Raw genomic sequence first — 144,179 nt, 5'->3', positions numbered from 1 at the left:
AATTAATATTGATCTAATTAGTTTATGGTAAGTTAAGATAAGATAAACACAAAGAAATCCCGAATCTGGTCATTCCTGACGCCTGGACTCGCCGAGTGCACAAAGGGATTCGCCGAGTCAGGCCTACTCGCCGAGTCCACTTTGAGACTCGCCGAGTCCATGACTCAGAAACCTAAAATCGAATTTTGCAGGTTTGTTTCAGTTAATCAAGCAACAATTTACAGAAAACCAAGCTAGGCTCTGATACCACTGATGAGTTTTAGCCATAAGAACTTTCCTATGTGCGCATGCAAAACCCTATTGCTTGGATCTAGGCTTTCTAATAAACATGCTTTGAATCCAAGACTTCTAATTACTAATTAAGTTAAATTACAACATTGAAACAGATCTAGAATCATACCTTTGAGTTCCTTGTTGATCTTGAGGTCTTGGAGCTTCTAGAGTCACAAATGTCACTCCTCTAATGGCTTACAAACACCAAAGCAAGGAGGATGATTTGGGAGAGAGGAGAGGGGAGGAATTTCGACCAGAGTTCTCTTACTTCATCAGAGGTATCGAATTCCCTATGCCATGGGGTCTATTTATACTTGTAGACTCCTTAAGGGTTACAACCTAAACCCTAATTGGATAATCTTCTCTTAAGGCTATCCAAATCCATTCCTAGATAAGTATATGGACGATTTTAGCTTTCCTAAAGCTCTTAGAATCCGTCCAAACCATATCCTAATGGATTTACAGTCTAAAGCTTAACTATCAAACAATTGACAGTTTATACCCCTTTATTTAATTAATTTCTTTAAGTCACCAAATTAATTCTAATTAATTCTATGACTTATATTAATCAAATAACAAATATATTATTCATTATATTATTCTCATAATATATTAATAATATTTATTCTCTCTTAATAAATCATCCTATCAAGTTGCTATGGTGAAGGCAACCCAAAAGGACCATGCACAACCGGATATAGTTACAGCCTTAGACATTATTCCAACAAAAGTGGGTTTCGATCGCATGGTTCGGTAATCAGAATTTTGAGCCGTTGCTTAAATATATTACTTAGGAATAGATAACAACAAGGTTTTCATGTGGATTGTAAGGATAAGTTTTTCCGCAAAGTTTTAAAATAAAAGAAAAAAAGGGGGGTTTTAATTTTATTTATTTTAAAAAATATCCTTACAATGGCATCTGTGGAAAAATTGTTGCTTATATGTTTCCAGTAATAGCAATATTGGAAAGTGGATTTGATTCTTTCATTTGTGGTAGTGTCTGAATTTACCAAATGAAGAAAGTTTTTCATCACCCAAGTTTCAATTGGATAGAAACCTGGAATCATACAAGTTGTATTGTATGATGAATGAGAATTTTCATCTTTGAAAATTAAGACTAATTCTTTGATCACATGTATATGTGAGTCAATTGAAGGACTAAGGAATTTGGTACACTGGGTGTGCGCTGGTCAAGGTCCGCCACAAAGATTGATTTGTCATGATTTACTAAAGATTAGTAAATATGATTATACTTAAGAGGTTAAGTATAATTTTGTAACATTGGAAAGGTTACAATGTATGACAAAACAAATGAGAAGAATCAAATTAGGCAGAAAGATAAAAGTTTCTCAAATCTGAAAGGATGGGAGAGTACTTTAGTATCGTATTTCATGACCATCTTAATGATTATGAAACCATATCACAAATTCATACTCTAAGGACGTCTTAGTGCATTGTTATGGCTAAGAAGAGAGGTCATGAATTGTTGGATTGGTTAAGATCAAGAAGATGAGTCATACTTCGTTCCAAAACAATTCTTAGAGTCATACTCCAAGATTGTAACCTTGAGTGACATAAAGGAAGATTTATTAAAACTAGTCAAATGTAAGAGTAAAATGTTTTCTACTCTTGTACATTTGAGATTGGTAAGTTGTGATGTCTTGGATGAGACAAAGACCAACTAAGACCAATTATGTGAAGTGTTAGTCTTGATAAGAATCCACACTATCCCTTGAATATTTGTTTTGTCAAGGAATGGTTCTTGACTGGGGAAACTTATATGTCAAGGGGACAGTGGGAGCCTTAAAGATCCTGAAAGAGTTTCAAGATTTAATCAAGAGTAAAACCTATAATTTATCACTAGCACACGACTTAAGGTTTGCAACCTATCGTGTTGACATAATTCTTATTTCTGTACCTACTTCAAATAAGTTGAATTTGCATGTGAGTTATCAGAGTTCAACTTGGAAGCATTGGTGGGCCTTGTGCTACCAAGGTGACAAGAAACTAAGATTGAATCAGTTTAATCCATGTAAGGCTGAATTTGTCACTAACCTTATCTTGTGATTATGGTTTTGACAAATTCACATGGATAGGAACTCATACACTATAAAATCTAAGTGTCATAAGGTTTCTCTCCGATTCATGAAAATGATGGTGAGGAAACGCTTTCACTAAGTAGATTTTACGTAGATATCAATTGTGTTATTTGCATTTTCAAAAGTCGTTAGTGGAGCGCGTGTGGTTAACCGGCACACTAACATGGACTTGTGAGAAATGGCAAATGCCTAAGCGATTGAGACTATGATTACGGCATCCCTTTTCATAGTCCTGAAAATTGTTTAGACACACATGTGAGCAATCTAAGAAAGGGTGTATGAATCTAAATTTCAGAAGTCCAGCAAATTTATAGAAATATGTCAGAGCTAGTGGGAGCATAAGTGTTATGCTGATAATCATCATGTTAGTGGGAGCATGATTATTACGTTTAGTGTTGCAAGTTAGCAATGTTAATTATAGAAAGCAAAGTTTTAATTCGTGAAGTTGCAAGGGTTGAAAAGTTGTTTTGCTATAATTAAGGGAGAGGAAATTATACTTCATTTCAATTCTAAAGCTTAGATTGAGATTTTAATCATCTTTAGTCAAGAATATATATATGAATTTTATGTTGGAATGGTTCAACTTGAAGAAATTCTATATATATTGCGTTTTCAAAATTCGATTATGATTACAGCATCCCTCTTCATAGTTAAATTTTGAAAATATGGCAAATTAAAAATATTGTAGCAAAAGACTTGTCTAGTATCATGCCTTTATGTCAAACATCATGAATCGTGTCCCATATGCTTCGGATATAGGATCGATTGCATGTGCTATAATATTCATCTTTTCTAAATTTTCCAAATGCTTAAGGCATTGAGAGGGGAAAAGTCTAGAACTGGATATGACTAAAGTGATTAAGCAGTTGTCGAGGACGATCTGAGGTTCGCCAAAGATTGGTTGCTCAGGGAAAGTTGAAAGTATGATGTAAGTTGTCGAAAAGGACCATATTGACATATTCTGAAAAGAAGTAACTCTTGTTCGGAAGTGATAGTCAAAATGGGACTATGGAAATGTCTCTATAGGTGGAAGTTATTCAATCTATGTAAGATTAGAAAACCTTAATGCAAAGAAGGATGTTCAAAGCAATGTACTTTGAATATGAGACTTCCTTTCCATAGAAGTTGACCTTCTTTGGAATACTCTGTAATGACTGGTGACAAGGTTTTGGTGACTTTGTGCATAATCATTACAAGAGGAACATTGCATAAAAGTTTGAAATCTAACAGATTTTTTGGTAAATGATAGGAATCGGGGATTCTCACATTTACAATAAGGATTTGGGATTGTGAAATGAGTATCAATGGAATCATGTTCAATTGATCTACATCACAATGTAAGGATCATAGACAAACATAGTGTGCATACTTGGAGTATGGCATAACTATTGTTTAGAAAAACAAAATGTACATGCTAGGAGCATGGGACGACTGTTGTTTTTTATTCAAGTCTTAAGTTGATTGTTTGAAACATTATACAATGAATAATGTAATCAATATGGTGATAAATAAAAGGTGGTTCTATTTATATTCAAAAGGGTTCTGAGACCATATTGGATTCGATTATTATTGTGTTTCACTTTGCATGTTTTGACTTCCAAAATAGCTAGGTTATTATTTCCGAATGACTAAGTTATTTAAACACTCCATAGTCGTTCATATGTTGGAAGTAGGTATGAATCAAGACTGTCATGAATCGAGTTTATAGATGGCTAACTGGGTTTAGTCATAGCAATGGTTGCTACAACATTCATGAGTGCTCATAAGTTATGATTATTGGAATAAACCCACGCTCACTTGTATCACTTCATGGAATTTATCTCGAGTGATCGTGAGACGGTAATATCATATAAATCTTCAAACCTAGAGATATGAGTTGTTACCTATGAGTTGGTTGTGCATTGATTGCACGTAAACGCATCAGTAACTTGATGTTATAAAACGTGCCTTTGTGTACAATTCAACAAGTAGTAGAACAAGCATATGAGTCGAAGTTTATCTGTTCCTTCTAGAAATAGAAGCGATATCTGGGCCCCTCGATGATTTTGTTGTGACCTATGTACCGGCCGGTCAGAACTAAATTGATGTGTTCGATTAAGTTCTTTGTCAAACAAATCGAAAATCGGGAAACAAACTGCTGGACAATAAGTACGACGTTGTTCCATGTATTTGTCCGGCTGATATCATGAGAACAGAGGATTATATGATCACTTATCTAAAATGGCGCTTCATAGTTCAACAGAGTTTTCGAGAGCTACGATTGCTGGTTGGTTCCTGAAGTAACATACGCAAATATAGTTATTAGACTTATCCAAGTGGGAGTCTGTTGGATAAGGTGTCTAAGTCCATAACTTATTTGGTATATACTTGACCCGACCCGGCATGGTCCATTTGGGTTGCATTTCATCCAAACTATTTATGGATAATTTTATGAGAGTTATACACATATGTTTATTAATATATTATAAGTTATAATATATTAATATGAAGTCATGTTATTTAATTAGTCTTAGTCTTAAATTAATTATGAATTAATTTAGAGATTAAAAGGAAGACTAATTAAATTGTGGGCTATTGTTTTATATAGTGTGGGCTAACACTCATTTGTTAATGGGCTAGGCTTGTATGGAAGTCCATGGATGATCCATGGAGCTTTTAACCCATGGATCCTTGGAAAAGGAAAGGTCATGGGTTATTAGGGTTTCACCCTAACCATGCACACTATATAAGCATGCTTATGTTGCATGAAATAGCCACTAGTGTGGTTTTTGTGTGTGTGGCCGTTTTTTATGTGTGTATACACTCTCTCAAAGTTTTCCAAGAGTTTGTGGTGATTTGTGATTCCATTTGAGGCATTCACACTGTTGGTTCTTGGCCCTCAAACTCCTTAGGAATCAAACTCATCATCAAAAGGTATGTAATCTCATCTAACTCTTTTATGTTTAAAAGTACCCCATGCCATGTTAGATAGGTTATGAACCTTGGAAAATTATTATTTTGCATGTATTTAGACAAACATAGATCCAAGGTTTATTAGGGTTGCATGCACACTTAGGAAGTGTTAGATTGCTCAAAACCCAACATTTATAACTACAGGTTTCGAACGATCCTTAAAGGCGTCGCCCGTTACTACTCACTTAATCCAACAACCATGATTACTTTTGATTAACATCCTGAATCTGATTTCCTTGATTACTCGTCAGCCTAACAAACGAGGAAAAAGGGAGTACGAAGTCCTGTTATATTCCGTGAGTTATTTAGGCTGTCGGGAATGCGAAAGGCACATTGGCCCAACTCGCATTTGATTTCTTGACCTCAATAGCAATACTAATGGGCCACTAGGGCCCAATAGCACATTAAAGCCATTGAAAGTCCTTTTACATGAAATCGGGTCATAGGAGGCCCAATAGTACATAAGCATATTCCCTTTGGGCCCAAAGATCATGTTAATTGGCTAGCAAGGCCCAACAAGCATGATTTGAAACTTCCAAGCCCAAAGTTTGTAAGTTTGCTCATCGTAGTTATTGCGTATTTATTTAGATGGTTTGATTTACCGCTTGTTGTTTTGTATTGATTCGAGACCGAATCACTTCGTTTGTAACGATATTTGTTGTTGAGAGTGTATTTGTTTTCCGTTTTGTCAGTACTCGTGGATCTTGTACTTTTGTATTAATGAATTAATTTGTTTAAAAGTGGAGTTTGACCTTTTCACTACCCTTCTTTTATAAAAATAACACTTTTGGTCCTTTTATATAAAAGAATTTCATTTTTAGTCATTAAAACCTTTTCTTAACACTTTTGTATTATTTTCTTTGATGAAAACACAATTTTAACCCAAAATTTATTTTGTTGACAGCTTCAGCCCATCCAGAATAGTGTTTCTCGGTTAGAGCCCCATTTTTCACAACTTTTACAGTTTTGGCCCAAAATCTAAAAACTTTACATTTTTGGTCCTTTTTTATAGTGAAAAGCATTTTTGACTCATAAAATGATTTTTTCATGCTAATTACCCCCTATTTTACAGAAAGTTTCATTACAGCCCCTAAAATTTATCATTTTTTGCATTTTGAGGCTTATTGGGCCGAAAAGCCCAAAATTAGCCCATTGAGTGAAGTGTGTGTGTGTTTGTTTGGGTCTTGAGGGCAACCCAAAAGGACCCTATAATTATTAGAAATATTATCAATAGTTAATGACCGTAGACACTCTTCCAACACTTTACTGATCTTCAATTTGATCATGTGGAGGAGAGAATGTTCACAATGACTTAACTATGGCTGGTAAACAATTAATCCTCAACTCGAAAATAAAATCTCTTCTACAAATACAAGCATATACAGGGGGAAGGAATTTTGTGACCGGGTTTGAGATGGAGTACTTGTTGAAATCCTAAGAAGATAGCTTTCAAAGCCTGGTTGAAGGCATTGAGAAGAAACAAGCCGAAAGGTTAGCAGCTCACTCCAAGAGATTTAACTACGCAATTTAGAAGCATCATGATGTTGCAAAGGAACGTTATGATATTTTTGTTGAACAAGTGACAAAAATGAAGGAATATGTGAAGCTCAAAGTTGTTGAACTAAAATCGAAGATGTCAAAAGAAGTTCCGAAAATGGAGCAAAACTACACTTTTTTGCATGGCAAAGTCGATGTCATTGTGATTTCTATAGCTAAGTTGGTTAAGTTTAACACTAGGTATTTAAACAAGATTGAATGGAAGTCAGAAAATGATTCTCAAGTGTTTGAGAAGATGGAAGAATTCTTATCTAGTATCAAGGAGTCTATTTCGAAAGATGCTATTTCGAACCAATCAACAATTTCTCAAGATTCTATTTTTCAAATGATTTTAACTATTGAGACCAATATCAAGTCAAAGCGTGCTTTAATAATTGAGTTGGTTGTTCGATTGCCAACTAATGCTCCATCTGCATTGCAAATGTCATAAGGGGGGGGGGGGGGGAGAAAGGATTTGGAAGATTTGGTTCTTCAAAATATTCCCAGAAAGGGGTTGATGTTGGGAAAGTGAGTTTGACTCAAAGTATGACTTCACTTCCCATATTATTGACCATGAGTGCTACAACAACAACAACTACAAGAGCACTGACATAAGGTATCTCAATAAATGAAGGAGTTGGATGTTTGAGTTCAAGTTCAGTTCCACCAAGTTTGAATGATGATCCAAGTAATAAACGAAAATCTATTTAAGTGGTTCTAATAGAAGAAGAGAGGAAAAAGTAACAAGCTCTTGAAATCGAGAAGCAAAGGCAAATCAACAATATTATGAGGCGAAGACAAAATGACCCACCTGGCTTGAACAAGGGTGATCCCAACAAGAAGTGATGTTATGAAAAGATTGAGGATATTGTTTCGATTAGGTTGAATGATTAGTTTCGAAAGGTGCCCAAGAAGAATTTTGATATTGAGAATTCCGATTCCAAACAACTTGAATTCCCAATTAACCACATGTTATTCACATTTTCTTAGTTCAAGATTGTTGAAGATTTCAATGATAAAGATGAGTTCAAAAGACTGAAGATTCGTTTCCATGTAGTCTTGGGGTAAAGCGAAGAAGAAGTATGGTAATCTATTAATATAATGAAGGTGATGACTATAATGGAGTGATCTTCATCCAACCCTAATTCCATAAGGGTCCTAGAACGTTCCTGGTTAACCTACTATCGATTAATGAATATTCAACCCTTTAATTAATTATACTATTAATTAATTCCTAAAATATATTTCCAAATAGTTTTTAATTAATTATTAACCATAATAGTTAATAAACCAATTTATCCTTTATTTATTCTACTCAATTTAGGTCTTGAGGGCAACCCAAAAGGACCCTGTAATTATTAGAAATATTATAAATAGTTAATGACATTGGACTCTCTTCCAACACTTTGCTGATCTTCAATATGATCATGCGGAGGAAAATTTTCCCAATGACTTAATTATGTCAGCTAAACAATTAATCCTCAACTCGAAAATAAATTGTCTTCGTCAAATACAAGCATATACAAGGGGAAGGCATTTTTTGACCGGGGTTGAGATGGAGTACTTGTTGGAATCGCAAGAAGATCGCTTTCAAAGCCTGGTTGAAGGCATTGAGAAGAAACAAGCCGAAAGGTTAGCAGCTCACTCCACGAGATTTTACTACGCAATTCAGAAGCATCGTGATGTTGCAAAGGAACGTTATGATATTTTTGTTGAACAAGTGACAAAAATGAAGGAATATGTGGAGCTCAAAGTTGTTGAACTAAAATCGAAGATGTCAAAAGAAGTTCAGAAAATGGAGCAAAACTTCACTTTGTTGCATGGCAAAGTCGATGTCATTGTGATTTCTATAGCTAAGTTGGTTGAGTTTAACACTAGGTATTTAAACAAGATTGAATGGAAGTCAGAAAAGGATTCTCAAGTGTTTGAGAAGATGGAAGAATTCTTATCTAGTATCAAGGAGTCGATTTCGAAAGATGCTCTTTCGAACCAATAAAATTTTTCTCAAGATTCTATTTCTCAATTGATTTTGATTGTTGAAACCAATATCAAGTCAGAGCGTGCTCCAATAATTGAGTTGGTTCTTCGATTGCCAACTAATGCTCCATGTGCAGTGCAAATGTCACAAGGGGCAGAGAAAGGAGTTGGAAGATTTAGTTCTTCAAAATATTCCAAGAAAGGGGTTGATGTTAGGAAACTGAGTTCGAATCAAATTATGACTTCACTTCCCATATTATTGACCATGAGTTCTACAACAACAACAACTACAAGAGTACTGACATAAGGTATCTCAATAAATGAAGGAGCCGGAGGTTCGAGTTCAAGTTCTGTTCCACCAACTTCGAATGATGATCCAAGTAATAAACAAAAAACTATTTATGTGGTTCTATCAGAAGAAGAGATGACAAAGGAACAAGCTCTTGAAATCAAGAAGCAAAGGCAAATCAACAATATTATGAGGCGAAGACAAAATGACCCACCTGGCTTGAACAAGGGTGATCCCAACAAGAAGTGATGTTATGAAAAGATTGCGGATATTGTTTCGATTGGGTTGAATGATTACTTTCAAAAGGTACCCAAGAAGTATTTTGATATTGAGAATTCCGATTCCAAACAACTTGATTTCCCAATTAACCACATGTTATTCACATCTTCTCATTTCAAGATTGTTGAAGATTTTAATGATAATGATGAGTTCAAAAGACTGAAGATTCGTTTCAATGTAGTCTTGGGGAAAAGCGAAGAAGAAGTATGGTAATCTATGAATATAATGAAGGTGATGACTGTAATGGAGTGATCTTCATCCAACCCTAATTCCATAAAGGTTCTAGAACGTTCCTGGTTAACCAACTATCGATTAATGAATATTCAGCCCTTTAATTAATTATACTATTAGTTAATTCCTAAAATATATTTCCAAATAGTTTCTAATTAATTATTAACCATAATAGTTAATAAACCAATTTATCCTTTATTTATCCTACTCAATTTGGGTCTCGAAGGCAACCCAAAAGGACCCTGTAATTATTAGAAATATTATCAATAGTTAATGACCTTGGACACTCTTGCAACACTTTGCTGATCTTCAGTTTGATCATGTGGAGGAAAATGTTCCCAATGACTTAATTATGTCAGGTAAACAATTAATCCTCAACTCAAAAATAAAATCTCTTCTTCATATACAAGCATATACAGGGGAAGGAATTTTGTGACCGGGGTTTAGATGGAGTACTTGTTGAAATCCCAAGAAGATCGCTTTCAAAGCCTAGTTGAAGGCATTGAGAAGAAACAAGCCAAAAGGTTAGTAGCTCATTCCAAGAGATTTAACTATGCAATTCAGAAGCATCGTGATGTTGCAAAGGAACGTTATGATATTTTTGTTGAACAAGTGACAAAAATGAAGGAATATGTGGAGCTCAAAGTTGTTGAACTAAAATCGAAGATGTCAAAAGAAGTTCAGAATATGGAGCAAAACTACACTTTTTTGCATGGAAAAGTCGATGTCATTGTGATTTCTATAACTAAGTTGGCTGAGTTTAACACTAGGTATTTAAACAAGATTGAATGGAAGTCAGAAAAGGATTCTCAAGTGTTTGAGAAGATGGAAGAATTCTTATCTAGTATCAAGGAGTCTATTTCGAAAGATGCTATTTCGAACCAATCAACAATTTCTCAAGATTCTATTTCTCAAATGATTTTGACTATTGAGACCAATATCAAGTCAGATCGTGCTCCAATAAGTGAGTTGGTTCTTCGATTCCATCTAATGCTCCATGTGCAGTGCAAATATCACAAGGGGGAGAGAAAGGATTTGGAAGATTTGGTTCTTCAAAATATTTCGAGAAAGGGGTTGATGTTGGGAAACTGAATTCGACTCAAAATATGACTTCACTTCCCATATTATTGACCATGAGTTCTACAACAACAACAACTACAAGAGCACTGACATAAGGTATCTCAATAAATGAAGGAGCTGGAGGTTCGAGTTCAAGTTCAGTTCCACCAAGTTCAAATGATGATCCGAGTAATAAACGAAAACCTATTTATGTGGTTCTATCTGAAGAAGAGAGGAAAAAGGAACAAGCTCTTGAAATCGAGAAGCAAAGGCAAATCAACAATATTATGAGGCGAAGACAAATTGACCCACCTGGCTTGAACAAGGGTGATCCCAACAAGAAGCGATGTTATGAAAAGATTGAGGATATTGTTTCGATTGGGTTGAATGATTACTTTCGAAAGGTGCCCAAGAAGAATTTTGATATTTAGAATTCCAATTCCAAACAAATTGATTTCCCAATTAACCACATGTTATTCACATCTTCTCAGTTCATGATTGTTGAAGATTTCATTGATAATGATGAGTTCAAAAGACTGAAGATTCGTTTCCATGTAGTCTTGGGGAAAAGCGAAGAAGAAGTATGGTAATCTATGAATATAATGAAGGTGATGACTGTAATAGAGTGATCTTCATCCAACCCTACTTCCATAAGGGTTCTAGAACGTTCCTGGTTAACCAACTATCGATTAATGAATATTCAGCCCTTTAATTAATTATACTGTTAGTTAATTCCTAAAATATATTTCCAAATAGTTTCTAATTAATTATTAACCATAATAGTTAATCAACCAATTTATCCTTTATTTATCCTACTCAATTTGGGTCTTGAAGGCAACCCAAAAGGACCCTGTAATTATTAGAAATATTATCAATAGTTAATGCCCTTGGACGCTCTTGTAACACTTTGCTGATCTTCAATTTGATCATGCGGAGGAAAATTTTCCCAATGACTTAATTATGTCAGCTAAACATCTAATCCTCAACTTGAAAATTAAATCTTTTCTTCAAATACAAGCATATACAGGGGGGAGGAATTTTGTGACTGGGGTTGAGATGGAGTACTTGTTGAAATCCCAAGAAGATCGCTTTCAAAGCCTGGTTGAAGGCATTGAGAAGAATCAAGCCGAAAGGTTAGCAACTCACTCCAAGAGATTTTACTACACAATTCAGAAGCATCGTGATGTTGCAAAGGAACGTTATGATATTTTTGTTGAACAAGTGACAAAAATGAAGGAATATGTGGAGCTCAAAGTTGTTGAACTAAAATCAAAGATGTCAAAAGAAGTTCAGAAAATGGAGCAAAACTTCACTTTGTTGCATGGCAAAGTCGATGTCATTGTGATTTCTATAGCTAAGTTGGTTGAGTTTAACACTAGGTATTTAAACAAGATTGAATGGAAGTCAGAAAAGGATTCTCAAGTGTTTGAGAAGATGGAAGAATTCTTATCTAGTATCAAGGAGTCTGTTTCGAAAGATGCTATTTCGAACCAATCATTAATTTCTCAAGATTCTATTTCTCAAATGATTTTGACTATTGAGACCAATATCAAGTCAGAGCGTGCTCTAATAATTGAGTTGGTTGTTCGATTGCCAACTAATGCTCCATGTGCATTGCAAATGTCACAAGGGGGGGGGGGGAGAAAGGATTTGGAAGATTTGGTTCTTCAAAATATTCCCAGAAAGGGGTTGATGTTGGGAAAGTGAGTTTGACTCAAAGTATGACTTCACTTCCCATATTATTGACCATGAGTTCTACAACAACAACAACTACAAGAGCACTGACATAAGGTATCTCAATAAATGAAGGAGTTGGATGTTCGAGTTCAAGTTCAGTTCCACCAAGTTCGAATGATGATCCAAGTAATAAATGAAAAGCTATTTATGTGGTTCTATCAGAAGAAGAGAGGAAAAAGTAACAAGCTCTTGAAATCGAGAAGCAAAGGCAAATCAACAATATTATGAGGCGAAGAGAAAATGACCCACCTGGCTTGAACAAGGGTGATCCCAAAAAGAAGTGATGTGATGAAAATATTGAGGATATTGTTTCAATTAGGTTGAATGATTACTTTCAAAAGGTGCCCAAGAAGAATTTTGATATTGAGAATGCCGATTCCAAACAAATTGATTTCCCAATTAACCACATTTTATTCACATTTTCTCAGTTCAAGATTGTTGAAGATTTCAATGATAAAGATGGGTTCAAAAGACTGAATATTCGTTTCCATGTAGTCTTGGGGAAAAGCGAAGAAGAAGTATGGTCATTTATGAATATAATGAAGGTGATGACTATAATACATGACAACTTGTTTGAAGGTCTTCTGCAAAATTTTCGCTATGTGGTCTTAAGAGAGAACAATGTTTCTTGTGAGTTCTGATTTGCAGATTTCCCATTGGTGAACTTAAACGAATTGATCACGGTCACAAATATTTTGAGTAATGTGGATGCTTTGAAGTTAATTGAAAGCAACAAGGATGATTTCATCATTGGTTTTGCTCATATCAAGGTTTTCATAGACAGCTACTATGATTACTTGGCAATCACAGATATTGAGCTTAATTTAGCTGTCAAAAGGCCTTCGAAAGTCCCTAAATATTTGCTAATAGGAAAGATTGATATTGATAAGAATAAAGATGGTGAGATAATTCATCAACCTCTTGGGGTCGTGTTGCGAGAGAAAAAAAGGAATGGGAGGATGACAAATTTTTTATTCCAAGTGATTGATTTAGAGAGGTATACAAATTCTCAGTATACCAATCTCCTTGTTAGAATTAACAACTGCAAGAAGAATGAAGTTAAAGACAAGCCAGAGATTCGAAAGACTATTTTTTGGTATATGGAGATTCGCAATGTACTTCTTTAGACTCTAAAGCTGATGGCATAAATTTTAATACTCTCACTAAGGGGGAGATAAACATAGGGGTCAAAATGTTTATAATGAGGCGTCAAAATAGTATGACTCTGTATGGAGTCAAAATCCAAATGATTTCGACTGTCTATGTATTTGCAAGGCATTGTTTGTATTCGAAACGCTTAGTTCTGGTATGAATTTATTTCTTTTATTTATTAAATTATCATGTTGAACTCGGAGAGTTGAAGGCTTCAACTCGACGTGTTGAGAGGATTTTGGCAGCTTGAATTAATCGACCAACTCGACGAGTTAGGGTGCCTCAACTCGATGAGTTGGAGGCTGGGTTGGTGTAACGCCCGTGTTTCTGGGCTTGCCATTTTTAGCAATGTAATAGTCTAGGTTAACCTTTGTAACCCCAATTTGAAATAATAAAAAAATGTATTATTTGTGAATTATGTGAATTATGTGATTTATGTGTTTATTTTCTTAATTATTATAATTTAATGAATTAAGAATAAAATAAGCGTCAAAATTAAAGTGTGAGATAAACCCGATATCTTTGCATAAAGTTGTAGTGGTTGAAACAAGGATTCCGGAGATATAAGGAATGCCAAAATCCGAGTTATAACGAAGAAGTTATGACCTGTCGAAGTTTCGCGACAGAACCGGCACGACGTCGAGTGACGTAAAATATGAATTTAAGATAGAGCGTGCATAAAAGGAACGCCCAAATCTGACTTCCTATGAGGAAGTTATGATTTTTCTAAGTTTCGACTTAGCGGTATGCAGCCCGAATACTCGATTTGAAATCGAGCAGCTTTTAGCCGAAACAATCTAAATGAGAATCGAAGATCTCGTTGTTAGTAGCGAAACGATGAAAAGTTAGGCGAGAACGGACGTCAAACGAAGATATTATGAATTTATAACGAAGTTTTTCTATCCCGGTCTTCTAAAAATAAAAAATAAAAATAAAATTCAAAATTAGCCGACGGAGTCTAAATGAAAGTTGTAGAGTATGGTCTGACCTTCGCGTGGATATAAAGAACGTCGAAAACGGAGCTCGTATGCGAGAGTTACGCAATTTAGAAGTTCGACAAGTCAATTACGCCCCGCGTACTCAGTCGGATGCAACTTGTCTGACCAATACTCGAGTGCCACCAGATCGACGCATGCAGTGACGTCAAAGTACGCCCCGTGTAACCGAGTACGCCCTGCGTACTGAGTACGCCCTGCGTAATTTGAGATTACGCCCCGCGTAATCCCAGACCCTCAGCCTATAAATAGAACTCGAAATCAGTCATTTTCTCTTGTTCAAACTCTTCCCTCTCTCTAAGTTTTGCCTCAAATTGCGTGCCAATCATATCCCGAAGCCCCGGTATTATTCCCGAGCCCCGAAGAAAGATCCGAAGCCCCGAGGATCCCGAAGAGCGTTATTCCCGAGCCAAAGCCCTGCCCGCGAGGAGCCCGGTTTTTGTGAAGATCTTCCAGATCTACGGAGAGATACTACTTCTATAAGCCGTAGTGCTGTCGGATCATCTTCTGATCAAGTGAGTGTATAGTCCCTTTTCAATACGCGATATTATACAAGTAATTTTTAAAACGTATTTAAGAATACGGGATGTGAGTGTGTAGTTATTTTCTTTCCAACGCAATATTATGAAGTATTTAATATAAAATACGTGCTACATGTATATATTTCGTGGTTATATGTGTGAATGTATATTCACTCTCTTCTATCTCATAGATCTGATACATTCTCTATGAATTACGTGTTATGTGTGTATGCTTAGGCAGAATCGTGAAGAACCGTCAATTCAAGCGGAAGAGCCCGAGGAGAATGGAGGGCAGTCTGAAGGAGAAAACTTTAGTGGGATCATTGGTCAAGATGAACAACCAGTGGTTAGACGCAATAACCAGTATGGAGGAAATGATGGTCGTGGGTGCAAGTATAAGGATTTCATGGCATCCAAACCACCATGTCTATCCGGAAGCCCGACGCCGGTGCAAGTTATGGACTGGGTCTCCGAAATGGAGACTATGTTTGAAAGTTGCGAATGCAGCAACAGGCAGAAGACCGCTCTTGCGATCCCTCTGATAAAATCTGGCGTGTTGAGTTGGTGGAAGCTGTTAGATGACTCTATGCCCAAGGGAGAAGCAAGCAAAATGTCTTGGGAAGACTTTGTGGAACAACTAAAACTGCAATACTGCTCCGAGCAGGACCTTCTGGAAATCAGTAATGAGTTTCAGAATTTGAAGAAAGGGAAATTGAGCGTTACTGAATACGCTGCAAGTTTCACAGAAAAGATGAAGTTTATCCCATATTTGGTGCCTACAAAACTCTCTAAGGTCAACAAGTTTGCCCTTGGACTACCAGCGGACTATGGTCCAATGGTTAAGCAAGCAACCACATTGAAAGCCGCCATCTGGGCTGCTAGAAATGTTGAGACCCAAATCAGGGAAAAAGGTCTGGAAAGGTCAGATGTTGGTGAGAAGAGGAAAATCGATGGATTTTCAGGGTCCAGCAAGAAAAGTAAATTCTCGAAGTCTAGTTCGAGAGGAAGTGGAGGAAAGGTAGAGGCGAAATGGTGCGACAAGTGCAAGAAGAAGCATCATGGGAAGTGTGGCGGGGAAACCACATGCTTCAAATGTGGAAAGCTAGGGCATTATGCCAATGACTGCACCTTCACCAAGAATGTTTGTTATGGTTGTGGTGAGGAGGGGCACATCTCAAGGGATTTTCCGAAAAAGAAGGAAGCAGCAAGACCCAACATTCCGCCAAAGCCAAAGGCGAGAGCATTCCAGATGACACTGGAAGCTGCTAAAGATGAAGCTGATGTCGCTTCAGGTACCTTTCTCGTTAACAAATTGCCTGCCCAAATTTTATTTGATTCTGGAGCCAACTAGTCCTTTATATCGCATGAATTTGGTAGAAAACTAGCTTTGCCTGTTGATAGACTAGATAATGCTTTATTAGTCGAAGTTGCTAGTGGCAAGTTTGTACCTGTTAGCCATCGTATGAAAAACATCTTAATTGATCTGAATGGAAATAAGTTCCACAAGGAATTATTGCCTATCGAACTTAACGGTTTCGACATCGTTTTGGGAATGGATTGGCTTAGCGCCAGCGATGCCGAAATTTTATGCAAGAAGAAAATAGTGAAAGTGAACCCGCCTGGGAAGGAATCGTTTATGGTGTATGGAGATAAACACAGAGTAAATTCTGGAATCATTTCTCTAATGAAAGCCAGAAAATGTTTGACCAAGGGGTGTACATCATACTTAGCATTCGTGATCGACGCTAAGAAGGAAAAGAAGGTGATGCAACATATTCCTGTTGTGTGTGATTATCCGGAAGTATTTCCCGAAGATCTTCCTGGATTACCGCCCGATCGACAAGTAGAATTTCGTATCGACTTGTTGCCCGAAACAATGCCAATTGCAAAAGCACCTTATCGATTAGCACCGACGGAGATGAAGGAGCTAATGATGCAACTTCAGGAGTTATTGGACAAAGGTTTCATTAGACCTAGTTCATCACCCTGGGGAGCTCCGGTGTTATTCGTAAAGAAGAAATATGGAAGCATGAGGATGTGCATTGATTACCGAGAGCTGAATAAGGCAACAATAAAGAATAGATATCCATTGCCAAGGATTGATGACCTATTCGATCAACTACAAGGTTCCAGTTATTTTTCAAAGATCGACCTGAGGTCAGGATATCATCAGCTGAAAGTAAGGGAGCAGGATATAGAGAAGACCGCATTCAGAACGCGATATGGACACTATGAGTTCTTGGTTATGTCATTTGGACTAACCAATGCTCAAGCAGCATTCATGGACTTGATGAATAGAGTTTGTAATCCATTCCTTGATAAATCTGTGATAGTGTTCATAGATGACATTCTGATTTATTCAAAAAGCCAAGAGGAGCATGGCAGACACTTACGAGAAGTGTTAGAAGTCTTGAAGAAGGAGAAGTTGTATGCGAAGTTCTCCAAATGTGATTTCTGGATTCGTGAAGTCCAATTTTTGGGTCATGTGGTCAACCAAGAAGGGATAATGGTTGATCCAGCGAAGATCGAAGCTGTGATGAAGTGGGAACAACCGAAAAGTCCCACGGAGATCCGAAGCTTTTTGGGATTAGCCGGATATTACCGAAGGTTTATCAAAGGCTTTTCTTCGATCGCTAGTCCATTAACAGCTTTGACCCACAAAGGAGCTACTTATGCTTGGAGTGATAAGCATAAAGAAGCATTCAAGAGACTAAAGAAGAAACTATGCGAGGCACCGATACTTTCTCTACCCGACGGGGTTGAAGACTTCGTTGTTTATAGCGATGCGTCTGGTACTTTCTCTTTCAGTTGTCGAGACGCATATGCGATCACCTTATCCCTCTGCGGTTGGATTGGGTTGCGTTTTGACCCAAAGGGATAAGGTGATCGCATATGCGTCTCGACAACTGAAAGAGCACGAAAAGAACTACCCGACTCATGATTTGGAGTTGGCAGCGGTAGTTTTCGCACTAAAAATATGGAGGCATTACCTCTATGGCACGAAGTGCAAACTTTTCACTTATCATAAGAGTCTCCAATATCTCTTTAGTCAGAAAGAATTGAATATGAGGCAACGACGCTGGCTGGAATTACTTAAGGACTACGACTGTGAGATACTTTACCACCCCGGTAAGGCCAATATTGTTGCTGATGCTCTCAGTCGGAAGGTCAATCTTGAAAAGAAAAGGCCAAGAGCGTTGAGAATTGAAGTTGTCTCGACTATTTTGGAAAGTATAAAGAAAGCTCAAAGCGAAGCCTCTGAGAAAAATGACCGAATGGAGGAACGTTTGGGCAAAACGTTGGTGTTCGGTGTAAACAGTCACGAACTGAAGGTGTTCCAAGCTCGGATTTGGATACCTAAGACAGAAGGAGTCAGAGATCTTCTGATGGAAGAAGCTCACAAAACCATGTACTCGATTCATCCCGGTAGCACAAAAATGTATAGGGCCCTGAAACCCTATTATTGGTGGCCGACGATGAAGCTCGACATTGTGAAGTATGTGGCCGAGTGTGTAACCTGTGCAAGAGTCAAGGCACAACATCAGAAACCATACGGTAGTTTAGAACCATTACCTGTGCCTATGGGTAAGTAGGAAGACATTGCTATGGATTTTGTCACTAAACTGCCCAGAACAAAAAGTGGTCACGACATGATTTGGGTGGTCATCGATCGATTCACTAAGAGTGCGCATTTCATAGCAGCAAAGGAGAAATGGACTATGGAAAAGCTTGCGAATTCTTACGTGAAGGAAATTGTGAGGCTTCACGGTGTTCCGTTAACAATTGTGTCGGATCGTGATAGTCGTTTCACCTCACGATTTTGGAAAAGTCTACAAGAGGAATTGGGTACCAAGTTGTGTTTAAGTACAGCTTACCATCCGCAGACTGATGGTCAGAGTGAAAGAACGATACAAACACTTGAAGATATGCTGAGAGCGTGTACCTTGGAATTCCTAGGTAATTGGGATGAACATTTACCTTTGGTAGAATTTTCCTATAATAATAGTTTTCACTCGAGCATAAAGATGGCACCTTATCAAGCATTGTATGGACAGAAGTGTCGTACGCCGTCTTGTTGGCTTGAAGCTGGGGAAAAGCAGTTTATGGGGCCGGAGATAGTCCATCGAACTGCTGAAAAGTTGAAAATAATTAGGGAGAGAATGTTAGCAGCTCAGGACCGTCAAAAGAGCTATGCTGACAAAAAGCGAAGACCGATGACTTTTGAAGTTAGAGATTTGGCTTTGCTTAAAGTCTCGCCGTGGAAGGGACTTATAAGATTTGGTAAAAGGGGAAAGTTAAGTCCAAGGTTTATTGGACCGTTTAAAGTTCTTCAGAGGATTGGGAACCAAGCTTACAAGCTCGAACTACCAGAAGAACTGAATGGAATTCATAGCACTTTCCATGTGTGTTATTTGAGGAAGTTCACGGGAGAAGTTCCCGACATAATTCCACTTTCGGAGTTGAGGATCGATGAGAACAAAAGGTTGATTGAGGAACCGGAGGCAATCGTTGACCGAAAGACTAAGAAATTGCGACGTAAGATGGTTGAGTTAGTGCTTGTCCAATGGAAACACATGAATGGGCCGAATCTCACTTGGGAGACGGAGAGTGACATGATGAGTCGCTATCCGCATTTGTTTGCTGGTGTGTGATTCCGGGGACGGAATCATTCTAAGGTGGAGAGAATTGTAACGCCCGTGTTTCTGGGCTTGCCATTTTTAGCAATGTAATAGTCTAGGTTAACCTTTGTAACCCCAATTTGAAATAATAAAAAAATGTATTATTTGTGAATTATGTGAATTATGTGATTTATGTGTTTATTTTCTTAATTATTATAATTTAATGAATTAAGAATAAAATAAGCGTCAAAATTAAAGTGTGAGATAAACCCGATATCTTTGCATAAAGTTGTAGTGGTTGAAACAAGGATTCCGGAGATATAAGGAATGCCAAAATCCGAGTTATAACGAAGAAGTTATGACCTGTCGAAGTTTCGCGACAGAACCGGCACGACGTCGAGTGACGTAAAATATGAATTTAAGATAGAGCGTGCATAAAAGGAACGCCCAAATCTAACTTCGTATGAGGAAGTTATGATTTTTCTAAGTTTCGACTTAGCGGTATGCAGCCCGAATACTCGATTTGAGATCGAGCAGCTTTTAGCCGAAACAATCTAAATGAGAATCGAAGATCTCGTTGTTAGTAGCGAAACGATGAAAAGTTAGGCGAGAACGGACGTCAAACGAAGATATTATGAATTTATAACGAAGTTTTTCTGTCCCGGCCTTCTAAAAATAAATAATAAAAATAAAAGTCAAAATTAGCCGACGGAGTCTAAATGAAATTTGTAGAGTATGGTCTGACCTTCGCGTGGATATAAAGAACGTCAAAAACGGAGCTCGTATGCGAAAGTTACGCAATTTAGAAGTTCGACAAGTCAATTACGCCCCGCGTACTCAGTCGGATGCAACTTGTCTGACCAATACTCGAGTGCCACCAGATCGACGCATGCAGTGACGTCAAAGTACGCCCCGCGTAACCGAGTACGCCCCGCGTACTGAGTACGCCCTGCGTAATTTGAGATTACGCCCCGCGTAATCCCAGACCCTCAGCCTATAAATAGAACTCGAAATCAGTCATTTTCTCTTGTTCAAACTCTTCCCTCTCTCTAAGTTTTGCCTCAAATTGCGTGCCAATCATATCCCGAAGCCCCGGTATTATTCCCGAGCCCCGAAGAAAGATCCGAAGCCCCGAGGATCCCGAAGAGCGTTATTCCCGAGCCAAAGCCCTGCCCGCGAGGAGCCCGGTTTTTGTGAAGATCTTCCAGATCTACGGAGAGATACTACTTCTATAAGCCGTAGTGCTGTCGGATCATCTTCTGATCAAGTGAGTGTATAGTCCCTTTTCAATACGCGATATTATACAAGTAATTTTTAAAACGTATTTAAGAATACGGGATGTGAGTGTGTAGTTATTTTCTTTCCAACGCAATATTATGAAGTATTTAATATAAAATACGTGCTACATGTATATATTTCGTGGTTATATGTGTGAATGTATATTCACTCTCTTCTATCTCATAGATCTGATACATTCTCTATGAATTACGTGTTATGTGTGTATGCCTCATCTGTTATGTGGAATATGTATTGATTAAAGCATGCTATACAGGTTTTTTAAACAATGTATAAAAATGTATATTTTTATCTACTAATATGTTGGGTAGAACATGGGTAGATAATTGGTGTGAAATAAATAGATGAGAGGCCTCAGTGTTATTGGTGTTATTCTAGTCATTCAGTAGAGTATGGATGACGACCACAGACTATTCTAGACTGTCCTGTGGAACACTAGCAGGCTCATTACCTGTAGGTGTTGTGAACGACGTGTTCACCGGTGTACTCTATCCCCCACATGGTTGCCTTTAGGACACTTATTGTTGAGGAAGCCCCTCTGCAGTAATGTCCGTCCCGATGAAAATCCTGAAATAAGTTCCTTATAATAGATGTTATTTTTAGGAACGTAAGGTGAGGATAACGGGAATGGGTAATCGGGTTTATTGTTGATTGTTGTAATTAAATATAATTATTGTGGGTTTGAAAACCCTATATGCTCACCAGGCTCCCAAGCCTGACCCACTCAGTTGATTTGTATTACAGGAAGTGGCGCAAGAGCTTAAGATGGGCGAATCATCAAGTTGTTTTTGTTTACAAGTCTGTATATGTATATATTTGTTGAACGACTTGTAATGTTATCGTTTATGCTTTGTGATCTGTATCGGAACATGACATCCCGACTTTTGATTTATGAAATGAAATCATATTTCTATATGAAATGTTTTGATAAATATTTATTTTATCATATTTTGTTTTTGGGAACAAATTCCGCATCTCTTTTAAAATCAAACGGATTTACTCTGAAAATGTTTTAAAAAGCATAAATGAAATCGGTCTTTTCTGGCCGAGATTTTGGGGATGTCACAGTTGGAAACCCTTATTTTTAGGGTGTTGCACCCTATTTAAAGGCCTTAATTCTTTTGGTTGGCCTCCTTATCAGTCTCCTCCGTCCATAAAACCCTAAGAGAGTGTACCAATCGTCCTTGAGAGTGTGTGAGCTTGTGGAGGGCCTTAAGAGTTGATATTTTGCACAGTTTTGGAGGATCCTTGATGTTGAAGGTGCATAGGTTGGAGAGAAGCCCTAGATCCAACATCTCCCCACCTTTTTCAGTCATTTGTAGGCATAAATTTTATACCTTTCCTAGTTAATGTTTTGGATCTATTATTTGGGGGTTTTATCTTGATTTTGGGCTCATGGTTGAGTTGCCCATTAAAGTTGAGCATTCTAGTGGTTGTTATGTTAACATCTAGCTATGTTATGGCCTCATTTGGCTTAAAGTTGCAAACTTTACTAGATCTTAGGTCCCATTTATACATTAAGTCCTTTATTAAACCCATGTTGGGTCCTAGGGTTCCTTATTGCATGCATGGACGTAAAGTTGGAAACTTTATGTGATTTCTCAACCATAGGGGACCAGATCTGCATATTGGGACCTTGTTTTAGGAGTTTAAGGGCTTAATGGGTCAAGCTCCACTCCAATGAGTCTAGGGTTTGGGATTCACTCAACTTGAATGGTTCTAAAGGGTAAAGTTGGAAACTTTACCCTTCTAGACATAATTTTGAAGGAGATATGAGAATTGAAGCTTCTAGATTCGATGGAAACAACTTAATGCATTAAGCTTTTGGATTCCTGGCTAAATCGACAAGTTCATTAGGAGAACTCGGCAAGTTGATGCGAGTTTTCCTGATCTATGAAGTTAATGGAGAAACTCGACCAGTTGAAGGACAACTGGGCGAGTTGGGTCAAACCAGACTGTTGACTTTAACCTTTGACTTATATCCTTGAACAAGTTTGACTTTTAAGGATTTTAGGGCAGTTTGAGTTGTATTTAAGGAATTTTTTCTTTTTAGGGGTTGAGTAGAGCTGATTATGAGATGAGTCTTCTCACCACACTCATGGGTCGAAGGCACCAAGGACGACCGATTATTGATTATGAGATGATTCGTATGGGAATATGTAATTGATTGTTATTGAATTATATGTGGACTTATGTGCAGACCATAGGAGGAGCCCATGACATTTGACAAGACCATGGGAGGAGCCTATGGCACAAGGATACAAGACCATGGGGGTAGCCCATGGCATTCAAATGAAGACCATGAAGGGAGTCCATGGCAAACTTATATGTATATATGTGTGCATGGTATTATGTGATTATATGATTTGTGTGTTTTGGGAAACTCACTAAGCTTGTGCTTACATTTTTATTGAATGTTTCAGGTACTCCAATTGATGAGGGCAAGGGCCCGAGTTGATGGCGTGGCATGCATTCTCCAGTGTTTTCACATTTGGTTTTTGTACTCTGAATTTTAAAATAACTTGGCTATGTAATGGGATTTTTGTACTCCTTATGGTTGATGTTTATGAAATTAAAAGTTCAAAATTTTCTTGAAAAAAATTGGGCTGTTACACTTAGTCTGTTGTACCTTATAAATAAGGTAAGTACTAGAGTATAGAGTAACTTTCGTGTTCTTCAGATTGTAAAAACACTCTCAATACTTTATACTCTCTTCAGACATAATAGGAGCCAACCGTATTATATTTACATCTTGTGTTCTTAACTGTTTTTCTTGAATCGATTGTGTTCGTAATCAAACCTAGCACACATCACGTACTGGCCCAATGCCCCGATTCCGAGTCAGCAACTTACGTCAGGCGTACGAGCTAGGTACACCACGCGTATGTCCGTCTATAGGCCTTTGGAGTTTTGGGCTCGGAATTAATGGGATTTTTGCCTTGATTGAGTCTGGGCCTTAGGCCTATTTGTGGTATCAAGTCATTTGTGGGCTTTAGGCCATCATAGCGTTCTTGGGCCTATGTTGGGCCTTAGGGTCCTTTTAAGTTGGACTTGGAATGCCTTTTGGGCTAGTTTGGATTTGGTCCTTGGTGAGGTAGGACCAATAAGGCAAGGATTGTCTTGTTTGGATTTGGTCCTTGGTGGGGTAGACCTAATAAGGCAAGGATTAAGCAGCCTTGTTGCCCTTAAAGTCAAGATTTAGGGTTTGGACTCATGGGTTGGATTATTGGCCAAATTTCTAATTAGGGTTTCTTTACTTGTGATTTAGTGAGAGGATTTCACGAGTTAGCAGCCTGAGAGTGATTTGATATCTTCAGTCTGAGGTGAGTTTCCTTCATTGTAGCCGTGCATTGAAGACACCAATGTCGGCCTACTATATTACGTTTGTATTATGATGATTGTCTTTGTGATAATTACTTGTTATGTGTGTATCTTCTTGATGTCTTTGTGACTCTTATTGTTATGATTATATGTGTTAGTGGTAAGGGGTGAAATAGACCCGATATCGGTTGAATGATACCGAAAGGGGTGAAATAGACCTAGTACTTGTTCAAAGATACCAAAGGGGGTGAAATAGACCTGGTACCAGTTGAAAATTATCGAAGGGGGGGGGGGGGTGAAATAGACCCAATACTAGTTGAAAGATACCGAAGGGGGTGAAATAGACCCAATGCGTTTTTGACTGTTATATATGTATTGTATGTTTCTTTTGGGGAACTCACTAAGATTTGTGCTTACAGTTTTCTGTTAATGTTTCAAGTACTTCGAGTTCGAAAAGAAAGGGCCCAACTTGATCGTACTGCATCCACCTATGTTTTTCCGCATCACGAGATTTTGGATTTTGGACTCTGATAATATTTTACTATGACATACTTTCAACTGTTTGATGTTATTATCGTACGATCAAAATGAATTTAAAATGAAAATTTTATCTAAGTATTATGGGATGTTACATTGTCCCAATTCATGGGAAAATCGAGATTTAGGGCAACGATAATGTTGTTCTTTGTTGTAGATAATGTGCCGGTGGAGATGAACCAGTCTGACGATGTTGCTGCTGGCTGATTTGGGATTTTTTGTTATGACATGTATAATGATGTTGAACCTGAGAATTGATAACGTGAATTTGTTTTTTATCTCTATAATTTGTAACTACTCCATAATTTAAGGGAAATATTTATAAATATAGGATTTATTTTTGTTTATTATAATAATTATAAACGAAATTATGAAAATCTTGATTGGTCCACAATAGGTTATACATTCCCACAATAATTAGAGTTTATATATGAACCTAATTCTCTCTCTCTCTCCTCTCTCTCTCTCTTTATCTCTCTCTCTCTCTATGTGTGTGTGTGTGTATATATATATATATATATATATATATATATATATATATATATATATATATATATATATATATATCACAAGACCTAGGATCCTATCCTAACATACATGATAGATAAACATGTAAATGCAATCCCCAATAAAGTGGGAGTCTTCTTATTATGGTAAATCAATCTCGTATTTCCTTGACACATAAGGTTCATATCTTCATTCTTAAGGGTTTGAACTCTACAAATCTTCATCATGAAGCTTCCTGATATCATCAGATGATGCAACCCCTGATGACCATGAGTGGTACTGATGTAATTAGTGACAAACAATAATTGACCATCAGTGGTACCGATCCAATCACTCACAAACAACAATTAACTTGTCTAATCACAACAAAACTATATATATATATATATATATATATATATATATATATATATATATATATATATATATATATATATAAGGATTTACCTTCGAGATCTTATATTATGCAAGGATTTCACTAAGGCTTTTAACAAGGACCTCAAGCTTCAATCACCATGGTTAGAGAGAGAATTTTTTCCATGTAGAGAGGATGAGGGATGAAATCATTTTAATGAGGATGGAAAAGAGGAGTGGTGATCTAATTTCAAAAGTTTAGCTAGACCATTTTCATGATTAGTCCCTCCATTTAATAACCTGACCATTTAATTGAGAATTTAGTTAGTAACTTATATTTACACAATGAGTCCTACCCCAACAAGATTTGTAACATCCCTAAAATTGAGACCAAAATTTTTTGTTTTAATTATATTTCTTATAAAATTTGTTTGGGGAAAAGATTATTGATATCATATTAATTCATAAACCAGAGTTGCATGTCTCAAAAACCATATCGTCAAATAGTAATAATGTCATAGTACAATCCCAGAAATCTCAAATGCGGAATCATGTGTGTGCGATGCGCTGCTACCCTGTCGGCTCCTTCCCCTTCGACGAAGAGGTACCTGAAACCAAAAATGAAAACCGTAAGCACAAAGCTTAGCGAGTTCCCCCATCATACCACATACCATACAATCATACATACTGTTGGGCAATTCTGGGGTGCCTGACGTACCCATGTCAAACCATTCTAGGGTGCTGACCTACCCATGTCAAGCCATTCTGGAATGCTGACCTACCCGTGTCAGGCCATTCTGGGGTGCTTGCCTACCCTCCGGTCTATCTCAACCGGCCACGGGGACTGTTTCACCCTTACCACTATCACATAATAACATACCATAATCATACTGTCAGACATATCCGGGGTGTCTGACCTACCCTTCGGTCCTAACAACCGAATCAGGGGACTATTCCCCATCCTACTACCATTATCGCATATAATATATCTTACTAGAACATAAGACACATCAGGTAATAGCAAACCTAGACAATTATCACAAAGACAATAATCTAAAGACACACTACAAAAAAAGCCATTCAGTGGCACGCAATTTTAGTGGCATTTAGATTTTGTGCCACTAATTTAGCTTTTTAATGACACTTTGCATAAGCCATAAAACAAAAAAAGTTTTAGTGGCATTTTGTATTTTATGGAATTATATATAGATATAACAATGGCACAAAACATATATATATATATATATATATATATATATATATATATATATATATATATATTGTTGGGTCAAAATATGGTTTATACTTTGCTTTTCTAGGCAAATTTATTTTTTTGTAAATTTTGGAGTTTACGGTCATGTTTACGGTTGAGTTTACGGCCCATGTTATCCGGCCCATGTTCTCCAAGTATAAATATAGGTGTTAGGGTGAGGAGTAGAGATTGATGAACAAAAAAGAGTTTACGGCCAGAGAGAGAGAAAGGAGTGTATGTGTGTTTTGTGTGAATCTTGTATCTGGATCATAATTCTAATCATATCATTCAAGATTCATATTATTATTCTTTTCCTTCTCTTCTATTTGATCTGACATCATCCGTTTGATTGGGATTCCGCACCATCAAATGGATCTGATTGATACACAGGCAAATTAGGGATTTACAATTGGTATCAGAGTTTGGTTGTATCAGTCAATTTTTTCAGATTTGGAGCATTATTTGAACTTATTTTCGAAATATTTTTGCGTTTGTGGATAGATCTCTGAAAATTAAGGGGGGTTTCTTCTTTGCATTTTCCATAAAAACGAGTTTTTGATCGAGTTTTAGAGCAAAAAGGGATGAAAAACGTCGTTTTTTGAAGGGTTTGCGGCCGTAAACAGTTTACGGCTAGGGTTTCTCGGCGGCGGCGGCTAGGGCTTCGAAGTTTACGGCCTCGGAGTTCACAGCCCGAGGTTCTCAGTCCAAGATTACGGCCCTCCGAGTTTTCAGCTTCGCACGTGTACAGTCCTCGCCTCGGAGTCGTGGTCAGGCTCGCATAGGGTCCGAAATTTGCATCTGTGTTCATTAAAAAAAAGGGGAAGTGATTTTGCAGGTGCCAAGGATCGAACCAGCACCTCCTCTATACTCTAAGACACGCCTTACCAACTCAGCTAGGCTACTTGATGATACAACTCTTCCGATTTTAATTCAAATAGACTCCTTTTCGCACCAAATTTCGAAAATTGGCACTTTTAACCCCCAAAATCAATTTCTTTTATTTGTAAAACCTCATTTTCAATAATAAAAAAAATATATAAAAAAAAATAAAAAATAAAATAAAATAAATTATTTTTACCTTTTATTTATGATTTTTTTATTTAATATTTTGATTTTGACTTTTAGGTTTGACCATTGATTTTAAACTTTGACTTCTTCATTTAACTTTTAAATTTTCAAATTTAACTTTTCGGTTTGACTTTTAAGTTTGACTTTTCAAGTTTGACTTTTGAGTTTAATTTTTTAAATTTGACTTTTAAGGTTGACTTTTGAGAAAAAGGGCATTTTAAATTTGACGTTTAATTTTTATCTTAGCTTCTAGTTGGGCTTTTTAATTCATTTTAAGGTCTACGAGGGAATTGAAACATGAAAGAGAGTCGTCAGGATATGTTAAGACAAAATTTCAACATTTTCGATTATATCCCTGGAGAAACCCTCGAAACTCAGTTGCAGCGATTTACCACACTCACTACTGAGATGAATATAGCTGGGATCTTCTTGTCCAAATCTGAGATAAACAAAAAGCTACTAAATTCACTTCCGAAATCGTGGGATATGAACGTGGCTATCATCAAGAAGACAAAAGATCTCAATCATCTTAGTCTTGCTGATGTAACTGTAGAACTTGATGCTTTGAAGTGTAGAAAAAAATGAGTTCTGAAAACATTCCAGTCACTAAAGTTACATGTACTCCAGCTAGTGAAACTACGATTATATTTCTTCGAGAACAAATTGATTTATTTAAAAGAGAAGTTGAGGACCTGAGATATGAAGGATATCAACTCAGGAAAGGACAGAAACCCCTGAAGGCTGAGTTAGAAGCAAAAACCAAGGACTTTAGGAAACTTCAGGAAGAGTATAGCAACAAGTGTGAAAATTATGATTATGTTAAGAGACAACTTGCTGCTGTTACTGAACAACTTGACGCTTTAAAAATTAAGTGTGGAAAAACTGATGTCAGTTTCAAAAATTATACCGTGTCAAGTTAGACAGTCGAGTCCTTATATGAAACCCAATTAAAATTCAAAGAAAATCAAAACAAGGGTCTAGGGTATGATAGTGTACCTCCTCCTTATAATCATAACTACACATCCATCCCTATGACACAGGACGAAACTGACAGGGCGCCACATCTTTGATATGGAAAACGAGCTGGATTTGTGTCAGGAGGAGTTATTAATGTTGAAAATACTAATGTTGCTACTTCATGTGCAGGTAAAGTAGCAGAAGATGAGAACAAGGAGAGCACTACTGAACAAACCAATGACTCTTTGAACTCAGAATCTGTTGCTTCGAATTCTGTTACTCCTAACAAACCTACCGTTGAGAAATATAGGCCTCCAATTCCAGCGCAACAAAGTGCCTGTTGTAAGTGTGCATGTGGGAACAATAAGAGTCAAGGCAAGGATACGCCACCAAGGGGCAGGAAGAAACAACTTCCCAGTGACGAAAAAGACTTGTTTTCATTGTGGAGCACCTGGACACATTGCCAAAAATCATCCTAATCGCGCATACATTCCCTACTATGCACAAGGTTGGCAGAACGCGCCAAGAGGGAGATTTTTCAAAAGAAACCCCTCAAGGTCACGTTCAGACAATGCCGACTGGAATGCCATGAAGGCCAAGAATTCAACTCCCAAGGCCAAGCATCCAACTCCCAAGGTCAAGCATCCAACTCCCAAGAAGAAGAAGGGAATGCTGGCCCAAAAATCTAGTTCAAGAGATGCTCATGTGAAGCCAAGACCGGTTAGGTCAAAGTCATCTCGGCAGCCGGCTTCAAGTTCCAAATAAAGTGCCAAGACACCCATCGGATCAAACAAGAAATGGGTTAAACCCGAATATAGATGGGTTCCAAAGGTGAAAACTCCCAACTCTTCTAATGACTCTAATATTTCATCGTCTTCTGTTTATGATAAGCAGGATATGTCATGGGAGAGAGTACCCTGCAAGGATGAAAAAGGTCGACCCAGTTTTAAAATGGATTGGGTTCCAAAGACCAACTGGTCCCGCTCTGTGCTGGAGCAGCTATGGAGGCATATCATCAGATTTCGGTTTGTTGGTAGCGGCTAGGGGTGGTCAAAAATATCCGCATCCGAATATCCGATCCAAAAAATCCGAAAATCCGATCCGAAAATACCCGAAAAATCGGATATCCGAAAATTCGGATATCCGGTTTTTCGGATTCGGATACGGATATTAAAATGTGAAATTTTCGGATATTTCGGATATCCGAAATCCGAAATATATAATATAAAAAATTATTAAAAATAGTTTTAATGCATTGAGTTTTTTCATTTGAAATTCAAAAAGACAAATTATTAACATTTTTACTTGGTACACAAAGTGAGGATGGTATAAATGTTACCTTTTTTATGTTGATTTTAGTAATTTGAGTTTCATTTCTCAAGATCTTCAGGTATCATGAGGTAACTTGCATTTAACCGTACCAAATGAAGTCTTATTATAACTAACAAATGCATGGAAACATTCTTGTTCTTGGAGGGTTTATTTTCTTTATTTAAAACTAATGAAATTCGGATATCCGGTTTAATATCCGAATTCGTATCCGAAATTTCGGATATCCGAAATTTCGGATACGGATTCGGATATCAATAATCAACTATCCGAATTTTCGGATATCCGGTTTTGAACACCCCTAGTAGTGGCTGCTCCTGGCATATGATTGGGGACATCTCTCAACTGTACAACATTCAGACATTTGTTGAGAGTATGTGTCCTTTTGCGGGAAAGGAAGAAAGGAAGAGATCACAAATGGGGTTAGTGCTTAATGATATGAAGAATTTTCGGATCTGTTCTGAGATTATGTTTGCTGTTCTCAGACCTTCTGAATGCAGATTCAATCGGTGAATTACGGTTTGCGTTTTCTTCTCTGTACTCCTGAGTTTTTATTAAGTTGATTTGCTTTAAAGACTAATTTTTGTTTTAGGATAGTTTAAATTTGCGCATTTACTTTTGTTTCTCTCCTATGCACAAATTTAGAGGGAGAAATAAAAACAAAACAAAAATTAGAAAAGTTTAAAAAAAATCCAAAAACATTAGAAAATCAAAAAAAAATATATGGTGTTAATGGAATGTGCCTGAGGGAGATGTTTTGGGAAGTGATATAATCATGTGATAACAGGGAATCTGAATCTATGTAAGGGACTAAATCTGAATTGTCTAGGCTCTGTGTTCGATGCGCTGGTAGGCACGAAAGATTTAAAATGGACTTGACTAGGGAAAGTTGAACCTAATGAATTTAAGGACTTGACAAACTTTGACCTAGTTAGATCCGTTTAGCCTGACAATACGACGCTCGGATAGGTTGAGCAGGGAGATATACATGGGAATCTACCGGTCACATCATATAACCCGTATCTAGAACTGTGGATTCACTTTTCCTCAATGTGCGGATTCTGTCCTTAATTCCGGTTGGATGGGGTGACTGGTAAATTCCGATAAATTAGGTCTGTAGAAAATTGTTTTCTTTCTTTCTGTCTGTTAGTCATATGTTGCCTCCTTTGCGTAACTTCCAATCCGACCTGGTACACAACATATGCAACTCTATTTCTCTGCATGTTATATATATGAAATTCCTCTTATCTGTTAGCCATATGTTGTCTCCTTTGCATGACTTCTAATCCGACCTGGTACACAACATATGCAACCTTCTACTTCTCAACCCCTCTGAAAGAATAAGTAATAGAATTCTGAATCTATCCTCTCTCTGAATGGTTGTCTGCTCACCCGGTGTAAGGAGTACTCTGGAAGTTCTTGATGGCTGGAGCATATAAGGAAACGGGAAACATGTTCTAGTACACTTAAAATTCAACACATACAGATTGTCTGTAGATCTTGCTGCTCGATTTAGGTGGACAACAATATCTCTGGTCGTCGTCAGCTGAATGGTCCTTAAGATATAGTATCTAGGAACTTAGGATCATATATAATATCTAGGAACTTGAGTTCACCTTGTCTTGTAACAAATAGTATGTCCTAAATTTGTCACAATTTTTCGTGTTTAAGTGGACCACAATATCGGCGATCGACCAGACAAAGATGTGAAGATAAAAGGTACCGAAAAGTGGATTAAGGCTGTCTAACAACTTTGATCCCAGAAAATAGTGTTATTTCTATTTTACTTTTGTTCTAAGTTTTCTTTTAGTTTTGTTTTGTCTTGAAAAGTGATTTCAGGTGAAGATGAAACTCATGGAGACTGTATCGAAGATTTCTGAGCCAAAAGCTTCATCCGTGAGCATCGAAGAATTCTCACTCGAAGGAGCAAGAAATGAAGATTATTCTTTCAACATTCAATCTTTCAACCCCAGAAGCAAGGTGAAGCAGAAATTGAAGATTATGTGACAGATTGCATTGAAGCCTCCTCAATCAGTCTGCTGTTATCTATGAACCTGCTGAAGTGATCCAGAAGATTTGTTCTCTCTGATGTTCTCTCTAAAGATTCTCAAGCTGAAAGCGCCATCTTTCAAGAATCAGTACAAGAAGCCTCCTCACCCAATGTGCGTTCAGAGTCAAATCTTAAAGAAAAGCTCAAGTGATCAAGATGAAGTGATTCATTGAAGATTCATCAAATACATCTTGAAGTTGTGAAGTCATCGAAGATAAACGCTGAAGCCAATCTCTAACTGAAGATTAACAAGAAAAACCAGCTACTTTTTAGGGGGGGCTTGTTGGGTCATTTAAGAAAAGAAAGCTATAAACCAAGGGGGAGATTGTTGGGTCAAAATATGGTTTATACTTTTCTTTTCTAGGCAAATGTATTTTTCTGTAATTTTTGGAGTTTACGGTTGATTTTACGGCCGTAAACACCTTACTGCCGTAAACCCATTTACGACCCATGTTATCCGGCCCATGTTCTCTAAGTATAAATATAGGTGTTAGGGTGAGGAGTAGGGATTGATGAACAGAAGAGAGTTTACGGCCAGAGGGAGAGAAAGGAGTGTATGTGTGTTCTGTGTGAATCTTGTATCCGGATCATAATTCTAATCATATCATTCAAGATTCATATTATTATTCTTCTCCTTCTCTTCTATTTGATCTGACATCATCCGTTTGATTGGGATTCCGCACCATCAAACGGATCTGATTGATACACAGGCAAATTAGGGATTTACAATTATATATATATATATATATATATATATATATATATATATATATATATATATATATATATATATATATTGTAACAACGTAAATTTTCCAACCAAATTTTTAAAATTTAAAGTAAACACATTTTCCTCAATTCAAACATTTCCAAAAGTTTTACAGTATCAAATCATCCAACACATATCCCAAAAACTGAATGTATAACAATCCGGGATCCTCTCAAACATATTTCAAATCTCAGATGTGTGTACAATCAAGCCGACGCCTTCCTGTGATCCTGAGAAGTACCTGAAACACATAACACATAACACGGTAAGCACAAGGCTTAGTGAGTTCCCCAAAATACCACACATAGCTCGTTAGCCACTCGAGGCTCAACTCAATAAGACCTACCGGTCAATGTGTCTTCAGTGGAACCCTCCGGTCCTATAGCTCAGTTGGACCCACTGGTCCCTCAACTCAATCAACTCAATACAAAACACATCATGCATGTCTCAAACAAATAACAGGATATCTCAATACACAGATAAGCACATAAGACATCTCAGTCACACAAGGATACCACTCATGGTAAGTACAGTGAGAAGACTCACCTCGTAAGCTAACAAGTGAAAACCTCGTATTTGGAAATCTCGAACTCTAACCACCGGTCTAGCCTCCTCCTAACACATATAATAATTATCCCTAATTAATAATGACACTCAAGAAGCTAGACTAACCCTTCTATAAACTCATAGAAGGGTAAAAGACTATTTTACCCCTCCATAGGCTTAATAGTCCCCAATTTGACCAAACCCTAAAAGTCAACAAAAGTCAATGGCACGGAGTACGCTGCGCGTACTCAATCCCTACGTTGGGCGTACTCGGCTGCCAAGCAGGCATCGGGGATACACGACCCTACGCTGCGCGTACTGGAAGTTACGCTCGACGTACTCCCCAGTTTCCTCTTTCTCACTCATTTGGTCTTAAACAGTTAAGACCTTGGCTCAAATCTTAGATCCAGACTCTCTAATAGCTCTTAACCCATAAAGTCAGTGAGTTTAAGCCTTTGCATGGCTGAAATGGTCACCAACTCTCAAAATATGCACTCTTTTGTCTTAAGGAGCTCATAACTCATGCATGGAGTGATTCCAACGACCAAGATTAGATTTTTATGACATTTCACTATTCATATGTCCAAAAGGGGAAGGTCCTAGTCTCTGGAGTTCAAGATCTCATCAAGTCTCCACCTTTTTGGGACAAAACCCTAAAATGCTCTATTAGGATGCTCATAACAAAAGAGAGGTAAAGTTTGAAGCTTTATACCTCTATAAGAAGCTTCAAACTCAGCTATGCTCAGATCTAGAAGCTTGGACTCCCACTCCTTCTTCTTTAAAGCTTTCTCTTTTCATCAAGAACACACAAGAACTCTCAAAGGCTCATAAATACACTCACAAGCTCCAAAACGAGGGTTAGGGCACACTTAGGGTTTGTTGTCTGAGAATGGTGGCCAGAAATGAGGCCATCATATCCTTTAATTAGGGGACTCACCCTAGATTAGGGTTTTCATTCTGGGCCTAGTACGCCCAGCGTACCCATGGGTACGCCTACCGTACTAGGTGGTCTCAGCGTCACTTGCATGCTGACGAGTACGCTAAGCGTACGCCTCAGGTACGCCCCACGTACTCGTTTTTCACCCTTTTATAATAAGGACCAAAATGGAGAAAAGCTCAAAAGATCAAGGTTCACAAGGCATACCTGGACTCGGTATGTTACATATATATATATATATATATATATATATATATATATATATATATATATATATATGTATATATATATGTATATGTATACTAGCCGTTTACCCGCGCCAAGCGCCAGGTGTTAATACTTTTCTCAAAAATATGTTTCTAGAGACGATTTGTTCTTTTGCACAAATAGTTACTACATCTAAAAAACTATCTTTAATAGTCATGCTAGCAGAAATGAAGTCAATAAGAAATAAAAATGAAAAGTTTGGATTCTTTATAAATGTAGCAGTGCTACGGTGGCCGAGAGAGAGGCATCAAATAGTTGAGGGGATTAGGAGGCGGGTTGAGAGATGCAATATAAAGGGGAAGGAGGCGAGATTCGACAGAGAGATAGTTGCTGATATTTTGCTGATATTTGCGAAACTCGAATTGGAAATTGAACGTGATAAAAGAGTTGGTCAAATGGTGGGAAGACATGGACTGGATTTTTAACTTGTATTCCATTATTTATAAATTGTATAAATTTTTATTTTTTTCATAACCCAAGGAATCTTATATTTTCCGTAGTATATGGAATAATGTCCAAAATTAATTTGATGATTCATTTTTCTATTTGACGAACAATATATTTTTTAATGTATTCATCTTTATCATGATAAAGTATTTGATTCCGAAGAATAGAAAATGTATTAGAAATATCATTCACCATTTAAATATATCGTTGATGTATGTAATAATTGTATGGCATTTTGTAAAATAGTTTATTTATAGTTTAATATATAGTTTAGAGTTTGGGGTTTGGGGATTAGGATGTGAACATTTTTCTTCGGATAATAATTCATTTCGGTAATTAGTTTACCTTTGGTGGGTAGTAGATAGTTTTATTTGAGCAAGTAATTCTCTTTCGATGAATAGTTATGTTACAGAAACATGTTAATTACAAATAAATAATGTATCAACAAATAGTTTCTTTTAGAGTATATATTTCATGTTCTGCATTTACGGGTTAGGGTTTTGGACATAGAGTTTATGATTTAGTCGCTTAGTAAAAATGAGTTATCAAATCCAATATAAGTTAGTTAGCTTTGTAACAAAAAGGAACATAAAATCATGTCAAAATTCGCTCAATTTTAACGTTTTAATGTCATATTGTTTTTTAAAAATATGGTTAGTTTTTAATTTTGAATTATAAGTCAATTTTAACCATTAAATCGTTTGAAGTTTGAAAATTTATTGTTTGTGGTATGTGTCGAATGAATAAATTGAATAAATATATTACCATAAATTATCCCATAAAGATGCAATACTACATACAATTGGATTTTTTATTCTTAAATAACAAAAAAAAATCTAAACACAATCAATCACACAGTAGTCACAACCCCATATGATTTGATTTTTAAGAGTCTAAACAAAATCCATACGGTAATTTATGATCAACCTGCAGAATATAGAAAACAAGATCATGCAAACCGTATACCTATTTAATCAATTACATGGGAAAAATAAATAAGTGAAATTAGGACGCTATAATAAACCAATGAATGAAATTAAGTTGTTATAATAAAAAACTTAAAATATGATCAGTAACATTTCCTTTGCTTGAGTAAGATTCATGCTAAGTCAACAAAAGAACATCAACCAAATAAACATTGTTGATCCTTAAAACTGGAAAATTTACACTTCATACTTCTATTTGAAGTGAGTAAAAAGGCTTGCAAAAAAGAGTGGATTTTGAAAAAGTTAAGAAAGATGCATAGGTATGCTTCAAGCAATGTTTATATTTCATGTCTATATGCTCTAAAATCATGTTTTTAAGAATAAACAAAGAAAAAAAATGATATTAATTACCAAGAAGAGGAGAAGGGCTGGCTAGAAACATTACAGTCATGAATTTAGGGAGAGAGAATCACCCTGCCATTTTTGACTTTCCCCACCTGTTTGAACTTTGGAGAGACCTCCTGCACACAATTAAAACTTTCATTTGCTTTGATATTAAAAAAAATCATGAAAGGTAGGGCCATCAAGTTCCAAAACACTATCAGACCTAATCAAAACCCCAGATCATAAGTTGTCTCATATTTCTTATTATCTTTCCCCTTGATCACTTCCTGCCTCTCCCCAATCTTATAAAATCAAGCAAACTCCACTGAAGTAACTTATTAGAAATACGATGGCAGTATATATGACAATTATAAGAATTACCCAATTTAAAACAGGAAAATAACTCATAAATACTACAAAAATCCTTTATTCTCAACAAGGGAAATTCAAATGGGAATTATGATGTAACCTGTTTAACACCATCATGTACATCTAGTCTGCAAAACCATTGTATTTTAGCAACCATAAATAAGCAATTAAAGATGAAATTATGGAAAAGCAATTTAACAAAACACCATAAAAAATTGTTTTGATGCAGATTGAAGCTCATTCTTGCCCAACAAACTTAAAATGCTTGTATTGAGCACGAACAACGGTAACACCATGAACAGAGACAAGATTTGAGCTGACAACAGAGGATACTTATGAACAACCAGATACATGTTAAAAGAATATAAATTCACTGCCAGATATATCTAAAGAATTACATATAACCTCGTAAAATCAACGGAAAAAGGGTAAATTTCTTGTTCATAGGAGAAGAAACACACAAAAAAGAACTCTTATTGGAACCAAAATTTCTTTATTTGTTTACTAAAGAAGAAAAAAACAAATGGTAAGACAGAAAAAGAGAGAGCCTCATACTTACAAAAGAGATTTAAAAGAAACCTTCCCAATAGTTTTTTTGAAGGCCCCAACGATGAATACCCTACCTACTAGCATATTAACCTTTTACCCGATTGTTCTTCAGTCCTGACGCTTGACATGTTGTAAATGCTACCATATTTGCATTTACACCAAAAGAAATCATACATGAAATACATCATATTGGCAAAATGTATGTGCATTTAATACAAAATAGAAAAATACAACTAAAAGAATTCATATTTTCTTTTAAACGTAAACTTACATGTTTAAGTATGTGAACTTCCACAATACGATGAGTCTTCCTTCATGCTTTGAAACTAAAAAGAAATAAAAAGGAGAGGTTTGTCAAATACCAGTGAGTCAAGCTAGATGTTATACCATTTTAGGGTGTGGAATCAACGTTGTGGTCATATATGGAAGGATGTAACTGAAACATTTTATTGTGAATACTAACCAACATACCATTTTCCGCTGTGAAGATAAACCATCAAAACTTCTTTATTTATTTCATGTTATACCAATATTGATCCATTAAACCAAGTTTAGAAGCAATAAAAAAGGAAATAACCCCATATTTGGCTCTACTTAACTGATTCCAATCTAAAGAATTGCTTGAAACATATTGAGCGTACTTGAAATCCAGTTCCTTTGACATAATGATAACACCATAACCCATATCTCGTGAATCTGTCATTAGAGAAAATAAAAGGGTAACAAAAATCCCTTGCATATTATCAATTCCAGTTTTGGAGTGAAGAACGAATGAAATTCAAGAAACCCAAAATCAAAACCAAACTTACAAAAATATCAACTTAGGGCTAGAAAACATAAAACGATTTAGGGCTCTTACCTGGTGCTACCTAGGGTATTTTGTCATTGGTTAAACCTAGGGATGAGCAAAGGAACCGACCCGGCTGGAACCGGCCCGGGAACTGAACTTGATGAAAAATAGGAACCGAACCGGACCGCCGGTTCTACCAGTTCCGGTTCTACCGGTTCCCGATTCCTACCGGTTCTTGTTGTCTCTTCAAATGTTGGAACTGGTTCTTGAAAAATAGCATTATACTGTTCCGGTTTTTGCCGGTTCTACAGGTTCCGGTTCTATCGGTTCCGGTTTCTACCGGTTCCCAGTTCCAAAAATCCACAAAAATAACGTCCCGGTCCCAGACCGACCAGTTCCATCGGGTTCTGGTTCCGGTGCCTGTTCCGGCCGGTTCCTCGGTCCATATGTTCATCCCTAGTTAAACCAACACCACCTCCAAAATCTTCTGCAAAAAAATTAAACCAAACCAATGGAATAAGAGAGAGAGAGAGAGAGAGAGAGAGAGAGTGTGTGTGTGTGTGTCTTTAAATGGGCAACTGAGTCTCAGGTTGAGGAGAAAGAAAGAAGGAGGGGTTTTAAATGACTGACATGAAGATTGTTTATAAAGCTCGTGTTTGACCGAATCAATAGGATAAAAGCGAGTAATACTGATTCAATGCCCATCTTTTTCAATTGAACAGATAAGATTTAGTTTGTTTTTGTTTACGGATAAGATTTATTATTTGTTAATGCATAAATTGCTTGTAAATATTGCAGTAATGTTTGTACCTCTTAAAATTCACCATTTAGGGGTAAATGCTTATTAATGTGTGTGTGTGTGTGTGTATATATATATATATATATATATATATATATATATATATATATATATATATATATATATATATATATATATATATATATATATATAGAAGTAAGTTCAAATAAAACCAGTAAATAGTGTGAGAACGTAAAAACACTATTTTTATGTTATTATTCTGTAATGAATTTTGTATATGTGTATTGTTGACGTAATTCTAATATAAATATTAACTTTCGATTAGTCATATATTCATTATAATGTTATTATTCTATTATAAACTTATGTATGAGCATTTTTGTAGTAAATTCTAATTTTAATTTTAACCTTTGACTATTCATTTATTCTTTAATGAATAATGACATAAAGGTGTCGATACAAAATTCATTGCAGAATAATAATATAAAAAAGTGTTTTTACGTTCTCACAATATTTACTGTTTTTATTTGAACTATCCCATATATATATATATATATATATATATATATATATATATATATATATATATATATATATATATATATATATATATATATATATATATATATATATATATAACTTTTCCATATTTACGATGCATCAAATTTAATTTTATATGAAATATATATTAATTTTTAGAATGAGACTTAGAATTGACGATGACATCTAAAAAAACATATATACATTTAAATCTTAAAAAAAGTATATTATCTTATTTTAAATGAAAAATATATTCACTTTTTAATAATATCGCACAGTATTATAGAATAAAATTAATGTGCCACTAATTTAGCCCTAACTTTCATCATGGGCTCGTTTTCCTTTTCGCTTTACATCTAGTGAATTTTTCAGCTTGACTTCCCCTTTCCCTCCAACATTGGGTGAAATTTTCAGTTTCCCTCCATTGAAAGTGTAAATCGACCGCCAAGGAAACTACCCATCCCTCCATTGGAAACTCCTGCTATGAAATTATAGTTTGAATGGTTATATTCATGATTACTGCATCCTTCAAAGAGTTTCAGAAAACCAACCTTACTGGCCGAACTCCAGGTTAAGTTTCACATTCACTAGGGTTCGCTAACACCATACTGGGCGCTCGTGCTCCGCCTTGACCTGACGGCAGGTCAAACACCTCTCAATTACCCAAGCAACATCCTGCTTCATACAGGGCCACCAGTAATCTTTCTCCAGGTCCAAATACATCTTAGTAGCCCCAGGATGGATCGAGAATCTCAGTCTATGCGCCTCTTCCATCAGAATATGCCGAGCTCCGCCCATAAAGGGCACCCAAATCCGCCCTCGGAAAGTCATAAGCCTACGACTGTCCGTCACAAACTTAGAAACTTGCCCAACCACACACTCTCTCCTACGGTTCTCTGGTTTCACAGCCTCCACCTGAGCCCCTTGGATGACATCTAAAACTGGAGTCATCACCGTCATCCTCATACATACATCCCGGATCGGAGCGCACTCATCTCTACGACTTAAGGCATCAGCTACCACATTAGCCTTGCCTGGGTGATATAAGATCTCGCAGTCGTAGTCCTTCACTACATCTAACCATCTCCTCTACCGCATGTTCAGGTTGGGCTGATCCATCAAGTACTTTAAACTCTTATGGTCCGTGTATATGGTACACCGGACTCCGTACAAATAGTGGTGGCGGATCTTGAGGACGAACACCACCGCCCCCAGCTCCAACTCGTGAGTGGGATATCTCGTCTAATGAGGCTTCAACTGCATCGATGCGTATCACATGCTCTCTCTGCATCATTGCCGCACCCAACCCGGATATAGACGCATCACAGAAAACCAAAAAGTCATCTACTCCCTCGGGAAGGGCTAACACCGGGGCTTCACATAATCTTTGGTGAAGAGTCTCAAATGAGGCCTGCTGCTTGGGACCCCAAGTAAAAGTAACACCTTTCCGGGTCAACCTGGTGAGGGGAACGACAATCTTGGAGAAATCTATGATAAACCTCCGATAATAGTCGACCAATCCCAGAAAACTTCTGATCTCGGACGGGGATCTTGGCATCTCCCATCGCATAGCTGCCTCAATCTTGGCCGGGTCGACCAGTATCCCGTTCTGATTAACGAGATGCCCCAGGAACTGGACCTCTCATAACAAGAAATTACAATTGGAGAATTTGGCAAAAAGCCTCTCTGATCTCAAAACTCCCAATACTTCTCTAAGACGCTCCTCGTGTTGTTCCCTGGTCCTTGAGTACACAAGAATATCGTCGATGAACACGATCACCGCACGATCCAACATGGTCTTGCACACCCGATTCATGAGGTCCATGAACGCCGCCGATGCGTTGGTGCGCCTGAAGGGCTTCACCACAAACTCATAGTGCCCATAATGAGTCCTAAAGGCCGTCTTAGGAATATCTTCCTCGCAAAATCTCATCTGATGATATCCGGACCTCAGATCAATCTTGGAGAACCAAGATGCCCCTGCAACTGATCAAACAAATCGTCGATCCTCGGGAGTGGATAACGGTTCTTGACCGTCAACTTGTTCAACTCTCGGTAATCAATGCACATCCGGTGCGACCCGTCCTTTTTCCTGACAAAATGGATCGGAGCTCCTCACGGTGAGATACTCGGTCTAATGAACCCCTTCCCCATCAGGTCATGGAGCCGAGAGGATAACTCTTGCATCTCTGGTGGCGCAAGGCGATACGGTGCATTGGCAATAGGCGTCGTACCCGGAATCAAATCAATCCGAAACTCCACCTGCCTCTAGGGTGGCGCACCCGAGAAATCCTCGGGGAAAACATATGCAAACTCACACACTATTGGAACCTCGGAGATAGAACTCGGTCTCACAGCAGTAACCCACATATCCATGACGTATGCCAAAAAACCCATGCAACCCTACTGTAAACTCTGTCTCGCTCGGGCATCAGATCAGGAAGCCGATCCAGACCTAGTACCCTCTCCATACACCGTAAGTACTCCCCTACTAGGATTTCGTATCGTCACTAACTGAAGCTCGCAGTCTATCACCGCTCCAAATCGACTCAACCAGTCCTTGACGACCATGACATATACATCACCCATAGCGATCGACACCAGATCTATCGAAAACTCAACGCCAAAAATCTCAAAAGTACACTCACAGATCACGTCAGTAGCAAAAACCGCATGCTCGTCGGCTATAGAAACCCTCGGAGGTCGACTCAACGCCTCACGCCAGGTACTGATGTGACGACTAAAAGCTACTGACACAAAAGATCGACTCGCACCCGATTCAAATAACACCAAGGCAGGCACAGAATTCACAAGAAAAGTACCTACACACAACACTATATAAGCTCAAAAATAATTCAAAAAAGTAATAACAAGAATACATACCGGCCACAACGTCAGGTGCTGCGCGGACCTCTTCCGTTGTCAGCTGAAAGGCTTTCCCCCGAGCCTTCGGTGTCTTGGCCTTCACTGGCCGACTCTCGGTAGCACGCAAAGAAGCAGATGCAGATCCTTGTGCTAACGCCTGCACGATCTGAGGGCACTCAACCTTCCAATGGTCGGTCTGGTTGTAATGAAAGCAAATCGAGAACCCCTTGGGGCAATCCTTCGCCATGTGCCCCTCCTTGCCACATTTGTAGCAAATCCCAACACGACACAAACCCTCATCGCTCTTGCCGCACTTGCCAAAAGTGCGTCCCTTCTAGCCCCCAGCAATGGTATCAGGGGGCATAGCCCGCTTCATCACCAGCTACGACTGCACTGGTCTCCGGTCCCTACCCCCAAACTCCTCCTCCTCCCTGGCATGTAACTCAAGCTCAATATTTCTCCTCATGGTATTGGCCTGAAGCTCGCCCAATGTCCGGTATGACGAGTTCGCCACGAACTCTCGTATATCCCTCCCCAGTATGCTCAAAAATCGAATCACACGTGCCTGCTCAGTGGACACATGCTCCGAGCAGAACATCGCCATCTCGTGAAACATCGTCGAAATCTCAGTAACTGACTCTGTCCTCTGCTTGAGGGACATAAACTCCTGTGCCAATCGCTCCCTCTCCACCGGAGGAACATACTCGTATCGGAACATATGGACAAACCTCTCATATGTCACTGCAGCATGATCTGTAGGGGTGAAACTGGCAGTCACAAACTTCCACCAGTCCTTCGCCCCAAGGCAAAGCTGGTTCAGCGCAAACCAAACTCTTAAGTGATCTGGGCATGAACATGTATAGAAACACCCCGCGATATCAGAGATCCATCTCATCGCGACAATCAGATTATGTGTCCCATCAAACTCTGGTGGATTCGTGTTACTGAACTCCCGGAACAACAACGAGTCACCTCCTTGTAGCCTAGCAACGACGACATCTGCAGTGGCGACAACAACAACAACCTCAGTGACAACAACGTATCTCTCATCAAATGTGTCAATCAGGGTGGTCTTGATAGACCCAACCATCTTGGGAATCTCTGCTCGAATGGCTGCGGCCACCTCTTCATGAATCATCCTCCGAATCTTATCATCTCTAGTCCTACTGCCTTCGGGGTTGTGGCATGTACCCACCATGATGCCTCTGAAACACAACACAAAATCGTCAGAGACTCGCTCGAGCATACTTACACTCGATTAACCATCATTAATTGTTCCTTAGCTTACTAAGGATTCTTACTTGAGTTGCATACAGATCTGGTGCTTTCAGTAGTACGGGTCCAATACTACCTTCCACACCAGGCCTGTAGTCACCCCAAGTCCTCCTCCTAAAATTCTAATTCCCAAGTACTCTATCACTCTCATATCGAACTACTCTCCTCTCAGAACTCTCTCTAAGTGCTCCTGCTCACTACTCTCGACAACACCTACTCAAAACACATAACAAGTAACTGCAACTCCTAAGCTAAGGCATCACAAATTAGGCAACCCTAGCCCTAAGATATGATATAACTAGCTTGTTCTCTAGCATGCAATACTATCATTTCATAATTATCACGGTGAGATACTCGGTCTAATGAACCCCTTCCCCATCAGGTCATGGAGCCGAGAGGATAACTCTTGCATCTCTGGTGGCGCAAGGCGATACGGTGCATTGGCAATAGGCGTCGTACCCGGAATCAAATCAATCCGAAACTCCACCTGCCTCTAGGGTGGCGCACCCGAGAAATCCTCGGGGAAAACATATGCAAACTCACACACTATTGGAACCTCGGAGATAGAACTCGGTCTCACAGCAGTAACCCACATATCCATGACGTATGCCAAAAAACCCATGCAACCCTACTGTAAACTCTGTCTCGCTCGGGCATCAGATCAGGAAGCCGATCCAGACCTAGTACCCTCTCCATACACCGTAAGTACTCCCCTACTAGGATTTCGTATCGTCACTAACTGAAGCTCGCAGTCTATCACCGCTCCAAATCGACTCAACCAGTCCTTGACGACCATGACATATACATCACCCATAGCGATCGACACCAGATCTATCGAAAACTCAACGCCAAAAATCTCAAAAGTACACTCACAGATCACGTCAGTAGCAAAAACCGCATGCTCGTCGGCTATAGAAACCCTCGGAGGTCGACTCAACGCCTCACGCCAGGTACTGATGTGACGACTAAAAGCTACTGACACAAAAGATCGACTCGCACCCGATTCAAATAACACCAAGGCAGGCACAGAATTCACAAGAAAAGTACCTACACACAACACTATATAAGCTCAAAAATAATTCAAAAAAGTAATAACAAGAATACATACCGGCCACAACGTCAGGTGCTGCGCGGACCTCTTCCGTTGTCAGCTGAAAGGCTTTCCCCCGAGCCTTCGGTGTCTTGGCCTTCACTGGCCGACTCTCGGTAGCACGCAAAGAAGCAGATGCAGATCCTTGTGCTGACGCCTGCACGATCTGAAGGCACTCAACCTTCCAATGGTCGGTCTGGTTGTAATGAAAGCAAATCGAGAACCCCTTGGGGCAATCCTTCGCCATGTGCCGCTCCTTGCCACATTTGTAGCAAATCCCAACACGACACAAACCCTCATCGCTCTTGCCGCACTTGCCAAAAGTGCATCCCTTCTAGCCCCCAGCAATGGTATCAGGGGGCATAGCCTGCTTCATCGCCAGCTACGACTGCACTGGTCTCCGGTCCCTACCCCCAAACTCCTCCTCCTCCCTGGCATGTAACTCAAGCTCAATATTTCTCCTCATGGTATTGGCCTGAAGCTCGCCCAATGTCCGGTATGACGAGTTTGCCACGAACTCTCGTATATCCCTCCCCAGTATGCTCAAAAATCGAATCACACGTGCCTGCTCAGTGGACACATGCTCCGAGCAGAACATCGCCATCTCGTGAAACATCGTCGAAATCTCAGTAACTGACTCTGTCCTCTGCTTGAGGGACATAAACTCCTGTGCCAATCGCTCCCTCTCCACCGGAGGAACATACTCGTATCGGAACATATGGACAAACCTCTCATATGTCACTACAGCATGATCTGTAGGGGTGAAACTGGCAGTCACAAACTTCCACCAGTCCTTCGCCCCAAGGCGAAGATGGTTCAGCGCAAACCAAACTCTTAAGTGATCTGGGCATGAACATGTATAGAAACACCCCGCGATATCAGAGATCCATCTCATCGCGACAATCAGATTATGTGTCCCATCAAACTCTGGTGGATTCGTGTTACTGAACTCCCGGAACAACAACGAGTCACCTCCTTGTAGCCTAGCAACGACGACATCTGCAGTGGCGACAGCAACAACAACCTCAGTGACAACAACGTATCTCTCATCAAATGTGTCAATCAGGGTGGTCTTGATAGACCCAACCATCTTGGGAATCTCTGCTCGAATGGCTGCGGCCACCTCTTCATGAATCATCCTCCGAATCTTATCATCGCTAGTCCTACTGCCTTCGGGGTTGTGGCATGTACCCACCATGATGCCTCTGAAACACAACACAAAATCGTCAGAGACTCGCTCGAGCATACTTACACTCGATTAACCATCATTAATTGTTCCTTAGCTTACTAAGGATTCTTACTTGAGTTGCATACAGATCTGGTGCTTTCAGTAGTACGGGTCCAATACTACCTTCCACACCAGGCCTGTAGTCACCCCAAGTCCTCCTCCTAAAATTCTAATTCCCAAGTACTCTATCACTCTCATATCGAACTACTCTCCTCTCAGAACTCTCTCTAAGTGCTCCTGCTCACTACTCTCGACAACACCTACTCAAAACACATAACAAGTAACTGCAACTCCTAAGCTAAGGCATCACAAATTAGGCAACCCTAGCCCTAAGATATGAAATAACTAGCTTGTTCTCTAGCATGCAATACTATCATTTCATAATTATCTCATAATACACTTAGTATGGGTATTTTGGGAAATCATCGTTCGGGCTCTGGCTGATTGTACATACTACTCCATCTCGACTCCTCTTAAAACTCCTTCTCTTTTTAGTAATTGTATTCTTTTTGAAATTTTTTCTCAAATCCTCAGTTTGAGTCCAGATATACCCAAAGGTGCATCTGAATCCCTCAAATCAAGGCTCTGATACCACCTTGTAACAACGTAAATTTTCCAACCAAATTTTTAAATTTTAAAGAAAACACATTTTCCTCAATTCAAACATTTCCAAAAGTTTTACAGTATCAAATTATCCAACACATATCCCAAAAACTGAATGTATAACAATCCGGGATCCTCTCAAACATAACTCAAATCTCAGATGTGTGTACAATCAAGCCGACGCCTTCCCATGATCCTAAGAAGTACCTGAAACACATAACACATAACACGGTAAGCACAAGGCTTAGTGAGTTCCCCAAAATACCACACATAGCTTGTTAGCCACTCGAGGCTCAACTCAATAAGACCTACCGGTCAATGTGTCTTCAGTGGAACCCTCCGGTCCTATAGCTCAGTTGGACCCACTGGTCCCTCAACTCAATCAACTCAATACAAAACACATCATGCATGTCTCAAACAAATAGCGGGATATCTCAATACACAAATAAGCACATAAGACATCTCAGTCACACAAGGATACCACTCATGGTAAGTACAGTGAGAAGACTCACCTCGTAAGCTAACAAGTGAAAACCTCGTATTCGAAAATCTCGAACTCTAACCACCAGTCTAGCCTCCGCCTAACACATATAATAATTATCCCTAATTAATAATGACACTCAAGAAGCTAGACTAACCCTTCTATAAACTCATAGAAGGGTAAAAGACTATTTTACCCCTCCATAGGCTTAATAGTCCCCAATTTGACCAAACCCTAAAAGTCAAAAAAAGTCAATGGCACGGAGTACGCTGCACGTACTCAATCCCTACGTTGGGCATACTCGGCTGCCAAGCAGGCATCGGGGATGCACGACCCTACGCTGCGCGTACTGGAAGTGACGCTCGACGTACTCCCCAGTTTCCTCTTTCTCACTCATTTGGTCTTAAACAGTTAAGACCTTAGCTCAACTCTTAGATCCAGACTCTCTAATAGCTCTTAACCCATAAAGTCAGTGAGTTTAAGCCTTTGCACGGCTGAAATGGTCACCAACTCTCAAAATATGCACTCTTTTGTCTTAAGGAGCTCATAACTCATGCATGGAGTGATTCCAACGACCAAGATTGGATTTTTATGACATTTCACTACTCATATGTCCAAAAGGGGAAGGTCCTAGTCTCTGGAGTTCAAGATCTCATCAACTCTCCACCTTTTTGGGACAAAACCCTAAAATGCTCTATTAGGATGCTAATAACAAAAGAGAGGTAAAGTTTGCAGCTTTATACCTCTATAAGAAGCTTCCAACTCAGCTATGCTCAGATCTAGAAGCTTGGACTCCCACTCATTCTTCTTCAAAGCTTTCTCTTCTCTTTAAGAACACACAAGAACTCTCAAAGGCTCATAAATACACTCACAAGCTCCAAAACGAGGTTTAGGGCAAACTTAGGGTTTGTTGTCTGAGAATGGTGGCCAGAAATGAGGCCATCATATCCTTTAAATAGGGGACTCATCCTAGATTAGGGTTTTCATTTTGGGCCTAGTACGTCCAGCGTACCCACGGGTACACCCACTGTACTAGGTGGTCTCCGCGTCACTTGCATGCTGACGAGTACACTAAGCGCACGCCTCAGGTACGCCCCGCGTACTCGTTTTTCACCCTTTTATAATAAAGACCAAAATGGACAAAAGCTCAAAAGATCAAGGTTCACAAGGCATACTTGGACTCGGGATGTTACATATATATATATATATATATATATATATATATATATATATATATATATATATATATATATCATTAAAACTTACCCAAATTTACGATACATCAAATTTAATTTTATATAAAATATATATTAATTTTTAGAATGAGACTTAGAATTGACGATGACATCTAAAAAATATATATACATTTAAATCTTAAAAAAAGTATATTATCTTATTTTAAATGAAAGATATATTCACTTTTTAATAATGTCGTAAAGTATTATAGAATACAATTAATGTGCCACTAATTTAGCCCTAACTTTCATTATGGGCTCGTTTTGCTTTCGCTTCGCATCTAGTGAACTTTTCAGCTTGACTTCCCCTTTCCCTCCAACATTGGGTGAAAATTTCAGTTTTCCTCCATTTATAGTGTAAATCGACTGCCAAGGAAATTACCCATTCCTCCATTGGAAACTCCTGCTATGAAATTATAGTTTGAATGGTTATATTCGTGATTTTCGCATCCTTCAAAGAGTTTCAGCAAACCAACCTTACTGGCCGAACTCCAGGTTAAGTTTCACATTCACTAGGGTTCGCTAACACCCTTTAACATTCAATCGATCTCCGGTTCCTACTAACCATTCGATTCAGGTATCACCATCAATCTATGGTCCAAGCCTACTGATTCAACTGATTCCTTGTTGCACCTATGATTTTTCTTGACTACATTTTTCCTCCATAGGAGTTAGCTGCTTTAGTAGGTATTCGTTCTATTTTATTTGTTGTTTTTTTGCAGTGGTTTGTCTACTGTCGTTTCTGTTTTTGATTGCGAGACCTAATTACTCATATACATGCCTGATAAAATATTTGCGAAGTATCTTATACTAATACCATTTCTTTTGTTATAGTTAATATTTTGTTTCTCGCTCTAAGTCATGAACAGAACTTAGATGTATCTTGCACCAAGATAAGTCAAACTTTTGTTGATGGTGTGCTAAACTTCTTGAATTTTGCATTTGAGAGAACAACTGTCAATTGGGGGGGGGGGGGGGGGGGGGGGGTTTGATAAAGTGTCCATGTACAAACTGTATAAACATGGAATCTAATAATAGACATATTTTTCTAGATTCAGGATACTTGGAATGCATCTTTTGTTTATGGCATATTCTTTTAATACAATATAAGTTGTAAATATTGATGTTTGTATTTCATGTGTTTTGAAAAAACAGTATGGGAAGAAGACTAAAGTGGCTATGTATCACTTCTACTGAAATAAACGAGCTTATAGAAGACCATGGGGGTACTAAAACAGAAGGTATTCAATCAAATTTTAGAGAATCTCAGTCTATTAATCAACAATCTAACCAACAATCTTCTGAGTGTAAGATAGGTGCAAATGAATAAGGCATTTTTGTTACTCCAACACAAAATTACCATACGTTATAATAGATTAACTGTCATTATAAAAGAACAAGGGACTAAAATATAAAACGAAAGAGGGTTATAATGGTCATTATAAAAGAACATGGGTATGACATTTAAAAACAAACAAAGGTATAGTGGTCATTACAAAAAATAGTGGTTAGAAATTATAAAAGAAACAGAGGTATAATGTCCATATAAATACAGAGGTGTATTGGTCATTCGGCATATAAAATGAAGGACGTGATTTTGTTGATTTGATATTTGCTTTTGCCTTTCAACTCTACAGTTACACTATCGATCCTTGATTTTGACTCTTATTTCCCATGTAACCCTTCATTCTGCATTTCTTTTCATAATTGGTTTACAAACTTTTCAGTTTACCCCTTTAGGTTTCACAGTTTATTCAAATTATGATATTATTAAAATCTTCATTTAATTAGATTTTATCTAACAATTTTTTTTAACAATAACCATGTTTTTGTAGACTTGTTTGTTGGAATTAAAAATAAACTTCTTGTAGGATCGATATGTTCTAAACAGTAAATAAAACAATAAGAATAAGACAAAGGAATCGCTCAAACAATGCTGAATGATTAAACTTTAACACCCCAGAAGAGCTTGATGAAGAACTTCGACTGTAGAGGTGTTTTAGGGTTACAGAACGATAATCAAAGTAAAAATCAAGAACGTATTTAATGCATACATGCATGCACTATATATACTACATAACCCTAACAAAACACGGATGGACAGGCCCAATCCGGTAAATACAAACAAAGCCCCTGACACAACATATTTATCCTATAATCTCCCCCTTTGCGTCTATGGAATCAAAAGCTCAGTTCGGTTGAGCAACTGAAGACTTCTTAACAGTTTTGAATAGCTTCGATAATGGCCAGAAGAGTGTGACGAAGTGTAATATACCATCGAAGCATGACCGTGAAGTTCTTCTTATCAAACTCGCTGTTCTTCTTGCACCGATGAATAATGTTGATGATGTGCTCCAAGAAATCGGTTGAGAACAGATGCTTATCCACAAGAGCAAATAAAAATCTGCTATGTTCGGCTCTTGTGAACATTACCGTTAGATGTGTAGGATCAATTTGACCCATTGTCATTTTATTCACATCTCCCGGTTTCGGAGTCGGCTGCACAATCGGTTTCTTGTTCATCATAGTGGCAATCTCCTGATCCATCTTAGCCACTTCATAAATAAACCACTCCAACATCCTCTTCAAATGATTTAGGATTGGTTCATACTCCTTTGAATTTGTAAGAAAAATGTTGTATAACAAAATCCAATCATGAGGGTTCAAGATTGCGAGATCTGCAAGAGAAATGATAGAGACCGAGTTGTTTGAACCTCGAGTCACTCTAAATGAAACGTTAACAAATTTCCCTGCAGGTGTCGGCTTCAACACTTTAACAGACGTGATCTTCTGTGCACTCCACGTCAAGTATTGAGGTTGACCGAACTTCAGATAAAAATCTATAAGCTCTCGATCAATCTGAGGATGAGGCGAAAGGGCTTCAACAGTGGAATCAAAGCAATGAAAAATGAACGCCTTCCTCGTTATAGGCATACCGAATTGAGAATCCCTCGTGTTTTCAATGTCAAATGAAGCCACTGGTTTCAACCAGAAAACACTTAGGAACTTAATCGCTTCTTTTATCATCTTTTCCCTAGTTAATGTGGGAAAAAAAGGCCATTTTACATCCAAGAGCATCATGCTCTTCTTTCCTCTTCCTTTCATTCTCCTCTTCTTCCTTCACAATCCTCTGAGTCTCATCTAACTCCCGATCTCTTTGCTTTCTTTTGAGTATGTCAGTTATTGTTTCCTGGTCTTCATCATTATCATCATTGGATAGACCCTTCTTGTATTTAACACTAGAACCCGAAGCTTCATTACCCTTCGGTTCAGGTTGGATCACAACTTTCGGTTGCACAAGGGGTTGACCTGAAGGCTTTTCTACTGTAACTTGCAAACCTTCTCCCCCTTGTTGCGGAGCGACCATCGGCTTCGGAACACCCTTCATTTCATTAAGCAGGGAAATCGCCGGAAGAAGTTTGGTAGTGAGATGATTTCGGATAGTCAACATCAAAACGGGATCATGAGCATGAATAACATTGTTCAGTATTCCCAGGACATCACCAGAACAGATTTGAAAAACAGTACGTTCAACCTTCAACAATTCAATCTCTTTTTCTGCTTGTTCAAACCAAACCTTCTGAGCCGCCACAGTAGCAGTCTGTGTAGCAAGTTCATCCCTCAGTTGTCGTTCAACGGCTAAATCAGCCATGAATTTCTCCAACCGAGTGTCAATAGAGGAATTGTGAGATTTATTCCCGGCTTGAATATCAGCTCGAATTGCTTCAAATTTTTCTTGTTCTCCTTGAAGTGAGTGTGTTAGAGAGTCAACCGAAGCATTAACCTTCGTAGCATTGGAGTTAGCATGAACCTGAAGCGACTCTAAGAAAATTTTGGATTCATCAATAATATCCTTAACATCCTTAGTAGCTTGTTTACACTGGGAAGTAGAATCATCCACAACAACTGAGCACTTATCCATGGATTGACTATATTGCTCCAAGGATGTATCCATGAAGGCTTTCATGATAACATCAACGGGGTTCTGATAACACTCAAGCAGCTTGTCAAGCTTCTCATGAGCACTATCAAGTTGATCCTTAGTAACTGGGGCAACATCATCCTCTTCAGTCGGTAGCCGGTAAGGACTATAGTAAGTGGAATCATCTCCTCCAAGAATCGGATGAGAATCATCTGAAGCAGTAGGTGTAATCGGTTTAGTGGTAATAGGAGGTTTAGTACTAGTAAATGCCCCTGTATCAGATACATTGACATTCACCGGTGGATTGGTTATGGTTGAGGTAATAATAGGTGTTGTAGTGATTATAGGAGGAGTGCTAACAGGTGGTGGTGGGATGGGTGAAGAAACTGATTGTGTAGTAGAAATTGGAGGTATTGGAGCAACCGATTCTAAAATAGTAGGTGTAGGTAGTGGTGGAGATGCAGGAATTAGTGCAACCGAAACTGAAATAGTGACTTTCAGTGGTGAAGCAGGTGGAGTAGGTACCTTGGTATGGAGCTCTTCAGTTGGAGTTGGAGATCTGGGAGGTGTGTCTCCTCTCGGTGAGTCCTCAAGATGAACTTCTTCATCCTCATCAGCCAATTTAAACCTTCTTGCCATCCTCTTAATTTTCTTAGGATGAGCCGGAGATCCCCCTTTCTATGATTTCCGCTTCTTGGAGCCCTCCTTATCACCCTTCTTTGATTTGTCAACTTTTGAAGACGTACCCTCTACTGGATCAGCAGGCTTATCTTCCTTCTTCTTTCCCTATTTAGAAGGTTTTTCCATGGCTTCCAAAGCTGCCTTCATCCCAGGCGTTAATTGGCGAGGGCCAGTAGGACTAAGTTTGCGATAGGCTTCCATAAATTTGTTGTTTAGAGGAACACAACGATACATTGTCTCAGGGACGGAGCCAACATGAGTGTATCTGGATGCATCGGCGATAATCACCTTCTTGGTGTGAAAAGTTTCCATAGAGGATAACAAAACATCCTTCATCACCGGAATGTTAAGAGAAGAGATGGCTCTTTGCGTAACAATCGTCCAGAATCGCCCACAAGAAATCTCTGAATGCTTGGTCGAGGAATTGAGACATTGCACCAGTTGAGACCAAATCAATGACCCATAGTCTAGATTGAGGCCATTGTAAAGACCATACAGAATGGTCATGCAGCATTTGTTGGAACCATCTAATCCTGCTACTCTTTCACCCAATCCTTTGTGAAGTAGAGTTAATAACCCATTCCATTGTGGTGGCAGACACGACTTCTTGAACTTCGTAAAAGAAACAAGAACCTCAGTATAGCCCATCTCATAGAACATGGCAAAGAGCTGAGTTATCATAACAAAATCAGGAGAGATGACAGAGGCATCAACTGCAAGCCCTAGCAACGAGTAGAATCAAACTTTTGAAATTGAAATCTTGCGATTGATGATCTGAAAGTAAATCCTATCCTTGTTCTTATCATACGAAGCACTAGAGTAAACCTCCGATAAGAAAAACATCAGAACAGATTCCACTCGAGATAATGCCAAAACCAGTGGAGAATACTTAAGGCATTCAACAACCTGGAGCATGTAGTAGTCGTACAGAAACGGAGTTAGTTCAATGATCAAGTTCTGGTTGGGTTTAATCACCAGTAGGGAAGATGAAGCAGATTGGTCATGGTGAGAAGATGAATCCGCCATTGTTGAATGAAGAAGATGAGCAGTTGAGAATCGCCTGTTATATTCGAGAGATGGTGAAGAAGGTAAGATGGTACAATGGGTATGAGAAACCCTTTATATACCATTGCCATGAGAGAGAAAGAATCTTCTGTTATGATTACACGATCGCTGAGCCGTCGCCTGAAAAAGCAGGATTTGACAGGTTGGTTTCCCCAGATAAACGTCATCACGCGTGCGGATAGGTCCCGTTTCAAATTCACGCGCCTATTTACATCCTTATCTGTTAAATTGGTTCAAATTCTCATCCACACAATGCCTCGTCAACTGAATTTTTTGCTTGCACAACACATAGGTCAATCAAAATGCACTTGAAAATGATCTTTAGTATTTTGGAAAATTAAAAAAAAAATTTCGTGCAAGAGTGAAAAAGATAAAGAAATAAATCAAAAGTGTAGAGGATGTGAGTGATGTCTTAAACCGACATAAAGCAGTGGATTCCGCGCACAAATCTCTTCCTTCAAAGTCAAGAGAGACTTGAAGTGCTTGCATGGTTCCGCGTAAAATTACGATCGAATGTCTGTTAATAAACATCGAAAGGCTCCTTCTCAACTATCGGCTCTAAAAGGTGGGTTATCTCCAACCGAACCTCGATACTTAATATAAGACCGAAGGTCAGGCGAAGTACTTGTGAAATCGATGTGGTCTGTTGAACAAGTAGGTGAGAGATGTGTATATGTGGTTAGGAATTGAAATCTCAAAAATAAAACAAAACTGGACCTTTTGGGAAGAAACGCCTTGGTGTTAGACAATTTCATAAAGATCTCGCAAAAAAATGAAAAAGAGATTTCAACCGGTAACAAGTTAAATCTTGAATATTAAAATTCACCGTTAATTCAATATTGGTATTGGATTGTGGGTCTCACTCAGCACGTGGTATACACATCTAAGATCATCAACATAGATTTTGTGTAACCATAAACCTCAGTGGTAAAAACCGAGAGTCTCAAGGGTTACGTTTTTGAATCGAAAGTAAATGAAGAATATGGATTAGGGGGTTAAAGAATCGAAAGTACGTCTGCTGTGAAAGATTGTTAAAGCAGTAAACTCTTAACTACTTTGAGAAGAGTAAGGTAGTTCTAGACTTGAGTGAATTTGGCCTGATTGGGTAGAAACGATAGGTATAGATTGAGTCATTTAGGCCTTACTCAGAGTCCTTGAGGCTCCGGTCTACATGCAGCAACATGCTTCTAGGGACACCTAACTAGTTGTATAATGAGAAATTTCATACCTTCCCTTGGTGTAAGATCACGAACTTTCTATATCTTAGAGATCTGAAAAAAAAATTAAGAAACCACACGAAAAGATTTTTTTTTTGGAATATTGATAAAAAAATGAAGAAAAATATTATTGTGTTTTTGTTAAAATAATAAAATAAAAAAAAACTTACTAAATTTAAAAAAAATATTTTTGTGTTTTTGTTTAAAATAATAAAAAAACTTTAAAAAATTGAAGTAAATAAGAAAAAAAAATAGTGAACAAATTATGCAAATTATACAACCGAAACAAACCTTTAGAGATTTTAAAATGAGATAGACTGAGTGTTCAGCTAATATCGGTTCCTGAAAAGTATGGAGCCGAAATAGACCGAGCGTTGAGTTCATTTCGGTTCCTTAAGAAATTCCTTAATTTTCATGGAACAAAAATAGACCGAGCCACGTTCTATTACATTTAGCTAACCTTTTACGTAGACGAAAGGTGTTTCGATATGGACTCTGCTTCGATCATACCTAAGCCATGTAGTATTCTATTAAAACTTGTTTCAGGCAACGCCTTAGTGAAAATATCGGCAAGCTGATCTGACGATCGAACAAAGTGAGCTTCCACATTTCCATCTTCAACATGGTCTTTGATGAAGTAGTATCTCAGTGCAATATGTTTGGTCTTGGAGTGCTTCACTGGATTATGACAAATCCTTATCGCACTTTCAGAATCGCAGTAAAGCAGAATCTTCTTCATACTTAAACCATAATCTCTGAGCTGACTTTGTATCCATACCACTTGCGATGTACAGGATGCAGCTGCAATGTATTCAGCCTTGGCTGTTGAAAGCGACATACATGTATGCTTCTTTGACTGCTAGCTGACAAGATTGCCATCAAGGAATTGGCATCCTCCCGTTGTGCTCTTTCGGTCCAATCCACACCCATCAAGATCTGCGTCTGAGAATGCTTGAATAAAGAATTCGGAATTTGCTGGATACCAGAGACCGAGAGATGAGGTTCGCTTTAGATAGCGAAAGATGTTCTTCACAGCTATCATTTGAGGTTCTCTTGGATTAGCTTGAAATCTAGCACAATAGCAGACTGAGAACATTATATCTGGTCTACTAGACGTCAGATACATGAGAGATCCTATCATTTGACTTGACGATAGAGTGTCATGTCTACAGCCGGTTTGTCCAGAGATGGCGTCAATTTCGTGCCAAACGCCATAGTAACCTTCACTTTCGAATATCCCTTCATTCCAAATTTTGTTAGCAAGTTCTTGGTGTAAGCCTCTTGATTTATGAATATACCTTCTGGTCCCTGTCTAATGTTCAGTCCAAGAAAAAAGTTAATCAGACCCATTGCGCTCATTTCAAATTTAGTCTCCATCAACTTCCTGAATTCAGCTGTTAGGCTAGGATTCCTGGAGCCGAAGATGATGTCATCGACATAGATTTGAACAATCATCAAGTGTTCGCCCTCTTTCTTACGAAAGAAGGTTGGGTCAATCGAACCTTGTTTAAACTTAGACATTTTAAGGAAACGAGTTAATGTTTCATACCATGCTCTCGGTGCTTGCTTTAGACCATACACCACTTTGTCTAGAACATAGCAATGATCAGGATACTTTTCATTTACGAATCCAGGTGGCTGTTCTACGTACACTGTCTCTTCAAGTTCTCCATTTAAGAAGGCGCACTTCACATCCATTTGAAAGACTTCGAAGTTTTTTTGAGCAGCATATGCAAGGAATATTCTCACTGACTCCAATCTAGCTATTGGAGCGAACGTCTCTTCATAATATATCCCCTCTTCTTGGCTATATCCCTTCACCACTAGCCGAGCCTTGTTTCTGATGACGTTGCCCTCTTTATCCATCTTGTTCCTTAATACCCATTTTAATCCGACCACAGAAGCACCCTTAGGAGTGAGAATCAATCTCCAAACACGATTTCTTTCGAACTCATGCAGTTCGTCTTGCATTGCCTGTACCCAATCAACATGATCTAGTGCAGTATGGACCGTTTTTGGTTCGATTTTGGAGACAAACGAATTAAACATGCAAAATTCGACTTGAGAAAATAATGCAGTCTGCTTCGCTTTCAGTTGAGACCGAGTAAGAACCCTTTCTGATGATTCACCAATGATTTGTGTTTTGGGGTGATCCCTTGTCCATTTAATTAGGGGAGGATAATTTGGATCATAAGTTGGATCCAATTCTGCATTGACCTCTTCTTCGAGTTCTGATTGATCATCTTCGTCATTTGTATTGTTATTCTCTGCCTCAAATGGCGAAACGTATCCAATATCAGTTTCATGTATTTCTCCCTTAGTTAGAGTGGGATGCTCCCCCTCAGTTGGAGATGGATTTTCTCCTGTAGTTGGATGCTCCCCATCGACTTGAGCTTTAGGATTTGGAGTCAGATTCTCCCCCTCGACATGCAGATCTGTTGTGTTGGAAATAGAAGGTTGATTCCCGACTGCTTTAGGAGAATCGGTTTCCGCAACAAGTATAGCTTCATCGATGATTTTCTTCAGATGATCTACTTTGTTGTCTGCTGCATTCTCCTCCGAATGGATGGCCTTTTCTGGTTCATCAAATAACCTTGTGTATTCTTCAAACAAGTTGGAAATTGGAGCTGAGATATGACCAGTTTCAGTGAAGATTTCTAGTGCAGTACTGTCGGTTGATTGAATTTTCTTAACATAGTTGTCATCAAAGGTAACATAGTGGGTTTCTTCGATACGCTTGGATTGATTGTTTAGAACCCTATATGCATTTGAGGTCAGTGAATACCCAAGAAATATCCCTTCATCTGCTTTGACGTCAAACTTGTTTCGGTTCTCCTTGGAGTTAAAAATGAAACATCTGGAACCGAACACATGGACAAATTTTATGTTGGGCTTTCGATTGTTTAGGATATCGTATGGGGTTAAGGTGAATCTCTTGTTAAGAAGGGATCAGTTCTAAGTGTAGCAAGCACATGCGATGGCATCAGCCTAGAAATATAGAGGAAGTGAAGCGAAAGATAGCATCGTGCGGGCAGCTTCACATAGAGATCGGTTTCGCCTTTCTACAATTCCATTATGCTGTGGAGTGTAAGGAGCGGAGAAGTTGTGAGTTACTCCTCTTTCAGCCAAGTAGTCTTCAAACTCCTTATTTTTGAACTGAATCCCATTGTCGCTTCGAATGTTCCTTACAGTCTTTCATAGTTGCACCTCGACCTGCTTGATGAATGTTTTCAACTTGGGAGTTGCTTCAGATTTCTGTTTAAGAAAAAAAATCCAGGTGAAGCGAGAAAAATCATCTACAATAACAAGTATGAACTTACTACCACCAATGCTTTCGATAGCCGAAGGTCCACACAAGTCAACATGCAGAAGCTCAAGAGGTTCAATGATTTTTGTATTGATGCGCATGGGATGACTCTTTCGGCTCTGCTTGCCCATCTCACATGCTGCACAAAGGTGCTCCTTATCTAATTTTAGAGGAGGAAGACCTCGAACATGATCACCTAGTACCAGTTTGTTGATGTCATTGAAGTTTAGATGCGAGAGTAGTCTATGCCATAACCAGCTTTTGTCGGATTTTGCTTTAGCCAGTAGACATATCGTAGGTTTTCCCTTGATGGGGTTGAGATTGAGAGGATACATCTCTCCCTTGCATTGAGACTTCAATAGAACTTTCTTCGTTTTCTTCTCAATGACTTCTGATCTCTCATCATCAAACGACACTTTCAGTCCAGTTCCAACCACTAGTTGCGAAACACTGATGAGGTTATGCTGCAAACCTTCCACATACGCAACTTTTCTAATTGAGAATTCCCCATTTGTTATCATATCATATCCTTTTATTGTTCCAAACGAGTTGTTTCCATACTTCACACATCCACCATGTTTTAGGGATTGAAACTCCCTCAGTTCTTCCTTCCTTCCTGTCATGTGACGTGAGCAGCCACTGTCAATATACCATTCGTCATCGAACTACTCGTCACTTAACACCTGCAAATTTAGGCAGATTTAGGAACCCAAAATTTCTTGGGTCCTGGTAAGTTTTTCACAGAAAAGGGAATAACAACAGCAAGATCAACCAAATATGTTCTTTTAACTAAAGTGGTTTTGTCTTTGCGTTTGATGGTGTACACCTTTATTTTATTTTTATCTTGTTTAAATTGAGGTGTATTAGATGGGGTTTTGTTAGCAGGAATTTTCTTAGGATGCCTAGGTTCAGCTAACTTTTTCGTATTGGTGTTATCTATCTCATAGTCAAGCTTTCCTTTTCCTTTAACATCTTTCAAGGATTGTTTCTTGTGTTTTTGGCGAGAATGACCGAAACTGGAAGTTCGACTCTGATCCTAAACTTTTGAACCGAGACTGGAGGTTCGGCTCTTGTATCTGAAGTTAGGATCAAAATTGGGATGTTGGTTATGAACTTTGGTAATTTGAGGACCGAAAATGGAGGTTCGGTTCTTAGAGTGAAAGGAATTTGGACCGAAACTTGGCTTTCGGTTCAACTGCTTGCCTGCCTTGTATGAGTGATTTCCAGCTTGAGCATCCTTCTTGGTCTGGATAAAGTCAGGATTTTGAGACTTCCAAAACTGTTTTCTCTCACTCAAGTTTTTCATGTACCTTTGATTTCTTTGGCGCTTTTGATCGGCTAGTTGTTTTTGAGATTTATGGATATTGAAGCTTGGTTTTGGCTTTGGATTTTCCTTTTGAGTCACAGCTACATAGGACTCCTTCTTGGGTTCTTCTGGTATCTCTTTCGTTCCACTTGTGCTTGGTTTGGCGAAACTTGAGGTTTTGTTAATGGGTTCTGGAACGTATGTACCTTTCACCCTCCATGAGGTTTGCTCCGACAAGCCAACTGTAACAACGTAATTTTTCAAAACAAATTTTTTCATTTCTTCAAAACATAAATTGTTCCAAACCAAACCATAAAAATCCCATGTATCATAATCATAGTACAAAACATATCAATTATATCCAAATCCGCCTACGTGTGTATGTACGAGTCATGCCGGCGCCTTCCCACGGTCCTCGCTAGTATCTGAAACACATAACACAACAACTGTAAGCATAAATGCTTAGTGAATTCCCTAAATATACCACTTACACACATACGCCCTTCTAGGCCATGACCTTCCGGTCCATGTGTCTCAGGGGACTTCCGTCCCAGCCCGGTAAACCTTCCGGTCCTACCCGTGTCGACCTTCCGGTCCATAACTCCCTGACCATCCGGTCTACATCATAATGCTTTCCGGCCCATAACATAATGCCTTCCGGCCCATATCAAGCATAGCATACATAACGCATACAAAACAGGCAACTTAACATACAAGTGCATATATCTTATAGCATACCAGACCTTCCGGTCACACATAGGTACGCTTCTAGGTACAGTATAGTGAGAAGACTCACCTCGTATGATGTCTAAGTCTCACGTGCTTGATATTTCTGAATCTCGTAACCTCGACCTAGCCTCGCCTAATCACATCAATTAATCATTCTAAATCATTAACGGCTAGCTAGGCTATACTATATTCCTTCTAAAATTCCACAGAAGGGTAAACGACCATTTTACCCCTCCATGACCCAATAGTCCACATGTTCACTAAAACCCTAAAAGTCAACAAAGTCAACAGCAAGCAGTACGCGAGGCGTACCAGCTCCTGTACGCGGAGCGTACTCTTGCATTCCAGAAACAGGGTACGCAACTCCTTACGCGGCGCGTACTGGGATTACGCCCAGAGTAATGCCCAATTTCGTTGTTCAGCCCATTTAGGTCTTAAACGGTTAAGACTTGCGTCCAAACTTCAGATCTGACTCCTCTAATATGTCTTAAACCATAAAGTTGGAAACTTTAAGCCTTTGCATGGCCGTAAAGGTCACTTTGTGCTCAAAACACCTTTCCTCTTTCCATAATGAGACTATAACTTATGCATGCCACAAGATCCACGTCCAAGACTCAATTTTTATGACTCCTCAACACATATTACACTAGAAAAGGTCAGATCTAAGCTTATGGAGACTCTTTGCACATAAAGTCTCCAATTTTGAACCAAAAACCCTAAAAATGGTCCAACAAGAAAAACTTATGAAGAACAAGGAAAGCTTTGAGCTTTTTACCTCGGGAAGGATCTCCAACCACTGTAGAACTCGGATCTACACTTGTTCTTCAACTTCTAGCTCCAACAATGGCTCCTTCTTCTCCTTCTTCACCTTGAAAAGCCAACTTCAAGCTCAAAAACTGACACACCAACTACAGCACGATTCTCAGCTCTTCAAGGGCTCTCTCAAGGGTGTATGGTGGCTAGGGCAAAGGACTACATGTTCCTTTTATAGAGCAAGGCCACAAATTAGGGTTTTGCATCTGGGCCGGTTACGCCCGGCGTAACCTTGGGTACGCCCGGCGTACCCGGATGACCCGCGTACAAATTAAGCGCGCGAGTACGCGCGGCGTACCCCTAATACGCCCATCGTACTCACCCACTGCATCTTTCTCTTTAAGGGACTAACTAGCCAATTCTCCAAAATAGAAGGGTTATAAAGCTAACCTGGATTTCGGGCTGTTACACCAACAATTTTGTCTGCATTATCAATAGGAGCTGACCAGAAGAAATCGTCACAACCTCCAGCGTTGTCTTGATCTACCAAAATTTTTAGTTCTGCTGTTTGTCTTTCAGATACTCCTTTAACAGCATAGACTTCATTTGGAACCGTTTGAACCTTTTGGTAGACCACCGCCTTTTCTTTGAGTTTCTTCGATTTGTTATCTGACAAGCGAGCATATTCAACCGAGTTTTCGGATATAAGCGGTTTTTCAGTCTCGGTTTCGCTCTTCAGAAACTCTAAGCAATCGATTACGTCTTCCACGGAGATCTCACTCATCTCACTTTCATTATCAAACTCATATGTACTCTCAATATTCATCTTATGTTCGGTCATCAATTTGGCATTTGATGAGTCAAATGATTTTAAGGTCTCAGTTTTAATTTTTAACTTATCGTTTTCATCTAAGAGCAGTTTTAACATGCATTTATGTTCCTTAGAATCAATGAAAGTTTCAATTTTGTCCAGACCTATTTTATAAGAAATGGAAGTTTCATCCGAGGACATGATTGATTCACATTCCGCAATGACCTCATTCTCCTTAAACCAAGGAAGGGCAAGATCATTTTATGAATCTTTTTCCCTATTTCACAATCTAAATGCAATTGCGTGATATTAGTATATAAACGTTTAGCAATCAAGCAAAAAACATTACGTTGTTTCAAAAATCTCAAATTGTCTCGTTGCAAATAAATTATTTCATCTCTAGCCCTAACTAACTCATGCTCCTTCAGCTCAATCCATATTCGTCTCTCCTCACTCTTCGTTGACAACCTGCTAATTTGGTCAATTAGGTTAGAATTTGTTAATCGAGTTTGCATGAGCCTTCCACTTAGATTATTAAATTTGAATTTTAGTTCATTTAATTCCTTTTCATAATCAATTGCCAGAATTCTAAGAGATTCAAGAAGGGATTGTACCTTTTGGATCAAACGCTCGCAGTCGTTGATCTTCTCACTGACAGGCTTGGCTGCAAAGCATTTGTCTTCATGCATATTCGATTACTCATGCTCACTCTCGGTTGTTATTCCAGCCGTCACCATCAGGCATCTTCCAGTCACTTTCTCATCCTCTTGTTTCGTCACAAAAGCTCTTCCGTGTGTTGGCCTTCTCACCTCTTCATCCTCTGAATTTGTGGACCACACTTCAACCCCGCCAAATTCATCATCAATCACCTTTTCTTGAACAATCAAGGCGTTCATTGGACCAACACTAGTTTTCTTCTTCTTTATCTCTTCAAGCTTTCTCATATGATAAGCTTCATCATCTTCACTCTCTCTTCTCTCGGCTAACTGTTTCAACATGCAGTCCTTGGCAAAGTGATTCTTGCCGTGACAGTAATTGCAATCATACCCTAAGTCACCCACTAGTTTGCTCTCCTTCTTTTCATCCTCCTTCCGAGATGTATTCTTTGATTCTTCCTTTACCTTTTCTAAACTATAGCTTCCTTGCCAGTTTTGGTTCTTACTGACGGGGAATTTCTTCCGAGCAAACTTCTTTGGATTCGACACCATCATCGCATACTCATCACTCATAAGATCACACTCCGACATGTCATCTTCTTCTTCTTCTTTAATCACATTTTTGTTCTTTGAGACAACAGCTAGTGAGCCGACACCAGAGACCAACTTTGCTTCTTTTGACACTGTGCTTTCATGAGACTTTAGAATTCCCATAAGTTTTGCTAGGGAATAAGCCTTGAATTGTTCATGCGCTTTCACAGTTGAGACAACCGCCATCCACTCGGGTCTTAAACCGTCCAGGAAGGTGACTTTCTGTTCAATACTCTTCCTTTCAATACCATGCTTTTTCATCTTGCTGAGCAGATGATTGTAGCGATCAAATATCTGAAGCAAGGTTTCTTCAGGTTTTTGTGCAAACGCCCCGAACACAGAGAGAAGCAGAGTTTGAATAGAGTGCTCTAGATCCTCGTCGGTTGAATACAATTCTTTCAACCTGTCCCATATCTCCTTAGTTGTAGTGCATGAACTCACTAACCGGAAGGTGTTAGCTTGTAAAGCGAATCTGATCATCCTTAACGCCTTGACATTGCACAACAGTTTATCCTTTTCGTCCTGAGGAATCTTATCCTCGACTGCTATCAGTTTGTTATACTCCTTTTGGGTTTTCACAGTTGTATTTGTTCCAGAGTGAACAAACGGACCCGACGTGATTTCTTCCCAGATGAGATACCCGTTATCATCAGATCCAATCACATAATCTTCAAAATGATGCGCCCACACTTCATAATCTTGCGTGTAAAGAATGGGTACTCTTGTAGTAGATCCAATGTTGTTGGAGACGTTGATGGGATTAGATTGTACGTCGTCTTGAGACATGATGAGCCTTCCTTGAAACTGTTAGAGTCTGACCTGTAAACTTGAGAATAGGGTTTTATCAAAAACACCAGTTTCCGTCGATAAGAAAACCACGGCTCCTATGTAATCGATAAAAGCGGAAACCCTATAGTATTCTTCAAACAGACGGAATGCGTATTTATTACACAGTCTCCTGCTCTGATACCAATTGTTGGAATTAAAAATAAACTTCTAGTAGGATCGATATGTTCTAAACAGTGAATAAAACAATAAGAACAAGACAAAGGAATGGCTCAAACAGTGCTGAATGATTAAACTTTAATACCCTAGAAGAGCTCGAGGAAGAACTTCGACTGTAGAGGTGTTTTAGGGTTACAAAATGATAATCAAAGTAAAAATCAAGAACATATCTAATGTATACATGCATGCACTATATATACTACATAACCCTAACAAAACACGGATAGACATGCCCAATCCGGTAAATACAAACAAAGCCCATGACGCAACATATTTATCCTACATTATTTATACAAAAATTGTCATTTTGTTGATATGTTAATGATCAACTATAGGTCCTTTTGTTAAATTGATTTTATAGATTTGGTTCCATGAAATTTACAAAATAGGTCCTTCTACTGAAATATGAACATAAAGGTAATTACATGCACTGATACTTGCTTTATATTTTATTAATTAATAATATTTGTTTTCATTAATATGTTTTAGGTCCCTGGTATTTCTTCAGTCCCTAACAAGTCTGTATCAGTAACCAGATGTCACCATGAAGAAGTCAGGATAATAATGGAAAATACCTTATTGTTTCAAAATTTCACATATGTAGTGGACAATATTTTTACTTGCATTTTGAATCATGTTTTCATTGGATGCATATTGAAAGGTGTTTGTTTTTTTAATAGGTAAGTGCTAGTATTATTGCTAAGAAAGTGCTCACATGAGGATCACATTACTCGCATGAAGATTTTGAGAGAGGTTCAAGCACGTAATGATTGTTTGTGTTTTATGTTTGATTTTTAGACTTAAATAGACATTTGTAGCCATTTGTTTCCAAACTTTGGGAATGTTTTTGGAACACGATTTACATTTTAACTGAAATGATGGTATTATGATTACTACATTTTATTGTTTTGTTTATCTTTTATACTCTAAATAAATAATGATTTTAATTAATCAAGCTAATGTGATAAATGTCTATAGTGGCATTTAAGTTGGTAAAACATTTTTTTGTAGAAAAAACTATATGCCATTAAAATTGGTATAGATTTTAAAAAACAAATAGTTTTTACCGAAACAAAACTTGTGCCACAAAAGCCTTTTTATATATTGTGGCAGAAAAATTGCCACTAAAATCTTAAATGTTTGTAGTGGCAAACCAAAAAGTGCCACTAAAAGGCTTTAGTGGTATCAATTTTAGTGGCACTTTTTTTGTGTACCGCTCATTCCTACAGGGGTCTTTAATGGCACTTTTTAGATTTTTTTGACAATTTTTGTATGCCATTAAATTGCTATTTTTGGTAGTGACAACTCCTGTTGGTGGGCCGAAATTGTGGTCGTAGACCCACCTCTACTGGAAGGTAACTCACCTCAATGTCGTGTAGTGTCTGCACTGTCCTCGGTATGGAAATCAAGTCTTCTCAAATCTTCAATCCCTACACAACAACCTTTATAAATTACCATTTTATACTCATAGCCCTTACAAGGGTCAACTCAAGTCCAAGTCAAAGTCAAGATCAAAACCCTAGTCAAAGTCAACATCTGGTTGGCTAGACTCGCCGAGTTGGTCCACCAACTCGTCGAGTCCCCATGTCCTCAAAATGCTACAACCCCGTCCCTACTTTTCGAGTCTAGCAAGAGCTCAACAAATTCACCTTCAATAAAACATCGGCACCTTCTTCAACTGACTCGCCGAGTTCATCCTTGAACTCTTCGAGTTCATCTTCATCAGTATAAAGGTGTTTAGTCTATGACTCGTTGAGTTCTCCTTGAACTCGTCGAGTCATTAAATCTTCAAGTGTATAACAAACCCCAACAGGCTGAGTTTTCCATCAACTCAACCTAAGATCATTTCCAGAAGACGTTTGGGGGAAACTGCGACCCGACTTGCCGAGTCACCTAAGCGACTCGTCGAGTCCCTCTTTGTCCAAAACTATACAGTTGATTTTAATCAGTCTTAATGCATCCAAATCATAGATCTGACCTCTTAGGGTCCATATTATATGTAAAGTTCCAATCTTGACATCCATGCATGAGGTATTTGGCCCAAATGGCTCTAGAATGAAGTCTACAAGATGCATGGGGTGCTTATGGTAATAAAGCTGGCACCTTGCTGGGTCAAAATTATGGTTTATACTTTACTTTTCTAGGAAAATATATTTTTTAGTGTTTACAATTTTGTTGTCAGTCAGTTGAGTTTATGGTCATCAAGTTGTACCTGATGTTTTTCAGTTATTAACGTGTGCAAGCTTGATCCTTATTCTTCGTCTACTCATTTCTTAATTTATTTGATTGTTTGATTGATCACTGGTTAAGATCCTTGTATTGAAAGGGCTTATTTTGTGGTTTGGGCTAGGCAATTGAATGTATAGATGTTATAGGGCTTTTGTTTATGTTGATTGGAGTGTTTATGGTCAGGACTGTGTTTACGGTTTGTTGTGACCGTAAACCTATTTACGGTCTGCCTGACCGTAATCAGGTTTACGGTCTGTCTTCCTATATATAGAGAGCTTGTCAGAATCTGTCAGAGTTGTTGTCATTCAGCTGAGTTTACGGTCATCAAGTTGTACCTTTGTGTTTTTCAGTTATTAACGTGTGCAAGCTTGATCCTTATTCTTCTTCTACTCATTTCTTACTTTATTTGATTGTTTGATTGATCACTGGTTATTAAGATCCTTGTATTGAGGACCTTACATGCAAGAAGTCTCTTGACACACGTTGGGTCTTTCGTAACAAGCAGGATGATTCAGGGATAATTGTATGAAATAAGGCTAAGTTGGTTGTTTGTGGGTTCAGACAGATCGAGGGTCTTGATTACATAGAAGTCTATGCTCCGGTGGCTCGCCTGGAGGCTATCCATATCTTTCTTGCTTACGCCTCCTATATGAACTTTACTGAATATCAGATGGACGTCAAGACTGCTTTCCTCTATGGCAAGGTGAAGGAAGAAATCTATGTTGATCAACCCCCAGGGTTCATTAACTTGAAGCTTGCCAACCATGTCTACAGGTTAGACAAGGCTCTGCATCGATTGCATCAAGGTCGTAGAGCTTGGTATGCGACTCTCACAAAGCATTTTCTCGAACATGGCTACTCTCGAGGAACAATCGACCAAACCTTGTTCATAAAGCATGTTGGTGCGGATCAAATCTTGGTGCAAATCTATGTTGACGACATCATCTTCGGGTCTATGTGTCGGCAGCTGTGCAAAGAGTTTGAAGGTGTTATGAAGAGAGGTTGGAGATGAGCTCATTGGGAGAAATGACCATGTTTCCGGGGCTTCAGGTCCAACAAAGATCAATCGGGATCTTGCTCCATCAAGCAAAGTATGTGGCGAATATGCTTGAGAAGTTCGGGTTTAGAGATGCAAAACCTTCCCTGACACCGATGGAGGAGAGACCCCTGCTGAGTCCAGATACTGATGGCGAATCCGTAGATGAAACTCACTACAGATCGATGATCATTTCGTTGATGTATTTAACTGCAAGTCGACCAGACATCTTGTTTGCAGCTTGTCAATGCGCGTGTTATCAGGCTAATCCTAAACTTTCACATCTTATTGCTGTCAAAAGAATTTTTCGGTATCTCAAAGGCAGCCCAAAATTGGGTCTTTGGTACCCGAAAAATTTCAGAATTTGATTTATATGCTTTTGCTGACAGTAATTATGGAGGCTGCGAGCTTGACAGGAAATCCACATCAGGTGGGTGTTAAATCCTTGGTGCCTGACTGGTGTCAGGGCAGTGCAAGAAACAGCACACTGTCTCAACCTCAATAGCAGAAGTGGAATATGTTGCTGCATCTGCTTGTTGCTCTCAAGTCATATGGATCCAACATTAGTTGTTGGATTACGGTTTGAATTATCAAGAAACGCCTATTTTTTGTGACAATGAGGTTGCGATTCAGATTGCTAAAAATCCAGTTCAACATTCAAAAACCAAGCACATTGACATCAAAATTCATTTTATCGGAGATTGTTATGAGCGATCGCTCATTCAGCTAGACAGGTTCTCGCTGCTAATAATGTGGCGTATCTGTTCACAAAGCCGTTTAACAAAGCTCGATTTGATGTGCTTGTAGGATTTTTGAAAATGATTCATTTTGAGGACTAAAATTTTGTTAGGTTAGTTTAAATTTGTGCATGTTATTTTCATTCTCACCCATGCACAAATTTAGGGGGAGAAATAAACAAAAACCAAACAAAAATATTAAAAACTCAAAAATTAAAAACATTAAAAAAATTCAAAAAAAAAATACTGATAGTTTCTTTCTGTAGGTGATGTTTTGGGAAGTGATATTATCTAAGTGATAACAGACAATCTGAATCTGTGTAAGGTACCAAAGCTGAATCGTCTAGGCTCTATGTTCGATGCGCTGGTAGGCACGAAAGATTTTTATGGACTTGACTAGGCATAGATGAACTTAAGGAATCAAATGACTTGACAAATCTTGACCTAGATAGTTCCATTTTTCCTGAAAATACGTCGCTTGAGTAGGTTGAGCAGGGAGATATACATGAGAATCTACTGGTCACATTAACAGAACCCGTATCTAGAACTGTGGTTTAAGTTTTTCTTGATGTACGGACACATTTCCTTAATTCAGGTATTGACGGGGCGACTGGGGAATTCCGATAAATTACGTCTGTAAAAAGTTATTTTTTTTCTTTCTTACTGTTAGTCATATGTTGCCTCCTCTGCGTGATCGAGAGATACGACCTGGACTGCAACATATGCAACTTTGTCTCTCTGCATCTTCTATCTATGTTATTCTTTTTGTCTGTTAGTCATATGTTGTCTCCTTTGCGCGATTGATAATCCGACCTGGTACATAGCATATTCACCATTCTACTTCTCAATCCCTCAAAAAACTCTAGTCAGTCATATGTTTCACCCTTTATGTGATTGGAAGAGATCCGACCTGGGTGTACAACATATGCATTCTAAATCTATCCTCTCTACGAATAATTGTCTGCTCACCTAAATTAAGGAGTATCTCGGAAGTCCTTGATTATTGGGGTATATTAGGAAGCAGGAAACACGTTCTAGTACAACTAAAATTGAACAATTATAGGTTGTCTGTAGATCTCGCTGCTCAATTTAGGTGGAAAACAATATCCTTGGTCGTCATCAGCAGAATGGTCCTTAGGAAGTTTATCTAGAAACATAGGATCAAATTGTCTTGTCACTTATAGAATGTCAAAATTTTGTCACAATTTTCCGTGCTTAAGTGGATCACAATACCGATGATCGACTAGATCTATTCATGAAAGGGGAAGTACCGAAAAATGGACAAAAGTTGTCTAACAACTTTGATCGCACATCACAAAATTATTATCAACAGTAGTGAAGGTGAAATTAGTGTTAATTTTCAATTTTATTCAGTTTCATTTTATTTTTTATTTTTATTTTTATTTTTTATTTTTAGGATGATAAAATTAATTTTTTTTGTTAGAAATCATTTTATTTTTCATTCTTTTTATTTTTTTTATTAGTCCTCAAAATGTTTTATTTTTAAAAATGCTTTTGAGTTTTGGGCTTCATTTTTATGAAATCCGGATACAAACCATGGGTACTAGACTCGGGCATGGGTCTGGTATAAAAGGAAGAGTTCTCCTTCGTGATCCCCTTCTCCTTCATTTTTTCATACTCAACCGTATACTGCTCTTTCTCTCTCTTATCTCTGAAATTTTTTTGTGTGATTTTTGTGAAATTGCTCGTTGTATCTGAAAGGTATGATGATTTCGATCCTAGCAAAGCAAATATCGCATCAAATCGTTGAGTTTTCAAGGTTTAATCGTCGAAAAACGAATTGTCGGCGAGTTTATGGTCAGACCAGAGTTTACGGTCCAGCCGAGCTTACGGTCCTGAGCTTACGGTCTTGACCATTTTGACCGTAAACTTGTCCTTAACCAATAAAATTTAATTTTTATCATTTCCATGGCCAATTTAATTTGTTTCAATGAGTAAAACAAAAATTTAACTGTTAAATCAAATGTTTTCTCACTTGGCTTAGTTTGTGCAGGATAAGATGGGAAGCATGAAGTTCGCAGACAGTCACAATGTAGCTATCATCTTGGCTGACCCTCTTGCTTCTCATGCAGAATTTAGATCAATGATGCATGGGTTAAGGGAATGCTGCCTGGCTACTGCACTCACTGTAAACCCAACCATCTTTCAAAGCATGATAAAAGAATTTTGGAGTTTTGCAAAAGTGATGGAAGGAGATGATGGTGTGATGTCTATTTAAGCCACTGTCAACAAATGCAAGGTGATAATTACTGAGCAGTTAATCCGGGATGCTCTCAAGATTGATGATCAATCATCCTTTCCTACTAGGATTGAGGCCAATCAGATTGAAAGATTCTTTACCAAGATGAGTTATGAAGGCAACTTTCCACCAACAATCAAGAAGCTGCTTCCACCCTACTGGAGGTTTCTGGCTCATGTGTTTGTGAGCTGCATATATGGGAGAAAGTTAGGATTTGATGTGATTTCCTCTCGTAACTCTCAAGCCATCATTGCTCTGGCTGCAGGAATTGAATTCAATTTCTCAAGGTTTATATTTGAAGAGATGTCTGCCAATGCCAAAGGAACGGTCAGGGAGAAATTCTTGTTGTATCCAAGATTCGCTCAAGTGTTTATTGACGAGAAATTTCTTGAGATTATTAAGGCTGGAGACACTCTTGACATGAAGTCCCTTGGACCAAACACAGTAGGGCTTATCAAGGAAAACAGGAAAGGAAAGATCAACTTTCAAGCAAAGTATCCTCTTGAAAAGTTTGGTATGTTCGCTGACTATAGTGAGGCTTCTGAATCTCATGGATCATCAGAGTGTGTCTCCTCTGAAGAAAATGTCATTCTGGAAGATGATGTAATTCCGGCCTCTGATAATGAAGAGAATGTGGTCAGTCCTAGTGCTATTGTGGCCGATGAACATGATTTACAATCTGTGCGGGTTGATAGTGACTACATTGAAGGAACAATGGAGGTTTTGACTGAAACTGAAGAAGGAGAAGATGTTTCTCTTGAAAATATTGATTTATCGGGTTTTGACAAAGATGATATTCCTATCAATTTTGGAGTCAATGACAACCTTTTGCCAAATGATGTTGCTCATCAAGCAATAGAGATAAGGGAGAAAGAAGATGTTCGAGAGACGACGCCTCCTACTTCCATCCAGATAGCCGATAATTCAATTCCAGTGGATACATCATCAGGGATTCCACCCCTTGATAATGTTGTTCCCAGCCTCCATTGAAAAGAAGAAGACATGATCCAAGGCCGGGAGTGCTCACTCCTAAACAAGATAAAGCACCTGTGATTCCTATTTCAACTACTTTTATCTCTGCATCATCTGTTCCAATACAAGAAGGTCCAAGCTCAATTCATGAAGTTGGCGGTTCATCAGCTGGTCAGAGATCTTCTCCTACTAGGCCTTCACACGATGCTGCCTCTGAGAGGCTGGCAATGCATATGGCTCAGCAACTAAGTCCAATGTCTTCCTCTCATGGAAAAGGCATATCTTTAGAGGAAAGCTACTTTAGAGATGATGATTCGTCTGTGCTCGAGCTTAGAAAAGAAATCGGTGTCCTGAAACAGAAGATTATTGAAAAAGACCTTGTAATCAACCAGCACACCACTCAAATAGCTGATCTTGAGGCCAACAATGCTCAGCTTATTTTTCAAATTGATGATCTTGAAGATGATAAATCACTGACGACAAAGCAAATTTACGATCTTCAAACTCACTTTGGTTTCTTCACTTCCAGTTACTTTGATTTGAAGGAGAAATTGGAAGAGGAACTTGGTGACAAGTTTAAGTCTTCAGTTGATGAGTCAATGATAGATCTGCCTTCCCAAGCTCCCCCGGTTGTGCCACCACCTCTTCAAACATCTCAAGTTGTAGATGGTTTTGAAGTGGAACCTGTTCAAGCTCCAAATGTCATATCTCTGAAACGTGCCAAATTTGCCAAAGCAGCTGAGAAAGATCAACTCTTGTTTAAAAAGAGCTCAGATCAAAATGCTCCTGGAGATTAGCCAAAGATCACCGTCACAGACCTTCAAGAAAAACGTTTTAGAGACACATATAGTGATAGGTCAGGAATCGTCTCATAGGGCTTTAATGATACACTATACATGTGGCTCGTGAGACGCAAAAGTGGCAACACCGAATACTATAAAGATATTCATGATTTCCATTTCTGGACCAGAGTTGATCTTTCAGAATTATCAAAAGCTCCTTTTGCAAATCCTTCATAAAATTCCAAGGCAACAAAATTTAAGCTCTTTTTGGAAGATCAAGTGTCAAAGTGTTTTCTTTCAATGAAGACTACATAGTCAATCATCAAACTATACCCAAGTGTACTTGATCCCAAAACTAAACTTCCTATTCGATCTGTGATGTGGCCTGCTACCAATCAAGTAAAACAAATTCCCGTGCTTCAGAATTATCCAGATGGATCATTGACATCCATGGTCTACTGGGTATTTGATGAAACTACAGCCTCTACTGTCATAAAACTTAAAGATGGATGCATTCGATTATATGAAAAAAGAGATCTCTTTCAGTTTTAGAGATGGGATATTCATCAATTCAACCTTCATCAGATCAAGGTTGCATAAGACATTTTTGAGCCAGCTGCTAAAGAGTATACTTCCATGTTACTGATATTATCAACAAAAGGATGTGGAACGGGGCGATGGGCAAATCAGATGTTCTTCTCGTTGACAAGGACTAAGTCAAGCTAGTCCCAAACCAAGGGGGAGATTGAAAGGTCTTATTTTGTGGTTTGGGCTAGGCAATTGAATGTATAGATGTTATAGGTCTTTTGTTTATGTTGATTGGAGTGTTTATGGTTAGGACTGTGTTTACAGTTAGTTGTGACTGTAAACCTATTTACGGTCTGCCTGACCGTAATCAGGTTTATGGTCTGTCTTCCTAAATATATAGAGCTTGTCAGAATCTGTCAGAGTTGTTGTCAGTCAGTTGAGTTTATGGTCATCAAGTTGTACCTGACGTTTTTCAGTTATTAACGTGTGCAAGCTTGATCCTTATTCTTCTTCTACTCATTTCTAAACCGGTGTCAATTCACTTCTTTTCATGTTTACAGTCTCAATAGGTTTGTGTTCATCTGCATTTGAAGCTTGGTTTAGTGTTTTCATAGCGTGGGGGAATCAATTCAGGTTTAAAGTCTGTGTTTTCGTCGAAATCTGGGTGTTTACAGTCAAATTAGTTACAACCGTGAACTCTACTTCAACCGTAATCTCAAGATCTTCAGAAACCGTATACAACCAATCTTCAGAAACCGTATACAGACAATCTTCATCAACCATAAATTCCAACCGTATTCTCAAACCATAAACCCAAACCGCATTCTCAACTGTATTGTCAACCGTATTCACAACCGTATTCTCGACCACAAACAATATTTACGGTCAACAGTTTTTCAACCGTGATCTAGTCTGTTGATTCAAGTTTTTTTTAAGATTTTTAATTAAAAAAAGCAAAACAACAAAATTAAAAAAATGGAATTTCAAACTATGTCTGCTCATCATGAATTGGATGCCATCATGGGTACCACCTCACGCATTCCTAGATTGTTATCCGCTCAAGGTTTTCCTGAGTGGAAGTATCGCATTGAAAAATACATTAAGATGAAAGATTTTAAAATTTGGAGAAGCATCTTGAGAGGACAAATTTGCATCACCACAACACATGAAGATGGAACTGTTATTGACAAGCAAGTTGAAAACTATACTGATGATGATTTTGAAAGAGTTGAGGAACAAGAAAAGGCACTTTCCACTCTTACCATGGCTCTGTCCCCAAAAATTGCACAGGGATTTCGTGAGTATACTTCTGCAAAAGCGTTATGGGAAGCGTTGATTGAAGTATATGAAGGGAATGAAGATATGAAGCAAAGTCGTCAAGACATGTTAAGACAAAAGTTCAACATATTCAATTATGTCTTGGGGGAATCTCTTGAAATTCAACTACAAAGGTTCATCACTCTCACTATTGAGATGAGTTCTGCTGGCGTTCTGGTTAGAAAATCCGAAATCAACAAGAAATTGCTGAATTCGTTGCCAAAATCTTGGGATATGAATGTATCTATAATAAAGAAGACTAAAGATCTGAATCGGTTGAGCCTAGCTGAGACAATGGCGATTATTAAAGATTGTGATCAACATGACAAGCCGAGAGAAATTAATCACGTCAAATCATATTCTTCTGCTAATCTTGGCATTCAATCCAACAATGCCTTTTCATCCTTCGCTACTCCTCAAGTTCAACCCTTCCTTGCTCATCAGCCCACATCATATGCCATTCCATCTGTGCAAAACGTTCAATTTTCTCAAACTCCAACTTCTTTTCAACAAGTTGGTTCATCGTCAATTGCATCTGTTCAGACTCCTGGAAATACTCCTCAATCTCCGACATCAAAAGAAAATGATGAAAATCTGGCCCTTGCTATTGGACTTATGAATTGTTCTAATGCTCTTGTAGCTGGAGAACTTTCCCATCAATTTTTTGTTTGTTGATCTAGATTAAATCCATCTAGAATATGTTGAAGAAATGGATATCACGTGGCAAATGGCAATGGCAGTATTTAGAGTAAAACAGTTTGCAAAGAAAACTGGAAAGAACAATTGGGGCGGAAAATGCTCATCTTGCCCAGATCAATGATGGTGCAGAAGAAGAAGCTGAAACGGATCCTGAGGCGGAAATGATGAATCTTCAATTTGCATTTATGGTTCAATCCACACCAGAGTCTGCTAAACCAGAGGTCAGTGAAATAGGTTGCTCTCAAACTTGTATTAAAACTGTTCAATTTTTACATGACCAAATCGAGACAATTAAGAGAGAGAATGAGGACCTTAAGTATGAAGGCTATACCCTCAGGAAAAGTCAAAAACTTCTGAAAACTCAATTAGAGAACAAAATAAGAGATTTCAAGAAATTGCAAGAAAATTACAACAACAAGTGTGAGAATTATGATCATATTAAAAGAAAACTTGCTGCTGTAACCGCTGAACTTGACACATTGAAAATCCGTTTTGAAAATGTTGATTTTAATTTTAAAAATACGATGCGTCAAGCGAAAGGGTTGCAACAATAATAGAGGAACACATGCAGTGGAAGGAACAAAGACAAGTAGGAATAGAATAGAGAGAACAAGGAGCTTAAGTGTGTGTATTCCAAGGTGTTTTAGAGAGAGAAACAAGAGAGAAGAGCTAGTGTGTGAACTATGTGTATGGAGCATCATTATATTCATTGAATACATCATAGATTCAAGTTATTCTTCTTCTCTTTCTCTTCTATTTTGATCTGGCATCATCCAATTGATTGGGATTCCACACCATCAAACGGATCTAATTGATACACAAGCAGATTTGGGGACTTACAATTGGTATCAGAGCTTGGATTGTATCAGTGAATTTTGTCAGATTTGGAGCTTATTTGATCTTATTTTTGAATGATTTATGCGTTTTTGGATAGATCTTGGCAAAATAAGGGGGGGTTTGTTCTTCGTGTTTTTGATAAAAAAAAAAGGTTTTTTGCTCGAGTTTTGGAGCTAAAAAGTCAAAAATCGTTATTTTTGGTCGTAACTAGTGAGGGGCTGGCGGCGTGTACGGTCAGTAGTTAGGGTTTCCTCGGTTTACGGTCCGAGGTTTACGGTCAGCCTCGCACGTGTACGGTCAGCGTTTCCGGTTCGCACCTCGTCCTCACATCGCAATATCGTCCTCGCAAATGTTTGTTGCAGCTTCGGTCTCGGCCAGCAGGAGTCTTCGCATCCGTGTACATTTAAAAAAAAGGGAATCGATTTTGGGGGTGTCAGTGATCGAACCCGGGTCTCCTCCCAAACCAACCAGCGCTCCTTCGAACTCTTCTAGGCTACGTGTTGATACAATCCTTCCCTTTTTAAATCTTAAGGCGTCCTTATTTCGATTCAACTTTCGCGTTTTTAACACTTTTAAGCCCAAAAACAATTTCTTTTATTTTTAAATTCCACTTTCAACCCAAAAATTTTATTTTTTAATATTATTTTTTTAATTTTGACTTTTTACTTAAATTTTGACTTTGACTTTTCTAGTTTGACCTTTGACTTTAAACTTTGACTTTTTCGTTTATCTTTCAAATTTTCAAATTTAACTTTTCAGTTTGACTTTTAAGTTTGATTTCTAAGTCTGACTTTTTAAATTTGATTTTTAAGGTTGACTTTCTTGGTTTTTAAGTTAAAGGGTAATTCAAACAAAATATATAAAAATAAATAAAAAAAATATAATAAAAAAAATATAAAAAATGAGTTCCTTAAAGATCCCGGTCAATGAACTTTCATGTACTCCATCTTGTGAAACTACAATTAAATTTCTTCATGAACAAATTGATTTGCTAAAAAGAGAAAATGAGGACCTTAAATATGAAGGCTATACCCTTAGGAAAGGTCAGAAGCCTCTGAACGCTCAATTAGAGACCAAAACCAAGGATTTCCGAAAACTACAAGAAGATTACAGAAACAAGTGTGAAAATTACGATCACATTAAGAAAAAACTTGCTGTTGTAACTGCTGAACTTGATGCATTGAAAGCTAAATATAATGATGTTAAATTTACATTTAAGAAATTCGATGTATCAAGTGAGGTAGTTGTGTCCATGATGGAACATAGTATGAAATTTAAGGATAACCAGCAAAAGGGTCTAGGTTATGAAGGTGTCCTTCCTCCCTTCAATCATAACTACACTGCCAAACCTTTGACTCAAGAAGAGATTGACCGAGAACCATTTATGGTATACGGTAAACCAGCTGTTGAACAGCCAACTGAGGGTGTTGAGGTGAAGAATACTGATGCATCTACTTCATGTACAGGTATGGTAGCGGAAGATGAGATCAAGGAGAATACCACTGAACAAACCAATGTCTCCTTAAAATCTGAATCTGTTGCTTCTAACTCAGTTACTTCTGATCAACCTATTGTTGGTAAATACAGGGCATCAATTCACGCTAAACAGAGTGCATGCTGTAATTGTGCTTATAGGAACAACCAGAAACAAGGCAAGGATATGCCACTAGGGGCAGGAAGAAACAACTTCATAGTGAAGAAAAAGACATGTTTTCATTGTGGAACACCTAGACACATTGCTAGAAATTGTCCTAATCGCGCATATGTTCCCTACTGTACACAAGGCTGGCAGAACACGCCAAGAGAGAGATACTTCAAAAGAAACTCCTCAAGGTCACGTTCAGACAATGACGACTGGAACGCGCAAAAGGCGAAAAATCAAAATCCCAAAGTCAAGAAGGGAATGCTAGCCAAGAAGTCCAATCCAAGAGATGCTCATGTGAAGCCAAGACCGGCTAGGTCAAATTCATCTCGGTGATCGGCTTCGAGTTCAAAATCAAGTGCTGAGGTACCCATCCGATCCAACAATAAATGGGTTAAACCCAACTACAAATGGGTTCCGAAAGTTCAATCTCCCAAATCATCTAATGCTTCTAATATTTCTACATCTTCTGTTTGTGATAAGCAGGATATGTCATGGGAGAGAGTAACTTGCAAAGATGAAAAAGGTCAACCTAGTTTCAAAATGGACTGGGTTCCAAACACCAACTGATCCCGCTCTATGTTAGAGTAGCTATGGAGGCATATCATCAGACTTCGATTTGTTGGTAGTGGCTGTTCCAAGCACTTGATAGGGGACATCTCTCAACTGTGCAACACTCAAAATTTTGTTTGAGAGTATGTGTACTTTGCGGGAAAGGAAGCAAAGAGATCACAAATGGGGTTAGTGCTTAATGACACGAAGAATTTTCGGATCTGTTCTGAGATTATGCGTTTTGTTCTCATACCTTTTGGATGCAAATTCAATCGGTGAATTACAGTTTGGGTTTTCTTATCTATACTCCTGAGTTTATCTTACTTTGATTCGATTTAAAGACAGTTTTTCATTTTCTTATAGTTTTTCGCTAGTAGGCATTATTTGGGAAGTGATATCAAGAAAGTGATAACGGACAGTCTAAAACATGTGTAAGGGACTGAATCTGAATTGTCTAGACTCTGTGTTGAATGTGCTGGTAGGCACAGAGGATTTGACATTGTGGATTTGGATAATATTGTTTGGACAGACCATACGACGCTTGGGTGGATTGAGCAGTGAGATAAACACGGGAACCCACGGGATACACTAAATTAATACGCATCTATAACTGTGGCATAACTTTTCCTTGATGTACGAACTTATGTCCTTAATTCGGGTTCTGATAGGGCGACTGGGGGGTTCTGATAAAGTAGGTCTACATGAAATTATTTTCTTGCGTCTATCTGTCAGTCATATGTTGTTTCCTCTGCGTGATTGGAACATCTGACCTGGATTGCAACATATGCAAATCTATTTCTACACACCTTCTTATCTATGAAACTATTTCTATATGTTAGCCATATGTTGTCCTCTCTACGTGATCAGAAGATCTGACCTGGGACACCTCATATGCAACATTCTACCTCTCAATCCCTCTATCCTAGTTAGCCATATGTTGTCCCCTCTGCGTGATTGAAATATATCCGACCTGGGACACAACATATGCACCTATTTCTAAATCTAACTTCCTCCTTAATAATTGTTTTCTCACCTAAAGTAAGGAGTCCTTAGGAAATTCTTGATAACCAGGGTATATCGGGAAGTGGGGAACACGTTCTAGTGCAACTAAAATTGAATCATTTAGAGGTTGTCTGTAGATCTCGCTGCTTAATTTAAGTGGACAACAATACTCGTGGTTGTCGTCAGCTAAATGGTTTATTTAGAAAAGTTTGTCAATATTCTTCGTGCTTAAGTGGATCACAATACCGACAATTGACCAGATTTGTTCATGAAGGTGAAGGTACTAATAAACAAGTTCAGGCTGTCTCACAACTTTCATCCCAAATATTTTTCTTTTTGTTAAATTTGTTCATAGTTTTTCTATAAGCACAAATTTAGGGGGAGAATTAAAAAAAAATCAGGAAAATCAAAATCCAAAAATATTGTTATTTCTATTTTATTTCTTGTTCAGAAAAATCAAAAATCCAAAAATATTTTTGTTTCTGTTTTAATTTGTGTGCTAAGTTTTCTTTTAGTTTTATTTTGTCTTGAAAAATGAATTCAGATGTAGATGAGACTCATGGAGTCTGTATCGAGATTTTTGATCCGAAGCTTCATCCGTGAGCATCGAAGAATTCTCATTCAAAGGAGCAAGAAATGAAGATTATTCTTTCGACATTCAATCTTTCAACCTAAGAAGCAAGGTGAAGCTGTTCTTGAAGATTATGTGACATATTGCATTGAAGCCTCCTTAAAGCACTATCTTTCAAGAATCTTATCAAGAAGCCTCCTCACCCAATGTCTGTTCAATGTCAAATTTTGCAGAAAATTCCAACTACTCAAGATGAAGTCATTTATTGAAGATTCATATGTTCATCTTGATGCTGTGAAGAAATTTGAAGATTAAGCTGAAGCCAAGCTCCAAATGAAGATTAACAAGAAAAGCCAGCTACATCTAAGGGGGAGCTTGTTGGGTCAATTAAGAAAAGAAAGCTATAAACCAAGGGGGAGCTTGTTGTTGGATTAGTGTCTAAGCCCGTAACTATATTTGGTATGTACTTGACCCGGTTGTGCATGGTCCTTTTGGGTTGCCTTCACCAAAGCAACTTGACAAGGTAATTTAAGGAGAGAGAGAGAGAGAGAGAGAGAGAGAGAGAGAGAGAGAATATTATGGTTTATTAATATATTATAAGAATAATATATTAAAGTAGAAATCATATTTATTTAATTAGTATTAGTCATAAATTAATTTGGTGACTAAAAGAGATTATTTAAATAAAGGGGCATAAACTGTCAAATGTGTGATAGTTGAGTTTTGGGATGGGAAACATAATGGACTAAGAGGGAACGAAATTATGATGAAGGATCATCATATTTTCGTCTAAGGCCTTATTCCAGAAGTTTCCTTGGGCTGCTTGGTGGCTAAGTTGTCCATTAGGGTTTAGACTGAAACCCTAGCAGCCTATAGTATAAATATGACCCTTAGGCTATGAAAATCGGCTACACTTGATTCCAAGAGAACCCTAGGGCCGATTTTAGCATCTTTCATCCTCTCTCATATTGCCTTCCCACTTGTGGGGTTTGTGAACCATTAGAGGAGTTACAATTGTGACTCTAAGCTCAAGATCTAGAAGATTCAAAGGATTTCACGCAATTTCAAAGAGGTAAACACTTAAATCTGTTATTATGATGTTAATTTCGAATTATACATGTTAGATCTAGGGTTGTAAATCTTGGAAACATTGCATGTACAATTGAGAAACCTAGATCCAAGCATTAGGATTTGTATGAGCACATGGGATTGTTCTTATGCATCAAACCCATCAGTGGTATCAGAGCCTTGATTGGTTTCTGTTGTATGTGATGCTATAACTGTTTATTTGCTAAAAATCGTTTTCTAGCCATATGTTCGATCTGACTCGGCGAGTCACTTCATGGACTCAGCGAGTCCACCCAACTTGGCGAGTCCAGTGAGTGACTCGGCGAGTCGGAGCATATGACAGTGATATTTTCAGATTTTCTTGCTGTTTTGCTTAAGGATAATTTCCATATATGTTTTAATCTGATAAAATACGAATTTTATTGTTTATGAAAGATTATCCTTATCAAAATGAAAGATAATTTCATATCTTTTGAATAATTGTTTCTTTATGTGATAAATATGTATTATTTAAATTATTTGGTAATTATCTTGTAACTAAAATTAGATTAGGTAGAATATAGATAATTATAAAATTAATTGTTTAATTTGTATTATTTGTTATTTGATCCCTTGTGTTTTGAAAAGTTCAAAACTTGTCCTCAAGTTTCGAAATTTAAATTTTATGATTAAAAGTTTAATTTTGAATAATTTAAATTTCAAACCCTTAAGAATTTTACAAGTTTAAAATTCAACCTTATACTATTATATTATTACAAGCTTAATAAATATATATACGTATAACTTAAAGTGCTAGTCTTACCGTTAGTAGGCCTCATTCACGAAGTCGGTGTATATGGTAGGTATAAGGTTGTTGCCTATAAAAAGGCGCTTAATGGGTGTACACTCACACCCACCGCTTGCTTGACTGGTAGAGGGTTGTTAGCCGAACGGGTAGGATAGGGCAATCCTCTCCTCATTAAAAGTATAATGAAAGATACAAAGTAACTACATACAAATTCCCAATGTTAGTTAGTTTAGGGTAAAATGTGAAAATGATGCTGATCCATGGAATTAAATTTTGTACCCTTGTCAAACATTAGTGGAGCATGTGTGGTTAACCGACACACTAATTTGGGGATGGCATTGGCAGCAAAGGGTGGCTCGATGTTTGTCATAGATCAATGGAGCGTGTGTGGTTTATCGGCACATTGATTAGGTGAAAGAGACATTGAGTGCACCATGTTGATTCGCATGGTTATTCACAACTTGTTTGCGATCCTCGGTATCCCAATCGCAAATTTGAAGTTCATAGCGAGATTTAAACATGCCATTGAAAAGTTCAATGAATCTCAAAGATCTAGGAGTTTTCAAATACATTTAAAACTTAATCTCTTTTTCGTTTTTCATGGTGAGAATTAGTGAATCGTCATTCACTTACCTTCAAACTATTTAGTTTTAGAGTATGGAATCCCTTTTTAAGTTGTAAATAATGTTGTTGGGTCCTAACCCTAATTTCTCATTTGGGTGTTTAATTAGGGACTCATTTTTTAATCAAACTTTGTTCTTTTCTTTTTCAGATGTCTGCAAACAACAACAACAACGCTTCTGGGTCATTCTCGTTGATGAACCTATGTCAAAAGGTGACATTTGATGCGTAAAACTTCAACGAGTGGATGAGGTACATTCGCATGATCATTCGCTACGAGGAAAAAGAATATGTCCTCGATGAGAAGCTTGAGAAGATCATCCCAGATGTTGCTACTCCGTAAGAGCTGGCCACCTTTGAGGCCCACGAGCATGATGCTACGGAAGTTCATTACATCATGCTGGCCACCATGAACCTCAAACTTCAAAAGTCCTATTAGGACATGTATCCGTATGAAATGCATCAGGATTTGCTGGACAGGTACCACCAAAGCGCGAGGCAAGAGCGCTATGAGATCATTACTAACATGATCACCGCTAAGATGGGGAGTGGAGAATCCCCAACCTCTTATTTACAGAAAATGCAGAGGTATGTTGATTGTCTTCTCAAACATAATGTTAAGTTTGATGAGGATTTGGCTATCAACATAATCCTCCACTCCTTGCATTCCTGCTACAACCAGTTTAGAATGACCTACCTGATGAATAAGGAAGAGGTCTCCTTGAGCAAGCTCCAAGGACTGCTGAGGACTGCTGAGAGCAACCTCAAAGACAAATTTGTTGCACCATCCCCTACTGTGGCTACTTCTGTGATGAGCCAAGGGAAGGGAAAGAAGAGGAAGGCTCCCTCAAAAAGTCACCAAAAGGGAATGTCCTGTGATGGTTCATCCTCTAGTGGAACCAAAGTAGGTCCTGCTAAACCCTCCTCTAACCCCAAAGAGGCAGAGTGCTTCTATTTCCACGAAAAGGGCCACTGGAAACGAAGTTGTGCCAAGTATCTGCAAGACATAAAGGATGGGAAGATAAAGCCCACCTTTGTAGGTATGTATTCTATTAGATCTAACAATTTATCATTTGCTACTTCATGGGTTCTTGATACAGGGTGTGGTTTCCACATTTGTTTTGATTTGCAAGGCCTAAGAAGAAGTAGGGAAGTGGAACATGGAAAGATGAACTTGATTATGGGAAACAGAAGATCGTCGCCAGTGACCAGAGTCAGAGTTTATTTTTTAGTGTTGAGTAATGGATTAGGGCTAGATTTAAATAATTGTTGCTATTCGCCAGATATGGCAAGAAACATCATTTCATTTCATGGATTATTTAGACAAGGTTTCAGATACTCTTTTGATAATAGAAATGGTTCTATTAATGTTTATTTGAATGGTGTCTTTTATTTCAATGTATTACCTGGTAATGGGATTTATGAATCTGTGATGGTTGTTGATAATTTAGGAAATGATGTTTTGAATATTGATTCGTGTACTAGTCTAGATAAAGCATGCTTGTGGCATTGTTGCCTTGGCCATGTCAACAAGAAACGCATATCCCAACTCCAAAAGGATGGAGTGTTGGAGTCATTCGACCTTAGGGACGATGACGTGTGTGAATCTTGTTTACTTGGGAAGATAACCAAGTCACCCTTCACTGGCACTTGTGATATGGGTGAGGGTCTATTGGATCTCATACACACTAATGTGTGTGGGCCCTTTAGATCCACCATAAGGGATGCTTGCCGCTTCTACGTGACTTTTACGGATGTTTATAGCAGATATGGATATATCTACTTAATCAAGCAAAAGTCAGAAACCTTTGAAAAGTTCAAAGATTTTAAGAATGAAGTGGAGAATCAGTTGGGCAGGAAAATGAAGATGCTTCGGTCAGACTGAGGAGGAGAGTACCTAAGTCTTGAGTTTAACGACTATCTAAAAGAATGCGGAATTGTTTCGCAATTGACGCCTCCGAGAACGCCACAATTGAATGGTGTGGCAGAGAGACGTAACCGGACCTTGTTAGACATGGTTCGTTCTATGATGAGTCGGGCTTCGTCACCAATAGCTTTCTGGGGGTATGACTTAGAGACTGCCGCCCATATCCTTAATTTAGTTCCCACCAAGAAGGTTTCCAAAACACCTCACGAGATGTGGACAGGGAAGGCTCCCTCGTTGGCACATATCAAGGTTTGGATTTGCGAGGCTTTCGTAAGACGAGAGACTCACGACAAGCTCGAACCTCATAGTGAGAAGTGTTATTTCATCGGCTATCCATAGAAGTCTTTTGGCTATCTCTTCTATAGACTGAGTGACAATGTTGTCTTCATTGCTAGAAGAGGAGTTTTCCAAGAAATGGAATTGATAAGACAAGAGGACAGTGGGAGGCAAATTGATCTTGAAGAGATTCAAGAGCAAAGTGATGAAGGAACCTCTAACACTGGCACTCAACCCCAATTTTATGGTTTTCATATTACTAATGAAGGGGATACGTTTATTATTGATGAAACACTGATAAATTTAGACGAACCTAGTAGCTACAAGGAAGCCATGGCAGGCCCGGAGTCTGCTAAATGGAAAGAGGCTACGGACAGCGAGATTTAGTCCATGTACGACAACCAAGTTTGGAATTTGGTTGATAATGTACCGGGTCGTAAGACAGTTGGGTGCAAGTGGATCTTCAAGAAGAAGATGGACATGGATGGGAAAGTGCACACTTAAAAAGCACGGTTGGTTGCGAAGGGCTTTACTCAAATTCTTGGTGTTGACTATGATGAGACCTTCTCACCAGTTGCTAAAATAAAGTCTATTAGGGTAATGCTTGTCATAGTTGCGTTTCATGATTATGAAATCTGGCAGATGGACATGAAAACCGCTTTCCTTAATGGGAAGTTGGCTGAGGATGTGTACATGAATCAGCCAGAGAGTTTTGTCGATGCGAAGCATCCAAATAGAATGTGTAAGCTTGAGAAATCCATTTATGGATTGAAACAAGCGTCTCGCAGGTGGAATCTTTTCTTTGATGAGAAGGTCAAAGAGTTTGGTTTTCTACGAAGCGAAGATGAGTCATGTGTATATGTCAAAGCCAGTGGGAGTATAGTGAGCTTCCTCGTATTGTATGTCGATGACATACTACTCATAGGAAACGACGTCCCAACCTTGCAGGAGGTTAAGTCTTGGCTTGGGAAGTCTTTTGCTATGAAGGACCTCGGAGAGGCTGCTTATATTCAGGGGATAAGAATAGTGAGAAATAAGGAAAAGAGACTGATAGGAATCAGCTAGGATACGTATTTGGATAAGGTACTAAAGCTTTTGAGTATGGAAAATTCAAAGAAAGGGGAGTTGCCAATCCAAAGAAATACCAAGTTGAGTAAGACTCAATGCCCGAGTATAGAGGCAGAGATAGATGATATGAGTCGAGTACCTTACGCTTCCACAGTTGGCTCAATCATGTACACTATGAGCTGTACTCGCCCTGATGTGGCCTTCGCTTTGAGCATGGTCATCAGATATCAAGGGAATCCTGGTAGAGCTTATTGGATTGCAGTTAAGAATATTCTTAAGTACCCGCGAAGGACCAAGGAATGGTTTCTAGTCCTCGGTGGGAGTGATGACTTAAGGGTACGAGGGTATAGTGATGCTAGTTTTCAGACGGATTGGGATAATTATCGATCACAGTCAGGTTGGGTCTTTACCCTAAATGGAGGGGCAGTGACATGGAAAAGTTTCAAGCAGGAGACTGTAGCTGACTCAACGTGTGAGTCAGAGTACATTGCAGCAATTGAAGCGTCAAAAGAGGCTATATGGTTGAAGAACTTCATTGGAGACCTTGGAGTTGTGCCATCCATAAATGAGCCCATGGAGATTTTATGTGATAATGAAGGAGCGGATGCCTTAACGAAGGAACTGAGGGATCACGGTAGATCCAGGCATATCGACAGAAAGTATCATTTTATCAAACATCGGGTAGAAGAGGGACTCCTCGTTGTGAAGAGGGTATCTTTAGAAGAAAACCCAACAGATCCCCTTACGAAGGGACTGAGTAGGGTCAATCACTTGCAGCACGCTAGGAGCATTGGGCTGAAGGACGATATAAGTTTAGATTAGATAGGTAAGAAACGTGTAACATATAATTTGTACTTGACATTTGATGAATAAATAAAGTTGTGTTATTTATGAGTAAAGCTACTATCTTGTGTTGGTTATTTATCTATTGTTTCAATTTTGCATGTTTTGACTTCCTGAATAAGAAGATTATTCAAATAGTCCACAGTCGTTTTTAGATATGAATGAAGACTGACATGAATTTGTTTGTAGATTGTCTCAAAGGTTTAGGAAAAAGAAAAGGTTTTCTGCAAAGTTCATGAGTGCTCATGAAAATGATTTGAGCATTGTAATAAACATGCGTTTGCTGGTATCACTTTGTGGTGTTTTACCTTAAGTGATCGCAAAGCGATAATATCACATAGTCTTAAAACTTAGAGATATGGTTGTTGTTTGCTGGTTGGTTATGCGTTGATGATGTGTAAACGTATTAGTAACTTGATGTTATAAAACACATTGTTGTTCGTGATTTAATTGGTAAATAATAGATTCATATGAGTCGAAGTTAATCTGTTCCCTTTATTCTATGAGAATAAAGGTGATATCTTGGCCACTTGATGATTTGGTTTGATTTATGTGTCGGGCCTGATCAGAATGAAGTTGATGTGTTCAACTAATTTCTATGTCGAACAAAATCAGAAATCGAGGAATAAATGCTAGACAATAAGCATTGTCAGCATGATATCTAGAACAGAGTATTATATGATCCCTTATCTGAAGCGAGTTACTGATCAGAGTTAACAACGACGTATAAGAGCTACGATTGCTAATCGGATCCTGAAGTCATATGTGAGATATAGTTACTAGTCTTATCCAAGTGAGAGACTGTTGGATTAGTGTCTAAGCTTGTAACTCTATTTGGTATGTACTTGACCCGATTGTGCATGGTCCTTTTGGGTTGCCTTCACCAAAGCAACCTGACAAGGTAATTTAAGGAGAGAGAGATAGAGAGAGAGAGAGAGAGAATATTATGGTTTATTAATATATTATAAGAATAATATATTAAAAGAGAAATCATATTTATTTAATTAGTATTAGTCATAAATTAATTAGGAATTAATTTGGTGACTAAAATAGATTAATTAAATAAAGGAGCATAAACTGTCAAATGTGTGATAGTTGAGTTTTGGGATGGGAAACATAATGGACTAAGAGGGAACGAAATTATGATGAAGGATCATCATATTTTCGTCTAAGGCCTTATTCCAGAAGGTTACTTGGGCTGCTTGGTGGCTAAGTTGTCCATTAGGGTTTAGACTGAAACCTTAGCAGCCTACAGTATAAATATGACCCTTAGGCTATGAAAATAGGCTACACTTGATTCCAAGAGAACCCTAGGGCCGATTTTAGCATCTCTCATCCTCTCTCATATTGCCTTCTTGCTTGTGGGGTTTGTGAACCATTAGAGGAGTTACAATTGCGACTCTAAGCTCAAGATCTAGAAGATTCAATGGATTTCAAGCAACTTGAAAGAGGCAAACACTTAGATCTGTTATTATGATGTTAATTTCGAATTATACATGTTAGATCTAGGGTTTTAAGTCTTGGAAACATTGCATGTATAATAGAGAAACCTAGATCTAAGCATAGGGTTTGTATGAGCACATAGGATTGTTCTTATGCATGAAACCCATCAATTGTTGGGTCAAAATTATGGTTTATACTTTAGTGTTCTAGGAAAATGTATTTTTCAGTGTTTACGGTTTTGTTGTCAGTCAGTTGAGTTTACAGTCATCAAATTGTACCTGACATTTTTCAGTTATTAACGTGTGCAAGCTTGATCCTTATTCTTCTTCTACTCATTTCTTACTTTATTTGATTGTTTGATTGATCACTGGTTAAGATCCTTGTATTGAGGACCTTACACACATTTATTCCATAAGAACTCCCAATGGTTCCATATCTGAAGCTATACTCTCAATGAACCACAAAATTCCGAGTATGGCACCTCTAAGGCTTAGAAAAGGTAGAAATGAACCCTAACTAGAGATCTTAGAGATAGATGGTCAAGGTTTCAGCTTTATACCTCAAATGGGCCGAAAATGCGGCACAACCTTTGGATCTACTAGCTTCCACTGGAACTTCCAAGCTCCTTCTTCCTTCTTAAGCTTCACAATCACCACAAGCACACAAAAATGGCTCAAGAACACTCAAGCAAGGTTAGGGTTTCGATTTAGGGTTTCTCTGAGTTGGGAGGGACGATGGGGGCTGGGTTGAGACAGGTTAAGTTGTTTAAATAGGGCGCAAACCCTAAATATTAGGGTTTCATCCAAACATCCCTTCTCACCGATTCGGTCTCCCAACTCTTCGAGTAGGTCACTAAACCTCCTGATCAAAATCGAGTCTACTCGACGAGTTGGGCCTCCAGTTCGCCGAGTCCCAGAGCAAAACACGAAATTACTTGAATTTGAATATGTACTAGGAACCGGGTGTTAGAAATCTCCCACACTTATTTTAGACTTTGTCCTCGAAGTCTGCTGTTGAATTCGGAAAAAGCTTGGGGTAGTGCTCCCTCATTTTGTCCTCCAAATCCCAAGTCCATTCTGAGCCCTTGCGGTGCTGCCATTGCAGCTTCTCCAACTCCAACCTCTTGTTCCTCAGATCCCTTGACTTCCTGTCAAGAATAGCTACTGGCCGCTAGATGTAATTCAGGCTGTCATCCACCTAAATATCCTCTAATGGCACCACTGCTGAATCGTCTACCAGACACTTCTACTGCTGGGAGACGTGAATCTGGCTGAGTTCGACTGGCAGGTCCAACCTATATGCCACCTTGCCCACCCGGGCTACAACCCTGAAGTATCTAATTTACCTGGGGCCTAACTTGCCCTGCTTCCAGAACCGAATGACACCTTTACAAGGTGACATCTTCAGGAGCACCATATCCCCGACCTGGAACTCCAGGTACGAACGATGCCTGTTGGCATAACTTTTTTGTCGACTCTGAGCAGTCTGAAGCTTGCTCCGAACCTGCTGGATCCTCTCTGTAGTCTTGAGTACCACTTCGGTACTCCCCATGACCCTCTGTCGAACCTTACCCCAGCATATCGGGGTCTTGCACTTCCTCCCGTACAACATCTCGAAGAGAGGACGGTTGATACTCGCGTGATATTTGTTATTGTAGAAAAACTCTGCCAATGGAAGGTAAGTATCCCAACTACCCCCAAAGTCTAAAATGCATGCCCGCATCATATCCTCTAAAGTATGGATGGTCCTCTCGCTCTGACCATCTGTATGCGGGTGAAAAGCGGTGCTAAAGTGCATACGAGTACCCAGCTCGTCATGAAACTTCTTCTAGAATCTCATCTCTCTCATAAACCACCGAGACTGCCACCCCGTGTTGAACCACTATCTCTCTGATGTAGATGTCAGCCAACCTTTCAGCCGAAATGCTCTCCTGAATTGGAATGAAATGGACGCTCTTGGTCAACCAATCCACAATGACCCAAATCGAATCCACTCATTGCGCGGTCCTGGGAAGCTTCAGGATGAAATCCATAGTGATATCTTCCTATTTCCTGATCGGGATATCCAACGGCTAGATCTTTCCGTGAGGCCTCTGGTGCTTGTCCTTGACCTTCCTTTAGGTCATTCATCTCTCAACATACCTGTGACAACTGTCAAAATTCGAGTCGGTTCTAGATTTGATAAACTTAGTTGTACATGTAGGCACGACACATACTAGATTTAGTAACCAGAAACTAAGTTATTACCTACTAGAAACTTGGAAACAACTAGAATCAATGGATAGTATACTTAGATTTCACATTCATATGTGAATTCTACAACTACTTAACTATAGTGATTATCCATATTCAGGTCACTCTTTGACTCGAACACCTTTTTATGAACCATATACACACATCATGCACTTGACCTAGTGGTATATATTAGGTCTGAGTCTCGTAGGAACTTAAGTTAAAGTTGAAAACTAGGACTAGCATACTTGATTCCTCAATTTTGCTTGAATCTCGAAATCACTACATAGAATGCCAATAAACCGGTAAATATAAATTACAATTGTTATTTCTAACTTGAATAAGAGTTATGAAACTCTAAAATAGTTTGAAGTCTCAAAATTTAATTAATTTTGATATCCAAAGACTTACAAACTCATCAAAACCCTAAAAAGCCCTAAAAACCTAAATTTATGAAATTTAACCTTAAAAATTCTAAAATAGTTATGAACCTTATAATATGATGTTATAATAATTAAAATTTTGAAAATGCATTCAAGGAAAATAAAATTTAAGTCATTAACAATTACCCTTAATTTATAGGTCAAAAATCAAGGTTTCATGAGCAAAAACTTGGTTAGGGTGTATATTTTATAAAAAGTTTGATATATTTATTAAAGAATTGAACTTTTTTTATAAAAATGAAAAGAGAAGGAGGGCATAATACCCTCGAAATCGTTCACCCTCTTCCCAATACACTTCCCCTCTTCCCAAAACATTTACACAAAACTAACACTCTATCTCTCTTATTCTCTCTCATTTTTTTCAACACCTCCACTTTATTTTCTCTCTACTCTCTCTTCCTCTCTCCATCAACCATGAAATTTGTCCAGAAACTGAAGCCAAAAACAGACCTTAAACTCTAAATCTTCATCATCTAGGGTTGTTCTTCAAGGTAATCACGAAAATCCTTCAACCTTCCTTCAAAATCTCAAGTTTTCTTACATATCTTCTTCTTCTACAACGTTCTATGGATGGATTATGAATCATATGTTCATAACCACAATTTTTATGATGTTAGAGTTAGTCTTTCACCCAAAAACCAACATGTATGTCATGATCTTCAAGCTTAGAGGCCTGATCATCAAAGTTTGTTGTTAAAAAACATTCAAATAGGTTCTTAAAGGATTTATTCCCAAATAAATATCTAAAATTTCTTTTCTGACCAAATCTGATTTTTCACAGAATTCCATCAACAAAATGAGATGTTCTAAAAACTCTCAAAAAATAATTCATTTTTCTTGAAGTATTATAATTATTGCAAGAAAATAGGGCAATAATTCATATAAAATACTTTCTGAGGTCTATAAATCATAGCTAAATTCATGGGTGACCCTTAACGTAAATTATGACATCTCGGTGAGTTTCATCGATTTTTGTTACCGTTTGATATGGTTTTGAATTTTCTTTTTGTTTAGTTCAAATAAATCATAAAACCACTTTAAGGAATTTTAAAAGTCCTATATAATAATTTTCGCAGCTCCTACCCTATGTGTAAGACTCCAAAAAAATATTTTCAGAATTTTTGATAATGCATAACTATTTTTCCCCGATTTTTGTATTTATAATGGATTAATAATGGGAAAAAATAGTTTTACTCCTCCAAAATTTATGAAACTTTATAATAAGACCTTAAAACATACTATAACTCTAAATAAAAAATTTGATGATTTTTATATTCAGCATACTATTTTTTCCCTATTTTCAAGGTTAAATACATTTAAATCCACAAAATCGGATTACACTATATAAAAATCACCATTTGTATTTTTACTGGATTATGTACACTGTTAGTGAAGTTTAAAAAATTTTAGTAATTTACTTTAACTATTTAATGATTATTTACCAATTAATAATTATTAAAGAGAATAAAACAAAGAAAAATAGCAAAACTAACTGGAAAATACCTTTTATATTTTTCACAGATTATATATGTATAAAAACAGTGTTACAAAAAGTTTGGGCAATGTTGGAAACTATATTCTATTTATTTCTATTTTTGTATAAATATAGGCACAAAAATCATAAAATCGGGATAAACAATTTAGAAACCAATTTTTATATTTTTCCCAGCTTAAGTATGTTTAGTGTCAGTAATATAAGAATGTTGGGAATTTTTATTATCTTGATACTATTTTTAACGAATTTATAGTTAATCACATAAAAAATTCACGGGAAATTTTTTTGAAGACCTCTGTTATATTTGGAAAAACAATGTAAAACTTGATGAATTTTGTAAACTGTTTGATAATATTTTTGGATTTTAGGAGTCTAAAACACCTTTAAATGTATTGAAATACCCTCAATTAATATTACAAAAATCTGGAAAATAATATCCAAAATTATCTTAATCACATGTGTCATAAAATTTCACCATTCAGAAAAATGTTTGTAACTTAACAATATTAAATTTTGACACATTATTGGCATAATTCTATTGTGGTAGTAAGTATGCTAGTATTAGATTTCAATTAGAGACTCATTAGTGTGTGACATCGTTGTAGGAAAACGATAGTGGTACGAGTGGAGCGTAGTTAAAGGCACTATTTGCATCATCTCAATGCATTGTGAGTATTCACGCACTCCCCTATTTTCGGTTTTTACGTTTTGGGGTGGAAACGCATGTTCAAAAACTATCTATTGTTCGTTGTACTTAAATTGCTTTGTAATAAAACTTGATTGCTATATTTTGCTATATATGTTTATGTAACTTGAAACATGAGGCCTTATTGTCTTAAGTCCCTTCCCTTATACTTTACTCTAACCATTAACTCTTTGAGCCAATGGTCATTATGGATAGCGCTATTAGGAACTGACAATTCCTCACGTGCCCGATTGCTGGAGTGCATTAAACCATATAATCTATGGAACGATAAGCATAGATCTTGATAGGGCATCAGTCATAGGCTTGTTTGGGAACTCATTGTTTGCTCATACACATACAAAATCATTTATTAATTATAGCAATGAACTTGGTTTCTCATTATAGCAATAAACTTTGTTTCTCATTACAACAACGAACTTTGTTTATGCAAACTTAATACTCATTTTTGCAATATATTTCTATTTACGTAAACTTTTATCAAAACTTGATTTCGATTCATGAAACCAATATTATTATTTTAATCTTTAAGTACTCACCAACTATTTTTATAGTTGACGCTCGTTTTACATGCTTTTTCAGAAATCATCAAGTAAGTGGCACTTAGGGACACATCACTTTAGGAGCATTCACATGTGTTGTATTTCAATTTACATTGTAATTCTTTTAAAAGTTGTTCAAACCTATTGTAAATTTGTAATGATTTTTAATACTATGGTTGGTGTTATCTTTTAACTTTTGCTATGAAACCCTTTGTACTGCCATGCACTGTGTTTCCGCTTTAGCGGGGTGTGACATTACCAAGCTACATCTCGCTTCATGCGAGGCACCTCGCACAATATCTGTCTCAGTGTCTTAAACGCGGCCTGCTGCTCAGGCCCCCGACAAAAGATCATGGCTTTCCTTGTCAACCTGGTCAAGGGCACGACTATCTTGGAGAAGTCCTAAATGAATCTCAGATAATAACCTGCCAGCCCCAGGAAGTTCCAAATCTCAGATAGATACCTCGGAACCTCCCACCTCATCACGGCCTCCACTTTGGCCTGGTCGACCGAAATCCCGTTCTGGTTGACAAGGTTCCAAAGAAACTGCACCCCGTGCAACCAGAACTCAAACTTGAAGAACTTGGCATACAAGATCTCCCTCCTTAGAGTATCCACCACCTCTCGCATGTGTTCCTCATGCTCCTCCTACGTCTTGGAATAAACTAAGATGTCATCAATGAAAACTATCACCAACCGATCCAACATTGGTCTGCACATGCGATTCATGAGATCCATGAACGCGACAGAAGCATTGGTGAGCCCGGAAGGCATCACCACGAACTCATAGTGACCATATCGCATCCGAAAAGCAGTCTTCTATACATCCTCCTCTCTGACCCTCATCTGATGATAACCTGAATGCAGATCAATCTTGGAGAACGAAGATGCTCCCTGAAGCTGGTCGAAGAGATCATCAATCCTCGGGAGTGGGTAACGGTTCTTCACCGTTACCTTATTCAGCTCCCGATAATCTATACACATCCGATACGACCCATCCTTCTTCTTCACAAATAGAATCGGGGCTCCCTAGGTTGAATTGCTCGGTTTGATGAATCCCTTGTCTAATAGCTCATGCAGTTGTGTAGAAAACTCTTGCATCTCAGGAGGAGCCAACTGATACGATGCCTTGGCTATCGGAGCCACACCAGGGACTAGGTCGATCCTGAACTCTACCTTCCTCTCTGGAGGTATCCTAGGCAGCTCCTCTGGGAATACATCCACGTACTCTCGTACCACCGGTACGTCATTCATTTTCGCCTTACCCGCCTCCCGGGTATCTAAGACATAGGCGACATACCTTGCGCACCACTGCTGGAGATAGCGCCTAGCTCTCGCTGCTGAACATAAAGCCGATCCATGCTGTGGCCTCTCGCCCTGAATCACTAGCTCTCCCCCACTTGGGGTCCTGACCCAGACCAACTGCTACGCGTAGTCGATCACTGCCCCATTGGGGCTCATACAATCCATGCCTATAATAACCTTGTTCCCCCGTAATAGTATGGGAACCAAGTCTACCAAGTAGTGATCCTCGAACAACCTCAAAACACAATCCCTGAAAACCTCTGATGCTCGCACTGATTGGTCGTTAGCAATCTCGACCTCTAGACGGCAATCCAACATGCCTGAAGACTCAGGGAACCTCTTGCTAAATGCAAGAGAGACAAATGATCGGGTAGCACCCGGATCAAACAACACCTGAACTGGGATACCGTTCACAAGTAACGATCCTAAACAAAACATATAACATGGCACATCAATATCACAAGCGACATATAATAAAAGTTAGAGAGAACAAACCATAACCGTCACCACATCGGGTGCGGCGTGTGCCTCTTCGGTTGTCAACTGGAAAGCTAGGCTCCTCACCACTGGAGCCTCTGACTTGAGCTTCCAGCCATCCGTAACCCATGTAGTCGCTGGAGTTGGTACCACCACTGGCGCTGCTGCTGTTGCTACTGTCAACCTAGGGCAGTTGGCCTTTTTATGGCCCCTTTGATTGCAAAGAAATCAAAATCAGGACTGATGTCTGAACAGTGGGGGCAGGGGCAGTAGAATCCATGAAAAAGTGCCCCATCTTGCCGCACTTGTAGTAGCCCATTGAGCCTGCTCTACAAGCTCCCTCATGTGGCCTACCGCATTTCCTGCAGCGGCTCTGCCTCGGCTGGCCCTTCGACCTAGTGTCGGATCCCTTGGGTTTCTTCCTCGAAACCCCAGTAACCTGCTCCGCCTCTGCCTTCCTCTTCATGAGGTGCTCTAAATCAATCTCCCTCTCCCTCTACCAGACAATCATGGACTCCAGGGTCGGGCAGAATGAGTAACTCACATGCTCCCGAATATCAGCCCTCAACATGTCATGATAGCGGCTCTTTCGCATCTCCTCATCCCCTGCATATTGAGGTACCAACAAGGCCCTCTCTTAAAAATGGGTGGGGATATCCGCCACCGTCTCAGTAGTCTGTCTCATATCAAGAAACTCCCTGGCCAGCTGCTGAAGCTCCACAGCTGGCGCAAACTCAACCCTAAACTTGGTCACAAAGTCTGACCAAGTCATGGCCTCGATGGTTGGGGCTCCCAGTGAGTCACCAACCGACTCCCACCAATCCTTAGCTCTGCCCCTCAAACAACCCACATCAAAACGAACCTTCGACCCTTCCGGGTAGAAGCTCGTCAACTACGTAGACTCAATGTCTGCGATCCATCTCCTGGCAGCAATGGGGTCCTTCACCCCGTGAAAGTCTGGCGCACCACTCCCCCTAAAGTCCTTAAAGGACAATGTGCGCGTCCCTAACCGGCTGGACGCCAAGTCACTCTTGAATGTCCGGAGGCGATCCTCCATCAGCTCAATAAGCCCCTCCTTGATTAACCCGAAAATGACCGGCGTCGCCTCAAGGATACCTCTTGTGATCTTAGACGTGATGAACTCGCGTAGCCCGTCATCAACCTACTCAGATCCCGCACCCGAGCTTGATCCTGATCCTGATCCAGATCCTGAACCGCCTGCTCCATGTCGCGTAATCACCATTCTGAAATAAAACACATAAACTTCAGGGTCATACATACTCTGGAGAGGTCTCACACACTCTCCAAGTTCCCTGGTTCTTTCTTAGCCCTCCTTGATTCGAGTATGGATCCTCTGCTTCCCGTAGTATGGGCCCATACTGCCTTCCACATCTATCCGTACTTTCCTCAAGGGTTGCTTCGACTTCACCAAGTCCCTTATACTAATACTGCTTCCCAGGCTAATATCATCCTAGGCTTGTCCTGGGGTACTCTCCGACCTACTCTCCGTCATCAGCTGCACGAGGAGTCCTTGTCATCCTTCCCTAACTAGCTTGGGAATAAAATTACATATTCTCTTACTAGTTAGCTAAAGCTAGCTAGACCCCCCATAAGCACAAAGCAAGCAACATTCGTGCATCGAGTAATCGTAACCAAGCATAACCTAATCAAGTTATCATACTGCTGACTAACCAACCCTAGTACATAGCTCAATAAGCTCATACAATAGGCATATAAGGCATCCTTCCTAGATCCTTAACCCTAATCTAGCATGGAGTTCTCATAATCACACAACAGGCATAGAAGGTACCCTCCCTAGATCCTTTGCCCTAGCCTAACATGCAGTTCTCATAAGCATATCACATAACATAACATATCAAGTATGGGTATCTCAGGGAAAACTTACTCGAGCTCAAGCGGTCGTACACATCACAGACCTTGTTCTTTCTCAAAGTCCTTATTTTTAAATTTTACAAACTATTTTCTTGTAAAAATCTATCGAGACTTCGATTGGAGTCCAGAGACCCCTGAAGGTGTGCCTGAATCCCTCAAACCAAGGCTCTGATACCAACTTGTAACATCCTAAAAATCGAGACCAAAATTTTTTGTTTTAATAATATTGATTATAAAATTTGTTTGAGGAAAACATTACTGATATCATACTAATTCATAAACCATAGTTGCATGTCTGAAAAACCATATTGTCAAATAGTAATTATGGTTGAGTACAATCCCATAAATCTCAAATGCGGAATCATGTGTGTGCGATGCGCTGCTACCCTGTCGGCTCTTTCCCCTTCGACGAAGAGGTACCTGAAACCAAAACTGAAAACCATAAGCACAAAGCTTAGTGAGTTCCCCCATCATACCACAAACCATACAATCATACATACTGACGGGAAATTCTAGGGTGCCTGACCTACCCACGTCAAACAATTATGGGGTGCTGACCTACCCATGTCAAGCCATTCTGGGGTGCTGACCTACCCGTACATTCTGGGGTGCCTGCCTAACCTCCGGTCTATCTCAACCGGCAACGGGGGCTGTTTCACCCTTACCACTATCACATAATAACTTATCATAATCCTGAGGTAAGACATATCTAGGGTGTCCGACCTACTCTTCGGTCCTAACGACCGAATCGGGGGACTATTACCCTCCTACTACCATTATCACATATAACATATCATACTGGCACATAAGACACATCAGGTAGTAGCAAACCTAGACAATTATCACGAATACAATCATCTAAAGACAACTCATGCTGGTGGGCCGACATTGTGGCCGTAGACCGACCTCTACTAGAAGGTAACTCCCCTCAATGTCGTGTAGTGTCTGCACTGTCCTCGGTATGGAAATCAACTCTTCTCAACTCCTCAATCGCTACACAACAAGCTTTCTAAATTAACATTTCATACTCATAACCCTCACAAGGGTCAACTTAAGTCCAAGTCAAAGTCAAAGTCAAAACCCTGGTCAAAGTCAACATCTGGTTGGCTAGACTCGCCGAGTTGGTCCACCAACTCGTCGAGTCCCCACGTCCTCAAAATGCTACAACCCCGTCCCTACTTTTCGAGTCTAGCAAGAGCTCGACAAGTTCGCCTACAATAAAACATCGGTGCCTTCTTCAACTGACTCGTCGAGTTCATCCTTGAACTCGTCGAGTTCATCTTCATCCGTATGAAGGCGTTTAGTCTATGACTTGCCGAGTTCTCTTTGAACTCGTCGAGTCCATCTTCATGTGGTTGGGACATTGACTTGAACTCACCGAGTTCCCCCTTGAACTCGTCGAGTCATTCGATCTTTATGCCCATAACAAACCCCAAAATGCTGAGTTTTCCATCAACTCAACCAAAGATCATTTCAAGAAGACTTTTGGGGGAAACTGCGACCCGACTTGGCGAGTCACCTAAGCGACTCGTCGAGTCCCTCTTTGTCCAAAACTATAGAGTTGATTTTAATTGGTCTTAATGCATCCAAATCATAGATCTGACCTCCTAGGGTCCATATTATACGTAAAGTTCCAATCTTGACGTCCATGCATGGGGTATTTGGCCCAAATGGCTCTAGAATGAAGTCTACAAGATGCATGGGGTGCTTATGGTAATAAAGTTGGCACCTTTATGCCATAAGAACCCCCAATGGTTCCATATCTGAAGCTATACTCTCAATGAACCACAAAATTCCGATTATGGAACCTCTAAGGCTTAGAAAAGGTAGAAATGAACCCTAACTAGAGATCTAAGAGATAGATTGTCAAGGTTTCAGCTTTATACCTCAAATGGGATGGAAATGGGGCACAACCTCTAGATCTACTAGCTTCCACTCGAACTTCCAAGCTCCTTCTTCCTTCTCAAGCTTCACAATCACCACAAGCACACAAAAATGGCTTAAGAACACTCAAACAAGGTTAGGGTTTCGATTTCGGGTTTCTTTGAGTTTGGAGGGACGTTGGGGGCTGGTTTGAGACGGTTTAAGTTGTTTAAATAGGGTGCAAACCATAAATATTAGGGTTTCATCTAGACATCCCTGTTCGCCGATTCGGTCTCCCGACTCGTCGAGTAGGTCATTAAACCTCCTAGTCAAAATCGAGTCTACTCGACGAGTTGGGCCTCCAACTCGTCAAGTCCCAAAGCAAAACATGAAATTACTTGAATTTGAATACATACCAGAAACCAGGTGTTACAAATCTCCCACACTTATTTTAAACTTCATCCTCGAAGTCTGCTGTTGAATCCGGAAAAAGCTCGGGTAGTGCTCCCTCATCTCGTCCTCCGGCTCGCAAGTCCATTTTGAGCCCTTGCGGTGCTGCCATTGCACCTTCACCAGCTCTACCCTCTTGTTCCTATGAGCAGTCTGAAGCTTGCTCTGAACCTGCTGGATCCTCTCTGTAGTCTTAAGTACCACTTCGATACTCCCCATGACCCTCTGTGCAACCTCACCCCAGCATATCGGGGTCCTGCACTTCCTCCCGTACAACATCTCAAAGAGAGGACGGTCAATACTCGTGTGATAGTTGTTATTGTAGAAAAACTCTGCCAATGGAAGGTAAGTATCCCAACTACCCTCATAGTCTAAAACGCATGCCCGCAACATATCCTCTAAAGTCTGGATGGTCCTATCACTCTGACCATCCGTCTGCGGGTGAAAAGCGGTGCTAAAATGTAGACGAGTACCCAACTCGTCGTGAAACTTCTTCTAGTATCTGGAAGTGAACCGCACATCTCTGTCAGAAACCACCGAGACTGGCACCCCGTGCCGAACCACTATCTCTCTGATGTAATATTTAATATTATATTTTTTACCCTTTAAGGTGAACCTTATTTGTAGTTTATATCCTTCTTAGTTTCAAAAAAATACTTTCAACCGTATCTCTCTTTTCATATATATATATATATATATATATATATATATATATATATATATATATATATATATATATATATATATATATATATATATATATATATATATATATATATATATATATATATATCAAGGACAAAAATTATAAATGTTTTCTAAAATATCAAATAGTATAATACAAAAATCCTAAACGTTTTTTAGTCAAATTAATATATAAAATTGATATGTACTAAAAGTTTAATAAATAAAAGGTATAACTTCTATATAAATATATGGGGTGAATTTGAAAGTATTGAAGTTATTAAAGAAATACGATTGATATTATACAAACCATTCTTATATTAAAGAAAAAATCATTATTATATATCAACTATATATCTACTTAAGTGATATTGTAAAAACCATTATCACATCCTTCTATGTATTTAAGCTTTAGTTCGTATATTTAAAATAACCTTATAAAAAATAGTGTTTTTTTAATAGCTGAATATTTTATTAAACAATTAGCAAAGAGTTAACATAGAATTATAAATTGAAACACCTTATATACATATCAAGGATTAAATATGAATGTATTTGAAGTTTTTTAATAAAAGTTACGTCAAAATATTATTTTATTATTGTTGTGTTGTATTTTAATTATTTTAATTAAATAAAAATATTTATATATGTTTTATAAAAATAGAATTAATAAATTATCTATTATGAGACTAAAAAGTTTTAAGATTGATTAGATTCTTAACAAGCAAACCAAGAACACAAAATGAATCAAACTGTTGTTGAATGATTAAAAAGTCAAAACCTCAGAAGAACTCTATGAATAATTGTTACTGTAGAGGAGCGGTAGGGTTACAATATTGTTTAGAATGATAAAATCAACAGTTAACCTAATATGGTGCATGCATGCATGCACAATATATATACAATAACCCTAATAATAACCGGCTGGACAGGCCCAAAACCATGTACATCATGGACTTATACAAAATGGCCCAATGACGCAATCCAATTATCCCCAACAATTTTCCCCATTTGCATCATTTGGGACGAGAGAGCTTCACTGCTGTGTCTTCTTGACAGTCTTGAAGAGTTTGGGAAACACAGCCAGCAAAGTCCTACGAAATAGGATGTACCACAAAATCATGTCATTAAAGTGCCTCTTTGCTGCATCATCATTCAGGTTGCACTTGTTGATAATTTCCAAGACATGTTCCAGACAATATGTAGAGAACAAATGCTTGTCAGGCAGAGCAAAAAGACATTTTTGAAAGGTTCCAAAAACTTCGGTCCTTTGATGAAACATCACAGTCAAATGAGTCATATCAATTTTTTCCAAAGTCATTTCGCTCATGTCGCTGGCTTTGCCGATTGGATTAACAGTAGGCTTTTTCTTCATAACCTTGGCTATCTGAATGTCGAGTTTCGCTGCTTCATAAATGTAGGAAACCAACATTTTCTTCAGATGAGCAATATTGGTTCGTATTTATGTTCTTTGGTCAACAGAATATTGAGTAATACAGTCCCGTCATGAGGGTTAATGTTCGGCAGATCGGCAAGAGAAATTCATGTAGAGAATTGTCCGAACCCCTCGTCACCTTGAATTTGATGTTCATGAAACCGCCAGCTGGAATGGGTCCGATGACTTTGACTGTTGTGATCTTCTGGGCACTCCAGGTTGAATATTGAGGTTTTCCAAAGGTAACATAAAAATCAACAAGGGCTCTGTCTACTTTGGCTTCCGGATAAGGGACATCAACTATCTTATCAAAACAGTGGAACACGAAGGCCCTTCTTATAATTGGTGAAGGACCCAAATTAGTGGTTTGGTCTAGGCTTTGCAATGTAATAGTAGTTTGGTTTAGTTGGAGTATGTTAGTAGATGTTATAACTAGTTTACGGTTGTAATGAGTTTACGGCCGTAAACACCTTACGGCCGTAAACTCTTCTCGGTCGTGGTCCCTATAAATAGAGGGTTAGTCAGATGTTTTGTGGTTGTTGATGCCTTATTGTTCACGACTTTCTATCGAGTTGTACCAGATGTTTATAGCTATAAAACGTGTGCAAGCTTGGTTTATATTCTTTTCACCTCTATTCTTGTTTTGTGTGTTTGTATTTGCTATTGATCACTGGTAAGATCCGTTCTTAGGACCTTACAAATGGTATCAGAGCTACTAAATGATCTCCCAAAATCTTGGGACATGAATGTAGCTGTCATCAAAAAGACTAAGAATCTCAGTCGTCTCTCTCTAGCTGAAGTGATGGCAGTCATCAAGGCGTGTGATATTGATGACAAGCAGCGGGAGATTAACCATGTGAACTCATATTCAGCAGCGAACCTTGGCATCTCTTCTAACAATGCTCTTTCATCCTTTTCTTTTTATCTTCCTTCTGTAGGTTCATCATTTAATACTCAGCAAGCTCAGATTTAGACTTTCCCCACTCCGTCAGCTTCCTCTGCATCAGCCATCCCTTTCTCGCAGAATCAATCATTCGTGGCTTCTTAAGTTGTTTCATCCTCAACTGGGCCATCTTCTTCAAAGGGAAAGGAGGGTGATGAAAATATTGCACTTGCTTCGGGGCTTGTCAATTGCTACAATGCACTCGTAGCCGGGGATCTTCCACCCCAACTGTCATCTGCCGATCTTGATCAAATTCACCTGAAGACGTTGAGGAGACGGATATTACATGGCAAATTGCCATGGTCGTCTTTAGGGTGAAACAGTTTGCCAAAAAGACTAGAAAGAACAACTGGGGGATGAGTGTTGACAAGAAGGTTGGGTTCAGCAAGGGAAAGCTGCGACGTTTCAACTTCCACAAGCCAGGGCATTTTGCTCGTGATTGTCCACAGCCAGACAAAAGATTAAATAATGATAGGACAATTGTTGTAGTCGGAAACAACCGAAGTGGCACTCAAATGAACAACAAGAAGGCTATGGTCGCTTAGTCATTTGACTGGGAGGATCAGATGCAGGCCCTGAACTTGTCTGGACCTGAAACTGCCCACCTGGCACAAGTTTGTGATGATGCCCCGACAGAGATTGTGGCAGCTGAAGATAAGATGATGGAGATGCAGTTTGCGTTGATGGTATCCACTTCTCATGAACCTAATACAACCGAGGTAAGTCTACCATCATGCTCTCAAGGTTGTATTGAGTATGTTAAAACTCTGCATGAGAAAATTGAGACATTAGGCAGTGAAGTAGAAAGCCTTAAGATTCTTCGTGAACTCAATGACTCATTAAAGAGAGAAGTAGAAGACCTTAGATATGAAGGTTACCAACTCAGAAAAGGTCAAAAACCACTTAAAGCCCAATTGTAATAAAATATAAAGGACTTTAGGAGACCTTAGGAAGACTACAGTAATAAATGCGAAAATGATGATTATGTAGTGAAACAGAACGCTGAACTAGCGGCTGAAATTGAATCTTTAAAGGGCAAATTTGAAACCGCTGATTTTGATTTTAGAAAATATGAGGTTTCAAGTGAGGTAGTTGCAAATACGATAGACCACTGCATGCAATTTAAGAAAAATCAATTAAAGGGTCTAGGTTATAATCAAGTGCCCCTCCCTTCAATCATTCAGATCATCACAAGCCTTTGTCCAAAGAAGAGATTACTAATGAACAATTTATGGTTTATGGCAAGCCATCTAGTTTTATTTCGGGAGGATTTATTAATGTTAAAACTACTAACATTTCTACTTCTCCTGTAGATCAATCCTTGAATCAGTCAAAGCACGAAGTTGAAGGATATGTTTCTAAAAATAAAATCGAGTCTAAACCTGAAGTTTTAGTTTTGAATAAAGACAATATTTTTTTTCTGATGTTTCAAATGACAGTGTTTTTTGTGGTGGTGTTTCTATTACTTCTGATGCTGTTTTGAATGGTTTGAAAGTGTGTAGTTTGAACAATTTGGTTGACAATTCTGATATGTGTGATAATAATTTTGAGGAACCACCAGTTTCACAAACTTCTCCATCTAATGTACCCTCACTTGCCTCACAACCTAATTTTTGTTCATGTTCTTGTGAGAGAAGCAAGGATGATAATATGGAAAACAAATCTGATCAATGTAGTACAAATTATAACAATAACAAACATATTTGTTTCAATTGTGGTGCTGGTTGTCATATAGCTAGAAATTGTCAAAATCGTATGTTTGTACATTTCGAATTTCCAAGAGCAAAGAACGAATCCAGAGGAAGGTCTTTAACTAGAAAGTCCTCTAGAAATCATTCCCGGAATGATGATTGGAAAGATGATCGAAGTAGAAAACGAGCCATTTTTCAAAAGCATAAAAAGGTTTTTTTATCAGAAAGTCCCAGGAAGTTTGCCAAAACCGAGCATGGCCAAGCCAAGGTCGGTTTCGTCAAGAAGCAACAGTGAGTCTTCAACCATATCTGGTAGAAAACCCACATGCCTTAAGCAAACTGAAAAACACTCAATCTCAAAAACACCCGGGACTATTAGAAAACCAAATTATAAATGGCTGCCCAAACTAGCCTCCAATTCATCTTCCGTGTCCTCTAAAAATTCCGAAAATTATCAATCTGAAAATGCATCGGGGCCACCCAGGAAAGTAATGACCTAGGTTCCCAAATCTAATTAAACCCGCACATTTTGCTGGGACAGTTACGGGAAAATGTCGTCAGACCCTGGTTCGTCGACAGCGGCTATTCCCGGCATATGACAGGAGATATCGCCCAACTGCACAACACTCAATCATTTAATGGGGGATTCATCTCCTTTGCGGGTGGAGAAGGTGGTAAAATCACTCAACGAGGAACTGTCTCAAATGGGGTTTTAAGTTTCGAGAATGTTAATTTTGTTCCCGAGTTGAAGCATAGTTTGTTAAGTGTTTCTCAGATCTGTGACAAGGGCTATTCTACGCATTTCACCGATAAGGAATGCATGATTATTAAGCCAGGCTTTGTCATCCTAGAGGAGTGGATTCTTGTAACATCTAAAAGGGATGGGAATGCCTATATCATGGATATGAATAGCAATCTTCCAGAACAAGTTACGTGCCTTTTCTCCAAGATTTCCGAACAAACTGCAATGCTGTGGCACAAAAGACTAGGTCATGCTAATGCCAGGAACTTGAATCGTCTTGCAAAGAATGAGATGGTCCGTGGATTGCATGTCAAGGACTTCGTTACATTTGAAAAATGTGTGTCATGTGTCCAAGGAAAGCATCATAGAAAACCACACCTGCCAAAACAGGTCAACTCAATTAGCTAATTACTTTAACTGCTTCATATTGATTTGTTTCGACCAGTAAATGTTCTCAGCATCAACATAAATTCTTATTGCCTGGTTGTGATTGATGATTGCTCTCGGTTTACATGGGTTTTCTTTCTATCCAACAAAGCTGGAGTTGCTGATTTGATCAAGAAGTTCATTGTATTAGTTGAGAACCAAACTAACAATCAAGTGAAGGCGCTTTGTACCGACAACGGAACAGAGTTCAAGAATTCTGTACTCGAACACTTTTGTGCAGAAAAGGTTATCCTGCGTCAATTCAGTTCTGCTCTCACACCCCAACAAAATGGTGTTGCTGAAAGAAGGAACAGAACTTTAAAGGACGTTGCAAGGACGATGTTGTGTGATTCAAAGCTACCGGTTTTCTTTTGGGCCGAGGCGATAAACACTACCAGTTATTTTCAGAATCGAGTGTTGATCAACAAAGCTCAGATGAAGATCCCGTATGAGATTCTCTATGGTCACAAACCATCAGTCAGTCATTTCCGTGTATTTGGCTGTCCTTGCACTCTTCTTCACTTAGATTCTACAATAAGAAGACAAAACATATGTGGAATCGTATGACGTGCGTTGGTTGGAAGAAAATGAGACGGACGCTAGAGTGGGTCCGGATTGGCTGTTTGATTACACATCGCTTTTCAAATCAATGAATGTGTCTTCGAGTGGTTCATTTGGATCTGTTTCTGGTTTGAAGAAAATTTCTGAATATGAAGACGAAGAAGTTGTCTACAGACCTCCATCTGCATCCCCTTCTTCATTCAAGGGGAAGTATCCGGTTTTGTCTGAGGGGGAGTCCTCTACTACACCAGAGGGGGAGTCATCTGCCCAACATGATAGTCCTAAATCTCCAGTCCAAAATGATACTCCTGATGCTGAAACTACACCATCTACACCTATGGAGAGAGAGTTCATGTCTAATAACGCTTCCGCAACCACCTCAACCTTTATGGAACTACTCTTTCCTGAATTTATCTCTAATGAGTTTGTGGCAGAGCCTTCTGCAACGGCTCAATCAGCAAATGAAGGAGGTATCAATATTCACACTCTTCCTGTCTCTCTCATTGATATCAGCCAAGAGATACCTTCAAGAATTCAGCGCGATCATCCGATCGATAACATCATTGGTCAGCTGGGCGACGGTGTTAAAACAAGAAATCAGAGTGGAGATGTTAATACCTGTCTCTACTCTTGCTTTATCTCTCAAATAGAGCCCAAAAATGTTGAAATGGTTCTGAATGAACCCAGCTGGGTAGATGCAATGCATGAGGAACTGCATCAATTTGAAAAACTCGGTGTTTGGAAGTTATTTGAGTTACCAAAGGGCAAGAAGTCTCTTGACACAAGATGGGTTTATCGCAATAAGCAGGATGATTCAGGGGTTATTTTGCGAAATAAAGCTCGATTGGTCGTTCGCGGGTTTCGGCAAGTCGAGGGTCTTGATTACAGTGAAGTTTATGTTCCAGTAGCTCGCTTGGAGGCTATTCGTATCTTTCTAGCATATGCTTCTTACATGAACTTTACTGTGTATCAAATGGACGTCAAGACTGCCTTCTTTTATGGCAAGGTGAAGGAAGAAATCTACGTTGATCAACCTCCTGGGTTCGTTGACTCAAAAATTCCCAATCCTGTCTACAAGTTGGACAAGGCATTGTATGGGTTACATCAAGCTCCTCGAGCGTGGTACGCAACTCTAACAAAGCATTTGCTCGAGCATGGCTATTCACGTGGCACCATCGATCAGACTTTGTTTATCAAGCATGTCGGAAATGATCAAATTCTTGTGCAAATCTATGTTGACGACATCATCTTTGGGTCAACCAGTCTGCAGCTCTACAAAGAATTCGAAGGTGTAATGAAGAAACGGTTCGAAATGAATTCGTTGGGAGAAATGACCATGTTTTTGGTGCTTCAGGTTAAACAGAATTCAACCAAAATCCTGCTACATCAAGCCAAGTATGTGGAGGATATGCTTGAGAAGTTCGAGTTTCATGATGCTAAATCTACTTCAACACCAATGGTTGAACGACCTCTTCTGACTCCAGATCCTGAAGGCGAATCTGTAGATCAGACTCACTATCGATCGATGATCGGATCGCTGATGTATCTTACTACAAGCCGACCCAATGTCATGTTTGTAGTTTGTCAATGCGCACATTATCAGGCTAATCCTAAACTTTCACATCTTATTGCTGTCAAAAGAATCTTTCGGTATATCAAAGGGAGCCCAAAATTGGGTCTTTGGTATCCGAAGAATTCTGAATTTGATCTTTATGCTTTTGCTGACAGTAATTATGGAGGCTGTGAGCTTGACAGGAAATCAACCTCAGGAGGATGTCAATACCTAGGTGACAGACTAGTTTCGTGGCAATGCAAGAAGAAACACACTGTCTCAACTTCCACAGCGGAGGCAGAATACGTTGATGCATCGGCTTGCTGCTCTCAAGTTATCTGGATCCAACATCAGCTGTTGGACTATGGTTTGAATTATTTAGAAACCCCCATTTATTGTGATAATGAAGCTGCTATTCAAATTGCCAAAAAGCCAGTCCAACATTCTAAAACCAAGCACATCGACATTAAAATTCATTTCATTGGAGACTGTTATAAACGTTTGCTAATCCGGCTGGATCAGGTCCAGACTGATAATAATGTGGCGGACTTGTTCACAAAGCCATTTAACAAAGCTCGCTTCGATGTGATTGTAGGTTTTCTGAAAATGATTCGTTTTGAGGATTAAGTTTTTATCTTATTTTTTTCTTAATTCTTCAAATTCTATTTTCAATTTTCTTTTTATTTTTAATTTTTAATTTTTTAATTTCTTAGAATAGATTTAATTTGCACATTTCAATTTTTTTATTTATTTTTATTCTCACTCATGCACAAATTTAGGGGGAGAAACATTCAAAAATCCAAAAACAATAAAAAATTCCAAAAATCCAAAAACAATAAAAATACCAGAAAATTAAAAATATTGTTGATAGTTTTGTTTGTAGATGTTGTGACGGGAAATGAAATTAGCAAGTGATAACGGGCAATCTGAATCGACGTAACGTACCTAAGTTGAATCGTCTACGCTCTATGTTCGATGCGCTGGTAGGCACGAAAGATTTTAAATGGACTTGATTAGGGAAAGTTGAACCTAATGAATTTAAGGACTTGATAAACTTTGACCTAGTTAGATCCGTTTAACCTGACTTCACGACGCTCGTATAGGTTGAGCAGGGAGATATACATGGGAATCTGCCGGTCACATTAAATAACCCGTATCTAGAACTGTGGGTTCACTTTTCCTCGATGTGCGGATTCTATCCTTAATTCCGGTTGGATGGGGCGACTTGTAAATTCCGTTAAATTAGGTCTGTAGAAAATTGTTTTCTTTCTTTCTGTCTGTTAGTCATATTTTGCCTCCTCTGTGTGATCGGGAGATCCGACCTGGACTATAACATATGCAACTCTATTTCTCTGCATATTATATCTATGAAATTCTTCTTATCTGTTAGCCATATGTTGTCTCCTTTGTGTGACTACCAATTCGACCTGGAACACAGCATATGCAACCTTCTACTTCTCAATCCCTCTAAAAGACTAAAACTATGAGTAATAACAATCTGAATCTATCCTCTCTCCTAATGATTGTATGCTCACCCGATGTAAGGAGTACTCTGGAAGTCCTTGATGGCTGGGGCATATCAGGAAGCGGGAAACATGTTCTAGTACAATTAAAATTGAACACATACAGATTGTCTGTAGATCTCGCTGCTCAATTTAGGTGGACAACAATATCCCTGGTCATAGTCAGTTAAATGGTCATAAGGCAATTTTGTTTAAGAATTAGGGCCAATCATGATAGTCAAGAGTTATAATCCTTCATATGTATATGTATCATATCATTGGTAAATTGTCCAAAATTGTCACAAATTTTTCGTGTTTAAGTGGATCACAATACTGAAGACCGATCAGACGAAGATGTGAAGATAAGGGTACCGACAAGTGGAATAAGACTGTCAAACAACTTTGATCCCAGCATCACAAATTCAGTCACAGTAGTTAAATTTTGAGATTATGTTTTAGTTGAAGCTAAATTATTTTATTTTATTTTACTTTTATTTTTATTTCAATTTTTAGCTGTTAAAATTTAAAAGTTTTTATTTTTTATTTTATTTTTATTTTATTATGCATAGTTAAGTTTATTTTATTTTAATTTTATTTTTATTTTCAAATTTTAATCTTACCTTTAGTAAAAATCCTAAAAAAGAATTATTTTTAATTTTTTAACTGTGTTGGACGCTGCTCTATACTGTGTGGTTATCAGGTAAATGATAAATGGGCATAAAAGGGAGTTTACCGTCGGAATCTCCTTCATTCTGAAGATTTCGGCCACAAACTTCTCCCCCACTCTCTCTCTCTCTTCAAAAAAAATTCGTCAAATCTTGCAAATCTAATCTGATAGTCTCGAAGGTAATGAGTTCTAGATCAGAAATATGTATTTTATTGTGTGATTAACCGAGTTATCGAAGCAGAAATCGAGAAAAAGGACATGATGGAGTTTACGGCCGCAAGCTTCGGCCGCAAACTCTGTTCTTGGGCCGTAAACTGTTTTTTGATTGCAAAAATGCTTGCGAATGCAAACTCCGATTGATTGATAGTTTATTGTCCCGATTTGCGACCGTAAATCCTTAATTAACCGCAATCTTCATGTGTTGGTTGTAAAATCTGTTCGTCGACCACAAACTCAGTTCTTGGGCCAGAAACTCTGTTCTTGGGCCGCAAACTGGTGTTGACCGCAGATTAGTGTTAACTGCAAATTTAGATTTGATTTAAATGAAAGTTTTTTTTTTAATTTTTGACCCAAATTTTTAAATAAAATAATTAATATTATTATTATTTTTGGGATCAAAATTAAATTAAAATTTTTGTTGTTCGTTTGGCTTGTGTTTCTATGTTACTTTGTATGGTTAAGTGCAGGATAATGGCGAACCTAAAATTTGCGGATATGCACAATCTTGCTATTGTCTTGGCGGATCCTCCAGCTGTTCACTTGGATCTTCGGTTGATGATTCACAGACTTCGGGAGTGTTGTTTGGCATCTGCTATTACAGTAAATCCTGTTGTTTACCAGAATTTAATTAGAGAATTCTAGGCGACTGCCAACATGGATATGAGTGATGCCGGTCATTTTACTGTTAAAGCTACAGTTCAAGGACGCGAAATTGTGATCAGTGAAAGCTTTATCAGAGAGACGTTGCTGATTGACGATCAACCTAATTTCCCTATGGAGATTGGGATTGAAGACACTCAAAGAATTCTAAGGAGAATGAGTCATGAAGGCACCTCACCTCCAACTTTAAAGAAGCTCTTACATCCGTATTGGAGGTTGTTGGCACACGTGTTCGTTAGCTGCATTTCAGGGAGAAGATCGGCAGCAGATGAGATTTCTCAAAGGAATACTGGTGCAATTGTTTCTCTCGCCGCAGGAGTGAAGTTCAACTTTTCGAGATTCATCTTGGATGAGTTTGTTGTTAACATTCGAGCTTCAATTTGGGATACTTTCTTATTGTATCCTAGATTCATTCAGCTATTCATCGATGCTCAGTTTCCGGCTGTGAGAAAAGAAGGTCATATTCTGGATATGAAATCATTGGGTCCTCACACTGTAGGACTCATCAAACAGAATCGAAAAGGAGAGTTTATTTTTCATGGAAAATACCCGCTTGAAAAGTTTGGAAAGTTCACTAAACTGAATGAACCTACAGAATCTTATGGTTCATCTGACCAGGCTTTTTCTGAGCCTGCATCTTCTGAGAAGTCATCTCCAAACAACATTGTTATTGATGTATCTGAGGATGAAAGTACTGAAAAGGAAGATACTCCTACTCATGACGCTCATGTGGCAGAGGAACATGGCGAAATGTCTAATCGTGCTCAAGGTGATGATTCAGGAATGAATGTGGAGTTTGAAGCAAATGTTGAAGGTGATAAAAATGATTCCTTTAGTAATCCTGATCTCACTGGTTTTGATCATGATGATATTACAGCTTCTCTAGCCAGTAGTGCTAACTTGGTGTCGAATGAGAATCTTGACACAATCTTTAACAATGTTTATGAAGTTGTTCTTCCAACAACGGAGACAAGGGAGTCTAATGAAGTTTTTGAAACTGCAACCTCTACTTCAAACCAAATGGCAAGGTTTCCATTCCAATGGAGACGGTTATGCGATTTTCCCTTCCTGATTCTGTTTCTCCTAGTTCAGAGCTATTTGTGAGTGATTATGCAACAACACAATCTGATCAACCTCCATTGAAAAGACAAAGAAGGGATCCGAGGCAGAGTGATTTAATTGCAAGTCTCGTTAGCGGCCTCCCAGTACCATCTACTACTACTCCCAGTCTTACCACAACCGAACTTTTTACTGTGGGTCCAGACACTACTTTTGATGTTGGTGGTCCCTCTATTCCACCAGGGTTTACTCCTCCTCGATCTGATCACAATGAGACTTCTGTGAGATTAGCCATGCATTTGGTTGAGGAGCAAATTTTGATGCCCTCTCCTCGTGGTAAAGGTATTTCTATAGGGGATGGTGGTTCTGGAGGAGACAACCTAACTCTCTTAGGGCTACAGAAGGAGATATTAGTGATGAGTCAGAAAAACATTGAGCTTGACATTCGTGCGTCAGGTCTTCAAGCTGAAAATTCAAAGCTTAATGTTCAAGTTTCTGAGCTTCAATCTGATAATTCAGAGCTTGGTATGCAAGTAGTTGATCTTACTAAGGACAAATATCTAAAGTCAAAATAGATTTCTAATCTCCAAGATCACTTCAATCTCTTGACTTCAAGCTATTTTGAGCTAAAGACGAAGCTTGGGGAAGACCTCGGTGATAAATACTAGACGTTTGCTGATGAATACAAGATCAATCTACATGTTCAAGCCTTTCCAGTTTCTTTGCCAACTGGTCAAACATCAGGAGCAGTTAATCGTGTTGAAGATGAGGCTCCTCAAGCCCCCAATGTTTCAGCTACCATTCGCGATGCACAAGAGGAAGCAGCTAAGAAAGGGCAACTGCTGTTTAAAAGAAACCCTAATCAGAATGCTTCTTGGGATGAACCTGCAATTACAATGACTGGTCTTGAAGTAATTCGATTTAGAGATACTTTCGGTGATAGTTCGGGAATTTTTTCGTGGGGATTTCATGATCCTCTCAAGATGTGGATAGTGCTAAGGAAAAGTGGCAACTCTGAGCTTTACAGAGATAGTCATGATTTCAGTTCATGGACTAGGGTCGATCTGTCAGAATTGTCTCGAGCTCCTTTCTCTAATCTCACAAACAATCCACAAGCGACTCATTTCAAGCACTTCCTTAAAGATCAAGTTAAGAAAGGGTTTCCTGCCATGAAAACTGCTGAGTCCGTCATAGTAGAGCATCCTGACATCATTGATCCTAAAACTAACAAGCCTTTGCAAGTTGTGATGTGGCCCGCAACCAAGCAAGTCAAACAGTTCCTTGTGCTTCAAGATTATCAAGATGGATCTCTAAGTTCAATGGAGTGTTGGGTTTTCGATGAAATTACTTTCGCTGCGGTCATCAAGCTCAAGAATGGATGCATTCGACTCTATGATCGAAGAGATTTGTTACAATTTCGAAAATGGGATATTCATCACCTAAGCAACTTTCAGATTTTGGTGGCGGAGGATACTTTTGAAGATGCTGCGAAGGTATATACGACTATGGTTGCTGAGAGTCTTAACAAGCGTATGTGGAATGGGGCAATGGGGCAAGCAGACGTTATGGTGGTCAATAAAGGTTAACTTCAAGCTAGCACCAAACCAAGGGGGAGATTGAAGGACCCAAGTTAGTGGTTTGATCTAGGCTTTGCAATGTAGTAGTAGTTTGGTTTAGTTGGAGTATGTTAGTAGATGTTATAGCTAGTTTACGGTTGTAATGAGTTTACGGCCGTAAACACCTTACGGCCGTAAACTCTTCTCGGTCGTGGTCCCTATAAATAGAGGGTTAGTTAGATGTTTTATGGTTGTTGATGCCTTATTGTTCACGACTTTCTATCGAGTTATACCAGACGTTTATAGCTATAAAACGTGTGCAAGCTTGGTTTATATTCTTTTTGCCTCTATTCTCGTTTTGTGTGATTGTGTTTGCTATTGATCACTGGTAAGATCCGTTCTCAGGACCTTACAATTGGCATATCAAACTGGGAGTCCTTCGTGTTAACCAGATCAAAGGAAGAAACTGGTTCCAACCAGTGTACACTTGGTAGATCAACAATGTAACATCCATAAAATTTACGCCAAATTTAAACTTTTAATATTAACAAAAGAACCAAATAGTAGTTTTTTTTACAAAACATTTCTAATTCATTTATCATCAGAGTGCCCCAAAACAGATCATGAGTATGAGGAGTGGTACGGTCACGCCTTCGCCTTCCCTCGATCTCCTGAAGTACCTGAAACAATAAACTGAAAACTGTAAGCCCGAGGGCTTAGTGAGCTACCCCAAAAATACCAATACCACACTGACATAAACCATAACAATAACGATCAATCAAACAACATACATACTGGGCCATCGGCCGGACTGGTCCGCCCTACTGGGCCTGTAGTCTGTCTGGATCTATCCCGAGCCTTTGGCATGACTGGTCCGCCACGTGGGCCTACAGTCTCCTCGGACCACTCAGAGGGTGTGTTGGCCTTCAACACAAAGCAGGACCGCCTCAACCCAATCAACAATCAAATATCCATGTACGCATACTATCATATACTGGCATATACAAACAACAGACATATCTATCTCACTGGCCATCAATCATAGAGTTCACTCGTAACTAGAGCATTCACCTAACCGGTCACTAACATACCAGTCCCTAAGGATCACAAGAGCATATCATACTGTCTACCTTGATTCCAATCGAACAGATCATAATCACATGCATCATACCATAACAATAACAATCAAAGGGTCGGCCTTGGTGCCGTAGACCCTACCGATATAGTGAGGATAACTCACCTCGCAGATGTCGACTCGAAAGGTAAACTCCAGCTATCGGATTACTTGACACAGACTCCACCACCTATAACCATAGCACAGTATACTCATAAGTCCTTAACCCTATAAGGCACTCCATAACCCCCTAGTCAATTCCTGATCAAGGTCAATGTCCTTGGTTAAGGTCAATAGTCCATGTTGACCTCAACTCGCGGAGTACACTCAGCTGCTTGCCGAGTCCTTGAAGCACATTCCAACTTGACGAGTCATCGAGGTGACTCATTGAGTTCCTTCGAATCCGATCAAACTTTTAGGCCACCCGTCGAGTTTCCTATTTGCAACTCGATGGGTATACACGCAAACATATCCTTGGCTAAACTCATACGACTCGCCGAGTTGTTCTTCAACTCATCGAGTTTCATGACTATCTTCCCCTAATTCGCCGAGTTGTTCAACCAAATCGTCGGGTTTAATGCACATCTTCATACGACTCGCCGAGTCCCTTCAGCCATTTTAACATGCAGACGTCTTTAAGCCATGGAAAGGTCCCAAATTGCAGATCTAACTTCCTTAATCCTGCTTATCACGTAAAGTTGCAAACTTTACGTGCATGCATTGCTTCACAAGCTCTAAATGCCAAAACCAAACTTTTAATGGGTGTTCATGGACCAAGGGAACCTTAAACTCAACTAAATCTGGAACTTTATGCTTGTATAATCCAAGGAGGGTCCAGATCTGAAGTTACAACTTCAGATCTAGCCCATAGATTGTCATACCAACTTTATACCCTCATAAAACCCTAAAACTCATTCAAGGATAAGGTCTAGTCTGAAATAACTGAGGGTAATGGTTTAATACCTTCCCAAGAGATGTCCACAGAAGTAGAATTCGGATCTCCTCCCAGCTCCTTACCTCAAACACTTGTTTCCCCAAGCTACTTTACCAAAAATCTTCTCACAAGGCTTCAACACACAATGGCACACACACACACACATACGAGTTAGAGATGCAAAGGGGGCTGCAATGGAACTGAGGGAGGCTTGAGCTTCTTTAAATAGGGGTGCAAACCCCGGGAATTAGGGTTTCATTTTCCAGCTCCTACTCGCTGAGTCCCACAAAGGACTCGCCGAGTAGATTACTTAATTCACGATCCATCCTGCTGCTACTCGACAAGTAGGGCAACCAACTCGTCGAGTAGGGCCAAAACCTCAAAAATATTTAGAGTACTACCTAAGAGTCGGGGTGTTACAAACAACTTCATGCATCATTTGCTCCTACATCCACAGAGGTAACAATAGTTTTTTGCATTCCAATGTTTTGTGAGCTTCTTTTTCCTTTATCTCTTTCACTTCAGCTTCCCTCGCTATGCGATCATTTTCATTGAGTTCATGATCACGGGCCTTTCTTTTTAATTGTTGTTCCTCAGAGTCATCATCTTCATCAGAATCTCCCATTGGTTTCTTCCCTTTATCAACCTTTATTTTCTCCTTTGTTTGCTCTCCCCCTTGTTTTGGAACGACAGGGACCTTTGAAACACCCTCTGTCCCGTTTAACATAGCAATTGCAGGGTGAAGCTTGTTAGCTAGATGTTGTCTGATGGTGATTGTCAGGATTGGGTCATGAGCCTCGAGGAGGTTGGATAAAAGAAAGTTAACATCACTCATAAAACTTTTTATTCCAGTTTGCTCAGTTTTGAGCTCGTCTATCTCCTGCTGTGCATACTTGAGCTTAACTGATTGAGTCTTGAGTTGAGTGGTACGAAGTGCAAGTTCGTCCATTATTTTGTTTTCAACTGCTAAGTCTTCTTGAAATTTAGAAAGGCTTGAAGAGATAGACTTCTAAAACGTAGAGTTGTCATCAGAAATATCAGCCCGAAGCTTTGTAATGGACTTTCGTTCTTTTCATAGCAAAGCGTTGAGATTGACAATGGCATCATTTGTGTCAGTAGCGTTGTTTGCTGCAGCTATATTCATCTCTATAGTATACGCTTTTGTCTCAGAGATTAGTTTATCGACTTTTTCGCTCGCTTACAAACAGGATTGAGTAGAATGTTTAACTGCTTTGTTGGCTCTATCAAGATTAGCAGCATGTTACTTAACAAGGGTGTCAAGCATACCCTTTACAATGGCTTCAGAGTAAGCTTTGTTGGAAAAAATGGTGGAAGAAGCAAGGATAGAATCTAGTTTCTCGTTCAGGGCCTTCAAATCCTTTTGAGTAATGGAAGCATATTCATCACTATCTTCATGAATAAAGAATAGATTGTAATGAAATGAGTCGAAATCAAAGCCTTTTCCCCCAAGAACATCTTCAAAACCATGCTATTGAGGAGAAACTGGAGATGTCGTTGATGTGGTGAAACCTGATGTCTTTGCCCCCGCATCAGATGTGTTGACATTAACAGAAGGTCCGACTGAGGTAGTGGTAGTGGTGGATGTAGAGAAAATTGGGTTTTGCATTTGAGTAGCAGTGGGTGGTTGAGTGGACACTGGAGGTGGACATGGAGTGATAGTAATAGGAACTGTAGTATGAGTAAGAGAAAGAGGTGGCGATTGAACTTTAGTTTCAAGATTTACCTCTTGGTTTGGTGAAGGTGGATGCGAATGACCATGGAGTGATGCATTTGAATGAGAATCGTCACTTTCGATTTTATGAATAGGGTCCATAGCAGAGGGAACATAATCATTGTCGCTTGGTGAAGGGGGTTGCACTACCATCTTTTTGTGTTTTCGTTTCTTGGGAACTGAGGAATCAGCGCCAGTATCCTTTTGCTTCTTAAGTGTAATGGCTTGAGAAGAGGGGCCTTCCTTCCCCTGTTTCACTTTATCTCCCTTCTTACCTCCTTTCTTTTGAATATCAGTTTTGTCCATGTCTTTTGCATCTCAGGAGTAATCACCCGTGGACCCAAAACTTGTTTTGTCTTGTATGACTTGAAAATATTACTTTACCCCGATACACATCGATACATCGACTCAGGAATGGATCCGATGAAGGAAAATTTTGAATTGTATCGAATAATAATCTTCGTTGTGTGGAAAGTGGCTATTGAAACCATCAAAGAATCCGCCATGACAAGAACATTGAGCTTCTGAATTGATCTTTGCACCACTATAGACCAAAAATGACCACACAGAATCTCGCTATGTCGAGAAGAAGAAAGCAGACTCTGTACAAACTGAATCCATAACACAGATCCATAGTCAAGATTAATCCCATTATAGATGCCATAAAGGATTGTCATGAACAGTTTGCTGGCACAGTCAGACCCAAAAACTCTCTCAGAAAAGTCCTTGAAGAGAAGGGTGAAAAATCCATTCCGTTGAGGTGGGAGAGAGGATTTCTTGAACTTGGTGATTGATGTAAGAAAATCAGTGTACCCCATATGATCACGATGGTTTTAATTCTTATGTTCAAAGCATGTCGTGTCAGCATTATCTTGTTCCCAACGTTTCGATTCCCAATCTTCACAATATGACACCATATAACCTTTCGCTTTTAATTAACTTTTGGAAGCAAACAAAAAAATATCTGCAAAACTGAAAATGCCATAAGTACCACAAACAAGACTATTGGAAAATCAAGAGATTCTCGTGCAAGAGTGTGCCAAAGAAAAAGGAATAAAACAATTTATATCTGTGGGATTTAAGTGATGTCTTTAGAGACACAAAACTGTGGATCTCGGGCACGAATCGCTTCCTTCAAACTCAAGAGAGACTAAGAAGTGCTTGTGTGGTTTCCCGTTGGAGTACGATCAATTGTTTGTTAAGAAACATTGAAAGGCATCTTTTAATTTCGGCTTGAAGGGTAGTTTTTTATTCAACCAAACTACAAAACATAACATAAGTTCGAAAGTTAGGTGAAGTACTTGTGTGGCCAGTGTAGCCTTAAACATCAAGTAGGCTGGAAAATGTAGTAGTAACTAAGATTATAAAAGAAATCTCAAAACAAGAACGAAACTAGATCTTTTGGGAAGAAATGTCTTAGTTTCAGAACATTCCATAAAGATCTCACAAAAGGAGATTTCGTGGTACGAACCATGAAAATGGAGTTCGTTAATTCTTGGGTGGAAAAGTAGAACTTTCAATAGTTCACTATTAATTCATTATGGTGTTGGATTGTGGGTCTCACTTAGTACGTGGTTAAACAAAACTAAGATCTTCAACAAAAATGTTGTGTAACCATAAACCTCAGTGGTAATTTCTGAGAGCCTCAAGGGTTACATTTAATGGAAATGAATTTAATGGAGAAAAATGGTGAGGTGGTTAAAGAACCAAAAATACCTCTACTATTTGAAAATGACCAAGCAGATAACTCTTAACTCGATGTGAGAAGAGTAGGGTAGCTCACGACTTAAGTGAATTTAGCAGTCTTATCGGGAAGAAACGAATGATACCTCTACTATTTGTGTAAGCCTCCTGATTGATAAAAATGCCTTCTGGTCCCTGTCTAATATTTAACCTAAAGAAAAAGTTAATTGGACCCATTGAGCTCATCTCAAATTTAGTCTCCATCAACTTGCGAAACTCAACTGTTAAGCTAGGATTCGTGGAACCAAAGATGATATCATCGACATAAATTTGGACGATCATTAAATGGTCACCTTCTTTCTTGCGAAAGTAGGTTGGGTCAATCGAACCTTGTTTAAACTTGGACAACTTAAGAAAGCAAGTTAAAGTTTCATACCAGGCTCTTGGAGCTTGCTTCATACCATATACGGGTTTGTCCAAAATATAGCAATGGTTGGGATACTTTTCATTCACTAAACTAGGTGGTTGCTCAACGTATATGGTTTCTTCTAATTTTCCATTCAGGAAAGCACATTTGACATCCATTTGAAAAACCTCTAAGTTTTTGTGTGCTGCATGTGCCAAGAAAATTCAAACTGATTCTAACCTTGTTACTGGAGCGAAAGTTTCTTCATAGTTGATCCCTTCTTCCTGACAATATCCTTTCACCACAAGTCTCGCTTTGTTTCTTATGACATTGCCTTCTTTATCCATCTTGTTATGGAACACCCATTTTAGACCGACGATAGATGCATCAGGTGGTGTGGGAATCAATCTCCAAACCATGTTTCGTTTGAACTCATTTAGTTCATCTTGCATGGCCTAAACTCATTCAGAGTGATCGAGTGCAATATTAACTGTTTTTGGTTCTATTTTGGAGACAAACGAATTAAACATGCAATATTCCACTTAAGAGAATAAAGCAGTTTTGTTCTCTTTCAGTTGAGATCGTGTAAGAACTCCCTCATATGATTCACCAATGACTTGAGTTTTTGGATGATCTTTTGTGTATTTTGTGAGTGGAGGGTAGTTTGGATCATAGGTAGGATCCAGTTCAACATTGACTTCCTCTTCGAATTCTGATTGATCATCTGAATCATCATTCGTATTATGATTCTCCCCCTCGAATGATGAGACTTTTTCAACATCCTGTTCAAAATTCTCCCCTTCGAGTGGACTTTCATAGGTCATGGTTGGAGATGGGTTCTCCTCCTGGAAAGGCGAATCTAATTTATTTGCCATAGACAAACACTACCCCTGCAATGGAGTGCTTTCTTTTGAAGGTTCGCTTGAGATTGGAGGTTCTCTTTCCATTTCTATTGTGGCATCATCAATTATCTTCTTTATTTCATCGACTTTATTATTTGTTTCTTTTGCTTCAGAGTTGATAGCCTTCTTTGGCTCATCAAAAAGTAACGTATATTCCTCATATAGATCAGCTATTGGGATTGTAGCTAGACTTGGTGTTGGAAAGATGTCTCCCATTTGACTTTCGCTTGATTGATTCTTCTTCAGATAATTATCGTCAAACGTGACATAATAGGTTTCTTCTATTTTCTTGGATCGTTTGTTGAGAACCCTATATGCCTTGGAGGTCAGCGAATAATCTAGAAAGATACCTTCATCTACCTTCACATCGAACTTGTTTCGGTTTACTTTAGAATTAAAGATGAAACAACTGGAACCGAAGACATGGAAAAACTTGACGTTAGGTTTGCGATTATTTAAAATTTCACTTGAAGTAAGAGTAAATTGCTTATTCAAGAGGGATCTATTTTGAGTGTAACAAGTAGTTGCGATAGCATCAGCCTAGAAATACAGAGGTAAGCACGCGAAACTGAGCATGGTCCGAGCTGCTTTGTACAAGGAACGATTTCGTCTTTCAACTATGGCATTCTGTTGTGGAGTATAGGGAGCATAGAATTTGTGAGTTACTCCCATTTTAGATAAGAATTCTTCAAACTCTTTGTTTTTGAATTCCAGTCCATTATCGCTTCTAATGTTGCTAACCAGCTTTAGCAACTGAACTTCCATTTGCTTTATAAAGATCTTTAGCTTTGGAGTAGCCTCTTATTTCTGTTTAAGAAAATACACCCAAGTAAAACATGAAAAATCATCAACAATTACTAGTATGTACTTACTACCACCAACACTTTCAATTGCAGAAGGTCCACAAAGGTCAATGTGTAGAAGCTCAAGAGGTTCAATGATCTCCGTGTTTACACGAGGCTGATGACTTTTTCTACTTTGTTTACCCATTTCGCATGTAGCACAAAGATGATCTTTGTCAAACTTTAAGAGATGAATTCCTCACACATGATCACCAAGAACAAGCTTGTTGATGTCTTTGAAGTTGAGGTGCGAAAGTCTTCTATTCCATAGCCAACTATCATCAGAAAAAGCTTTCGCCAGCAGGCATATAGTAGGCTTCCCTCTTATCGAGTTTGAGTTTAAGGGATACATTTCCCCTTTTTGGTGTGACTTCAATAGAACTGCTTTTGTTTTCTTCTCTATTATCTCAGATCCTTCGTCGTCAAAAGATACTTTCAGTCCAGTCCCCACAACTAATTGTGAAACACTAATCAGATTGTGTTGTAATCCTTCCACATAAGCCACCTGTTGGATTGAAAAATCTCCATTTGTGATCATCCCATAACCTTTTATCATTCCAAAGGAATTATTTCCATATTTGACACATCTACCATCTTTAAGAGCCCGAAACTCTCTCAACTCTTCCCTTCTTCCTGTCAAGTGACACGAACAGCCACTATCAATATACCATTCATTGACAAACTGCCCGTCACGTATTACCTACAAAAATCAAGCAGATTTAGGAAGCCAAAGTTGTTTGGGTCCTTGTGAGCCTTTTACAGAACAAGGAAAAGTAATAGCATAATCAGCCAAATACATTCGTTTTATTAAGGTGGTTTCGTCTTTCCTTTTAATGGTGAAAACCTTGATTTTGTTATTTGTTTTGTTTGAATCAGTTAGGTTAGAGTTCGTGAGGCGAGTTTGTTTTAGACTACCACTTAAACTACAAAAGGTGAATTTTAAATCATTTAGTTATTTTTCATGGTTAGAGACATTTATTTTAAGCGATTCAAGGATGGAATTTACGTTCTTGATCAAATGATCACATTCGTTGATCTGGTCTCCAACTGGTTTTGCAGTAAAGCATTTGTCTTCCCTCTCCTTCGCTTCTTCACCCTCGCCGTCTGTTGTGTAGCCTCTCATTTGTGACACACTAGATGTCACCATCAAACATTTTCCAGCATACTCAGAACTTTCTTCCTTTGCAACGAATGCCCTTCCATGCGTGAGCTTCCAAACTTCTTCATCTTCTGAGTCAGTAGACCAAACCTCCACACCACTGAACTTATCATCAGCTACATTTTCTTGCACAATTAAAGCAGACATATATTTGTCATTAGTTTTCTTCTTCTTGATCTCTTGTAGCTTACGCATGTGGTAAGCCTCCTCATCCTTTCCATCTTTCTTCTTATTTAACTTTCATAAGATGCAATCCTTCACCAAATGATTCTGCCCGTGATTGTAGTGGCAGTCATACCCAAAGATACCAACTAACTTTCCTTCCTTCTTCTCTTTTTCCTTCCGAGGAGTATTTTTGTTTTCCTCCTTCGCCTTCTCAGAGCTGTAACTCCCTTGCAAGTTTCAGTTTTTGGCAGATGAGAATTTCTTCCTTGGGAAACGTTTGGGTTTAGACACCATCAGAGCATACTCTTCCCTAGTCAAATAACATTCATAAAGATCTGACTCTACTTCTTCCTCAACCACATTCTTACTCTTTGAGATAAGCGCCAAGGATCCCATGCCCGAGACTACTTTTGCTTCTTTTGTCACGACATTTTCATGTGACTTGAGAATCCCCACATGCATTGCCAATGAGTAAGCCTTGAACTGTTCATGAGCTTTAACAATTGAAACCACCGCCATCCATTCGGGTCTTAGACCATTCGTGAAAGTGAGCTTTTTCTCAATCACTTCTCTGCCAATTTCGTGCTTAATCATTTTGCTGAGAAGATGGTTGTAACGATTAAATGTTTGAACAAGACTTTCCTCTGGTTTTTGCTTGAAGTCACCAAACTCTGAGAGTAGAAGAGTTTGGATGGAATGCTCGAGATCTGCATCAGTGGAATATAACTCCTTAAGCCTTTCCTAGATCTCATTTGTAGTAGTACAAGAACTCACCAAACAAAAGGTTTCAGATTGTAAATTGAATCTGATCATCCTCATTGCTTTTACGTTGCTAATCAGTTTATCCTTCTCATCTTGAGGGACTTCTTTTACATCTATCATCAACTGATTGTACTCTTTCTGTTTCTTGATGGTTATATTGGTTCCGGAATGAGTGAAAGGACCCAAAGTAATAGCCTCCCAGATCAAATATGTGTTATCCTCTGAGCCGAGAACATAGTCTTCAAAATGAAGAGCCCAGACTTCATATTCATGAGTATATGGAATCGGAATCCTTGTAGTCGAGCCAATGTTGTTGGAGATGTTGATGGGATTGGTTTGAGACTCGTCGTGAGACATGATGACTTGATCTGCTTACCTATCAAGAATCAGACTTGTAAAGATTGAGTTAGGGTAAAATCGAAATCAAGGAGTAGCGTCAATAAAGTGATGACGGCTCCAACAGATTCGATAAAAGCGGAAACCCTAAAGATTTTCTTCAAACAGAAGAGATGCGTATTAATTATACAGCCTCTTGCTCTGATACCAATTGATGAGACTAAAAAGTCTTTAAGAGTGATTAGATTCTTAACAAGAAAACCAAGAAAGTAAACTAAACAAGAACACAAAATGAATCAAACTGTTGTCGAATGATTAAAAAGCCACAACCTTAGAAGAACTCTATGAAGAATTGCTATTGTAGATGAGTGGTAGGGTTACAATATTGTTTAGAATGATAAAATCAATAGTTAACCTAATACGGTGCATGCATGCACCATATATATACAATAACCCTAATAATAACCGGCTGGATACCAATTGATGAGACTAAAAAGTCTTTAAGAGTGATTAGATTCTTAACAAGAAAACCAAGAAAGTAAACTAAACAAGAACACAAAATGAATCAAACTGTTGTCGAATGATTAAAAAGCCACAACCTTAGAAGAACTCTATGAAGAATTGCTATTGTAGATGAGTGGTTGGGTTACAATATTGTTTAGAATGATAAAATCAATAGTTAACCTATTACGGTGCATGCATGCACCATATATATACAATAACCCTAATAATAACCGGCTGGATAGACCCAAAACCGTGTACATAATGGACTTATACAAAATGACCCAAAGACACAATCCAATTATCCCCAACAATCTATAAATAAACTTAATTAGTAAAGTATCAATGATTAGTAAATAATATGTAATCATTAATTTAATTAGTAAATGAAATGATTAAAGGGTATGGATAAATGAAAATGGTATATGAATAAATGAAGCCTTAGAAAATAACATATTCCCTCTATCAAAGATCCCACTAGTAGATATAATAATACCGACAGCATGATAAATTTCAAATAGAAAAAGGAAAGTCGTGTTAGAGGTGAAAGGTCATCGCCTATTTTTGTGCATTAATTCCACTGGTTGAATTTTGCCTCTTCAATTCCTTAAAGCCTTTAATGGCGTCTTTGAACTCGTCTCCATCTTCATCATCTTCCGTACCACCTAAAAGATGGAAAAATGACGTGTTCCTAAGCTTTAGAGGTGAAGACACTCGCAACAACTTTGTAGATCATCTTTATTCGGCTCTATTTAAAAAAGGAATACATGCCTTCAAAGACGACGAGGAGCTCGACAAAGGGAAACCAATCTCTACGGAGTTGTTGAAAGCCATTGAAGAATCAATGTTTTTTGTGGTTGTTATCTCTAAAACTTATGCGGACTCCTCATGGTGTTTGGATGAGCTTTTCAAAATCATGGAATGTCAAGTTCATATGGGACAGATGGTGTTACCCGTGTGCTACCATGTAGATCTATCCAATGTTCATGGATAGAAAAGAGACTTTGATACTGCCTTTCAGCAACATGAGGACAAGTTTAAGGGAGAGATGGAGAAAGTGAATAAGTGGAGGAAAGCTTTAGCGGCAGCTGCTAATTAATCTGGCTGGCATGTCTCGTTAACATGCAATGGGTTAGTTTTCCTATCTATGCTTCACTTACTTACATGCACTTAATCATACATACTAAAATCTCAGTACCATTATTTCCCATTCTTGTAAGAAATGCACAATCAAAGAACTCCAATAAGGGAGTAATGGAAAAAACTTTAGGAACAAAGTATGTAATTCTCTATTAGTTTATTGTGAAACTTGCCTGTGAAAATCTTCATATGGTTTTATAAATAAGTTTTCATCTATCTATCTCCTACATGATTAGACACACAAAATATATGAATTTCGTGGAGTTATAATGGGTAAACTTTAATTTTGGGATATAGTTTCCAAGGTTCTGTTGGGTTATTCTATTCTCAGGATAAGGATTTTATGTAAAGACATTTATATGAACTTTGCGCTAATTTCCTTTTACTAATGTGAATTATGTATTATGTTCATCCAGAATTAAGAACTTCACAAATATGCATGTACTTAAACTTGGTAACAATGTTTAAATCCGTAGGGGAGAATCTGCCATAATCAATGAGATTGTTGAACAAATCTTAGAAGGTACACAACCTAGTGGTATGGAGAAAGATTTGATCAATCTCAAGTCTCGTCTAGATGAATTATATCCATTATTGGACATGGAAGCAACAGAAGAGGTGTGTATGGTAGGGATATTGGGAACGGGAGGAATCGGTAAGACAACTATTGCCCAAGCTTTATTTCAAAAAATTGCTTGTAATTATGAGGCTAGTAGCTTTGTTCAAGATGTGAGAAAAAATAGTTCTAGTAAAGAAGATAATTGCGCTTTACAACAGAAGATTATAGGAGAAATATTAGGTTCATGGAAAATTTTGACATCGATGTTGTCGCATTTGGATCCCGTGTATGGAGCTGAGATGATACATAGAATATTTTGCAATAAAAAGGTTCTACTTGTTCTTGATTATGTGGATGATATTGAGCATTTGCTATCGGATACTGATGCCATCTATAAACCTGGTTTTTAACTTATGAATGAAGCTGCTGAGCTTTTCAGTAGGCATGCTTTTGGGAAAAGTGGTCCTTTGGATGGGTATGAGGAGTTGTCATATCGTGCAATATAGTATGCTAGTTGTCTTCCTCTAGCCCTGAAAGTTTTAGGATCATTCTTCGGTGGAAGACAAGTAGGTGTATGGGAAGATGCTTTAAATAGACTTGGAAAAACATCAGATGATAAAATTCTTGAAACTTTAAAGTTGAGTTTTGATGGGCTAAATGGTTCTGAGAAACAAATATTCCTAGACATTGCATGTTTCTTCAAGGGCAAAGATGAAGAACATGTAACTAGAGTACTCGATAGCTTCGGTTTTCACCCAGTAATAGGGATTCGTATTCTTATTGAGAAATCTCTTATAACTGTTTCAAATAAAAAGTTACATATGCATGACCTCATACACGAAATGGGTTGGAAATAGTTCGTGAGAGCTTTCCAAATAGCAGGCTATTTCAATTTGAACATATACATGATTTCATCAAGGGAAAAAAGGTAAATTTATTCAATATCTTTACAAAGTTGCTTTCTCTTTTGCTTTTAATTTATCCTAATAAAGATGCCTTAATTCTTTGTTGCGGAGTCCAAAATCGATTGAAGCCATAATGTTGATGGACAATGAATATCATATCGTTGACTATGACGCAAAGTTGGGTTTAAGTGCAGATGTTTTTGCAAGCATGAAAAAGCTTCGGCTACTTGATATTGACGGGAATTTCACTTCTACCCAACCTACATTTCTCCGTGATGAGTTGCGATGGCTTTGTTGGAATAATTACCCTTTCTTGTTTCTCCCAATGGCAGATATGTGTAAGCTTGTAGGTGTTAGGTCATAAATTGTGGTTTATACTTTTCTTTTCTTAAAATATTAGAGTTCTTGGTCAAGGATAGAAAATACCATGTTTTGGTGTTGATTAGACCGAAATCGCATATGATTTCGGTTAGGCAATATATTGATTTGTTTGAGTTTTGGGCTTGGGCCTTGTTATTAGGTTTAGGTATAAATAGTGTCATTTATGCCTTGTAAAGGGTGTTGGACGTTCTTGGGGGCTGCCATATTGCTTGGGACATGATTTGGAGAGATCTAGAGAGAAAACAGCGTGTAATCGGAATCTTATGTACCGGACGGTTAATCAATAAATCGTGTGCATTGAAGATTAATTATCTTGTTCTTATTCATCTTTATATTTCATTATACACTTTTGATTGGGATTCCGCACCATCAAAGTGAATTCGATTGATTCGTAGGAGAATTTGAAACTTAGAAGTGGTATCAGAGTTTGGATCGGTATCAATTGGGTCGTTGCAAACGGTTTTTCTTGGTGTTTTTGATTTATATTTTATGAATTTTTGGCCATTTTTCTTTGTGTTCTTCATATTTTTTGATTTTAGATCGAGTTTTGCATAAAAAATTTGAAAATCCTGTGTTTTTGGCATGTTTTGGGCATCTTAGGTTAAGTTTTGCAAGATCTAGGCGGAAACCCTCGGTCTCGGTCAAACCCTAGGCGGCCAGCAGCGATTTCGAACTCAACAGAGTTTTCGAAGCTCAGCAGCAAAATCTCGGACTCGGCTTCGCAGGTTATCGGTCAGCAGTGAAGTCCTCGTTTCCGGTCCTAACTTCTCGCATTGTGTTCTCGGTTCCTATTCTCGGTTCTTTTTCTTTGGTTCGGATTCCAGTTCACTTGTTCTCGGCTTCGGATTTCGCCCCTCTTCTTGGATTCAAATATATCATCCTCACAATTTCGGCTATAATTTCGGAATTTCCATAATTTGGCTTATTTTTGGTCAAATTGCCATATTTTTGATCCAATAATTTCGTTTTTGGTCCTTAGGCCTCATATTTGATCAAAAAGACCCGTATTTGGTCAAATACTCTCGGTTTTGGTCTAGAAATTTTTGTGTTCGGTTTAGAAACTTTTGTTTTTGGTCAAGGTTATTCTTTTTGGACAAAGAATTTTAACTTTCACCTTTGACTTTCAAAGTTGACTTTTGACTTTCAAATTTGACCTTTGACTTTCAAGTTCTCACATTTGACCATCAAATTAGACTTTCAATTTTGACTTTTAGATTTGACTTTTCAAGTTTGACTTTTCAGGTTTGACTTTCGAGGTTTCAAGTTAAAGGGAATTTTTCTTGGTTTCAGAATCACTTCTATTTTTGGTAAATTATCCTTTTTTGTGAATAATGAGTTCTTCAATCACCAAAGTTAATGAAACTTCCTGTTCTCAAGCTTTTAATGATACAATTAAATTTCTTCGTGATCAAATTGTAATTTTACATAGAGACAATGAGGACCTTAAATATGAAGGCTATACTCTTAGAAAGGCCCAAAACCCTTTAAAAAATCAATTAGAGGCCAAAACCAAAGACTTTAGAAAACTGTAAGAAGAGTACAACACAAAATGTGGACATTATCATTATGCTAAAGTAAAAATTGCCGAACTAACTGCTGAAATTGATGCATTAAAAGCTAAATATAAAGATGCTGAATTTAACTTTAAGAAATTTCATGTGTCAAGTGTGGTAGTTGTGTCCATGATAGAAAAAAAAATTAAAATTTTAAGATAATCAAAATAAGGGTCTAGGGTATCATAGTGTTCCATATCCCTTCAATGACAACTATACCCCACCCCTTGAGACCAATGAGGTAGAGATATCTGCTCAGTATGGCCAAACCCCTACGCCAGCTTCAGTCGAGACTGAACAATCAGGACATACTGAGAATATTGAGGTTAATGATACCAATGTTTCTACCTTATGTGCAGATCAGGTCAAAGTGCATGATGGGCATGATCAGAACACAAATAATTCTTGTTCTGCTGATAATGATTCAAAAGCTCGTGATGAGGTGAACAATTCTAATGCTTCTACTTCATGTACAAATAAAGAATTAGTGCACGATGGGAGTAAGTAGAATAAAATCAATTATGAGTCTACTGAAAATGGTTCAGAATCATGTGATGCTGATACTCTCACTATGAAAAAACCCAAGCCACAAAAGTCTGTTAAAGAATTTGTTAAATGTTCTTATGCATGTGCTGGTGAAAGTCCCTTGAAACAAAATTCTTTTGGACAAGGACCAAGTGACAATCTCATCTATATGAAAAGACGGACTTGCTTTAACTGTGGGACTCCAGGTCATATTGTCAGAAATTGCCCAGATCGTGTGTATGTTCCTTACTATGGACAAGGCTGACAGAACGTGCCAAGAGGGAGATCCTCCAAAAGAAACCCTTCGAGGTCACAATTGCCCAATGGTGACTGGAATGCGAAAAAGACCAAGAATCAAACTCCCAAGGACAGGAAGGGAATGTCTAAAAAGAAGCCAAATTCAAGAGATGGTTATGTTAGACAAAGATCAGTTAGGTCAAACTCCTCCGACTCAATGCATCAGGCACCCGATTTGACATCCCAGACTTGTGTTTAACCACGAAAGTGAATTTTTCCAAGAACGACATCCACCTCCCATGTTTGTGTGACACCTTATCTTGACTGCGAATATGTCTTAATGAATCATGATCTGTGAACAAAACAAATTCCTTATGAAATAGATAATGGCGCCAATGCTTTACAGCTTGGACCACTGCATAGAACTCAACATCATAAGTGCTATAACGCAGCTTTGGCCCCGTCAACTTCTCACTAAAATAGGCAACCGGTCGTCCTCCTTGACTTAGAACTGCTCCAATCCCAACCTTGGAAGCATCCGTGTGTAATTCAAACACTTGAGAAAAGTCTGGCAATACAAGAATCGGTGATGTAGTAAGCTTCTCTTTTACTGATTGGAAAGCTGATTCTGCTGCTTCGGTCCAAGTAAAGGTCTTCCCTTTCATACAATCAGTCACCGGTGCCATAATAGAACTAAAGTTTGGAATAAACCTCCTATAGAATGAAGCAAGGCCATGAAAGCTTCGAACTTCAGTGATTGTAGTTGGACTTGGCCATTGTCTGACAGCTGCTACTTTAGACTCGTCCACCTGTATTCCTTCCCCAGAAACAACGTACCCCAAGAACAAGACTTTAGGAACCATAAACACACATTTCTTAATAGCTGCGTACAAACTATCCCGTCGAAGTACAGTCAAAACCTGCCTCACATGGTTGACATGCTCACCAAAAGTAGCACTGTAAATAAGTATGTCATCAAAATAAACGACTACAAATTTACCAATAAAGGGCCTGAACAACTGGTTCATCACACACATAAATGTACTAGGAGCGTTTGATAAACCGAAACGCATCACCAACCACTCATACAATCCTTCGCGAGTCTTGAAGGCAGTCTTCCACTCATCCCCAGGCCTAAGTCGAATCTGATAGTACCCGCTCTTCAAGTCCAGTTTCGTAAAGATAGAGGCACCGCTAATCTGGTCAAGTAGGTCATCAAGTCGAGGAATTGGAAATCCATACCTCACCGTGATCTTATTGATGGCACGACTATCAACACACATACGCCAAGTACCATCCTTTTTAGGAGTGAACAAAGCAGGAACAGCACACGGGCTCATGCTCTCCCGAACATGACCTTTTGAAATCAAATCCTCCACCTGTCGTCGCAACTCCTCATGCTCTCCGGGACTCATTCTGTAATGTGGCCTATTAGGCAACTGAGCTCCTGGTTGTAAATCAATATGATGTTGAATGTCACGTAAAGGTGGCAAACCATCAGGTAATTCATTAGGGAAAACATCAGCGAATTCCTTGAGCAGAGGAACCATAGCCTTAGGAATTTCAACCTCCTTAGCGACTTCCTTCCCGAGCAATACAAAAATTTCACCTTCCGCCTCCAACTTGTCTTCAAACTGATTTAGGGTTAGTAGAGTACCCAAAGGTCTCGGAACTGGCTCATTTGGCTTACTGGGAACCAATGTTATCTTCACAACACCAAACAAGAAACTGTAAGTGTTAGTCCGCCCGTTATGATCTATGTTACGATCATACTCCCAAGGTCTGCCCAACAACAGATGACATGCATCCATAGCAACCACATCACACCACACATCATCTTTATATGTGGTACCAACAGAAAATTGAACAAGGGCTCGTTTAGATACAGTGAGCTCGCCACCCTTCTTAAGCCACTGTAGCTTGTAAGGCTTAGGGCGATTCTCTGTTTTCAAAGCCAACTTTTGAACTGCTTCTTCAGATATAAGGTTATCACAACTTTCTGAATCAATAACAAAAGTACAAACCTTTCCCAAAATAGTACATGTCGACTGAAAGATGTTGTGTTTGAGCCAATCATCACCAACAACTTTTGGTGTAAAACAAGACCGCCTTACCACCAAATTTACCCCCACATCTCCAGTTACAACTTCCTCTTCGCATTGATGCTCTTCGTCATACACAGGGGGATCTTCGTAATTTTCACCGGCATCATCATTTTGCCAATCATCTTGCTCAGCAAACAAATGACGTTTTCCGACCTTCTTGCACTCTGATTGTCGGTGACCTGTCTCCCCACAACTAAAACACTTCAAGCTGCTAATAACAGTTGTCCTAGGATTTGGTCCAACACTGTTAGATGTCGGTCTTTGTTGATTAGGCACAACACGGGGTACCATACCACCCGTCCCGGGACTTCCTCCAATATTGGCAGTTGAAGACGAACCGCCCACCCGACGACTTTGTTTCTCAAAAGCCAACGCCCGTTGGTGCGCTTCAGAAATAGATACCGGGTCAAACATATTTACAGAGTCCATGATTTGGACCCGTAGACCCCCATATATCGAGCAACGAGTTGTTCCTCGGTCTCCTGGATATTGTTTCGGGCAATCAATTGGTAGAACTCAGTTGTGTAATCGTCAAATGATTTGGCACCCTGCTTCAGATTTTGCAACCGTTGGTACATCAACCTTTGAAAATTATGGGGTAGGAAGTTGGATCGTAAACACTTCTTCATCTTCCTCCAAGTCACGACCTTTGACTTTCCGAGCCTGTCTCGTGTCAGTTTCAGTTGTTGCCACCATGCAGATGCCCTACCACATAGCATGGTAGCAATCAATTATACTCTTTTGTTTTCAGGGACTGCTTTGAACTCAAAAACTTCCTCAACAGTAGCCAACCAGTCGATGAACCCCTCTGGATTCAAACTGACCCCGTCGAATTATGGGATATTAATTCTCATTCCGGCCTTGTCACCTCTATGATCACGCCTTGGCCGCCTTTCTAGATCATCTTTATAATATGAACCGTCACTGCCGCCGAACGGGTTCCCAAATTCACCATCTTCCACTTGAGAATGTGTTCGAGACCTTTGCCCTCCTCGATTCATCAGTTCGACCATCCTATCAGTCAGTTGGTCAACCATTTGATCCATCCTCTCCTCCATTCGTGCCATAATACGTTCTTCTAGTTCTTGCTCGTGAACATTAGCGGGCGTCCTGTTTCTCCTCGGAGGCATTTTGAACCAGGAATTCGGCTCTGATACCAACTGATGCAGTGCAAAAAAAACAACACAAAGATAACCAAGAATGAACCTATTGATTCTAAAAAAATAGCCAGGACAATCTCTTCAAAACCACGTTGATTCTACGAATACCGTGGGATTGGCTTCAAAATCTGGGTTAACACACAGAATTTGGGAGAAAATTGAAAGTTCATAAAATTGATGATTGACCATCCAAATTACATCAAAAAAGGTTAAATAAGAAGCAGAAATTAAAATGAAACCCTAAAAGTCCATGGGCCAAATACAAACCCAAAAACAAAACCCAAAAACTAAGGAAAAATAACAAAATTGTTCATAACTCCATTTAGAAAGCGATTTCTGGACTCAAAAATGGGTAAGTCCCCTTTGGGTACTTATCTAGACGTGCTCCTTGATCTAACCTTCGATTTGACTGGTCGTAGGCCCGAAACGGAGATTCGTAGCCAAAGTTATGGCCGTTTTCGTGAAGCCCCTTTAGTCACACGATCGTGGGCCTCTAGGAACGCAAGGGCCCGATCCTCCACACTAGGGCCCGCATCAGTAATTAATGCAACTGAAACAGCCGAGAATATGAATCTGTGGATTAGCTATATACCATTAGATTGCTTTCAGACCATGTACCTATATATTCCACCTGAAGACTGGTCTCATATTGAAGGTAATCTTGACATGACTGTAACATTATTAGATGGCACGAAATCAGTGAGATGTGGGGCACATGTTATCTATAAAGAACACGTCCAACAAATTAGGACTTGTATCTCTGATTATGGGAACTCTGATATGCACTACCATTATCCGAAGACCATGATGCCATTTAGCAGTACAACCTCAACAAAGTGCAGCACGAAGCACATATTTTCTTTCTCACCGTCTTCCTTAGATGGTGGTATCTGGTCCTTTTATTCCAAGGTTACCTCTTTTTTTCACTATCAGATGTTTTGTCCCTGTCTTTCAATATACTCTTTTTTTTAACTAGTTGGATTGGAAATGGTAACTTCCTGGTTGTGTTAACTGATATTCTGAATCATGAGAATCCTAATTTGGAAATTAGGAATGCTAATGTGAGAAAGAAAAGAAAAAACAGGGTAGATTAGTGGTTTTGAATTTACAATATCTATATACTATTAATTAGTATCTAATACATATATAATAGTGCGTCCTAATGATTTTAAGACCAAAGTCATAAACCTAGGAAATGAAAAGATTAAACTTACAACATCTAGAAGCAACTTCTACAACTCTTTAAGCATTAGGAAACACAACTTTAGTGAAAACCAAAAACCACACGGTTCAGTAATTGTATTTGTAATGATTTTTCTTGATCAAATATTTAATGTGTTTTATGTAAAATTGTTGTTGCAAAACTGTTTATTCCTCATCAACTTACATGCCATCCGTTGATTTCCAGGCCAAGAATTTTTTGTTGTCTACTATTCGAGGAAAATGATACAAATAACAATTACAGTCTCCGAAAGCAGCAATTGCGATTCCTTGAGGCTGAAAGCCAACATGAAGACAACTGTCCTTATGTTTAAGTTGTTCAGTCCAAAATCCTGTGAGTACATAGGAGAACCCCAAAAGTGTACTAAAGAATTTATACTATTTTTTCAATGTAAATCTATATTCCTGGAATTTTCAGTTGCTTTTTTTAATATAAATGTAAAAGTAGATATGACTTGTTCTCGGAATCCCAATTTGTTTCTTTATAATGTTTAAGATAATCTATGTAATGAAGCTGATATGTGCTCTGTTTGAAAGAAGCTATATATGTAATAATGAATCTCGTTTGTGCTTTGTTTGAAATAAATTATGGAACTTCCTTTGTTTTTTTCTAAGGGGGTAGTATATATGCTTTGTTTAGGAGTTATTAATTGTTGTTGAGATTAATTTGATGAAACTGTTGAGATGTAATAAGACAAAACACATGTGTCATACTCCCTCTGTCCCAAAATTATTTGTTCCTGAGATTAATTTGATGAAACAGAAAGCAACTGTTGAGATGTAATAAGGCAAAACACATGTCTCATATTCTCTCAGTCCCAAAATTATTATCACAACAAAAAACATACAGATTAAAAAAATATTAATTATCATTAACTTTGTTAAATGAAAAGACAATTTTACCCTTTGTTACATTTAATTCCAATGTAGTTGCATAATTCCATTGTAGTTTAACTAATAAATTGAGGGGTGTTTTGGTAATAAAGATGTTTATTTTTAGAAGTAGACTATTATTTTGGGACAAACTAAAAAAGAAATATAGACTATTAATATAGAACGGAAGGAGTATCACTTTTCATGACTTTCTTTTCATAATAGTCTAACTTTATTCTGCTTTTTCTTACTTCTGATATAAATTCTGAGTATCATTTATATTCTATTGTTAAATGTTCAAAAAAACCTTTGAAGGGTATTTTTTATTCTAATAAAAATGTATAACTTGTGGCCCATGATGTTGTATCCTTCGTTTTTTTTCCCGCTCAAATATCTTATACTCCATCTATACTCTATTCGATTATGATGAATCCCGTAGAATCAACAATCAATTATCAACGTAACACAAATAAATCAGAAATTATTTTCTTTCAAATCTAAATTGGATATTGTACGTATGTGGACTTCATATAAATGTTTTTCAGTTTGGTATGTTTTTCAATTCTTTTGTTGCTTCTATCTTTCAAAAAATGTTTGCACAATTTATTCTCGAAGAAACAAAAATGCTAGTAGAATTACAATCATTCTTGATTCTTATTTGTAGGGTTTTCAATTTTTCCTTGTGTATCTTTTTATTCGGTTTTTTGTGTGTTTTGGTACTATTTATGTATGTCGCCATGTATGGGTTTGTATGTGTCTGGTTATGCGAACTCCGAATCTGGTCATTAAGTCTTGGTGTTGGATCTGGATAGTGGATCGTGATAAGCGTCGTTAGTAGTTTCCCGACTAGATTCCTAGATGCAATCAGCTAACAAGATTGTTAGAACCGCCCCAGGGATGAATGAGGAGATGGTTTCTCTAGGCTTCGAAGATCAAATTAGATCGGTATGTATGAGGAGACGGTTTCTCTAGGCGGGAGGGAATCATCTTGGTGATGCAATGTGTGTATGTAATGAGGGTTGATCTAGCCATCATAGAGAGATCTATCTCAGGAAAGCCGCCCCCCCAAACACACACAGATGAGGAAGTGTTTTATTTATTGGGGACAATTAGGTCAAAAAGAATTAGGCCTTGGGCCATCTCAATTCAGGTGTAGCTCGTTGGAAACTATGCAAGCCATTTGGAGAGTCGCATGATGGTGCTAGGAAGTCATGATGATGCAGTCAAGCAATTAGGCCTTTCCAACTGACCCAATATCATCAAGTTCCCTTGGTCTAATGTGATTGGTTTGCAGCCAATTAGATTAGACTGAGTAAAAAATATGCGTCGACATAATAAGAATATCAGACCACACCCATAATAGGAACAACAGACTGTGCCTATAGGAGGTTGTAGCATTATATAGTAGATCTCTAGGTATACTTGGATCTATGTAGCGTATGGATGGTCTGAAAATATACAACAAGGCTGCTGTTTGGATAACGTGCAATAGGACCGCTCGCCAGATAACGTGCGACATGGTTGCTGGCCAGATAATGCAACAAGATGCTTATAAGAATGTTATGCGACAATGATGTCATTAACGTGCTAGGTCAATCTAGCTAAGAAGCATAGCCTTACCATATAGCCATGTTTTATCGAGTATCGAAGTCCATAATATACATGCATTGTACTTTATCTGTTATTCTTGCTTTCCAGTCACTTTGAGAAGTTATTCATAAAAACGACATCAAGAAAGTCGTGCACTATCAATAATGGGGATTCCGCTTAGGGAGATCATCGATTTCCATAAGGGACTATCATTTCTTTCCTACATATGGGAAATTGAGAAGCTATTCTTAGAAACTCTATCGAGAAACCAACACCTACCTCAATGAAGGGGAAGAGATCCGCAACCAACACCAGGTAGGGGTTGCATTTCTATGCCTATAGAACGGGAACTTTAAGTGACTGGTCAAAAAAGCACATGGTGCGAAATGGTAACCTTGGTTGCTTTTGTATGATTACTGCTTGCTATCGAGTACTAGAACATAAATGGAAAACTCGATAACCGTTCTCTGGGAGGGGATCCCAAGAGGACGCTATGATGATCAAGTCAATATATTTTGGGGAGGCTGAGGTGTGAGTATTAGTCTTAGGGAACTTAATGTTGAGAGTGTGGCTATTGGCCTTATATAGTAAGGCCTGAGCGATGATTCCTCTTATAGGAGACAAGAGCGTTTGTCCTGATGTGGGACAGTGATTCTCATTACTGGAGGTGTCCTGTGCTTCGTACCATGGATTGTGATTGGTTCAGTGAAGATGTTAGTAGTGGTGTGTGTACCACTAAGGTTGCTGGCTAATACCATTTTCTCTCTAGGCAACTTCCAGCCGTCTATTGGTTGGGGGAAGGTGTTAAAAAGTTGCCCTCGTGGGATTTGCTTTCCAGGCTGGCACAAGATCGCTCCCTCCTAGTCTAGAGTGTGTTTGGAGGCGTCACCGCCTGCCATAGTTTGGCATAATCCCGGCAGGCCATTATCAAGTCTCCCTAATCATAGCCATTATGATGTAGACTTGCTTAGTCATGATGGTTGGACTAGCATATACAGATGCCATCAGGCAGTTGAGTATCCATCTGACGGTTTTCAAAGACGTGACCATTTTTCAGGGTAACATTGGTTTTTTTTTTCTTCATAATTTAGGGGTTTTCCGCCTCCTTTTTGCATCCTTTATATTTGTCTTCTATCATACTCTTTCATTCGTCTTCTTTCATTCGTTTACCCATTTCTTATTTGTCATTTTCGTTAATTGTCTCATGGGGTCTCTAGTCGATATTCTTCTTACCCTTGATCAATGGGACGCTTTTTAGAAGCGCTATGAATTTCAGCTTGAGGATGGGGTCATGATTCTAGTGGAGGGTTTATTCATTACCACTCTTCCGGTCGGTAAAGTTGGGATTTACATCAAGCATTTTGAAGCGGGTTATTGGTTGTCGTCTTCAGGCTTTCCATTGGAGCTTCTAGATCATCATAAGATCCATATCAATGAGGTAGTTCCCATCGGTTGTAAACAAAATTGTTTTTAGGGTATCATGTCTCGTCTAACATAGAGCACTTAGGATCCACATGGACCACTTGGAGTTGGAGTGGAGCATCCGGAAGGAGAATGGAGTATTAGTGATGCGTCATTATGAAACATCCCCATATATACGGTCTACAAAAGTTTCATTTTGAAATTTAATATAAAACCGCAAATCATTCATAGTCATAAAGAAAATCAAGTGCAACATCCCAAAAATACAAACCAAAAATTTCATTTCTAAATCATTATTAAAACCATAAAAATCATTACCAAAATATAAAATCATAAAACACGTATCTCAAAAAATAATATCATCTGTCAATATCTCAAAAATCTCATATCAATATCATAGTCATATCCCATACTAGAAAGACTGTGTTGTGTTCCATGCGATCATCCTGAGCCGTTCCATTTGCTAGCTGAAGTACCTGAAACCAAAACTGAAAGCGTAAGCACGAAACTTAGTGAGGTCCCCCAAATTACCACATACCATACAATAACACATAATAGCACATACTAGACCTTGCCCACTACATGGGACCACGCCCGGCATAGGATCGAAGTCCGATATACATATATCATAACAACAACACATAGTACATAGACATATAATATATAACAGGTAAAGCTTCATCGGGCTTGCCCCAGCATTAGACCGAAGTCTGGAACACATAACACATAACACATTAGCTAAATCTTCCTCGGGCTTGCCCTGACATCACACTAAAGTCTAGAACATAAAAACGAATACATGCAAGAATCATGAAGACATCAAGCATGCAACATTCCTTAGGCTTGCCCCGGCATCGGACCGAAGTCCGGAACATACAAGCTGCATCATGCTATCCACGGCATCGGGCCTAAGCCTGGCATATACTAACTTACATAGACGGGCTGAAACTGGTGCCTTCGACCCGTTCCTACTGGAGGAAAACTCACCTCTCAATCTGGCTGCTGAAAAATTATGCGAAAGTAACTCTGAGTGTTGCTCCAACTACTTCCCGGCTATTATGACCAAACTAAACGCTTAGTCAAAAACTGAGAATCCTTCTAAGGGTAAAATGACTAATTTACCCCTTCTATCTAAATTGGACCATAACCTAGGCCCAATCCTTTCTAGTCCTTCCAAACTCACTAAGTCCGATTAAAGTCCTCAAATGGCCCAATTTTCTAAATTCGGCCCAACTCCTCAAATGGGCTTTCCTCCCATGCCCAAACTAGTCCTTGGGCCCTGAACTGACTCATGGTGGCCCATCACAGCTGTAACGACCGAAAAATACAACCAATTTTAAATTTTTCAAAAACATCTCGATTCCATAAAATCTTTACAAAAAGGTTTTCAATACAAAACATTTATCGTGTTCCCAGAATCATAACACCACGGAATCATGAGGAGCGGTACGATCACGCCTTCGCCTTGCCACGATCTCCTGAAGAACCTGAAAAACATGAAACCACAACTGTAAGCCCGAAAGCTTAGTGAGATATCCCCAAAATACCAACCGCAAATACCATACACGCATATCATGCCACAACATATCCAAACACAAAACAACCATGCTCTCCGGGTCTACTATGTGACTGGTCCGCCGCACCGGCCAACAGTCCACCTGGTCCACCCTCTGAGTCTATCCGAATACATCGAGTCTGCAGTGTGATTGGTCCGCCCGTTCCTGGGCCTTCAATCCACCTGGTCCACTCTCTGAGTCTACAGTATAACTGGTCCGCCCGCACCGGGCCTTCAGTCTGTCTGGTCCACTCTCCGAGCCTTCGGCACGTCTGGTCCGCCCCTATCGGGACCTACAGCCTATCCGGACCGCTCGCTGGGCCTACGGGACAACCGGTTCGCCCTGGGTATCTTGGCCTACTGCACATAGCATGGACCCGCCTCAACCCAACTCCAGTCCAAACATCCATGTGCACATACATACATACAATCATAAAGCAAATCACAGTCCACAAGCAGATCTAACAGATCACATAACATATAATCATCCTAACCAGGATACTGACCTAACAGGTCACTAGCATAGCGCCTCCCTATCTCTCAGGATACCGATCTCAATCAGGCCTCTAACATATACCATCCTAACTCTCAGGACGCAAACATATCACAACAACAACATAACAATAACATAGCAACAACTACCCGAATCTCAATCCGATAAGGGCCGGTCTTGGTGCCTTAGACCCCGTTGATATAGTGAGGATAACTCACCTCGGAACTGCCGACTGAACAGATAACCCAAGCTGCTCCGATCACTGATACGATCTCCACCACTAGTCAACCACCAATGCACTGAACTCAAAACAATAATCAACAATTACTAAAATACCCCTGGAAACCACCGATCAACCCTTGGTCAAAGACAAGGTCAAAGTCAACCCCTGACTGACCCTACTCGCCGAGTCAACCCTATGACTCGCCGAGTTCCCATACTCAGAACTTTTCTCAATCCGCGACCTAACTCGCCGAGTCACCCCGAGACTCGCCGAGTCCAACAACTCAGAGTCCACTCGCACACAACTCACCGAGTCATCCCTTGACTCACCGATTCTTGACTCAACCAGAGAATATCAGGATTCTTCGACAAGACTCGCCGAGTCCAAGAACAGACTCGCCGAGTCTACGGCTATCATCAACCTACTCGCCGAGTTGTTCATACAACTCGCCGAGTTGCAGGCCATCTTCATCCGACTCGCCGAGTTGTTCTTCCAACTCGTCGAGTTCCAGCTCATCTTCAAGCAACTCGTCGAGTACACCCATGTGACTCGCCGAGTACCACCGGTCTGAATCCATTCAGAAGCATTCCAGGCCATGAAATTGCTCCAAAACAAAGATCTAGCCTCTTACAACTCATCCATCACGTAAAGTGGCAAACTTTACGTGAATCCAAAGAGATCTAGGCCTTATTCACTTATAGCTAGGGTTTGGGACATGATGGCTTCACTAAGCACCCAAACACAGGAACTTTAATGCACTCTGGGCCCTCAATATTCCAGATCTGAGGTAGAAACCTCAGATCTAACCCCCAAACTCTAAAACATACCAAGACATACTCTCTACAAACCCCAAAATGATGAATCCATAAGATTGATAGCTCAAGAACGAGATATTACCTCCAATGAACACCCCAACAGCAATGAAATTCGAATCCATGCAAAGCCCCTTGCTCCAAGCCTTCGATTCTCACAAAATTCCTTCAACAAACTTCTCCAATGCTCCAATCCACTCAACAATGAAGCTCCCCCGTGATTTAGGGTTTCTGGAACTCAAGGGGGAAATAAAGAGGCTGGGGAGGGAACATAATGTTCCTTATATAGGACTCAACCCCGAGAATTAGGGTTTTCTCCACCCAGCGCCTACTCGCCGAGTCCATCTCATCGACTCGCCGAGTCGGCTACTTAACACGCGACCAAGTCGCGACTCTACTCGCCGAGTCCATCCATGGACTCGCCGAGTCACTCTTTCCCAAATAACACTTTTAGTCCTTCAACTCTACTCTTGCTATTTCGGGATGTTACAATTCTCCCCCACTTATATTAGGCTTCGCCCTCGAAGCCTACAACAGCTCAACTCCAAAGATACTCCCGCAACACGCCACCTGGCCTCAACCAGGCCAGGTCTCTCAAGGCATACCCAATCGAAACTCGAACACATTTTCCCTTCCTCACGGTGTCCTGACCACCGTCTCAATCGGGCGCCGGATTCACCCTCTGATAACTTCACTTAACCACTGCGAATTACTCATAATGCAACACTGCTCCAAATCACAACCATCACTCGACTCATAAGGGCTAGAAAACCATGAACCATCGGATCTCCGATCCGAATCTCACTCTATCCATTCCGTGACGATGGAAAGACCCATTCTCTATCTCAGAGCAACTCCCACGAATTCTCCTCTTGCAATCGCATACACATGCTGAACTAGCTCTAGCACCCTCAGGTTTGGAGAACCCGATACACTGATGACACCCTCAAACATCCCCCAGGATGAACCACTAATACATACCCAAAACCCTGATCAGAATCACACTGAGAGTCCAGGACTCTCTCCCTGCATCCTTTCCAAGCCTCTTGGCTCTTCACTTGCGGAATTCCTTCCGCAACCTCAGCAGAGATCCCAAACCGGATGAGCTTCCACTCCACTGCCGCGAACACGATGCTCAAAAACCATACTCGAAATACTCTAATCATAACTCTGCTCTGCAGCTTTTACTTACGTGAACTTGCACTCCCTCTCGGAGTTACACACCTTTCTCTCTTCCTTTTCCAAGGAATCCACTTGGCCACATTGCCACTCAAACAAGTGCCACGGTGCTCGCCCAACGCGACACCACCCTTTTTGCGTATCCGCTATGAATCCAACACACATACTCTGGCTCTCAACGTAGGGGCTCTCAAGCCCATGCACTAACTCAACTCATCAAAATCACAACTCGGGGCCAGACCTTCTAATGCAAACACACTGCGACATACCCCAAACCATATTCTCAACAGATCCAGCAATACCTACAGAGTCTTCAGCATGACTGGACCGCCTCACCAGGCCTTCAGCCCATCTGGACCACCCTCAGAACCTTCATCCAAATTGGACCGCTCTCAGTGCCTTCAGTTTGGCTGGACCGTTCTTCGAGCCTTCGGAAATCCTCCCATGCATACCGTTCTAGCCCTCTAGGGGTTCCGAACTCTAACTCCAACAACATACTCGATCCCGGCCTGCTTCCAGGCCTCCACAATCAAATACCCTAGGTCTTTCTCTCGCCCCGCATGCCCGACACATGCTCCTATCAGCCTATACTCTGGGCTGACAGAACACTGCTGTAACCCAACAGCTAAGCACCCTCAAATACTCATCGATCTCCCGGAGAATTCTCAAATTGTCCCCCACTTATAGCACTGACTATCAACCGCCGGTCGCTATCAACGACCTTCCAGAACAAACCTGCACAAAGAGAACACTTACACACTGACTGCTTCCCACAAGCATAAACAACCCTCAGCAAAACACATCTCCTCACTGATCAATCCGCTCACAAGAATCCGATCTCCAATTATCCATTCCACGAATGTAGATGCTACCCGACATTCAACCCAATGCCGCATATCCACTAACAACCCTTACGAACGATAACCAACGATAGCACAAAACACCAAACTATAATCATACCAAACCCTCAGGGAACAAGAGATACCAAGACGAAAACCCGAAACACAAATCCGTAACCCAACCTCAACCCGCAAAACGACGAATACCGCATCGAAAACCACACAAGGATACCATCACAAACCAACACACCACCACAAAAAAAAATCGCAAGATAACAAGACATCAAGAAAGAAACATACCCGCAGCTGTCTCTGGCTCTGCCCTGACCTCCTCTGCAACAAGCTGGAAAGCACGACCTTGAGCCCTTGGGGGCTCCGCTCCACCCTGACCTCCACCTGTGATCCTCAAAGTGGCCGGTGCTGGATCCTGCACTGATCCAGCAGCAAGCTGTGGACAGTTGACCCTCAAATGTCCAACCTGATGACAAAGATAGCAAATCCTCAAATCCCGAAATCGCGCTGCCTGCCGACAATCCCTCGCACAATGCCCCTCCTTTCCGCATTTGCGGCATGCACCTCCGGACCTACAAGCTCCGGTGTGACTCCTCCCACACTTTCCACAAGTGTGGCTGCTCAGATCCCCCACTCTAACATCAACGGTCTTGGACCGTTTCGGCGCTGGTTGCGACTGCATCGGGGCCTGCCTCAGCTCACGCAACTGCAACTCAATCTCTAACTCACGCCGCCTAGCGGCCTCCTGCAACTCCAACAATGTCCCGCACCTCTGTGCAGACACAAACTGCCTGATGTCCCTCTTGAGCATGCATAGATATCGAGACATCTGAGCCTGCTCTGAAGCGAACTCTGGGCAAAACATCGCCCTCTCAGTGAACATCCTGGTGATCTCAGTCACCGACTCCGAATCCTGCTTCAGCTCAAGGAACTCCTGAGCCAATCTCTCCCTCTCAAGCTGCGGAACATAACGAGTGATGAACATCTCTCTGAACTGATCCCATGAAACCGCGGCTCTCTGCGCATCTGAATATGACCCCGTGGTCAATCTCCACCAATCCTTCGCCCCGAGCCTCAACAGGTTCAGAGCACACCGCACCCGCTGATCGGCAGGGCATGAACACGTGAAGAAACACCCCTCCACGTCCGATAACCATCTCATAGCAACGATCGGGACCTGAACTCCATCAAAGGTGGGAGGCTTCGTGTTAGCGAAGTCCCGATACTGAAAGCCCCGACCAGCTCCTCCCCCTGCCGCCGCTACAGCCGCTGTAGCCGCCGCGGCAGCCGTCTCTGCGAGAGCTGGATAGCGCTCATCAAAATACTCAACCATGGCGGTCTTAATCGACCCAAACAGCTCTGGTAACTCAGCCCGAAACAACTCAACAATCTCATCACACAGGATCTCACGAATCCTCGCATCCAACTCGCTCGTGCTCATCTGACCGATAACCTTGGGCGGTACCGATCCGCCCGGAACTCCCTCTCCTGCTCCCGATCCTGACCCGGATCCACTCTCATCATGCCTCGGAATCTCCATACTGAAAAACACCACACAAAAACTCAGACTCTTCCCACAAACCTGGGATCCAACTCTCTCAACCCAACCCTAGAGATCATGGTTTCCCTGATACGCGTATGGGTCCTGTGCTTTCAGTAGTACGGGCCCATACTACCTTCCACACTTACCCATATTTGTATGAAGTACTACCACAACACCCTAGAGGAACATGCATAACAACGCTCAATCCTCACTACTAGAGGAACACTGAAAATATCCTATAAGGAACCCTAGGCTACAGGCATCACAAATCAGGCAACATATCATGAAAACCTGAAGATCCCTAGCCTATCTCTAGCATGCTGTTCTATCAAAGCTCAAAAACAAATAACATGCATGGTATTTTGGGGTTACTTACTGGCTCCGGCTGATCGTACCTCCGCGTCCTCCCTTACTCATTTTTTTAAAAACCATTTTTAATTACTCTTTTGAAAAGTTTCCTCGATTTGAGACTGGAGTCACACGAATGTTCCTCCAATTCACTCAAACCAAGGCTCTGATACCAACT

This window comes from Lactuca sativa, chromosome 2, assembly GCF_002870075.4.
Source record: "Lactuca sativa cultivar Salinas chromosome 2, Lsat_Salinas_v11, whole genome shotgun sequence".
In the NCBI taxonomy this organism is placed as follows: Eukaryota; Viridiplantae; Streptophyta; class Magnoliopsida; order Asterales; family Asteraceae; genus Lactuca; species Lactuca sativa.
The sequence above is the reverse complement of the archived record's forward strand: the minus strand, read 5'-3'. Positions refer to the sequence as shown.